Raw genomic sequence first — 132,946 nt, 5'->3', positions numbered from 1 at the left:
TAAAGTAACAAAATGTGGAAAAAGTCAAATGGTCTGAATACTTTACAAATGCACTGTACGCAGGACTACTCGGAATAATGGTCACATCCAGATTAATGTAGAAGTGTTTAGAAACATTATATTCTTATTTACAATAAAAATGACTCCAAAATGACACAATACATTATTTACCATTAATTTATTTTGGGCACAAAATAATCTGAAACAACCAAAACAAACAGCAAATGCATCCAACAAGTTTGTAGAGTCCCAAGCTTGATGTAATCACTGTACTTTAATACACATATACAGTGCTGTGAAAAAGTATTTGCCCCCTTTCTGATTTTCTTTATATTAGATCTTTTTGATACTGAACGTTATCAGATCTTCACCCAAAACCTAATATTAGATAAAGGGAACCTGAGTTTACAAATAACAACAACAAAAATATATTTATTTAATTAACAAATGTAACACCCAATTCCTCTATGTGAAACAGTAATTGCCCCGTTACTCAATAACGGGTTGTGTCACATTTAGCTGCAATGACTTCAACCAAATGTTTTCTGTAGAAGTTGCTCAGTCTTTCACATCGCTGTGGAGGAATTTTGGCCCACTCTTGCATGCAGAACCGCTTTAACTCTGCGACATTTGTGGGTTTTCAAGCGTGAACTGCCCTTTTACACTACCACCACCATGCTTGACAGTTCTTACTGTGGAATGCAGTGTTTGGTTTTCGCCAGGCATAATGGGGCCCATGTTGTCCAAAAAGTTATACTTTTTACTCATCTGTCTAAAAAACATTCTTCCAAGAGTCTTGATGATCATCCAGGTGCTTCCTGGTGCTTTTTGGCAAACTTGAGTCAACTTCTTGGATGAGATGGGTCCCATTATGTCTGGTGAAAACCAAACACTGCATTCCACAGTAAAAACCTCATACCAACGGTACCAATGGTTTGGGGATGCTTTGCTGCCTCAGGACCTGGATGACTTGCCTTAATAGAAGGAACCTTGAATTCTGCTCTGTATCAGAGAATTCTGCAAGAGACTGTCTGGCCATCCGTCTGTGGGCTGATGCAAGACAATGATCCAACACAAGTCTACATGAAAATGGTTAAAAAGCAACAAATGGGAAGTTTTGGAATAGCCTAGTCAAAGTCCAGACCTAATCCCAATTGAGATGTTGTGGCAGGACTTGAAACGAGCAGTTCATGCTTGAAAACCCACAAATGTTGCTGAGTTAAAGCAGGTCTGTATGCTTTCCCAATACTTTTGGTCCCCTAAAATGGGGGGTATATGTACAAAAAGTGGTATAATTGAAAATACCTTCAAATGAATGCTGACAGTCTGCACTTTAACCCCATAACCAATTCCAATGTGCTGGAGTACAGAGCCAAGACAACAACAATGTGTCACTGCCTCAATACTTTTGGAGCTCATTTTGTGTGTGTGTGTGTGTGTGTGTTCAAGGTGAACAAGGTCCTGAGGAACCATCATATTAAACCTCACTGGATGTTTGCTATGGACAACATCATCAGACGAGCAGTACAGGCTGCAGTCACCATCCTCATACCAGGTGTGTGGTTACTGCTAAAGCGCTCAATAAAAAAACTTGCTGAATTGTAGCAACCTAACCCTTCACCCCTGACCTTTAACTCTCCCTGTAGAGCTCCAGACCCACTTCGGCCCGGCCTCAGAGAGCGAGGGACCAGATAAGGAGGAGGAGGAAGAGGAGGAGGAGGCAGAGTTTGGCCCTGTATTGGTCACGCCTCCAGACGACCCTGCTGTGACCCCCGAACCCGTGGTGACCTCAGCAGTCAGTACGCTCAGCTCCGCCCTCTCCTCCCCGCCTCCGCCTCAGCGCTCACAGCCTCTTGGAGCCCAGTTGGGCCGGCTCAAACAGGAGACCAACCGGTGTGTGTGTGTGTGTGTGTGTGTGTGTGTGTGTGTGTGTGTGTGTGTGTGTGTGTGTGTGTGTGTGTGTGTGTGTGTGTGTGTGTGTGTGTGTGTGTGTGTTTGTGTGTGGGTTCTCACTGAGTCCTGGAATCCAAACATAATCAGTTGTATCACACACACACATAAATACTGTATTATGATATACACACACGCACACACACACACACACACAGATAAATACTGTATAGTGTATACACATACACACATACCAATGAAGAGAGGCTGAGGTTTCTATTTCATGTTGATCAAGAGTTGTCTTACCTACTTAAAATGAATGAACCTAAGTGCTTCAAGATAAGAGGGCTTGATGAATAGAGGATTATGAATGAAGTGGCCTTGTAGCACCTCGAGCCCAAGTAATGGAATAGAAGAAATATGTGGAATGGCTGTCCTGTTCTGCCCCCTGCAGGTTGTTGGAGGAACTGCTGCACAGGGAGAGAGAGTACCAGCAGGTCCTGAAGACAACACTACAGCAAAGACAACATGACCTAGAGCTGGTCAGGGTCAGATACAGACCCCTAGGTACACACACACACACACACACACACACACACACACACACACACACACACACACACACACACACACACACACACACACACACACACACACACACACACACACACACACACACACACACACACACACACACTGGTATCCCTGGTAACTTGTCTCTCCCCATCTCTCTCTCCATCTCTCTTTTTCTTTTTCAGACGTTCCTCCTCCCTCTATCTTCCAAGTCCCAGTTGACCACGAGCCTGATAAGCAGCTCACTGATTGGCTGAAAGACCAGAGTGCGGATGCAGACACCATAGACAAGGTTGATCCATCTACATTGTGTTTGTGTTGTGAGTCCATGGGTGAAATTGCCACGGGGGATGGGGGGACATGTCCCCCACAATATTCAGAACAGGTATATGTCCCCCCAATAATTTTTCCATTTGTCCCCCCAATAATTTCTTTAAAATAAATAAATGGGTTGGGGGCCCTCCAGATAGCATATGAACACGTCATAAGCGATGGGAAAATGTGTAGAATTTGAGGAAATTAGCCTTAACGATCGACTTTGGGCACAATGTGTCATTCTGGTAATGCGTGCTGCGACAGATGTAGTTTATTCGTTAGATAAGCTATTGATGTCATTTCACAGGATATGTTTTTGGATGGAAGCTGTAGAGATCGGCAAGAAATGTCACTTCTTTGGCCAAGTGTCTTATTCGTTCAATAGCATTAAATTACCTGGTATGATGGTGTATTGATCAGTTATACAGTTTAAATATGATATTTTTGCATTTCTGCACAAAGTAAACCTTTAAAGTAACTGTCCAGTGTTTACAGATTTCTATGAAATATGACCTATAACTAATTACAATAGATTTTCTTCCAAAAAATGGTAATTAAGTATGTTAAAAGCATATTTTCTGTGTTGGATTGGTGTGGGCGTACCCCAACAACAGAATGGCGTTGGCGTATACCGATCAATAAAAATATTCATGCGAGTAGACCGCTGATTGGCCAGCTCCTCTATGAGGAAATAGCAATCATTTTTTGAAATGGTCTGTTTGAGATATAATTTCGAGGTGGGGTTTTTTACTTTTTTTTTTCACCAATTTATGCATTGGCCACAAATACCAGTATAGAATGAGCCAAAAACTTTATTTGGGTATGAGTTAACAGAATATACATGTTTTGATGGACAGTTAATTTAAAACTGCAACAGTTTCTCTCAGCTTTATGGCAAAATTTGTAGAGTATCAGGAAATTGGCTTTAAAACTGCAAAATGTTCTCTCATCCTCATGGTAAATGTTAAGAATAGCATGAGATGAGCTATAAAACAGCACATATTTCTCTCTGCCCCATGACAAAATGTATAGAATTGCAGGAAATTTGCTTTAAAACTGCAATATTTTCTCTAAGACTCATGACAAAATGTTTAGAATAGCATTATAAAAGTGCAACAAAAAAATCTGCCCCATGGCAAAATGTGTTGAAATGCAAGTTAGCTGTTTGCACTTATACTTGGTTTTCAAAATACCCCTCCGTATACCCTTCAAAATAACCTTCAAGACAGGCATAATAAGTCATGTCAAACTGTGTAGAATTGCAGGAAATGCATTTTATATATATAAAAACAAATTCTGGGGGAGGACCCCCGTCTACTGTTTGTCCCCCCCCAATATCTACACCACAATTTCATCCTTGCGTGTGTCAGTGTTTATGTGTAGGTCGTGTTTTTATTGGTTATTGAGTTGAGTTTGCCATTGGTTGTTTAGTTTATTACATCCCATGTCCGCTCTTTAACTGTTGTATGTTCATATATCAGTTATATAGTTGCGTTGTAGTATAGTTCAGAGGAGGCTGGTGAGAGGAGCTATAGGAGGATGGGCTCATTGTAAAGGCTGGAATGGGATACATTTTATTTAACCTTTATTTTATCAGGGAGTCCTACTGAGACCAAGGTGTCTTTTACAGATGAGCCCTGAATTCATTACAGAAAATACACACATCAATATCAATACAAAATGCAAGCAGAAAGAAAAATGAATGGTATCAAATACATCAAACATATGGAAACCACATCTTTGACTCCTTTCCATGTATTCCATTCCAGCCATTACAATGAGCCCATCCTCCTATAGCTCCCCCCACCAGCCTCCTCTGGTATGGTTGTATACTGGTTATAGTATGGTTCTATGTAGTTGATGTTTCTGTCTCAGTTTGTAATGGAGGAGTACACGCTGAGCGATGTCCTTAATGATGTCACTAAGGAGGACCTGCGCTACCTACGCCTACGGTAACTACTCTGTGTGTGTGTCATTGTGTTTCTCTGTGTGTCATTGTGTGTGTGTGTGTGTGTGTGTGTGTGTGTGTGTGTGTGTGTGTGTGTGTGTGTGTGTGTGTGTGTGTGTGTGTGTGTGTGTGTGTGTGTGTGTGTGTGTGTGTGTGTCATTGCATGTATGTGTCCCTGTGTGTGTGTGTATCATCACGTAGTAGAACCTGTGGCAACACACTTTAAGTAATACTGTATTTTTGTTTTTCTCTCTCTCTCTCCCTGTGTGTGTGTGTGTGTGTGTGTGTGTGTGTGTGTGTGTGTGTGTGTGTGTGTGTGTGTGTGTGTGTGTGTGTGTGTGTGTGTGTGTGTGTGTGTGTGTGTGTGTGTGTGTGTGTGTGTGTGTGTGTGAGAGAAGGGGTGGGGTGCTATGTCGTATATGGCGAGGTATCCAGAGGCACAGAGAGCGAGAGAGGCTGACAAGGGATGACTCCAAAGATGACGGATGATGGGATACATGAACTACGACTGCCTTAACACACGCACACACAGAAATAAAATGAATAGAACGAGCGTCCCCATTCAAGTCAATGATGGCCTAATGGTTGGGCAGGCAGCCATTGCAAGTGTACCCATAGGGGCAAAGCAGGAAGTGAAAGCTGGAAGTGTACTCATCAATCTGTGTTGTGATTTGTTGAATCAACTCAACTGACATTACAAAAAAATACATTCCATGAGCCACATCAGTTAGCATCATTTGAATGAACATTCTATATTACCATGGGAATTATTGCATCACAATACCAGGTAGCCATTGCAAGTGTACCCATTATTACCAGTCAAATTGCCAAGGTTAGAGGTTGCAAACCCATTCTATTCATTCTATTTCTATGCATACACACACGCACACACAGACCAAACTGTTGTGTGTATGTGTTTGATTGAGTGTGTGTGTGATTGAGTGTGTGTGTGTGTGTGTTATGTACACCCCACGGGCTTCTTAGGTTTCGTCCCATGCCAAATTCTGCCTGCTCATTGGTCCTGTATTGCACCAGGAAGTTTGTGGCCCTAGCCAAGAGAGGCAGTGGGCATTTAGTTACACACACAACCAGTCTGTAATGTAGTGTTTGTTTTTTGGTCTCTCTAATTCTGTATAGTGAGGTGTATAGTATAGAGGTCTATAGTGTAGAACTGTGTTTGTAGTTAGCACAGGTCTGTGGCTTTTCATGTTTTAGTCCAGCTGTGTTCATGTTTCAGATGTCTTCATGTGATTTCAATGTGTTACTTTAAAGGTGCAATATGCAAGATTTACAGCTGTTCCAAGGTCATTTCAATAAATGATATATACTCATTGGTTCTTGAAAAATAAGCCTGTACTTGCATAATATTAAGAAACTATGCGGTAACCATGACTACTTTCTGGTACGTTTTTGTTCTGAGGGTTAACGAGAGATTAACCCTGAGATAAACATTGACCAGAGTGTTGAAGAGCAAACACACGCACTCCGAAAGGGAAACTCCTGTGGAAAGCATCCCCACAACATTCTGTAAACACACATCTATAACCCTCAGTTCAGATGCACTCATTATTAACAGAGACAACACTCAGTTGATTAAATAGATCAAGTAAGTTAAGATCTATAAAATGCAGACAGATATAGGGTAAAGATCAGAGGTCTGGTTGATGGTGTTGGTATGATGTCAGTAGCAGGGCATAGTGGTAGAAAAGGTGGGTAAACGCTGAACAACAGTCCAGATGACAGGCGGTAAGTAAGGCTAATACTGATATTGTGTAGTAGGTGATTGAATGCGATTCACCAAATAAAAAGGTGAATAAAGGTGTTTCCCCTGCATTACATCCCTGTGGGTCCAGAGTCATAAAGCCACATAGTCCTTATTTATGTTACTATTTTTAGACCTACAACTCTGTGGTTATTTATAGAATGTTGGATGTTCTAAGAATGCCCCTGATAACACCAACACCATCCCTTCCTGCTGCTGAAGATCAACTATCTCTCTCTGGATCTGATTACGCTTTACTCTGACCTTGGGTGATTATCGTGTGTGTGTGTGTGCGTGTGCGCGGTCTCAATGTGTCTAGGCCTTATAATGGACTTATGGTGTAGAGCCGTGGTTTAGTGAGTAACACTTCCGGCTCTATACACAAGTGCTATTCCCCACCGGAGATCGTGATTCAGTCCCTGAGTCTACCACTCACACTTTGACTCCTCCTAACCTCTTACCCTCTCTGTTTTCCTGATCTACAGTGCATTCGAAAGTATTCAGACCCCTTAACCCTTTCCACATTTTGTGACGTTACAGCCTTATTCTAAAATTTATGAAATCGTTTTTTCCCTCATCAATCTATACAAAATACCCCATAATGACAAAGCAAAAACAGGTTTTAAGAAATGTTTGCAAATGTATTAAAAATAAAAAACTGAAATATTCAAATATTTACTTAGTACTTTGTTGAAGCACCTTTGGCAGCATTTACAGCCTTGAGTCTTCTTGGGTATGATGCTACAAGCTTGGCACACCTGTATTTGGGGAGTTTCTCCCATTCTTCTCTGCTTATCCTCTCAAGTTCTGTCAGGTTGGATGGGGAGGGTCGCTGCACAGCTAATTACAGGTCTCTCCAGAGATGTTCAAGTCTGGGCTCTGGCTGGGTCACACAAGGACATTCAGTCAGTCCCAAAGCCACCCCTGTGTTGTCTTGGCTGTATGCACTGGATCAGATTTTTATCAAGGATCTCTCTGTACTTTGCTCTGTTCCTCTTTCCCTCAATCCTGACTAGTCTCCCAGTCCCCGCCACTGAAAAACATCCCCACAGCATGATGCTGCCATCACCATGCTTCATCGTAGGTATGGTGCCAGGTTTGCTCCAGACGTGACGCTTGGCATTCAGGCCAAAGAGTTCAATCTTGGTTTCATCAGACCAGAGAATCTTGTTTCTCATGGTCTCAGAGTCCTTTAGGTGTCTTTTGGCAAATACCAAGCGGGCTGTCATGTGCCTTTTACTGAAGAGTGGCTTCCGTCTGGCCACTCTACCATAAAGGCCTGATTGGTGGAGTGCTGCAGAGATGGTTGTCCTTCAGGAAGGTTCTCCCATCTCCAAAGAGAAACTCTGGAGCTCTGTCAGAGTGACCATCGGGTTCTTGGTCACCTCCCTGACAAAGGCCCTTCTCCCCCGATTGCTCTAGGAAGTGTCTTGGTGGTTCCAAACTTCTTCCATTTAAGAATGATGGAGGCCACTGTGTTCTTGGGGACCTTCAATACTGCAGACCCTTCCCCAGATCTGTGCCTCGACACAATCCTTGTCTCGGAGCTCTACGGACAATTCCTTCGACCTCATGGCTTGGTTTTTGCTATGTGGGACCTTATATATAGATATGCCTTTCCAAATCATGTCCAATCAATTGAATTTACAACAGCTGAATTCCAATCAAGCTGTAGAAACATCTCAAGGATGATCAATGGAAACAGGATGCACCTGAGTTCAATTTCGACTCTCATAGCAAAGGGTCTGAAGGTATTTCAGTTTTTTATTTGTTAATACATTTGCAAAAAAATCGAAAAACCTGTTTTTGCTTTGTCATTATGGGGTATTGTGTGTAGATTGATGAGGTAAATCATTTATTTAATCAATTTTAGAATAAGGCTAACATAACAAAATGTGGAAAAAGTCAAGGGGTCTGAATACTTTTCGAAATGCACTGTATCTTAACTACAACATGTAATTTATGTAAGGTGAATCTCCACTCTCCTAAAATAAAAAATAAAGGCCTATGAATGTCTTCATTAAGTGTCACCATATCTGTTGAGAATAGAGACAGCAGTTCAGCTATTCATAGATAGCTCAGCTTTTATAGCCTCTCTCTGCACGGAAGTGCAGGGCCTCTGTCTAAAGTTTCCAATGTTGGGTCCCTATGCCGGTTGGATTTCATCACACACAATAAAACGTGTACATACACACTTTATCATGCCTACACAGGTTAGAGTTCAGGTGAGTCCACCTACACAGGTGAAACCAGTGTTCGAACTACTAATTCGCACGCACACACTCTCTCTCACACACTCTCTCACACACACACACACACACACACACACACACACACACACACACACACACACACACACACACACACACACACACACACACACACACACACACACATGTACACTCCCGGTGTGGAGGAAGAATGATGCAAGAAGATGTTGTAGGCTATAAACACATCTACAGCATGTTAAATCAGCCATTGTCACATGACCCCATGACATGAAACTGAACATGACCTTAATCCTTAAGAGTCCATTGATGCACTGGTGGGTCAATCTAAGTGACATAATACAGAAATCCCCATCAAAATCTGCCAATTTAAGATAGAAATACTCTACATGACCAAAGGTATGTGGACACCTGCTCATCGAACATCTCATTCCAAAATGATGGACATTAATATGGAGTTGGTCCCCCCTTTTCTGCTATAACAGCCTCCACTCTTCTGGGAAGGCTTTCCACTAGATGTTGGAACATTGATGTCGGGACTTGCTTCCATTCAGCCAGAAGAGCATTATTGAAGTCGGGCACTGATGTTGAGCAATTAGTCCTTGCTCGCAGTCGGCGATCCAGTTCATCCCAAAGGTGTTCGATGGGGTTGAGGTCAGGGCTCCAAACCCAGATTTCTCCGTCGGACTGCCAGATGGTGAAGCGTGATTCATCACCAGAGAATGCGTTTCCAGTGCTCCAGAGCCCAATGGTGGCGAGCTGTACACCACTCCAGCCAACACTTGGCATTGCGCATGGTGTTCTTAGGCTTGTGTGCGGCTGCTCGGCTATGGAAACCCCTTTCATGATGCCCCCGACGAACAGTTCTTGTGTTGACTTTGCTTCCAGAGGCAGCTTGGAACTCGGTAGTGAGTGTTGCAACCGAGGGCAGATTATTTTTTACCTGCTACGCACTTCAGCGCACGGCGGTCCCGTTCTGTGAACTTGTGTGGCCTACTATGAGAAACCATGAGACATCCCAAAAATCGGTCTTCTATCGAAAACGTCTGTACGGTTTGGCCTCCACAAGTGTCAATGGACTCGTCTGAAGGTAATCCATACAAACAAATGGAGGTAGTTTTGTGCCAATAAAAATAAGGGGTTGAATATATGTCAAATATGTGTAAAAAAAAAGATGTATATATTTCCTGAATATCTCCTGGATATAGGACAGACACTTCAAAACCTTATTCCTTATGATTTATTTTTTGATTGTCTTTTTTGCCATTTATGAATGCATTATTCAATGTGTTTCCCCCTGGACTTTTAGAGGTTAAACTGATCAAACCTGAACCGGATGAACATAACGCAACCTCTGTCAGAAGCTTAGCTTTTAGTCTGAACTGACGTCTAATTGGACGAGTAGAACAGGGCTGCCAAATCTGGTCCTGGAGGGACCAAACACTTCTGGTTTTCATCCTCTCCTAATAAGGGACTAATTCAGACCTGGGATACCAGGTGAGTGAAATTAACTACCAGGTAGAAACAAAAAACAGAAGTGTTTAGGCCCTACGAGTCCAGAATTGGGCAGCCCTGGTCTAGAAAGTAACCTGGTTGTAATTGGGTGATATGATGTCTTCTCAACCAGAACACCATTTTACTACCAGAAGATGATGTCATTATGACACTGGACAGAATAGCCATGACATCAACTCCCATTCATTGAACTGTTTTCACACTCCTCAGTTAAGATTGTGCCGTTCTACTCCCACACTCTGCTCACATTCCAGTCCTATCTTTCAGTGGAAGGAAATATGATCATTAACCTGCAGTCAAGGAGGAAGTGGAGAACAAAAGTAACTTTCTCTGGCAGAGCCCACATATGAGCATACCAACAGTCCTTCAACAACCTAATAACCCCACTTGCACACCCACAGTTCCCCCCACCTCCCCACCCCCTGACAATACTTTCCATGGCATTGCTATCACCTGTTGGGAAACTCCAGCCAGTGCCCTACTTAAGGAGCTCCAAATCCCAGTCAGAAACACAATCTCTCTCACTCTCTCTCAACTCTATTGAAAAACACTTTCTCTCTCGCCCCCTTTCTCAGCATCTCTTTGGGACCCATCTGAAGATTAGGATGATAAGCTGTAGAGTGTGTGTCCTGGCTGCGCTGTTCTCTCTCCTCATCATCACCCTCATTCCCACCACACAATCGGGTGAGTGCCAACACACACACATGCTATATATGCACGTGAACCTTAGTACAAATACATGCACGCAATGTCTCTTGCTGACACACAGAAAAAAAAACGTATGTGTTTGTGTGTAGCGGACTGCTGTCTGAAGTTCACTCAGCGTCCGGTGCACTGCCGATTGCTGAAAGGCTACACCTTCCAGGACATTACTTCCTCGTGTGACCTCAACGCTGTCATGTGAGTCATCCTCCAATCACATCCTAGCACATTGGGTGTAGAATAGTGGCTGGTATTTCCTTGATTCCTCTTATCTTCTCCTTCTCCAATGCAATCGGAAGCAAGGAGAGAGGATCCGAGGAAAGACAATTGACATTCAGTCACTGTGTGTGTGTGTAATGTGTGTTGACATTGTACTGTGTTGTTGCAGCTTCCAGAATCGAAGAAACAAGTTTGTGTGTGCTGACCCCTCTATAGACTGGACCAAGAGGGTACTACGCTGTCTGCGGTGAGTACACTTGTGTATGTGTAGGCATGTAAGCATTGAAAATTGGTGTGTATCTTTGTCTAACTCTTTGTGTGTGTGTGTGTGTGTGTGTGTGTGTGTGTGTGTGTGTGTGTGTGTGTGTGTGTGTGTGTGTGTGTGTGTGTGTGTGTGTGTGTGTGTGTGTGTGTGTGTGTGTGTGTGTGTGTTTTGTTCATAGCAAGCGTCAGGAGAAGAAATCCCAACTGAAGAAAAGGGTCTGAACTCATGTTGCCGTGGAGAGGGCTTTCATTACAGAACACCATGTAATATATTATTGATATAATGTTATATTTTACTGAGACAAACAGCAATATATCTCAATATACAGAGAGATTCATGAAGGTTAAGATGCTGAAATCATTTAATATAAGGGATTATTTTTCATCATATCTGTGATTCTGAGGTAGTTTGAGTTTCATCTCAGTTTGTGTATAATAACTGTATTTATCATCGTTGTTGTTCTGTTTTATAAACAGCAAGTGTAGTATTTCTGATACGCATATAGATGTTTTATAAACAGCAAGTGATACGCATGTAGAAACATTAAAACATAGTTTTCACACAGAGTACAACAGAATATTTTTGTGTTGATGTTTCATATCCTCTCTCCGATTGAAGCCAGAGAAACCTTTTAACTTTGTATTTCCAAAGTGTCCAAATCTGAGTTTTACTGAAGTGTACTTACTTTAAGCTCAGAGCTATGAAATAGATAATAAAATGGGTATTTGAAATACTGTACTCTTATTGTATGTGTACTAGGCTACCGGTATGTGACAACAATATAAAGCTAAAAATGCCATTATCATCCACACAAAACATTTAAGAGTGTAGGGAGGGATATCCAACACAGACGCATGCACACATGCATGAATAGGCCTATCAATGGTATGCTTATTTTTGCTTCCTTGTGTCCTTTAAAAAATATATATTTTATTTGATAAATTATACTTTTTTGCTACCTTGTGTCCTTGTTCACCTACCTACTATCTACAGCAGTCACTATAGAGGGCTTGTAGTTGCGTCACAAATCACCTAGCAACCGTACCAAGCGCCACACCGGAGGACCAAAGTCCTCCAATCGCCCACCTGGCTGGATGCGTGTTGCTACCACCGGAAACTTAGGGAAGATTGCCCATTATTTAGTTTTTCTAAAGATCTAGAAAACGGAGGAAGTGGAAGAACCTATTCAACTAAGTAAATATATGTTGATCAAAAACGATGTATTATTAACTAGCTTGCTCCAGAAACATAGTCTGCAGGCTAACTCAAATGAGCTGCTAACGTAATGTTCACTAGTTAGCTAACTGTACATACTGTATAACTAGCTAGGTGAATTAAATATAACCAGCTTGCTAACTTCATTATTAGCTATTTAGCTATCTTGATGTATCTATCGTTGTAACTCCAAATGCATTTGTAGCTCGCAAACAGCTATGGAAGAGGGTGCAATTATTAGTTAGCACTTCCAGCTGTCAGAGACGGGAGAGTAGACTACTCTGGATAGGGCAGGTAACTTTGTGTGAAGACATTATAAAACAATTCTCCAGTTCCAGTCCCTAGCGATAAAAACTGAGGACAGAGATATACAGTGCAAAGTATTCAGACCATTTGACTTTTCAAGAATTGTGAAAATGTATTAAACATTTCAAACTGAAATGTCACATTTACCTAAGTATTCAGACCCTTTACTCAGTACTTTGTTGAAGCGCCTTTGGTAGGCTGGACACATGACATTTTTAACAATGCTTTTTTTCTGATACAAACTAGTTCATTGCATCCGCGGTGGAGCCCAGTTTCATAATATTAGCATATGTCCCATCTGTTTGTCATAGTTTTTAAGTAATCACGAAAAAAACAGGCCTTATTTTAGGGCATTTTCACCCTGCCAGCTCCTATTAGTTCTATTGAGCACAGTGGCACCAACTCGCCTTCCGAACGTTCTATTCACAGTTTATTGTTGTACTTCACAATGCCTGCTTTGCTATTGTTGGCAATGAGACCTGTCCATGTTGTTTGTAGTTAAAATGTAAACAAACAAAAAAATGACTCCTGTAACTCTGAGGTCGTCCCATTGTTTACTATAGGGAAATACAGGTATGTCTGTCTATTTTGCCAAATATCTCGCAATGTGTATATTTAGATTTTTCCTTAATTGGACACCATTTAAACATGAGAATATCCTCTTTCTAATTGTGTAAGGCTGGGCACCGTACTCCGTTGTCATCAAACGCTAACCCAGAAATACCTTTTGCCCTTGGAACACTGAGCTCCCACCATTGTTTTCCTCCAGTCAAAACAGGCTTGCGAACGTATCGATTCCATTGCTATGGGCTTGCGCTAGTGTTCCAGCTTAGCCAATGTTTCTTTTGACATTTTTCAGCCTTGGGTGAATTTTGACTCGTTCTATTGTCCAGCCTATTTTTGGCAGCGATTACATCCTAGAGTCTTCTTGGGTATGATGCTACAAGCTTGGCACACCTGTATTTGGGGAGTTTCTCCCATTCTTCTCTGCAGATCCTCTCAAGCTCTGTCAGGTTGGATGGGGAGCGTCTCTCCAGAGATGTTCGATCGGGTTCAAGTGCGGGCTCTGGCTGAGCCACTCAAAGACATTCAGAGAATTGTCCTGAAGCCACTCCTGCGTTGTCTTGGCTGTGTGCTTAGGGTCGTTGTCCTGTTGGAAGGTGAACCTTCGCTCCAGTCTGAGGTCCTGAGCGATCTAGAGCAGGTTTTCATCAAGGATCTCTCAGTACTTTGCTCCGTTCATCTTTCCCTCGAGCCTAACTAGTCTCCCAGTTCCCTGCTGCTGAAAAACATCCCCACAGCATAATACTACCATGCTTCACCATAGGGATGATGCCAGGTTTCCTCCAGACGTGACACTTGGTATTCAGGCCAAAATGTTCATTCTTGATTTCATCAGAACAGAGAATCTTGTTTCTCATGGTCTGAGAGTCCTTTAGGTGCCTTTTGACAAACTCCAAGCGGGCTGTCATGTGCCTTTTACTGAGTAGTGGCTTCCGTCTGGCCACTCTACCAAAAAGTCCTGATTGGTAGAGTGCTGCAGAGATGGTTGTTCTTTGGAATGTTCTCCCATCTCCACAGAGGAACTCTGGAGCTCTTTCAGAGTGACCATCGGGTTCTTGGTCACCTCCCTGACTAAGGCCCTTCTCCCCCGATTGCTCAGTTTGGCCCGGCGGCTAGCTCTAGGAAGAGTCTTGGTGGTTCCATATTTCTTCCATTTAAGAATGATGGAGGCCACTGTGTTCTTGGGGAACATCAATGCTACAGACATTTTCTGGTATCCTTTCCCAGATCTGTGCCTCGACACAATTCTGTCTCTGAGCTCTACGGACAATTCCTTCGACCTCATGACTTGGTTTTTGCTCTGACATGCACTGTCAACTGTGGGACCTTATGTAGACAGGTGTGTGCCTTTCCAAATCATGTCCAATCAACTGAATTTGCCACAGGTGGACTCCAATCAAGTTATTTATCTAAATAATGTATTTCTGTTGGTTTTTTTTATATACATTTGCAAAAAAATCCTAAACCTGTTTTTCCTTTGTCAAGATCAAATCAAGTTTTATTGGTCACATACACATATTTAGCAGATGTTATTGCAGGTGTAGCAAAATGCTTGTGTTCCTAGCTCCAACAGTGCAGTAGAATCTAACAATTCACAACAATACACACAAATCTAAAATTAAAAGAATGGAATTAAGAAATATAGAAATATTAAGACGAGCAATGTCTGAGGGGCATTGACTAAAATACAGTAGAGTACAGTATATACATATGAACAGGCCGTGGCTCAGGTGGTTGATGTCCTTGATTATCTTTTTGGCCTTCCTGTGACATCGGGTGCAGTAGGTGTCCTGGAGGGCAGGCAGTGTGCGCCCGGTGATGCGTTGGGCAGACCGCACCACCCTCTTGATAGCCCTGCGGTTGCGGGCGGTGCAGTTGCCATACTGCCTGTGTGGGTGGACCATTTCAGATTGTCAGTGATATGTATTGCGAGGAACTTGAAGATTTCACCTTCTACACTGTGGTCCCATCGATGTGAATAGAGGTGTGCTCTCTCTGTTGTCTCCTGAAGTCCACGATCAACTCCTTCATTTTGTTGACATTGAGGGAAAGGTTATTTTCCTGGCACAACTCCACCAGAGCCTCGCCAGAGTCTCGTCATTGTTGGTAATCAGGCCTACTACTGTTGTGTCATCTGCAAACTTGATGATTGAGTTGGAGGCGTGCGTGGCCACGCAGTCAAGGGTGAACAGGGAGTACAGGAGGGGGCTGAGCATGCTCCCTCGTGGGGCCCCTGTGTTGAGGATCAGCATAGTGGAGGTGTTGTTTCCTACCTTCACCACCTGGGGGGTGGCCCGTCATGAAGTCCAGAACTCAGTTGCACAGGGCGGGGTTCAGACCCAGGACACCGAGCTTAATGATAAGCTTGGAGGGTACTATGGTGTTGAAGGCTGAACTATAGTCAATGAACAGCATTCTTACATAGGTATTCCACTTGTCCAGATGGGATAGGGCAGTGGGCAGTGCAATGGCGATTGCATCATCTGTGGATCTATTGGGGCGGTATGCAAATTGAAGTGGGTCTAGGGTGTCAGGTAAGGCGGAGGTGATATGATCCTTAACTAGCCTCTCAAAGCACTTCATGATGACAGAAGTGAGTGCTACGGGGCGATAGTCATTTAGTTCAGTTACCTTTGCTTTCTTGGGTACTGGAACAATGGTGGACGTCTTGAAGCAAGTGGTGACAACAGCAGACTGGGATAGGAAGAGATTGAATATGTCCGTAAACACTCCAGCCAGTTGGTCTGCGCATGCTCGGAGGACGCAGCTAGGGATACCGTCTGACCCAGCAGCCTTGTGTGGGTTAACACGCTTAAATGTCTTACTCACGTCGGCCATGGAGAACGAGAGCCCATAGTCCTTGCGAGCAGACGTGTCAGTGGCACTGTGTTATCCTCAAAGCAGGTTGTCATAGAGAGGCTTTTATTCTCTATTTTGGTTAGGCCAGGGTGTGACTAGGGTGGGAATTCTAGTTTCTTTATTTCTATGTTTTCTGTTTCTATGTTTTGGCCGGGTATGGTTCTCAATCATCGACAGCTGTCTATCGTTGTCTCTAATTGGGAATCATACTTAGGCAGCCTGTTTTTCCACCTTAGTTGTGGGTAGTTGACTTTGTTAGTGGCCTGTATAGCCCTAGTAAGCTTCACGTTCGTTTTTGTTGTTTCTTGTTTTTGTTGGCAACATTCAAAATAAAAAGAAATGTACGCTCACCACGCTGCACCTTGGTCCGGTCATTTCCCTGATGACGTTCGTGACACAGGTGAAGGTGTTTAGCTTGTCCGGGATCAAGACGTCAGTGTCCGCAACGTGGCTGGTTTTCTGTTTGTAATCCGGGATTGTCTGTAGACCCTGCTCCATACGTCTTGTGTCTGAGCCGTTGAATTGCGACTCCACTTTCTCTGTACTGACGTTTTGCCTGTTTGATTGCCTTACGGAGGGAATAATTACACTGTTTGTATTCAACCATATTCCCAGTCACCTTGCCGTGGTTAAATGTGGTGGTTCGCGCTTTCAGTTTTGAGCGAATGCTGCCATCTGTCCACGGTTTTTGGTTTGGGTAGGTTTTAATAGTCAGTGGGAACAACATCCCCTAAACACTTCCTGATGAACTCAGTCACCGTGTCCATGTATACGTCAATGTTATGCTCAGAGACAACCCGGAACATATCCCAGTCCGTGTGATCAAAACAATCTTGAAGCATGGATTCTGATTGGTCAGACCAGCATTGAATAGACCTTAGCACAGATACTTCCTGTTTGAATTTCTGCCTATACAGAGGGAGGAGCAGAATGGAGTCGTGATCTGATTTTCTGAAGGGAGGGCGGGGAGGGACTTGTAGCCATCATGGAAGGGAGAGTAACAATGGTCGAGAGTTTTTGTAGTGCGAGTACTACAGGGAATGTGTTGATAGAACTTCGGTAGCGTTTTCCTAAAATTTGCTTTGTTAAAATCCCCAGCTACAATAAATGCTGCCTCGGGATATGTGGTTTCCAGTATGCACAAAGTCCAGTGCAGTTTCTTGAGGGCCGTCGTGGTATTGGCTTGAGGGGGAATATACATGGCTGTGACTATAACCGAAGAGAATTCTCTCGGGAGGTAATACGGTCGACATTTGATTGTGAGATATTCTAGGTCGGGTTAACAAAAGGACTTGCTTTCCTGTACGTTATCACAATCATATTAATCATGAAACATACACCACCGCCTTTCTTCTTTCCGGAGAGTTCTTTATTCCTGTCTGCCTGATGTACTGAGAACCCAGCTGGCTGTATGGACGGGGACAGTATATCTGGTGAGAGCCATGATTCTGTGAGAGTATTTTACAGCCCCTGATGTCTCTCTGGAAGGAGATCCTCGCCCTGAGCTCGTCATCCAAGGACTGAACATTAGCGAGTAAAATACTCGGAAGCGGTGGATAGTGTGCACGCCTCCTGAGTCCGACTAGAAGTCCACTCCAAATAACTCTTCTCCGCCGGTGACGTCTTGGAGCAGCCTCTGGAATAAGTTAAATTGCCCTGGGGGGTACGAACAAAGGATCCAATTCGGGAAAGTCATATTTCTGGTCGTCATGCTGGTGAGTTACCGCCACTCTGATATCCAAAAGTTATTTCCGGCTGTATGTAATAACACAAACAATTTTCTGAGCTAATAATGTAAAAAATAACACACAAAAAAACGAAATACTGCAAAGTTGCTTAGGATCTAGAAGCAGAGCTGCCATGTCTATGTCACGTTCCTGACCTGTTTTCTGTTAGTTTTGTATGTGTTAGTTGGTCAGGACGTGAGTTTGGGTGGGCAGTCTATGTTTTCTGTTTCTATGTTGGTTTAAGGGTGACCTAATATGGCTCTCAATTAGAGGCAGGTGTTTTTTATTTCCTCTGATTGAGAGTCATATTAAGGTAGGTGTTTTCACACTGTTTATTTGTGGGTGGTTGTCTCCTGTGTCAGTGTCTGTATGTTACGCCACACGGGACTGTTCTCGGTATGTTTGTTCGTTCGGTTTTTGTGTAGTCAGTTTTCCTGTTATTGCGTTCTTCGTGTTTCATGTAAGTTCGTCGTCCAGGTCTGTCTACATCGTTTATTTGTTTTGTTAATTATTCAAGTGTAGTTCGTTTTTTCGTCTTGTTTAATAAATTATGTCATTTCACAACGCTGCGCCTTGGTTCAATCCATGCTCCTCCTCTTCGGATGAAGAGGAGGAGGACTACCGTTACAGAACCACCCACCAAATTAGAACCAAGCAGCATATGTTCGAGCAGTGGAAATCACAGGACTACTGGACTTGGGAGGACGAGCTGGATGGAAAAGGTCCATGGGCACAGCCGGGAGAATATCGCCGTCCCAAAGCTGAGCTGGAGGCAGCGAAAGCAGAGAGGCGGCGATATGAGGAGGCAGCAAGGAGACGTGGCTGGAAACCGGAGAATGAAGCTCAAAACCGGATTTATGAAGGTACGCGGCTAGCACGGAAGCCCGTGAAGAAACCCCAAAAATTTCTTGGGGGGGGCCTAAGAGGTAGTGGGCCAAGGGCAGGTAGGAGACCTGCGCCCACTTCCCAGGCTAACCGTGGAGAGCGGGAGTACGGGCAGACACCGTGTTACGCAGTAGAGCGCACGGTGTCTCCTGTACGTGTGCATAGCCCGGTGCGGGTTATTCCACCTCCCCGCACTGGTAGGGCTAGATTGGGCATTGAGCCAGGTGCCATGAGGCCGGCTCAACGCGTCTGGTCTCCAGTGCGTCTCCTCGGGCCGGCATACATGGCACCAGCCTTACGCATGGTGTCCCCGGTTCGCCTACATAGCCCGGTGCGGGTTATTCCACCTCTCCGCACTGGTCGGGCGACGGGGAGCATTCAACCAGGTAAGGTTGGGCAGGCTCAATGCTCAAGGGAGCCAGTACGCTTGCACGGTCCGGTATTTCCGGCGCTACCTCCCCGCCCCAGCCCAGTACCACCAGTGCCTACAACACGCACCAGGCTTCCAGTGCGTTTTCAGAGCCCTGTTCCTCCTCCACGCACTCTTCCTATGGTGCGTGTCTCCAGCCCAGTGCCTCCAGTTCCGGCACCACGCACTAAGCCACCTGTGCGTCTCCAGAGCCCTGTACACATTGTTCCTTCTCCCCGTACTCGTCCTGATGTGCGTGCCCTCAGCCCGGTGCCACCAGTGCCGGTACCACGCACCAGGCAAATAGTACGCTTTGAGAGTCCAGTGTGCCCTGTCCCTGCTCCCCGCACTAGGCTTGAAGTGCGTGTCTCCAGTCCGGTGCCTCCAGTTCCGGCACCACGCACCAGGCCTACAGTGCGTCTCAGCCGGCCAGAGTCTGCCGTCTGCCCAACGGCGCCTGAACTGTCCGTCTGCCAAGCGCCGCATGAACTGCCCGTCTGTATTGAGCCTTCAAAGCCGCCCGTCTGCCATGAGCCTGCAAAGCCGCCCGTCTGCCATGAGCCTACAGAGCCTTCCGCCAGACAGGAGCCGCTAGAGCCTTCCGCCAGACAGGAGCCGCTAGAGCCTTCCGCCAGACAGGAGCAGCCAAAGCCTTCCGCCAGACAGGATCAGTCTGAGCCATCCGTCTCCGCAGCGCCATCTGAGCCATCCGTCTCCGCAGCACCATCTGAGCCATCCGTCTCCGCAGCGCCATCTGAGCCATCCGTCTCCGCAGCGCCATCTGAGCCATCCGTCTCCTCAGCGCCATCTGAGCCATCCGTCTCCCCAGCGCCGTCTGAGCCATCCGTCTCCCCAGCGCCGTCTGAGCCATCCGTCTGTCCCGAGCCATTAGAGCCGCCCGTCTGTCCCGAGCCGTCAGAGCCGTTAGTCAGTCAGGAGCCGCTAGAGCCATTCGTCAGTCAGGATCTGCCAGAGCCGCCAACCAGACAGGATCTGCCAGAGCCGCCAACCAGACAGGATCTGCCAGAGCCGCCAACCAGACAGGATCTGCCAGAGCCGCCAACCAGACAGGATCTGCCAGAGCCGCCAACCAGACAGGATCTGCCAGAGCCGCCAACCAGACAGGATCTGCCAGAGCCATCAGTGTGCCATGAGCGTCCAGAGCCGTCAGCCAGCCATGAGCGTCCAGAGCCGTCAGCGAGCCATGAGCGTCCAGAGCCGTCAGCCAGCCATGAGCGTCCAGAGCCGTCAGCCAACCATGAGCTGTCCCTCAGTCCGGAGCTGCCATGTATCCAGAACTGCCCCTCAGTCCAGAGCTGTCTCTCTGTCCGGAGTTGCCCCTCTATCCTGAGCTACCTCTCTATCCTAAGCTACCTCTCTATCCTGAGCTACCTCTCTATCCTGAACTACCTATCTGTCCTGAGCTACCTTGTCCCGGAGCTGTCCCTTATTTTGATGCTACCCGGTATATTAGGTGGGTGGAGTAAGAGGGTGGTCATTCTGAGGGAGAGACGTAAGCTGGGATTGACTATGGTGGGGTGGGGACCTCGCCCAGAGCCTGAGCCACCACCGTGGTCAGATGCCCACCCTGACCCTCCCCTAGACTTTGTGCTGGTGCGCCCGGAGTTCGCACCTTAAGGGGGGGGTTATGTCACGTTCCTGACCTGTTTTCTGTTAGTTTTGTATGTGTTAGTTGGTCAGGACGTGAGTTTGGGTGGGCAGTCTATGTTTTCTGTTTCTATGTTGGTTTAAGGGTGACCTAATATGGCTCTCAATTAGAGGCAGGTGTTTTTTATTTCCTCTGATTGAGAGTCATATTAAGGTAGGTGTTTTCACACTGTTTATTTGTGGGTGGTTGTCTCCTGTGTCAGTGTCTGTATGTTACGCCACACGGGACTGTTCTCGGTATGTTTGTTCGTTCGGTTTTTGTGTAGTCAGTTTTCCTGTTATTGCGTTCTTCGTGTTTCATGTAAGTTCGTCGTCCAGGTCTGTCTACATCGTTTATTTGTTTTGTTAATTATTCAAGTGTAGTTCGTTTTTTCGTCTTGTTTAATAAATTATGTCATTTCACAACGCTGCGCCTTGGTTCAATCCATGCTCCTCCTCTTCGGATGAAGAGGAGGAGGAACACCGTTACAGTCTATTGGCGCCATCTTCTTCATTATGGGATATTGTGTGTAGATTGATGTGAAAAAAAATATATAGAAATTTTAGAATAAGGCCTGACAAAGTTCAATTACTCTTTAACGGATGCCCCGCCTCACTTTTCTCCACACACTGAGAAGAATCTAAATAATCAGGTGTTATTTTTTGGCCAATACATGCGGCTTTTTGTTTATAATGCACTGTCCGCTCTTCCTTGAGGCTTTCCCAAGTTGATGCCCAAGAGACCAAACAGCCTCAGATCGCCCTCAGATCATGTTCAAGCCTCGGATTGGACAATGAAACACACACGCTCGCACCTGCAGACGACGTGCAGATGTTTCATTTCTCTCTCATGCCGTCATGATTGAAGCCAGCACAAATTCCTACTATTTATGTGTCCAGGTTAAAAGTTGGGACATCTCTCATTATAAACAACCAGTCGGTTGAATTCATGGTTATAGCATCATTTTCAGATCTATTAGAAGCGATTTAATAGACAAAACAACAATGTAATTTAATCAATTGACTGGCCAGAGATCATGGCGTTCACAGGCAAAGACGCAGTGCAAGCTGATAGTATTTTGGACAACCAAATTGAACTCAAAATGATTGATGAAATCGAAGTGTGTCAGCTGTATGGCGATTTGTGATTCATAACTTACATTTTACCGGTACTACCAGTAGTAGTAGGCCAACCGATAACACCACAACGGAATGCGTTTGACGTGATGATGCGCCGCCAAGAACAGCTAGCATGTCCAGCAAAGTACATCGCCAGTGGCACGCACACACTTCGTGCAGATCAGTACAGTATGATGACATTAGCCTTATGGGCATTTGCAATGCAACTCTTGACATTGTGCATCTGAAACAGAGAATAGCTTAACTCACACACTGTTAATATCTTGTTCAGCTATATGTTCTCAATTTAAAAACCATACCAGTAGACAATGTATATGAGCCTAATCATTATACTCGATTTTGTACATGCCTTGTGCTGACATGACATTTTGTACCCCCCAAAGCAGGAGATGGGATCCATAGCTTAAAACAAACACAGCTACTGAGTTCACTGCCAGATACTTTTCTCCAAGAAGGTCTAAGTGGCACTTGAATATGCCACTGTGATAATGAAGATGGTTTGCCTAAGATTACCACAACAATTACTTTGTCTATGCTAAATGTGTTTAAATAGTTTTAAAAAAGATAAGAGTTGGGCTATAAGAAATATGTTTTATTCAAAGGGCCTTGGCAAAGCAGAGATAACAAAATACTTTTAATGTCACCTGTACAACAATATAGCCCTGTTAAAGTACAGTATGTGTCACGCCCTGACCATAGTTTGCTGTGTTTGTTTCTATGTTTTGTTTGGTCAGGGTGTGATCTGAGTGGGCATTCTATGTTGTTTGTCTAGTTTGTCTATTTCTATGTGTTTGGCCTGATATGGTTCTCAATCAGAGGCAGGTGTTTGTCGTTATCTCTGATTGGGAGCCAAATTTAGGTAGCCTGTTTTGTATTGTGGTTTGTGGGTGATTGTTCCTGTTACTGTGTTCCTGTGTTTGTGTTCCTGTGTTTGTGTTGTCACTTTACGGGACTGTTTCGTCTTCGTTCGTTTATTCGTTATTTTGTTTGTTTCAAGTATTCCTATTAAAATGGATACTCACCACGCTGCATCTTGGTCCGACATTTCTTACTCCTCGTCAGAGAAGGACGAAGAATTCCGTTACAGAATCACCCACCACCAAAGGACCAAGCAGCGTGGTAACGGGCAGCAGCAGCAGCGATCGCAGGACTCCTGGACCTGGGAGGAAATTCTGGACGGTAAGGGACCCTAGGCACAGGCTGGAGAATATCGCCGCCCTCGTGAAGAGCTGGAGGCAGCTAAAGCCGATGGTATGAGGAGGCAGCATGAAAGCGCGGCTGGAAGCCAGAGAGGCAGCCCCAAAAATGTCTTGTGGGGGGGGGGGGGGGGGGCACACGAGGAGTGTGGCTTTAGTCAGGTAGGAGACCTGAGCCAACTTCCCGTGCTTACCGTGGAGAGAGATGGTCCGGGCAGGCACCGTGTTATGCGGAGATACGCACGGTGTCTCCAGTACGTGTGCATAGCCCGGTGCGGTACATAGCAGCGCCTCGTATCGGCCGGGCTAGAGTGGGCATTGAGCCAGGTGCCATGAAGCCGGCTCTAAGCATTTGGTCTCCAGTGCGTCTCCTCGGGCCGGTGTACATGGCACCAGCCCTACGCATGGTGTCTCCAGTACGTGTGCATAGCCCAGTGCGGCCTATTCCACCTCGCCGCACTGGCATGGCTACGGTGAGCATTCAGCCAGGTAGGGTTGGGCAGGCTCGGTGCTCGAGACCTGTAATGCGCCTTCACGGTCCGGTCTATCCGGTGCCTTCTCCACGCACCAGCCCTCCTGTGGCAGCCCCACGCACCAGCTCTCCTGTGGCAGCCCCACGCACCAGCCCTCCGGTGGCGGCACCACGTACCAGGCCTCCAGTTCCTGCTCCCCGCACTCGCCCAGTGGTGCGTGTCCTCAGCCCGGTACCACCAGTTCCGGCACCACGCACCAGGCCTACAGTGCGCTTCCAGGGTCCAGTATGCCCTGGTCCTGCTCCCCGCACTCGCTCAGAGGTGCGTGTCCTCAGCCCGGTACCACCAGTTCCGGCACCACGCACCAGGCCTACAGTGCGCTTCCAGGGTCCAGTATGCCCTGGTCCTGCTCCCCGCACTCGCCCTGAGGTGCATGTCCCCAGCCCGGTACCACCAGTTCCGGCACCACGCACCAGGCCTACAGTGCGCCTCGTCTGTCCTGAGCCGCCCGTCTGTCCTGAGCCGCCTGAGCCGCCCTTCAGTCAGGAGCCGCCTGAGCCGCCCTTCAGTCCGGAGGCGTCTGAGCCGCCCTTCAGTCCGGAGGCGCCTGAGCCGCCCTTCAGTCCGGAGGCGCCTGAGCCGCCCTTCAGTCCGGAGCCGCCTGAGCCGCCCTTCAGTCCGGAGCCGCCTGAGCCGCCCTTCAGTCCGGAGCCGCCTGAGCCGCCCTTCAGTCTGGAGGCGCCTGAGCCGCCCTTCAGTCCAGAGGCGCTTGAGCCGCCCTTCAGTCCAGAGGCGCCTGAGCCGCCCTTCAGTCCAGAGGCACCTGAGCCGCCCTTCAGTCCAGAGGCGCCTGAGCCGCCCTTCAGTCCGGAGCTGCCCCTCAGTCCGGAGCTGCCCCTCAGTCCAGAAGCACCCCTCAGTCCAAAGGCGCTCCTCAGTCCAGTGGGGCCCTTTATTAGGGTTCCCAGTTCAAGGTCGGCGGCGAGGGTCGCCGCTCAAAAGAGGTCACTGAAGCGGGTAATGACTATGGTGGAGTGGGGTCCACGTCCCGCGACAGAGCCGCCACCGCGGACAGATGCCCACCCAGACCCTCCCCTATAGGTTTAGGTTTTGCGGCCGGAGTCCGCACCTGGGGGGGGGGGGGGGGGGGGGGGGGGGGGGGGGTACTGTCACGCCATGACCATAGTTTGCTGTGTTTGTTTCTATGTTTTGTTTGGTCAGGGTGTGATCTGAGTGGGCATTCTATGTTGTTTGTCTAGTTTGTCTATTTCTATGTGTTTGGCCTGATATGGTTCTCAATCAGAGGCAGGTGTTTATCGTTGTCTCTGATTGGGAGCCATATTTAGGTAGCCTGTTTTGTATTGTGGTTTGTGGGTGATTGTTCCTGTTACTGTGTTCCTGTGTTTGTGTTCCTGTGTTAGTGTTGTCACTTTACGGGACTGTTTCGTCTTCGTTCGTTTATTCGTTATTTTGTTTGTTTCAAGTATTCCTATTAAAATGGATACTCACCACGCTGCATCTTGGTCCGACATTTCTTACTCCTCGTCTGAGGAGGACGAAGAATTCCGTTACAGAATGTTTATAATATAAGAGCGTCTGCTAAATGACTTAAATGTAAATGTAATAAACAGTCTTTTATACGTTCCAAATTACATTTTAAATATTCATATGGTTTAAGGGGGCACTGTTGTCATGACAACAAGGTGAAGGCGCTCTACTCAAATGGCACAACAGAATCATTCAGATTTACCAAAGCACATGACAACCATCTCCTATAATTGAGGGATGCCTCCTTTTCATATCTGGAAAATGACAAAGTAGTAGAAACTGATGCTGCTGCAGCATTGCTCATCTTCACAGTGGGAATCTAGTCGACATGGCTGTCTTGATAGAGGTCAGCTGGTGAACCTACAGTAGTACATTAACATCAGGTGTGCTTTTCATTTGTTTGAATATCACTTCTTCAGGTCACCTATACAATCAGGGCTCTTAATTGTTTGGTTGTGTTGAATTCATTCAGGTGTTTTAGTGTCATAAAGATTACATCTATTGTTAGGCTTGAACAACCAATAGTCAATACAGCAGGTTGTCCTATCCCATTGAGGCCTTTGTCCTATGCTGTAATGTCCATATATTGTCCCTCCTCTTATGAAGTTCTCAACAAATGATCATTGGGTTATCATATGAATATATATGATAACCACTGGAATTAATGTTCTCCAGGCTATATGGACGCCATATTGTACAATTTGCTTCTCCCCGTTTGTAAAGACTCCCACCGAAGGTGGCTCCCCTTCCTGTTCGGGTGGCGCTCGGCGGTCGTCGTCACCGGCCTACTAGCTGCTACTGACTTTTCCTCCCCCTCCCTTTTTGTTGAGTAGTGACACCTGTTTGTGGTTAGGGTGATTTGTGGGGCTTTATTACCCAGCAGCCCGGCCTGCTGGGTGTGCGGGATTGTTGTGTGTACAGTCTGTACATTCTTGTGTGTCAGGGTACGTGTACGTTGGTTTGTGATTGTCGTGTTTCTCACTTTGTTTGTGGTGAAGCATTTGTTTTAGAGTAGCGTCGTGTTTTCACCCGTGTGGGGAATTAAATTTGGAACGCTACTCTGAACTCTCTGTCTCCTGCGTTTGACTCCTTTCATCCACTACACCCCGGGCATTACACCGTTTTATTGTCATGGTTAGAAGGGATCCAGCTTTTGTCAAATGAAAGTCTATCGTGGAAAATTACATAATTAGTCATGCTATCCCATGTTTTACTGTTTAAAGAATTGTCTCGTTATATGATAGTGTTTTTTCTAACCTGATACAAACTTGTCTTTCTGGGACTTAGGCTGCGTTTCAAACTCATAAAAGACCTCCACTTACCCTTGCCTTATGTCCTTGGGGGAATCCTCGTCACTATCATGACACAAGGCGAGACCCAGATGCAAACACAGGAGGCAGATGGTTGGAGTCTTATGTTTATTAATTTAAAAGGAGTAGGCAAGAGAATGGTTGTGGACAGGAAAAAGGTCAAAACCAGATCAGAGTCCAGGAGGTACAGAGTGGCAGACAGGCTTGTGGTCAAGGCAGGCAGAATGGTAAGGCAGGCGTGTACAAAGTCCAGAAACAGGCAAGGGTCAAAACCAGGAGGACTACAAAAACTAAAACGCAGGAGAACAGGAAAAACGCTGGTTGACTTGGAAACATGCAAGACGAACTGGCACAGAGAGACAGGAAACACAGGGATAAATACACTGGGGAAAACAAGCGGCACCTGGAAGGGGTGGAGACAATAACAAGGACAGTTGAAACAGATCAGGGTGTGACAGTCACCATTGGTCTAAACGATTAGCCAAACAAGGGAAGTTCGCAACGTAAGCTCCTCAACCCTTGTTTTTGATCGAGTTTGCGAGTGTACAGTTATGTACACTTCGGGGTTCTGAAACGCCCCATAATTCATTTCGCGATGATTGTACATCCACTAAGAAAAGTCAGCCAAAACTTAAAACCTAAACATCAATATGGAGAAGTCAACATACAAGTGTAAGTTAAAACTAATGTAAATAAGTTAGAAATTGTGCTACTAATGCACATGACGGCACAAACACGTCTCGTAAAAGTAATGATGTTTTTGTTTGGTTATCTTTTGGAAATTGTATAAATAAAACATTTTCCTGGTTTACGGTCGGATATACCACAGCTGTCAGCCAATCAGCATTCAGGGCTCGAACCATCCAGTTTATAATAATAATTATATAGTTAATATAAGTAGACATGCAATCATAATTGACTGTAGCGCATATAAAGCACCCACAAGCTACCGGTGGCTGAAAACACACGAACGGGTGATGAATTTCCAGGCATGGGCGGTCCATTTAAAATGAATTCCTTCCTCCCTCGCCCCTTGCCCTGCAAGTGTATACTCGTCAGACGTCATGATGCGTCATCAGAAGTGTCCACTTAATTTGAAGGCTGAGAGGAGAGGGTGTGTCTTTTCAGTGTTTGTAATGCAGCTATAGTGTTTGTTGTGAATGCAGTTAGACGGTTGAGCCCTCAGGCTGTCAACCTTGTGCTATCTTAAGTCTACACAGTGTGTAAAAGGTAATTCGTTGTGTATCTGCTGACTGCCACATATACAGAAAGGGGTTGTGTTTTCTCTGTAAAAGCAGAGACTCGGCTATGTTTGTTAAGCTTTCAACTCTGAGCCATTCTTGGTGATGGTTGATATGCTTCATTTTTGCAAATCGTATAATAAAGTGTTGTTTGAAAGAATCTGCAGTCTCTCTTCCCTTTTGATTAGATATTCCACGACACGTCTTATTTTACATTTTCGTAGCAGGTTAGGAGAATTAGGTTATGGTTATGAAAAGGGTTAGGGTTAGTTAAAATTAACAAAAATTACTTTTGACAATTTGACCAAAGCTGGATCCCTTTTAGCCAGGACCCCTTTTTCAGAGACGTTTCCTTTGCACAGGAAAAATGTGGCCTTTGATAACATTTCATGGAATTCTACTACACATTATATGACTGGAGAAATTAGCTGAATCTCTTTTAATACGATGGTAGCCTATGCCACTAAATTAAGCGCTTAGTGATAATTTAGGCTATTAATATCTAATCTATTCATAACATTAGGAATAGTAGGCTTACATTTGTCTGCAAATGCAATGATAGAGGCATGCAATCCATTCTTATAAAGGTGCATTTTTATGGTGAAAAATAGCTTCCCCAAAACTTTTAACTCATGCGACACATGCTAATTGCTAGACTACAAGCTATCTAGCTAATTTTGGCTAACCTGGTGTACAAAAGGCTGTGAAGTATTTGTAGGTAATCATATCAGTAATGTTAATTCATCATATGAGAGTTGTAGCTCTGCCCACCGGTGAAGTGGAGCAGAGCATGCTGGGCGATCTCCAGCTCAGAGAAGAAGATTAGCTCGAGAGAAGTCAAGTGAGACAAAGTTCTAGCCATCCTTGTGTTTTCCCACCAGTTATCTTTCATTGTGTTAGCCAAGGCCAGTGTGCGTCCTTGTTGATATTTAAGTACATATTTTATATCTTTCAGGTGTTTATGTCTGAAAATGCACTGCGACGTTAATGTCATATTTATGGTTATGCTAGTTGTAGTTTCTACTGCTAGCTATTGTGAGCTGGCTAGCTCTGTAATGGTTGTCTTATCATTTCGGACATTTAATCCAGTATTTGTTTAGGATAATGTCCCCCGGTGCGTCGTTTATATGCTCTGTAATTGTATATGCTACATCATTATATGGGTTTTACATTGTATTTCACTGTTTAGAGGTATTTAAGTTCATTGTGCAGTTGTAGCCCTGTACTGAAGATGATGGTGCTATGCTTTGTAGTACACGTGCAGCAGCACCCCTTAGATCTAAAATTAGTAGTCACATTGTATTGCGCTGTATGGTCCTGTATAACATTGTCATCATAGTCATGTTCTAGCCATGCATATTTTTTATAAGAGATGTGAATTGGAGATTATATTCTGTCATTCACTATTGTATCTTTATTTCTCTCTTGCAGACCACACACACACACACTTTGGTTGAGGCAAGTTGCCAGACCACTAAGTTCCTTAGCCCACCCATACTACATACACTGTGCGGTGCTGTTCTGTGCCTGTGCATCTTCAGCGTTATTAAACCACCTCAACTGGAATCCTACCTGTCTGTCATCTGTGTCCTTTCCAGCACATGGGAGCGAACCTAACCTAAAGAATATACAGTCCATCAAGTCCTCACTTACACCTGGTTAGCATAACAGCTTAACTAAACTCGAAATCGATCAGACTTGACTTACCACTGATGACATGATCGTAGTAGACCCGTTATTGACAGCTGTCTGGGTTCAGGTCTTGACGGGCAAATAGGTTTCTTCACTTTTCTGACAATTCTTGAGTCTTATCTTGGTTTCACCAATGGTGTTTCATGATTGCGGGGAATCTGTAAGCATATTTTGTCCCCGTTGTCTGTCCTGCCTTGTTACAGCAGCCAAATACTTTACAAAAAATTACCGTGGTGACGAATCAACTAGTTTTAGGCACTGTTATCATGCAGTTTGGGGTAGCCACTTGGCTGTTATTGTCAGAAGAATTAATGCGGGGTCTTCCAACATGGCCGCCAGGAGGCATCGTACGTCAACTGCAAGCCCTCTAATGTCACTCTAGTAGCTAAAGATCCTAAAAGCACATTATCAGGGTGGTGTTTGGGGAGGGGAAGGGGAGCCTGGGAGGAGGATGGTACCACAGATAGAACAATGAGACATATGTTTCACTGGATGTATAAATCTAAAGCACCCTGTTGGCATTTCCACTCACCACCAGATATGGTTTCCACTCACCACCAGATAAAGCTCAGTGCCAAGCAGTGCGAGAAGATGGAGCAAGATTGCTTTTGCCCGACATTCTGCACATTTTATCATCGATGGAACGTTTGAATTTAGTTTTTGCACATGCGTACATAGTAGACATTCCCTAACTGAAATATGCAAATACATGCTCGAACGCGCTAATAGGATCTTGCTAACTCGTGCATGATTTTTATAACTAAAAGACAATTTATAACTGGGCTCATCTGCATATTTCCGTTAGGGAACGCCTACTCTGTGAAATGTGCGCAATAACTCAATTCACCTTTGCACTCCTGAACAACGCGATTTTTTTAAACTTGCTAAATGTAAAGTCTACAGACTTTAGTTCACTCTGTACATAACATATTTTAGTTTTGGGAACAGAAAACTATTGACATCAAATGTTAGATCGATGAGAGAATTTGCAGAATGTCAGCCAAAATCTATTTCGTTCCATCATTTTTTGGCGGTAGCGGTACTGTACGACATACCGGAAGTACCACCAAGCACTCATCCAGTGAAGGTTGCCAGTTCGAGTGAAGGGAGCAGAGTACGTGGATCGGCGGAGAGAGGTGAGAATATGACTGTGTAGCAAGCTAGCTAACTAAATATAGTTTTATTCAACAGTCACTTTTATTGCTTTGTTTTTATCTACTGATAAGCTGTAGATAACTGAGCTGACTTAGCTATACATTAGCTTCGATGCAACCAAGAGGGTTTTTACATTGTGCTGGACTGTAAAAACTATTGGTTGCATCGAGGTTAGCTACTGTGTCTGTCTGTCTGCAACGTTAGCTAGTTAAAGTTAACTATAGCTAGCTAGCATTTTATCGATAAATCAATTTAAAGTTGTCATAATGACAGACATGAAAAGAATAATGTAGCTAGTTGTCTATGTTATGGTTATTATTAGCCAGGGTAAGTTAGCCATAAAAGCAACATGGTCGCTTTAGCCAGGCCTGCCAGTCAATACGATGTCCTTGCCATAGACGTCTTAAACCGTCTCCGCCTCTAATCAAACTAGGTACGTCTTTTAGCTTGCTCCTAATACAGTATTTCAATCTGCACTGTTAAATTGTAGTTTGGTCGTAAATTGGTGTAGAAGTCTTTCTATGGACATCTGGCAGATTAGTTTCATAGCAATGGCTTCCTCTATGTGCACAGTCATTGACGACCAGGAAGTGCCAGCTTTGACCTTGATGGTATAGTTAGGGCTGTCTAAGCCATACTATAAATTATCTCTGCTGACGTGTGTGTAGTGTTAGCAACCATAGGAAATATCATACATAATGTAGCCATGAGAGAGACATCTCATTATAATTATTATTAGCTAACATAAACTGATTTAGCTGGACATGATGAAGAAGATGGGGATTACTTTGTCATGATTCAAAAAAGTGTGTCTGTATATTTGGTATAGGGGTCCTGGTTCTCTAAAGCCTCTAATCCCAGAGCCGACTAGGTGAAAAATGTGTAGATGTGCCTTTGAGCGAGGCACTTTAAAAAATTGTTTGTTTAACTTGTAAGTCGCTTTGCATAAGAATGACTAAAATGTAAAAATGTCTTAAGTGTGCTATACTTGTGACACCCATGGTGGGTTTGGGTGTGTGTATTGGGGTGTCGAACTGTTTCTGATGGGTGTCTGTTCTCTCTTGCCAACCACAATGAAACGGCGGGAGAAATGTATGTATAGTTTCCTGGTTCTGACTTGGCTACGCCCCCCCACAGAGGCAGATTAAAGATACATCATTTTCAGTTGATGCCGTGAGTTTCTTAGCCTTGCCCCAGATCAGTTTCTCAGGTTTTGTTATTTGTGTGTGTGTGTGTTTTGTCTCCAGTGTGAGAGAAGGCCATGGTCTAGTGTTGAGTCTTAGCAAGGTTAGGGAGAGAGGGGAAGGGATAGAGAGGTCTGCCTGTGTGTCTCTGTGATCATTTCTTGTGTTGCGTCACCTCATGTTGGTTGGTAGCAGAAGTATTTCTGTGTCAGTTGTGGCTTTGATTGTAACTTCCTGCCTGAAGCAACCTGCGCTTGACACAACTAAACTCTGTATTTACACAACAAATATTCCTGGGCCTGATGCGTATCACTGGTTCGGTGAATGACTGATCTGTTTTGTGTCTACAGTACAGCCCTATTCTCCATGAAGGGTTTATTCATTCCCTCCACCTTAAAGTGTTAAACATGATGGAAATTTTATATTGCCTATTGCTTACACCAATCCAATGATTTAAACCATGAGGGGGAGTGAAGAGGTGCAGACTAGAAGTCTTCATGGATCCACCTGTACTCGAATACCCAGACCCAATCCGGGACTCAGGCGGGTCTGGATCCAGAATTCTAAAGAATGTTGTGGTTCTGGGTTGGATCTGATATGATTGTCACAGATCTCGGGTATATGTCATTTTAGCTGACTTGTCCGGAAGGGCCTTTACAGATCCGAACGGGAATGCTGCAGTAGAGAGAGAGAGATGAATTTAATAATTTATGCAATTGCTCTTGCTTTACACGAGAGTGGAGCATGGTAGCTTGTTGTTGGCCAATCATGAGTTATCACATTGGCAATAGGCTGCATAGAGCCTCGCTCCATGTGTGGCAAAAGTAAGGAGATATTTAATCAATGGAAGAAGGAATTAAAATGACAGAATTAAAAGGAGAAGGATAGGCTACAGTGACCAAGAGCCAACAGGCAGGCTACTTAATATTCAGAATGGAGTTATTTGTAACTGTAGGATCAGAAAGCGCAGGCACTGCAGCCTCAGTTAGCCTAGCTAGCTAACGTTAGCTACCTTAACTAACTTCTCCCGGTTTGATGCAGTCAAGACGGGTACTACGTAATCATATTTGATGATAAATAACCTAGCTATGGCAGCTATTAGTCTACTATGGCAGTTATTAGTTTACTATAGCACGAGTTGGCTTTTTATATATATATATATATATAACTTCAGGGAGAGGAACGGAATGAGGATATAAGTCCAAAAATGACTTTAGACTAACCTTCCCTGTTTCTTTCAACGCCCTTCTCACTCGGTCTTCTACCTCCCTCTCACTGCTTCTCTCTCCTCCAGATTTACCATGGCAGCAACTATTAATCAAGTGAGGTCGTCGCTTTCCAAAATGGTGAGCATCTCTCAAATACACGCACACAATATTGGCCTCAGACCCCAACAAACACATAATTTCTCTATTTTCTATCCCTCACTTTCTTTTGTGTGTGTAGTTTAAGAGTGAGCGGTACAGCCCCTTCACTCTGCAGTCAGACGGAGAGAGCCACGTGGAGGTGAAGCTGTCTGATGACATAGATGACCACGCCCCCTCTGAGCAGGCAGGCCAACCAGGGGGCTCGCCCTCCTACAGACCCCGCCCCAAGCGGAACTACCACAACGTGTGTTACCTGGCCCTTGGAATCCTCTTTATCTTCATCATTGGTGCATAGTCTTCTTCACTCTCTCTTATGTCTTTGTCACACTCGTCCTTGCTCCCTGGGCGAATTCGTCTTGCATTGCCCGGTGCCCCGGGTGGGTGGAGTTTGCGTTTTTTAGACCATTCCATTGGTACTAAAGTAAAATCTACACCCACCCAGGGAACTGGGTGATGCAAAACAAACCTTCTCTCTCTTTAACCAATCCCTGCCTCGTCTCTGTTTCAGGTTATCTGATTGGCTATGTGAGCCACCGTTCTCCTCTCCAGGAGCCAATCCCTTGTGATTCTGAACAGGAAGTTCGCGTGGCTAAGGAGGCTGTAGTAGAATACGCTCTATCCTGGACCGACATCACCAGCCTGCTGGCACGGAGACTGACTCCTGACGCCTTCAACAGCAGACTGAGGTACACACACACACCTGAAAAGACTAATTAACTAAACTGTCCTGTCTCTCTCTCTTACTGTCTGTCTTTCTTTCTGTCGGTTTCTCTCTCTGTCTGTCTCTGACTTTCTCTGTCTCTCTTTCTGTCTCTGTGCAGTGATGTTGAACAGACAGATCACACAGCAGGGAGCACTGGAGACAACATTCTGGGAAATCATGTGTTGGAAAGCTTTAAGAGTCTGGAGATGGAGCCCTGGACTGACATACACTATGTCCAACTACAGACACCCAACAGGTACTCGTACACACACATACTCTGTCTCGTACACACACGCGCAAAATTCCACTTTGCGTCTAACGGTCTCCCCTCCAATCCCCTTTCCCCACAGTGAGAAGCCAAACCGTGTACTGATTGGCCAAGATGAGGTGTGCCAGCCTAAGGGCTATCTGGCCTATAGCGCCACAGGAAAAGCTAAGGTCAGCCAATCAATGTTCACATTGACTGATGATCTTTTGATATTTTGGCCCAATATAATCTAAGGTTAAGTGCTTGGAAAGGGACATGTTGTAACATATTTTCTGCCACTTAATGTTTGCAATCACAGTTGTTGCCTGAATCTCACAAGGGGGAATTGTTTTGTGTGTCTGCAGGGCAAGGCAGTGTATGGTAACTATGGGAGACAGGAGGACTTGGCACTGCTACAGACTCTGAAGGTTGAGCTGAATGGCACCGTGATTCTACTGAGAGCTTCAGGACAGATCAGCCTGGCACAGCAGGTATTTTGTGTGTGTGTGTGTGTGTGTGTGTGGTGTGTGTGTGGTGTGTACGCGCGCGATACAATACGTAACAGTGGATTTTGGTGTTCTTACCTGTGTTTGTGTTTCAGGTGGCTAATGTAGCTGCATTGGGAGTATCTGCTGTGTTGATTTACCCCGAACACAAGAATCAAACTACTGAACTATATGGACATGTGAGCACACACACACACCACTCCAGAGTGAATCTTATTTAGTGATGATTACTGAGCGTGATCCAGAGGTGCTGCTTCAACTGCAGCCCTTTAGTTCTGATGTCGTAGCTCTGATTGTGTGACGTTCTCCTGTAGGTCCATCTAGGTTCTGGAGACCCCTATACTCCAGGGTTCCCCTCCTTCAACCACACCCAGTTCCCTCCCACCCAGTCCTCTGGTCTGCCCAATGTACTGGCCCAAAGCATTACTGCTCAGACTGCTGTCAAGATACTAAAGTAAGACCTCTCTCACACACACACACACACACACACACACACACCTACCTACCTACCTAACTGTGTGTCTGTCTCTCCCCAGACGTATAGGTGGGCCTGATTCTCCTCCCAGTTTTAAAGGAAACCTGGACAATGTGAAGTACACCCTGGGAGGGGCCAGTAGTGAGGATGTCACAGTGGAGGTGAACAACGTGCTGCAGGACACCGAGATACACAACGTCTTTGGAGTCATCAAGGGCTTCACAGAGCCAGGTATGTGTGTGACCCCAGCAGGAATCGAGCCTAGGACCATGGCGTGGTTAACACAATGCACTTTCCAACCGAGGCACACAGTCTTTTTGAGTGGGCTATCTATGAACACTACAGTTTTAGGAGCAATGTTTCATCTCTATGCACAGTGTTTGTACTAGTGACAGGGTTTTGTGTTAATTTTCTTGTGTGTAGATCGGTACGTGGTACTGGGGGCTCAGAGGGATGCGTGGGGTCCAGGCTACGCTAAAGCCACTGTCGGGACCACACTGCTGCTGGAGCTGGCTAGAGCTGTGTCTGAGATGGTGCACACAGGTAACACACATTAATACGTTAACACACACACACCAATGCATTAACACACACACCAGTGCATTAACACACACACGCTCCATTGCATTAACACACACACGCTCCATTGCATTAACACACACACACACGCACCGATGCATTGACACACACACACACGCACCGATGCATTGACACACACACACACGCACCGATGCATTGACACACACACACACACGCACCGATGCATTGACACACACACACACGCACCGATGCATTGACACACACACACACACACGCACCGATGCATTGACACACACACACACACCGATGCATTGACACACACACACACACGCACCGATGCATTGACACACGCACCGATGCATTGACACACGCACCGATGCATTGACACACGCACCGATGCATTGACACACGCACCGATGCATTGACACACGCACCGATGCATTGACACACGCACCGATGCATTGACACACGCACCAATGCATTGACACACACACGCACCAGTGCATTAACACACACACACGCACCAATGCATTAACACACACACGCACCAATGCATTGAAACACACACACGCACCAATGCATTGAAACACACACACGCACCAATGCATTGAAACACACACACGCACACCAATGCATTGAAACACACACGCACGCACCAATGCATTGACACACGCATGCACCAATGCATTGACACACACAGCAATGCAGTAACACATACACCAATGCATTAACACACACACACCAATGCATTGACACACACACACGCACGCACCAATGCATTAACACACGCACGCACCAATGCATTAACACACACATGCACCAATGCATTAACACACACACCAATGCATTAACACACACAGCAATGCAGTAACACATACACCAATGCATTAACACACACACACACACACCAATGCATTAACACACACACCAATGCATTAACACACACACCAATGCATTAACACACACACACACCAATGCATTAACACACACACACACCAATGCATTAACACACACACACACACCAATGCATTAACACACACACACACACACCAATGCATTAACACACACACACACACCAATGCATTAATACACACACACACACACACACCAATGCATTAACACACACACACACACACACACACACACACCAATGCATTAACACACACACACACACACCAATGCATTACCACATACACACACACACACACCAATGCATTAACACATACACACACACACACACACACCAATGCATTAACACATACACACACACACCAATGCATTAACACATACATACACACACACCAATGCATTAACACATACATACACACACACACACCAATGCATTAACACACATACACACACACACACACACCAATGCATTAACACACACACACACACCAATGCATTAACACGCACACGCACACCAATGCATTAACACGCACACGCGCACCAATGCATTAACACGCACACACGCACCAATGCATTAACACGCACACACGCACCAATGCATTAACACGCACACACGCACCAATGCATTAACACGCACACACGCACCAATGCATTAACACGCACACACGCACCAATGCATTAACACGCACACACACCAATGCATTAACACGCACACACACACCAATGCATTAACACGCACACACACACCAATGCATTAACACGCACACACACACCAATGCATTAACACGCACACACGCATTCTGACATCTGTGTGTGTAGATGGTTTCCGTCCCAGGAGGAGTCTGGTGTTTGCCAGTTGGAGTGCAGGAGAGTACGGCAGTGTTGGAGCTACAGAGTGGCTGGAGGTGAGCACTGCACACACGCACTATGGGTGGAAAGTTCCTCATCAGGTTAAGGCTGTGTTTCAGCTAACGGCATTTGATGAGAAAAATATGTCGCTGGACGGCACTGATTGGACCAGCCTCTAAAGTAGCAGTGTGTGATATTTAATGCCGTGTGTGTTCCTCTCCAGGGTTACCTCTCCTCTCTGGACAGAAGAGCTGTCACCTACATCAGCCTGGACGGAGTAGTAACAGGTGAGTGTGTACACACACACACCACCAAAATACTTCATAAAGTATATTTTTAATATGCATGTGTGGATGTGGTCCTCAGGAAATTATGCTGTCAACGCGTCTGCCAGTCCCCTGCTCCACAGCCTTCTGGAAAGCACCATGAAGGAGGTGAAGAATCCCATTGGTTTTGGAGAGTCTGGGAAGTCTCTGTATGATCAGGTGTCTGGAGTCAACTTTGAGAAGGCAGTGTGAGTACACCTCACCTATCACTCCAATGATATATCACACCAAACATGTGTACAGTAGGTCTAATGTGTGGTGTGTGTGATATCAGGTTTACGCCCATGCAGATGGAAGACTCTGCATATCCGTTCCTGGCCTTCTCTGGAATCCCCTCTCTCTCCTTTCGCTTCGTCTCTCAGGAGGTGAGACACACACTGTCAGGTTTGGATGTGTTTACAGATGGTTTGATAACCATCTCTAATACAGGGGTGGGTACCTAGATAGATCTAACATTGTCTGTCTCCATGTGTGTCTATGTTGTAGGTCTACCCTCACTACGGCACCTCTTTTGACAACAAGGAATACCTTGGTTTCGCCACCTCCCATCGCCTTGGTTTCATAGCCACTGGGGCGGGATTGGTCGCAGGTCAGCTGGCGTTACGACTGGTCCACGATCACGTGCTGCGTCTGGACGTGCAACGCTACAGGAAGGTTCTCGGCCAATCGGTGGTCAACATAAACCGGCGCCTCAAACAAGTCACCCGGGTTTGTTTTCATGGTTGATTTTGTTGACATTGTAGTTCTTGTTTTTGAGCACAGCCCTAATTATGTTGTTGTGTTACAGGATGGTTCTGCCGAGGGTCTGTCAGCTCGTTGGCTCATCATGGCCTTAGGGTCCTACAGTAGAGCTGCTACTGACCTCAACACCGAACTACTCAACACCGACCTCACTGACATACAGGCCTGCCACAACATCAACGACCGCATCATGAGGGTGAGACACACATATACACACACACAAACCCGTGTCATCTAAACCGATCAAGGCCATACGGCTCCCGTTTTATAGTGAACAGAAGTCGATTAGTAGTGGTTCTGGCTTGATTCATAATCTAACATTGGATTCTCCTCTCTCTGCCCAGGTGGAACACAACCTCCTCTCACCATTTGTCTCCCCCAAGGAGGTTCCGTTCCGTCACCTGCTGTTTGGCCATGGTTCCCACACCATGGCAGCCATGTTGGAGGGGGAGGACAGGGAGGCACTGCGGACCCAGCTGGCCCTGGCCACCTGGACACTACAGGGCTGTGCCAATGCTCTCTCTGGAGACGTCTGGGACGGCGACAGCCAGATCTAACACGGTCTAACTGTGTGTGTGTGTGTGTGTGTGTGTGTGTCAGGGGGTTCAGCCTCATCCTTGTTCACTTTAAAACCCAGGATTAGATAACGAGGGATTATGTCATAACGGACACCAGGAAGTACTGTTTTCAAGTTGGTCCTTCCAGTGTCAGTCACTGGGTTGTCACTATTTCTCACAGCCACAAAGTCAATTGTCTTGTGAAAATTCATGAAAATAAACATTTGCTTTTTAGTCTTCATTTTAAGGTTAGGATTAGGCATAATGTTAGCAGTGTGGTTAGGTTTAAAATCAGATGTTAAGAAGAGAAATTGTAGAAATAGTGGGGTTTAGCCGTAACTGTTGTAACGAGTGATGACCCAGTCACTGGACTTCCTGAAGAATGTTGAGATTGGTGACATCACTGTCTGATCCCTCTTCATCTCATCCCCCCCACCCCCCACCCCAACCTAAAGCCTTGCTCACTACTACAGAGACGACCTCTAACCCCTTGGAGCCTATTTATATTTTATTTATCAGTGGCAGAGATCACTATAAATGTTATCAGTTTGATAAAGATATTGTTTATATTTATGAAGTTATCGGAAGCAGTGCCTTCCAGATTTATGGCAGTTTCATGTCGTTCATTTGGGTTAAGAGTTTATTTATTTATCAGTGCCAGTGCTCACTATAAATGTTTAAATGTCGTTTCGTTTTTTATAAAAGTTATCGGGAGCTGTGCCTTCCAGACTTATGACGGGTAGGCGTTCGTTTGGCTTTTGATAAAGTTATCGCTTAATTTTATAAAGTTATCGGAAGCAGTGCCTTCCAGACTTATGACGGGTAGGCGTTCGTTTGGCTTTTGATAAAGTTATCGCTTAATTTGATAAAGTTATCGGAAGCAGTGCCTTCCATACTTATGACGGTTATACTGTCTCCTACTACGGCAGCATCTGCTGAAGCAACAGAGTCACGTAAACAGACAGCCTGACCACCCAAGGTCCCATGACAGTTTAAATATTCAGTTTGCCTTGCTGTTTAATATTGAGACCGACACGGAACCGCTTTAATATGGATGAAACATTCTGAAAAACTGTCCAGCTACAGATGGTCAGACTTTCTCTGTATACACAACTCTGTTAACAGAAATACACCACCTGCTGCTACCACGCTACTATGGAAACAGAAACCCGCAGCAACAGGGTATCGCCACAGAAACGTTGGGTACCCGACAGCGGCGGTTGTCATGACTCACATTTTGATTGGCTGAAATGCATGCACTTAAATTCAGAGTGTTGAATTTGGCATGTTTTAAACATGTCAGAGCTAGCTACCTGGGCCACATCTGAGATTTCACCCTGTTTTATATATAGCCTTAAAAGACTGGTTCAAATTAGTGAACTGAATAGGGTGTCATTTCAGATGCAACATCAAGGAAAACAGGCTCAAATCTCACCTCTTTTAGCTGAACTTATTAAAGGAGCTTTATATAGTTTATATAGAGTTTTATATCCTGAAATAATATCATTCAGGCAGCAAAAGAGCCATTTCTGTTAACCAGTCTTATTTTGGAGCAGTTTATATTTCTGATCTGAACCATTATCGGGAGCAGTGTCTTCCATAATGACAAGCGTTGATGGTAGTTTTTACCTACCAGTGTGTGTTTGTATGTATCGGGGGCAGTGACTCCCATATTTCACCGAAGGGTGGAGTAACTTATCGGGAACAGTGTTTCCCAGAGTTTTAGAACTATATTTTTCTTTGTGTTCACAGTCTAGTATGTGTGTCCTCTTTCTGTGTGTGACCTGCTACTGCTCTTGTTCCCCTCTGAACTACTTGTAATGGATAAGTCCTACCTACCAGTGGAGGTTGCTGAGGGTGGGCCGGCTCATAATAATGGCTGGAACGGAGCGAATGGAATGGTATCAAACGCATAGAAACCATGTTTGATACCATTCCGCTTCAGCCATTACCACGAGCCCGTCCTCCCCAATTAAAGTCCCACCAACCTCCTGTGCGTCCTACGGCATGTTACTGTATTTTCACTTAGAAATGCAATCCCTACAACAGGTATTCCCATTCAGGCCAATAGCATTCTATTCCTGTGTATTTTCCCATGCATTATCAGACACTGAAACTCCTGTTGTAGCTGTCCGCTAAATAATATTGTTCTTTTGATTATTGATCACACTGTCAATCAGGTAACTAGTAACATTTCTGTTAGACTTGTCAGTGCTAGTCTGAACTCATACACGTTCATCTAACTGTTCTACCACTCACTTGGTGTGTGTTACAATGCTGTAGAGGACAGAGTATGGGTGCTTTTTAGAGGTTTTTGTACTATTAAGTTCTATTTTTCTGTTGCGCTTCAATAAACCTTTTGGCTTAGCATACTGGAATGTGTGTGTGTGGTTATTGATAATTAATTGTGGTTGTTAGCCAACTATCAAATCACGAATAGCCTAGCTGCTTTTAGCAACGCTAGTATTTACACACTAGTGTTGCTGGGAATTGGCACCAAAAATGTGTCGCCCGCCTGTAGTTAAATAAAATTATATTTCAACTTAGTCTGTCGATTGTGTGTAGGCTTGGGCCTTATGCAGTGGGGAATTTGAGAAAAAATACATCTAATGGAACATAAAACAGAATTTCTAAACCTGGGTCTGTTGTAGACCCATGCAGTTCTTTTCTGTTTACCTCATGTCAAAAAAAAGCCCCACAAATTCTTGCTTTTTTTGTGCAGATATGGCGCATGTGCAGGATTTTTCTTTTGACGAGGTAAACGGAGAGGAAGTGGGCCAACAACAGACCCACATTTGGAAAGGCAGTTGAATTTACATTCTGTTAGATGTTTTTTATCAATTTACCCCCTGCAAAAGGACCAACCTTACAATCAGCAGAGTGAAATGTTATTTAATTTCTGGCTTCCGTTTATGTTCAAACTAATTTCTAGCAACACTAGTATGTAAATCATAGCAACGCGTAAACACTAGCGTTGCTAAAAGCAGCTAATCTACCCAATCGATCATTTGTGCAGCGCGTTGGCCGCTGCAATGTTTGCGGCCTGGAACGTACCGTAGTTGACGCGGTGACGCAACGCCATTAATCCCAGAAACACGCTACCAGGAATTAACAGAGAGAAGAGAAAACCGACAGGAATCAACCGGGTGCTTCTGTTACCAAGGTGAAAACAACCGATTAAGGCGAGTTTTGGCGAGGTTGAGAAAATAGGGAGACTCTTTCTCCATCTCTCTGAGCGCCGGCATGAACTATACCGTTATCTTGATTCAGATCTTTGTCACTAATTAGGGTACATTTATTAAGAGGCTAATCAGTGTCTGTATGGTCCACTGATGCGACATATTATGTTTAACATTTCAATCGATTAGTAGATAAACCGAAGTGTACATGTTAGATTCTATGCACATCTCTGTTATTTAGTCTAGGGTCATGTATGGGTATTTAACAAGAGAGAAGGTAGAGTACTGTATTTTCCCTATAGCAACAGAAGTCTGCACTGCAGTGCTGTTTGATAATCCAGAGAGAAGAGGAATACAGGCTATATTTAGCTTTCGATATTCAGAGTGCCCTCAATAAGACAGAGACCGAGAGTAACTATTTCTCCACTCATTTAGTGTGTGTGTGCGTGTGGTGGTTTGTTGTGTGTGTTCACACCTCACAGGTGTTGAGCTGAATGAGTCCAAGAGGGGAGAATAATTGGCACCATCTTCTTCCATTTCTCAGTCTCCCTCTTACCCTCTGATATGCACAGAACCCACTTGTCACTCACTGGTCCTGTCAGCTGTCATCACTCAGGATGGTAATAGCTCACTGAGTTGTCATGGTTACCTGGTCTCTGCATCAACTGCATCTCTCTCCTCTCTCTCTCCAGGGATGTTGTCTTATTCAACAGTAGACAGAGGATGTTAAGAGTCAGAGGGAGAGTAGTAGGGAGGAGTAGAAAGGACAGAGGGTAAGGAGGAGAGAGGGTAGGGAGAAATAGAGAGGAGGAAGGAATAGAGGAGAGAGGGTAGGGAGGAATAGAGGGTAGGGAGGAATAGAGAGGAGAGAGGAGGAATAGAGAGGAGAGAGGAGGAATAGAGAGGAGAGGGGGTAGGGAGGAATAGAGAGGAGGGAGGACTAGAGGGTAGGGAGGAATAGAGAGGAGGGAGGAGTAAAGAGGAGAGAGGGTAGGGAAGAGGAGAGACGGTAGGGAGGAATGGAGAGGGTAGGGAGGAGAAGAGAGGGTAGGGAGGTGTAGAGGTGTGCTGTGCAGGGGTGAGTCAGTATAGAGGGAGAAAGAGGGAGTATATAGATAGATAGCTTAGCTTGGCTGTTAGAAACGGATGGAGAGAGGAGAGAGTGGAGTCTCCTGGTGTGTGTGAGGGGCGATCAACACTGGGCAGACTTGGAGCAGAGTGACGCAGAGAGGAATTTAACACTGCTCTAACACACACACATACACACACGGCTGAAGCCAGGACAAAATCATAGAGGACCGAGGGAGAGAGGGTGAGGGAGAGATTGTAGGACGAGTGTGGGGTGAGCAGCAGCCATGGCAGAGAACTCTATGTACCAGCGTCTGTCCTACGAGAGAGAAGAGGAGGAGGAAAAGAAGGAAGAGAGGAAGGAGGGATTAATGAAGGAGAGAGGGGAAGAAGAGATGGTAAAGTATTTTATATACTGTGTTAGAGACTGGTTGATTTAGTTGTAAGTTTATTGACTGTGCGTGTGTGTGTGCGCGTGTGTGTGTGCGTGTGTGTGTGTGTGTAGATGACGGAGGAGGGGACAGAGTGGTTGGTAGATCTGTTAACAGACGTTCAGCTGCAGCAGTACTTCCTGCGTATTCGTGATGAGCTGAACGTGACGCGCCTGTCACACTTCGACTACGTCAAGAATGAAGACCTGGAGAAGATCGGCATGGGGAGGCCAGGTGTGTAAAGTATATCATATTTTAAAAATCAAGGAAAGTTCAAAGTCTATTCCTCCAGAAACGGTAATAACAGTCACAACGAGGTCATAACACAATCACAACGAGGTCATAACACGGTCACAACGAGGTCATAACACGGTCACAACGAGGTCATAACACGGTCACAACGAGGTCATAACACGGTCACAACGAGGTCATAACACGGTCACAACGAGGTCATAACGCGGTCACAACGAGGTCATAACACGGTCACAACGAGGTCATAACACGGTCACAACGAGGTCATAACACGGTCACAACGAGGTCATAACACGGTCACAACGAGGTCATAACACGGTCACAACGAGGTCATAACACAGTCACAACGAGGTCATAATATGCCTTATTGCATCTCCTCTACACCCTGTTCTGTTCTCTGTCCTTTAACCAGGGGATGGGGTGGCAGTTTGCCAGAGGAGGCTGGCAGTATGTAATGTATTCTCTGTGTGTTGCAGGACAGAGGAGGCTGGCAGTGTGTAATGTATTCTCTGTGTGTTGCAGGACAGAGGAGGCTGGCAGTGTGTAATGTATTCTCTGTGTGTTGCAGGACAGAGGAGGCTGACAGTGTGTAATGTATTCTCTGTGTGTTGCAGGACAGAGGAGGCTGACAGTGTGTAATGTATTCTCTGTGTGTTGCAGGCCAGAGGAGGCTGACAGTGTGTAATGTATTCTATGTGTGTTGCAGTACAGAGGAGGCTGACGGTGTGTAATGTATTCTCTGTGTGTTGCAGGCCAGAGGCTGACATTGTGTAATGTATTCTCTGTGTGTTGCAGGCCAGAGGCTGACATTGTGTAATGTATTCTCTGTGTGTTGCAGGCCAGAGGCTGACGGTGTGTAATGTATTCTCTGTGTGTTGCAGGCCAGAGGAGGCTGACGGTGTGTAATGTATTCTCTGTGTGTTGCAGGACAGAGGAGGCTGATGGTGTGTTATGTATTCTCTGTGTGTTGCAGGACAGAGGAGGCTGATGGTGTGTTATGTATTCTCTGTGTGTTGCAGGACAGAGGAGGCTTTGGGAGGCAGTCAAGAGGAGGAGAGCTCTCTATAAACGCAAGTCCTGGATGAGCAAGGTACAGCACACAGTGAGTTTGAATCCCTCTTAGCTGTACTGTGTGTGTGTATGTATGTATGTATGTATGTATGTATGTATGTATGTATGTATGTATGTATGTATGTATGTATGTATGTACAGTATATCACAAAAGTGAGTACACCCCTCACATTTTTGTAAATATTTGAGTATATCTTTTCATGTGACAACACTGAAGAAATGACACTTTGCTACAATGTAAAGTAGTGACTGTACAGCTTGTATAACAGTGTAAATTTGCTGTCCCCTCAAAATAACTCAACACACAGCCATTCATGTCTAAACCGCTGGCAACAAAAGTGAGTACACCCCTAAGTGAAAATGTCCAAATTGGGCCCAATTAGCCATTTTCCCTCCCCGGTGTCATGTGACTCGTTAGTGTTACAAGGTCTCAGGTGTGAATGGGGAGCAGGTGTGTTAAATTTGGTGTCATCGCTCTCACACTCCCTCATACTGACTGGTCACTGGAAGTTCAACGTGGCACCTCGTGGCAAAGACCTCTCTGAGGATCTGAAAAAAAGAATTGTTGCTCTACATAAAGATGGCCTGGGCTATAAGAAGATTGCCAAGACCCTGAAACTGAGCTGCAGCACGGTGGCCAAGACCATACAGCGGTTTAACTGGACAGGTTCCACTCAGAACAGGCCTCGCCATGGTCGACCAAAGAAGTTGAGTGCACGTGCTCAGCGTCATATCCAGAGGTTGTCTTTGGGAAATCCCCCCTCTTCAAAGGGGGGGACACTCTTGACCCAAACAGCTACAGACCTTTATCTATCCTACCCTGCCTTTCTAAGGTCTTTGAAAGCCAAGTCAACAAACAGATTACCGACCATTTCGAATCCCACCATACCTTCTCCGCTATGCAATCTGGTTTCAGAGCTGGTCATGGGTGCACCTCAACCACGCTCAAGGTCATAAACGATATCTTAACCGCCATCGATAGGAAACAATACTGTGCAGCCGTATTCATTGACCTGGCCAAGGCTTTTGACTCTGTCAATCACCACATCCTCATCGGCAGACTTGACAGCCTTGGTTTCTCTAATGATTGCCTCGCCTGGTTCACCAACTACTTCTCTGATCGAGTTCAGTGTGTCAAATCGGAGGGTCTGTTGTCCGGACCTCTGGCAGTCTCTATGGGGGTGCCACAGGGTTCAATTCTTGGACCGACTCTCTTCTCTGTATACATCAATGATGTCGCTCTTGCTGCTGGTGAGTCTCTGATCCACCTATACGCAGACGACACTATTCTGTATACTTCTGGCCCTTCTTTTGACACTGTGCTAACAACCCTCCAGGCGAGCTTCAATGCCATACAACTCTCCTTCCGTGGCCTCCAATTGCTCTTAAATACAAGTAAAACTAAATGCATGCTCTTCAACCGATCGCTGCCTGCACCTGTCGCTCTTGCTGCTGGTGAGTCTCTGATCCACCTCTACGCAGGCGACACTATTCTGTATACTTCTGGCCCTTCTTTTGACACTGTGTTAACAACCCTCCAGGCGAGCTTCAATGCCATACAACTCTCCTTCCGTGGCCTCCAATTGCTCTTAAATACAAGTAAAATTAAATGCATGCTCTTCAACCGATCGCTGCCTGCACCTGCCCGCCTGTCCAACATCACTACTCTGGACGGCTCTGACTTAGAATATGTGGACAACTACAAATACCTAGGTGTCTGGTTAGACTGTAAACTCTCCTTCCAGACTCACATCAAACATATCCAATCCAAAGTTAAATCTAGAATTGGCTTCCTATTCCGCAACAAAGCATCCTTCACTCATGCTGCCAAACATACCCTTGTAAAACTGACCATCCTACCAATCCTCGACTTCGGTGATGTCATTTACAAAATAGCCTCCAAAACCCTACTCAATAAATTGGATGCAGTCTATCACAGTGCCATCCGTTTTGTCACCAAAGCCCCATATACTACCCACCACTGCGACCTGTACACTCTCGTTGGCTGGCCCTCGCTTCATACTCGTCGCCAAACCCACTGGCTCCAGGTCATCTACAAAACCCTGCTAGGTAAAGTCCCCCCTTATCTCAGCTCGCTGGTCACCATAGCAGCACCTACCTGTAGCACGCGCTCCAGCAGGTATATCTCTCTGGTCACCCCCAAAACCAATTCTTCCTTTGGCTGCCTCTCCTTCCAGTTCTCTGCTGCCAATGACTGGAACGAACTACAAAAATCTCTGAAACTGGAAACACTTATCTCCCTCACTATCTTTAAGCACCAGCTGTCAGAGCAGCTCATAGATTACTGCACCTGTACATAGCCCATCTATAATTTAGCCCAAACAACTACCTCTTTACCTACTGTATTTATTTATTTATTTTGCTCCTTTGCACCCCATTATTTCTATCTCTACTTTGCACTTTCTTCCACTGCAAACCAACCATTCCAGTGTTTTTTACTTGCTATATTGTATTTACTTCGCCACCATGGCCTTTTTTTATATTTTTATTTATTTATATATATATTTTGTTTGCCTTCACCTCCCTTATCTCACCTCACTTGCTCACATTGTATATAGACTTATTTTTCACTGTATTATTGACTGTATGTTTGTTTTACTCCATGTGTAACTATGTGTTGTTGTATGTGTCGAACTGCTTTGCTTTATCTTGGCCAGGTCGCAATTGTAAATGAGAACGTGTTCTCAATTTGCCTACCTGGTTAAATAAAGGTGAAATAAATAAAATACAAATAAAATAAAATAGACGTATGAGTGCTGCCAGCATTGCTGCAGAGGTTGAAGGGGTGGGGGGTCAGCCTGTCAGTGCTCAGACCATACGCCGTACACTGCATCAAATTGGTCTGCATGGCTGTCGGCCCAGAAGGAAGCCTCTTCTAAAGATGATGCACAAGAAAGCCCGCAAACAGTTTGCTGAAGACAAGCAGACTAAGGACATGGATTACTGGAACCATGTCCTGTGGTCTGATGAGACCAAGATTAACTTATTTGGTTCAGATGGTTTCAAGCGTGTGTGGCGGCAACCAGGTGAGGAGTACAAAGACAAGTGTGTCTTGCCTACAGTCAAGCATGGTGGTGGGAGTGTCATGGTCTGGGGCTGCATGAGTGCTGCCGGCACTGGGGAGCTACAGTTCATTGAGGGAACCATGAATGCCAACATGTACTGTGACATACTGAAGCAGAGCATGATCCCCTCCCTTTGGAGACTGGGCCGCAGGGCAGTATTCCAACATGATAACGACCCCAAACACACCTCCAAGACGACCACTGCCTTGCTAAAGAAGCTGAGGGTAAAGGTGATGGACTGGCCAAGCATGTCTCCAGACCTAAACCCTATTGAGCATCTGTGGGGCATCCTCAAACGGAAGGTGGAGGAGTGCAAGGTCTCTAACATCCACCAGCTCTGTGATGTCGTCATGGAGGAGTGGAAGAGGACTCCAGTGGCAACCTGTGAAGCTCTGGTGAACTCCATGCCCAAGAGGGTTAAGGCAGTGCTGGAAAATGATGGTGGCCACACAAAATATTGACACTTTGGGCCCAATTTGGACATTTTCACTTAGGGGTGTACTCACTTTTGTTGCCAGCGGTTTAGACATGAATGGCTGTGTGTTGAGTTATTTTGAGGGGACAGCAAATTTACACTGTTATACAAGCTGTACACTCACTACTTTACATTGTAGCAAAGTGGCATTTCTTCAGTGTTGTCACATGAAAAGATATACTCAAATATTTACAAAAATGTGAGGGGTGTACTCACTTTTGTGATATACTGTATGTATGTATGTATGTATGTACAGTTGAAGTCGGAAGTTTACATACACTTAGGTTGGAGTCATTAAAACTTGTTTTTTAACCACTCCACAAATTCCTTGTTAACAAACTATAGTTTTGGCAAGTCGGTTAGGACATCTACTTTGTGCATGACACAGGTAATTTTTCCAACAATTGTTTACAGACAGATTATTTCACTTATAATTCACTGTATCACAATTCCAGTGGGTCAGATGTTTACATACACTAAGTTGACTGTGCCTTTAAACAGCTTGGAAAATTCCAGAAAATTATGTCATGGCTTTAGAAGCTTCTGTTAGGCTAATTGACATCATTTGAGTCAATTGGAGGTGTACCTGTGGATGTATTTTGAGGCCTACCTTCAAAATAAATCAGCCAAGACCTCAGAAAAAAATGGAATAGCTCCACAAGTCTGGTTCATCCTTGGGAGCAATTTCCAAACGCTGGAAGGTACCACATTCATCTGTTCAAACAATAGTACGCAAGTATAAACACAATGGGACCACGCAGCGGTCATACCGCTCAGGAAGAAGACGCGTTCTGTCTCCAAGAGATTAACGTACTTTAGTGCGAAAAGTGCAAATCAATCCCAGAACAACAGCAAAGGTCCTTGTGAAGATGCTGGAGGAAACAGGTACAAAAGTATCTATATCCACAGTAAAACAAGTCGTATATCGACATAACCTGAAAGGCCGCTCAGCAAGGAAGAAGCCACTGCTCCAAAACCGCCATAAAAAAAGCCAGACTACGGTTTGCAACTGCACATGGGGACAAAGATCGTATTTTTTGGAGAAATGTCCTCTGGTCTGATGAAACAAAAATAGAACCGTTTGGCCATAATGACCATCGTTATGTTTGGAGGAAAAAGGGGGAGGCTTGCAAGCCGAAGAACACCATCCCAACCGTGAAGCACGGGGGTGGCAGCTTCATGTTGTGGGGGTGCTTTGCTGCAGGAGGGACTGGTGCACTTCACAAAATAGATGGCATATTGAGGTAGGAAAATTATGTGGATATGGATCTTCCAAATGGACAGTGATCCCAAGCATACTTCCAAAGTTATGGCTTAAGGACAACAAAGTCAAGGTATTGGAGTGGCCATCACAAAGCCCTGACCTCAATCCTATAGAAAATTTGTGGGCAGAACTGAAAAAGTGTGTGCAAGTAAGGAGACCTACAAACCTGACTCAGTTACACCAGCTCTGTCAGGAGGAATGGGCCAGAATTCACCCAACTTATTGTGGGAAGCTTGTGGAAGGCTACCCGAAACGTTTGACCCAAGTTAAACAATTTAAAGGCAATGCTACCAAATACTAATTGAGTGTATGTAAACTTCTGACCCACTGGGAATGTGATGAAAAAAATAACAGTTGAAATAAATCATTCTCTCTACTATTATTCTGACATTTCATATTCTTCAAATAAAGTGGTGATCCTAACTGACCTAAAACAGGGACTTTTTACTTGGATTAAATGTCAGGAATTGTGAGAAACTGAGTTTAAATGTATTTGGCTAAGGTGTATGTAAACTTCAGACTTCAACTGTATGTATGTATATATATATAGTCACTCTGAGCAGTAGTCTCTGTGTTTGGGCCAGCAGGTGTTTCCAGGGAAACGAACTGACTCTGACTTGGACCCCCAGCAGCTCCGGGGGGCGTTGCCCAACTTAACAACTCCAGGTGTGTGTGTGTTTGATGTATTACTTACTCAAGGTTACTTTTATAATTGATAAGATTCTGACCTACTCATGCTTATTTGTGAACTACAGTATAAACAATATTGTTGTACGGAGTTATAATTAGAGTATGCTAACTCGCATAATTATATTATATTAACTCTTATTGTGCCTGGTGTTTGAAGGGTTAACCCCGTCCAGCGATGGGATGGGGGCAGCCCTGACCTGTCTGATCCGAGAGGCGGAGCTACAGCTGTGTGAACGACTGGGAGACGGAACCTTCGGAGTCGTCAGGAGAGGAGAGTGGACTGGAACCACTGGACAAATGGTGTGTGTGTGTGTGTGTGTGTGTGTGTGTGTGTGTGTGTGTGTGTGTGTGTGTGTGTGTGTGTGTGTGTGTGTGTGTGTGTGTGTGTGTGTGTGTGTGTGTGTGTGTGTGTGTGTGTGTGTGTGTGTGTGTGTGTGTGTGTGTGTGTGTGTGTGTGTGTGCGTGCCTGCGCCTGCGCCTGCGCCTGTGCGCGTGTGTATGCGCGCGCGCGCGCCCAGGAAACCGGAAAATATAATTATTTGAATATTTGAACAACAATAGGGGATGATTTTATCCCCCTCTGTCCCTCCGTCTCTCGCTCCGTCCCTCCCTCCCTCTTCCTTCGTCCCTCTCCGTCCGTCCCTCCCTCCGTCTCTTGCTCCGCCCCTCTCCCTCCATCCCTCCCTCCCGCTTCCTCCCTCCCTCTCCCTCCGTCTCCCGCCGTCCCTCCCTCTCCGTCCCTCCCTCTCCCGCCGTCCCTCCCTCTCCGTCCCTCCCTCTCCCTCCGTCTCTTGCTCCGTCCCTCCCTCTCTCTCCGTCCCTCTCCCTCCCCCTTCCTCCCTCCCTCTCCCGCCGTCCCTCCCTCTCCGTCCCTCCCTCTTCCTCCCTCCCTCTCCCTCCGTACCTTCCTCTCTATCCTTCCCTCCCTCTTCCTCCCTCCCACCCTCCCTCTCGTCCCTTCCCCTCCCCCTCCCTCTCTCTTTGTCCCTCCCTCCCTCTCGCTCCGTCCCTCCCTCCCTCTCGCTCCGTCCCTCCCTCCCTCTCCACCCCCCCTCTCTCCGTCCCTCCCTCTTCCTCCCTCCATCTCCCTCTGTCCCTCCCTCTCTGTCCCTCCCTCCCTCTTCCTCCATCCCTCTCCCTCCGTACCTCCCTCTCCATCCCTCCCTCTTCCTCCCTCCCTCCCTCCCTCTCCCTCCGTCCCTCCCTCTCCATCCCTCCCCCTCCCTCCCTCTCCCTCCCTCCCTCTCCCTCCATCCCTCCCTCTCCATCCCTCCCTCTCCCTCCATCCCTCCCTCTCCCTCCCTCTCTCTCCATCCCTCTCCCTCCATCCCTCCCTCTCCATCCCTCCCCCTCCCTCCCTCCCTCCCTCCCTCTCCCTCCGTCCCTCCCTCTCCATCCCTCTTCCTCCCTCCCTCCCTCCCTCTTCCTCCCTCCCTCTCCCTCCGTCCCTCCCTCCATCCCTCCCCCTCCCTCCCTCTTCCTCCCTCCCTCTCCCTCTGTCCCTCCCTCTTCCTCCCTCCCTCTCCCTCCGTCCCTCCCTCTCCATCCCTCCCCCTCCCTCCCTCTTCCTCCCTCCCTCTTCCTCCTCCCTCTTCCTCCCTCCCTCTCCCTCTCTCCCTCCCTCTCCATCCCTCCCCCTCCCTCCCTCTTCCTCCCTCCCTCTCCCTCCGTCCCTCCCTCTCCATCCCTCCCCCTCCCTCCCTCTCCCTCCGTCCCTCCCTCTCCATCCCTCTTCCTCCCTCCCTCTCCCTCTGTCCCTCCCTCTCCATCCCTCCCCCTCCCTCCCTCTCCCTCCGTCCCTCCCTCTCCATCCCTCCCCCTCCCTCCCTCCCCCTCCCTCTCCCTCCGTCCCTCCCTCTCCATCCCTCCCCCTCTATCCCTCTTCCTCACTCCCTCTCCCTCTGTCCCTCCCTCTTCCTCCCTCCCTCCCTCTCCCTCCCTCCCTCCCTCTCCCTCCGTCCCTCCCTCTCCATCCCTCTTCCTCCCTCCCTCCCTCCCTCTTCCTCCCTCCCTCTCCCTCCGTCCCTCCCTCCATCCCTCCCCCTCCCTCCCTCTTTCTCCCTCTGTCCCTCCCTCTTCCTCCCTCCCTCTCCCTCCGTCCCTCCCTCTCCATCCCTCCCCCTCCCTCCCTCTTCCTCCCTCCCTCTCCCTCTGTCCCTCCCTCTTCCTCCCTCCCTCTCCCTCCGTCCCTCTCTCTCCATCCCTCCCCCTCCCTCCCTCTTCCTCCCTCCCGCTCCCTCTGTCCCTCCCTCTTCCTCCCTCCCTCTCCCTCCGTCCGTCCCTCCCTCCCTCTCCATCCCTCCCCCTCCCTCCCCCTTCCTCCCTCCCTCTCCCTCCGTCCCTCCCTCTCCATCCCTCCCCCTCCCTCCCTCTTCCTCCCTCCCTCTCCCTCTGTCCCTCCCTCTTCCTCCCTCCCTCTCCCTCCGTCCCTCTCCATCCCTCCCCCTCCCTCCCCCTTCCTCCCTCCCTCTCCCTCCGTCCCTCCCTCTCCATCCCTCCCCCTCCCTCCCTCTTCCTCCCTCCCTCTCCCTCTGTCCCTCCCTCTTCCTCCCTCCCTCTCCCTCTGTCCCTCTCTCTCCAGCTGTCAGTAGCAGTGAAGTGTCTGAAGACAGACAGTGTGTTGGACACTGAGGGGTTGGATGATTTCATCAGAGAGGTGAACGCCATGCACTCCCTCAACCACCAGAACCTCATACGGCTCTATGGAGTGGTGCTCACACACCCCATGAAGATGGTGAGACACACACACACACACACACACACACACACACACACACACACACAGGCACACATATATATACACACACACACAAACACACATACACAAACACACATACACACACACATACATATACACACACACAGATACAGATACAGATACACATACACACTCCATTAAGATGGTGAGACACACACAAACACATACGAATAAACACACACACACACATACATACACACACACACACACAAACATATACACACAGATACACACACACACACACACACACACAGAGATACACATACACACACGTACATAAACACACATACACACACACACATACACACACTTACCATACATGGTATTACTTAATGTATCTCTAACGTGTGTGTAGGTGACGGAGCTGGCTCCTCTTGGTTCTCTGTTGGATCGTCTGAGGAAGCGACAGGGACACATCCTCATCTCCTCTCTGTGTGGCTACGCTGTACAGGTCAGTGTGTGAAGCTACTACATGATTAGCTAGTGCTCATTAGCTAGTTAGTTCACATCTGCTAAGTGTGTGTGTGTGTGTGTGTGTGTGTGTGTGTGTGTGTGTGTGTGTGTGTGTGTGTGTGTGTGTGTGTGTGTGTGTAGGTGGCGTGTGGCATGGCATATCTAGAACAGAGGCGATTCCTCCACAGAGACCTGGCGGCGAGGAACGTCCTGCTGTCAACCAATGAGATGGTGAAGATTGGTGACTTTGGCCTGATGAGGGCGCTGCCGTCACACCAGGATACATACGTTATGGAGGAGAGCCACAAGGTGCCCTTTGCATGGTGAGTTGGTGACTGTGTGGGTGTGTGTGCATTCTCACTGCATGATCCTGTACTAAACAATATGATCTTGTTCTATCCTTACCCCCCCATCTCTATATATGTGTCTCGTTCTCATTGCTTCTCTCTCTCTCATTGTCTCTCTCTCTCTCTCATTGTCTCTCTCTCTCATTGTCTAACTCTCTCATTGCCTCTCTCTCTCTCGTTGTCTCTCTCTCTCATTGTCTAACTCTCTCTCTCATTGTCTAACTCTCTCTCATTGTCTAACTCTCTCATTGTCTAACTCTCTCTCTCATTGTCTAACTCTCTCTCTCATTGTCTATCTCTCTCTCATTGTCTAACTCTCTCATTGTCTAACTCTCTCTCTCATTGTCTAACTCTCTCTCTCATTGTCTAACTCTCTCTCTCATTGTCTAACTCTCTCTCTCATTGTCTAACTCTCTCTCATTGTCTAACTCTCTCTCTCATTGCCTCTCTCTCTCTCGTTGTTTCTCTCTCTCATTGTCTCTCTCTCTCTCGTTGTCTCTCTCTCTCATTGTCTAACTCTCTCTCTCATTGTCTAACTCTCTCTCATTGTCTAACTCTCTCATTGTCTAACTCTCTCATTGTCTAACTCTCTCTCTCATTGTCTAACTCTCTCTCTCATTGTCTAACTCTCTCTCTCATTGTCTAACTCTCTCTCATTGTCTAACTCTCTCTCTCATTGCCTCTCTCTCTCTCGTTGTTTCTCTCTCTCATTGTCTAACTCTCTCATTGTCTAACTCTCTCATTGTCTAACTCTCTCTCTCATTGTCTCTCTCTCTCTCTCTCATTGTCTCTCTCTCTCTCTCTCATTGTCTCTCTCTCTCTCATTGTCTCTCTCTCTCTCATTGTCTCTCTCTCTCTCATTGTCTAACTCTCTCTCTCATTGTCTAACTCTCTCATTGTCTAACTCTCTCTCTCATTGTCTAACTCTCTCTCTCATTGTCTAACTCTCTCTCATTGTCTAACTCTCTCCCTCATTGTCTAACTCTCTCTCTCATTGTCTAACTCTCTCTCTCATTGTCTAACTCTCTCTCATTGTCTAACTCTCTCTCATTGTCTAACAAATTCAAATTCAAATTCAAGCTGCTTTATTGGCATGAAAAACATTGTGTCAATATTGCCAAAGCAACAATGTATACAATATACATTGTAATACAATTAAAACAATGACAAACAATAATATAGAATGGCAGTAAATAATAATACAAAATTAAATATAAAAATAGTAACAATAAAATGGTAACAGTCAATAGTCGAATGTAATGTATGGTGTAATGCACCACTACCATCATTAAACTGCTATCATTACCATTACCACCCATACCATTACTATTTGGAATGATAAACAACAATAATAATACTAATAACAATAACAGTAATAACAATAACAGTCATAATAAGTAAGTTACTGCTTACTATGCAGATGTTATTATTCAGTGTCCCTCAGGCTATGGCAGGTAAATACATATTTGGCTGCAAGAGAAGCCATTGCTCCTTCGCCCATGAGTATTTTTAGTTTTTCCTCTGGGTTTAATAAGTTAAAATTTGGAATAAATGTAGTCATTTCTGTGAATAATGAATCTCTTGGTGAGGAATATTTATCACAGTAAAGGAGAAAGTGCATCTCTGTTTCTACGTCCCCTGTCAGGCAGTGACCACATACACGCTCCTCTTTGGGTAGCCATGTCTTTTTATGTCTGCCGGTTTCTATTGCCAATCGGTGGTCACTCAGCCTGTACTTGGTAAGGATCTGTCTCTGCTTCGAATCTCTGACAGAGTAGAGATATTCAGCCAATTCATATTCTCTGTTTAGGGTCAGATAGCAATTTAGTCGGCTTTGGGATTTTGTTTCGTTTTTCCAATGTTGTAAATATGAGTCCTTTGATTGGTTCATGATTTTGTTTATTGGAATTCTTTCTTTTGAAGCAGTGCTGGTGTCAGCTTGGTTGGTTAGGTCCAACACCAGCTGACTGAGAGGGCTCGTTTCTGGGCTCAGCTCTTGGGTTTGAAGTGCTTTAAATTGCAGACTCGAATTTGGACTTGAATTTAGATGTAGCCAAAATTTTAATGATCTTTTCTGTATTTTCATTATTATTGGAAAGCGGCCCAATTCTGCCCTACATGCATTAGTTGGTGTATTTCTCTGGACTTGTAGGATTTTCCGACAGAATTCTGCATGTAGGGTTTCAATTGGATGTTTGTCCCACATTTTAAAGTCCAGTTTATTGAGTGGCCCCCAAACCTCACTTCCGTAAAGAGCTATTGGTAGGATTACACTGTCAAATATTTTGGTCCAAATTCTAATTGGGATGTTGATTTTGAATAATTTCATTTTTATTGCATACAATGCTCTGCGGGCTTTTTCTTTGAGTGCATTCACTGCCCTATTAAAGTTTCCCGATGCAGATATGGTCAGACCAAGGTAGGTGTAATTTTTTGTGTGTTCAATGATGGTGTTGTTCAGGGTGAATTTATATTTGTGTTTCTGACATCTGTTTTGTTTTTGGAAAATCATGATTTTAGTTTTTGGGAAATTTACTGCCAGGGCCCAATTATGGCAATATTGCTCTAGAATATTAATGTTCTGTTGAAGACCTTCTTTGGTTGGTGATAGAAGTACCACGTCATCAGCATATAGCAGGTATTTCACCTCTGTGTCAAATAGTGTGAGTCCTGGGGCTGGAGAATTGTCCAACATGTCTGCTAATTCATTGATATAAATGTTGAAAAGATTTGGACTCAAACTACAGCCTTGTCTCACACCTCGACATTGTGAAAAGAATTCTGTTCTTTGGTTTTAGATTTTTATTGCACACTTGTTTTCTGTGTACATACATTTTATTAAGTCATACACCTTACCACCAAGCCCACTTTGTAGAATTTTGTAGAATAGCCCTTCGTGCCAAATAGAATCAAATGCTTTTTTAAAGTCAATAAAGCAAGCAAAGATTTTGCCCTCTTTTTTTTGGTGGACGTGTTTATTAATTAGTGTGTGTAAGGTGTATATATGGTCAGTAGTGCGATGGTTAGGGAGAAAGCCAATTTGACATTTAGTTATTACATTTTTTTCTTGAAGAAAGGTTTGGATTCTTGAATTCAAAATGCTACAGAAAACCTTTCCCAAGTTACTGTTTACACAAATTCCCCTGTAATTATTGGGGTCTGATTTGTCTCCACTTTTGTGGATAGGGGAGATGAGCCCCTGGTTCCAGACATCAGGGAAGCAGCCAGAAGTTAAAACCATGTTGAACAATTTAAGCACAGCATTTTGCAACTCAGGTGTGCTGTTTTTCAGCATTTCATTTCTGATGTTGTCTAGACCACAAGCCTTCTTTGATTTAATAGATTTGAGCTTTTCATTTAGTTCTTGTTGGGTTATTGGGTAATCTAATGGATTTTGGTTATTTTTAATGACTGATTCAAGGATGTTCAATTTTTCTTTAATTTCTAATTGGTTCTGTTTTAAGTCTTTTTGTGGGATGTTTTTGTATAGATTATCAAAATAAGTTTTCCAAATTCCTACATCTTGTATGGCTAATTCTTTTCTTTTTTCTTTTCTTTCTTTTTTTCATTGTCTAACTCTCTCTCATTGTCTCTCTCTCTCATTGTCTCTCTCTCTCATTGTCTAACTCTCTCTCTCATTGTCTAACTCTCTCCCTCATTGTCTCTCTCTCTCATTGTCTAACTCTCTCCCTCATTGTCTAACTCTCTCCCTCATTGTCTCTCTCTCTCATTGTCTAACTCTCTCCCTCATTGTCTCTCTCTCTCATTGTCTAACTCTCTCTCTCATTGTCTAACTCTCGCTCTCATTGTCTAACTCTCGCTCTCATTGTCTAACTCTCTCTCTCATTATCTAACTCTCTCTCTCATTGTCTAACTCTCTCTCTCATTGTCTAACTCTCTTTCTCATTGTCTAACTCTCTCTCTCATTGTCTAACTCTCGCTCTCATTGTCTAACTCTCGCTCTCATTATCTAACTCTCTCTCTCTCATTGTCTAACTCTCTCTCTCATTGTCTAACTCTCTTTCTCATTGTCTAACTCTCTTTCTCATTGTCTAACTCTCTCTCTCATTGTCTAACTCTCTCTCTCATTGTCTAACTCTCTCTCTCATTGTCTAACTCTCTCTCTCATTGTCTAACTCTCTCTCTCATTGTCTAACTCTCTCTCTCTCATTGTCTAACTCTCTCCCTCATTGTCTAACTCTCTCCCTCATTGTCTCTCTCTCTCATTGTCTAACTCTCTCCCTCATTGTCTCTCTCTCTCATTGTCTAACTCTCTCTCTCATTGTCTAACTCTCTCTCTCATTGTCTAACTCTCGCTCTCATTGTCTAACTCTCGCTCTCATTATCTAACTCTCTCTCTCTCATTGTCTAACTCTCTCTCTCATTGTCTAACTCTCTCTCTCATTGTCTAACTCTCTCTCTCTCATTGTCTAACTCTCTCCCTCATTGTCTAACTCTCTCTCTCATTGTCTAACTCTCTCTCTCATTGTCTAACTCTCTCTCTCATTGTCTCTCTCTCTCTCATTGTCTCTCTCTCTCTCTCTCATTGTCTAACTCTCTCATTGTCTAACTCTCTCATTGTCTAACTCTCTCCCTCATTGTCTCTCTCTCTCATTGTCTAACTCTCTCTCTCATTGTCTATCTCATTGTCTAACTCTCTCTCTCATTGTCTAACTCTCTCCCTCATTGTCTATCTCATTGTCTAACTCTCTCTCTCATTGTCTAACTCTCTCTCTCATTGTCTAACTCTCTCCCTCATTGTCTAACTCTCTCATTGTCTCTCTCTCTCATTGTCTCACTCTCTCATTGTCTCTCTCTCTCTCATTGTCTAACTCTCTCTCTCTCTCTCTCTCTCTCTCTCTCTCTCTCTCTCTCTCTCTCTCTCTCTCTCTCTCTCTCTCTCTCTCTCTAGGTGTGCTCCAGAGTCATTGAGGAGCAGGAGTTTCTCTCATGCTTCAGACACTTGGATGTTTGGAGTCACTTTGTGGGAGATGTTTACACACGGACAGGAGCCATGGCTAGGACTCAATGGCAGCCAGGTACATACACAGACACACACATACACACACAATGAGTGTCTGTCGGTAGTGCTTGATAAGTTTGTGTGTGTGTAGATTCTCCATAAGGTGGATGTGGAGGGGGAGAGGCTGGTGAAGCCAGAAGACTGTCCCCAGGATGTTTACAACGTGATGCTGCAGACCTGGAGCCCTCAGCCTGATGACAGACCAACATTCACCGCCCTCAGAGACTTTCTATTGGAGGTAGGGACCAGACTAGGGATGTGCAGGTTGACTCATAACCCGCAGTCTCGGCAGTTATATCCGCAGTGCGGGCAGGTTTAGGGTTGGGTGACCACATCTCCCGGATTGTGCGGGACAGTCCCATATTTTGTCCCTTTGTCCCGCAACAAAACAATCTTGTCTCGTATATTTATCAACAAATTCAAACACCACTAATTTTGAAAATACAGTTGATTTGTAACGTATTTCAGTCACATTCCAACCTGTTTCTTGCTGTCACGTTGCGCTTATGATTTTAAAAAAAATATATATATATATACACTACCGTTCAAAAGTTTGGGGTCACTTAGAAATGTCCTTGTTTTTGAAAGAAAAGCAATTTTTTTGTCCATTAAAATAACATCAAATTGATCAGAAATACAGTGTAAACATTGTTAATGTTGTAAATGACTATTGTAGCTGGAAATGGCAGATTTTTTATGGAATATCTACATAGGCGTACAGAGGCCCATAATCAGCAACCATCACTCCTGTGTTCCAATGGCACGTTGTGATAGCTAATCCAAGTTTATCATTTGAAAAGGCTAATTGATCATTAGAAAACCCTTTTTGCAATTATGTTATTACAGCTGAAAACTGTTGTCCTGATTTAAAGAAGCAACAAAACTGGCCTTCTTTAGACTAGTTGAGTATCTGGAGCATCAGCATTTCTGGGTTCGATTACAGGCTCAAAATGGCCAGAAACAACAAACTTTCTTCTGAAACTCATCAGTCTATTCTTGTTCTGAGAAATTAAGGCTATTCCATGCGAGAAATTGCCAAGAAACTGAAGATCTTGTACAACGTCAACAGTGAAGAGGCGACTCCGGGATGCTGGCCTTCTAGGCAGAGTTCCTCTGTCCAGTGTCTGTGTTCTTTTGCCCATCTTAATCTTACATTTTTATTGGCCAGTCAAATATATGGCTTTTTCTTTGCAACTCTGCCTAGAAGGCCAGCATCACGGAGTCGCCTCTTCACTGTTGGCGTTGAGATTGGTGTTTTGCGGGTACTATTTAATGAAGCTGCCAATTGAGGACTTGTGAGGCGTCTGTTTCTCAAACTAGACACTCTAATGTACTTGTCCTCTTGCTCCTCTTTCTATTCTGGTTAGAGCCAGTTTGCGCTGTTCTGTGAATGGAGTAGTACACAGCGTTGTACGAGATCTCTCTCTCTCTCTCCAGATTAATGAGGTAGTCACCTGGAATGCATTTCAATTAACAGATATGCCTTGTTAAAAGTAAATGTGTGGAATTTCTTTCGTTTTTAATGCGTTTGAGACAATCACTTGTGTTGTAACATGGTAGGGGTGGTATACAAAAGATAGCTCTATCTGGTAAAAAACCAAGTCCATATTATGTCAAGAGCTCAAATAAGCAAAGAGAAACGACAGTCCATCATTACTTTAAGACATGAAGGTTAGTCAATGCGGAACATTTCAAGAACTTTAAACGTGCAGTCGCAAAAACCATCAAGGGCTATGATGAAACTAGCTCTCATGAATAATAATGAATAATGATGGAGATGGCTGCCGTTTTATGATCCCGTAACCAATTGTGCTATTGTGTATGTTTTTTCAACGTGATAAAGACAAAGGAGAGGATTGTGGACAACAGGAAAATGGGGAAAATGGGGACCGAGCACGTCCCCATTCTCATCGACGGGGCTGTAGTGGAGCAGGTTTAGAGCTTCAAGTTCCTTGGTGTCCACATCACCAACAAACTATCATGGTCCAAACACACTAAGACGTCGTGAAGAGGGCACGACAAAGCCTATTCCCCCTCGGGAGACTGAAAAGATTTGGCATGGGTCCTCAGATCCTCAAAAGGTTCTACAGCTACACCATCGAGAACATCCTGACTGGTTGCATCACTGCCTGGTATGGCAACTACTCTTTCTCCGACTGCAAGGCACCACAGAGGGTAATGCGTATGGCCCAGTATATCACTGGGGCCAAGCTTCCTGCCGTCCTGGACCTCTATACCAGGCAGTGTCAGAGGAAGGCCCTAAAAATTGTCAAAGACTCCAGCCACCCTAGTCATAGACTGTTCTCTCTGCTACCGCATGGCAAGCGGTACTGGAGCTTCAAGTCGAGGTCTACCCCCAAGCCATAAGACTCCTGAACAGCTAATCAAAGTGCTACACAGACCCCTCTTTTACGCTCCTGCTACTCTCTGTTTATGATCTATGCATAGTCACTTTAACTCTACCTACATGTACATATTACCTCAATTACCTCAACTAACCGGTGCCCCCACACATTGACTCTGTACCAGTACCCCCTGTATATAGCCTCGCTTGTTATATATAGCCTCGTTTGTTATCCAAATGAGCTTCAATGCCATACAACACTCCCTCTGTGGCTTCCCAGCTGCTTTTAAATGCCAATAAAACTAAGTACATACTCTTCAAACGATTCCACCCTCCCGCCTGACTAGCATCACTACTCTGGACGGTTCTGACCTAGAATATGTGGACAACTACAATTACCTAGGTGTCTGGTTAGACTGTAAACTCTCCTTCCAGACTCACATTAAGCATCTCCGATCCAAAATTAAATCTAGAATCGCCTTCCTATTTCTCAACAAAGCCTCCCTCACTCATGCCGACAAACATACCCTCGTAAAACTGACTATCCTACCGATCCTTGACTCCGGCTATGTCATTTACAAAATAGCCTCAAACACTCTACTCAGCAAACTGGATGTAGTCTATCACAGTGCCATCCGTTTTATCACTAAACCCCATATACTACCCACCACTGTGACCTGTATGCTCTCGTTGGCTGGCCCTCACTACATATCCGTCACCAAACCCACTGGCTCCAGGTCATCTACAAGTCTTTGCTAGGTAAAGCTCCGCCTTATCTCAGCTCACTGGTCACCATAGCAACACCCACCCGTAGCACACGCTCCAGCAGGTATATCTCACTGGTCACCCCCAAAGCCAACACTTTCTTTGGCCACCTTTCCTTCCAGTTCTCTGCTGCCAATGACTGGAACAAATTGCAAAAAATCTCTGAAGCTGGAGCTACTTCACTCAATTCCATTTTAACAAAAGGCTCCCATCCTAACTGTTTTACAATCCCTGAGACCAACCAGAAATGTTTTCCTGGACAAATATTCCAAAATGTTCCAAAAAACAGCCACACATGTGGTCTCTAGTTTCTGCATCACCACATTTTGCGTGAGGCAAAAGAGTAGGCTAGGTACCCTGTTGGGTGCAGTGGACTGCAGCGGTGTAGTGCTGCCGAAACGCACCAGAGCATCGCTCTGCCAGTTCGCACTATGGTGCTCATTCAAACCTGAATCAATGTCTTGCAAGATCACATAATGATTAATTAGTATACTACATTACAGACTCAAATATAATAGCATAGTAGCCTATACCATTATTGTTAAAGCAAGAACACCACATTAGTCATTTCTTATGAGATTTTAGGAATGGTTAGTTTATAGTAAAACAGAAATTCTCATGCCGGCAAAACTCAACAGCGTGCGCCACTTGGCAGAAATATGCTTAGAATGAAACAAAATACAGGAAGGCTATTTACTGTATATTGAACAAAGATTTAAACTGAGTTACAGTTCATAAAAGGAAATCAGTCAATTGAAATAAATTCATTAGTCATTAGTCCCTAATCTATGGATTTCACATGACTGGACAGGGGTGCAGCCATGGGTGGGCCTTGGAGGGCATAGGCCACCCACTTGGCAGACAGGCCCAACCACTGGGGAGCCAAGCCCAGCCAATCAGAAGTTTCTCCCCACAAAATGGCTTTATTACAGACAGAAATACTCCTCAGCACCCCCAACCCCCCTCAGATGATCCAGCAGGTGAAGAAGCCGGATGTGGAGGTCCGGGGCTGGCGTGGTTACACGTGGTTTGTGGTTGTGCGGCCGGTTGGACGTACTGCCAAATTCTCTAAAACGATGTTGGCAGCAGCTTATGGCTGAGCAATTAACATTCAATTCTCTGGCAACAGCTGTGGTGGGCATTCCACGCTCCCTCAAACCTTGAGCCGTCTGTGTCATTGTGTTGTGTGACTAAACTGCACATTTTAAAGTGGTATTTTATTGTCCCGAGCACAAGGTGCACTTGTGTAATGATCATGCTGTTTAATCAGTTTGGATGGATTAGCTTGGACAAGGAGAAATGCTCACCAACAGGGATGGAAACAAATTTGTGCACAAAAATTGAGTGAAATAAGATTTTGTGCGTATGGTAAATATCTGTGATTTTTATTTCAACTCATGAAACATGGGACCAACACTTTATATATTGCGTTTTATATTTTACTTCAGTGTAGTGTATTAACACCATCTGCTCTAATCTGCTCACAAAAAAAGTAATTGAAGACAATATAAATGCATATTCACATGAAACTGATTGAGATTAAATGATTGGCATGCAGATGGAGTTTGGACGTTTCACTGGTAAAATGTGAATAATTATCATTCACGATGGATAGTGATGATGGCCTATTTTGGAAATTAAGTAAGTATGCCTAATTTATAGAACTCTGCTACCCGACCCGAGCCTGACAAACCCTGACATTTTACATTGGGTTAGAGCAGGTAGGGCCTGTTTTTCATCAGTAACTAGGGTAACTCCAGGCGGCAGGTAGCCTAGTGGTTAGAGTGTTGGGCCAGTAACCGAAAGGTTGTTAGATCGAGTCCCGAGCTGACAAGGTAAGAATCAGTCGTTCTACCCCGGAACAAGGCAGTTAACCCACTGTTCCTAGGCTGTCATTGTAAATAAGAATTTGTTCTTAACTGACTTGCCCAGTAAAATAAAGGTAAAATAAAAAGGGTATGGACAGGGCTCGGTCAATAACTAGGGTACAGGCAGGGCTCAGGTATCACTAAATTGATCACTGACATTTTGAAGCTGAGTCATTTGCTCGTGCTCTGATGCGCAGTACAGTCATATCTGACTAAGATCATAATGTGGTGTCAGAAGTGCTTCAACCTCATCAAATATAAAACAGGAGAGATTATTTCACAGAAAATAATAATGTTCCTTGAGTTTTGTTGGGGTTTAGAGTGACAAAAAGTAGCTAAAAGTTCACTGCTCTCATGTCTCATCATTCAGCAGAGCAGCCCAAATGGAGCCGTTGCTATGGATACTCAGTCTCAAATAAAATGTTATTGGTCACATACAAGTGTTTTAGCAGATGTTATTGTTGGTGAAACAAAATGCTCTGAGCGCCATGAGCAGAGTGCATGCAGAGCGAGCTGCGCGTAGGGAACGCGTGACAAACAGAGAGGAGCAGCTAATGGATTTACTAATGGAGGAAGTTGTTTCGAGCAGTGCCGGGCCTGGGTAGGGTAGGGCCTGAACATCGTGGGCATGGGTAGGGCTCGGCAGTAGCGGTGTGTGGGTAAAATCACTGGGGAAGCCAAACCAGGAAAAAAAATGGCCATATTACAACCTAATTGCATTGTTTGCTCTGTAACCCGTTAGTTCATATGCCGTGCGACCGTGATGTAGAGGCCTAAGGCCGAGACCATAAGAAGACACAGTGGCAGAATAAATTCAACCACACCTTTCTTTCATCACAAAACCAGAGAGCAACCGCTGTCCAGTGAAGTCCACAAACCACATTGCATGTGACAAACAGTCGAGAAAGTTCATGTTTCCGGCATTTTCGGACCACTATACAACTATTGATTTAGAACCACGGAGAGTTACCGCAAGTCCCAAAGAAAACAGGAGCTGCCTCCACTATTCCAGCACCATTTCAGCTTCAACATTTCAACATCATCAAATCACCTCCGCTTAGTCTAATACAGCAACAACTAAAAGATACCAAAAACGATTTAGTCCAATCAACGTAAGCTAAATATGATGTGGCTGTCCATGGTTCCAATTTGTGTGTGTTCAAGTAGAAAAAAGATGTTGACACCCTACTTGTAGAGAAACGCCAATTCCATCCTCTGCTCTTTCATGTTGGGGAAATGGTCTATAACTCCGTCATACAGTACGCTTTTAGTTTTTGTGGTCATAGGCTACCTGGCTAAAATGCTTGTTCACTAGCCTAACTTCCTTTTATGGGCAATGATGAGCCAGCTAGCCAGCTTCCATCCTCTCTGGTCAGGGGCACAATGTATGAATTTATGGTTGAGTCAGAATCACCATTATAATCATTGGCCAGTACGGAGAATTAGGTAAAACCACAAGTCCAAATCCCTATCTCCATCCATGGCTCATTTAGGAAAGAGACCATTTTAGCTAACTAGCTAGCCACCGGAGGACAACAACACAACAAGATGCAATAATTCAAGTTTTTTCTGTAAATTATGTTTTGCTCTCAATGTGATTGGTGTGAAGACAAATCCAAACAGGCTTCCCTTGACACTTTTTTGTTGTTGCGCCAGGACCATTCACAGTTGAGCTCACTCAGTTTAGCTCAGTACTGATTTGCTATTAATTTATACTTTTTTATCAAGGGAGGCCAAATGCTCGCTGGGTTCCCTTGCATTCAGTGCTAGGGGCGGCAACAATGTCATACTTTTTTTGACCAGACAGCATCAGATAGATGGGCGACACATACAGAGACAGAGACGTGCTGTTTCGCTGGCTCGCATGCTTTCTCCGGTGAGATACATCCAGCCTCCTGCGAATTGAAGGAAAATGATGAAACAGAGAGATAAAATATACATTATTTTATGTTTTGTTATTTTATTGGTAAATGTTTTGGGGAAGCCTGTCTTCCCTTGGCATCCATGAATACACACCACTGGGGCTCAGACTCAAAATTCATGCCCGTGCAGTTCTCTACTAACTTGTTGTTGAAGGGGATTAATAGAGGGTGCTGCCAAATTATTTAATTGTATGGAGGCTACACTGTCCTGAGTATGTCCCTCAAAATCATCCTGTTGTCCCGCATTTAGGTATTTTAAATGTGGTCACCCTAGTTTAGTGTCACGAAATATTGTGTGGATGAAGGGCGGGTTGTTGGCGGGCGGGTTGAATAAAGAGAAAACTATGCGTTAAAAAAACATAAATGTTTCACTCTTGTGAAATTCATATCTATAGGCTACATTATTTTCATCCCGAGTTAGTGTGCAGCCTAAGCTTTAGGGCCTAACTGTAGCGCGCCAAATACACGCCAATCGCCAAATGCTTTTGGGAACTTGGCTAGAAAAGGTTAACGTCGATCCACTGAGGCGAAAATGACAATATCGGAGTTTAATTCAATAAGAGACAATCTGAGAAATAGAGAGTTGAAAATAAATAGAAGGAGGGCCAGAACAGTAGTCTAATGTTTGGTAAAGATTTGGTGAATTGGTAAAAGAGGATGATAGCAGTGCTAACTATGTTATGTGTGATGATTGTGAGGCGCTAAACAAATTCAACAGTCACAGGACGGGGACTTCGAAATTACTGTTCAGATGGGTTAAATGGAACAGTAGCCTGAAATCTGGACTGACTGTAGGTCTATAACCTCTCACATAGTCTAATATAATATTAACTCCTGAAGAATTAAGCATTTCATGCACTAAAATGATACATCAAATGTAAAACAGGAGTGGAGAAATCTGGAGAGAATGAATGCGTGGTTAGGGACTGTGTGTAATCTTTATCAGCATCATAAAGGCTGATAGTATTTCAACCACATAAAATATGCATCCAAACAGAACTGAAATCTTATCAGAAACATGTTAGGTAGTTTTTGCAGCTTTTCATTTCCTTAAAACCGGTCAAACTGATGTTGTGAAAATGTTGCAATAATCCGTTTTTTTGCATTTTCTCCCCGGCCCTTAAACCTTGTTGTGCGAGAGAAAACTAGATTGAACTATTCATTCTATCGATTTAAGACATTCTATAACCTAATTATCCTACTCCTGTCTATAGCTTACAAAAATAAATCAAATCATTCAAAATAGGCTACTACACCAAAAAGCATGATTTGGCCAAAAAGGATAGGAAGGGCCTGCAATTTGGGTAGGCTGCGCGGCAAATACCAAATAGATGTTTGTTGAGTTGCGACTGTCAGTGAAAAGTAGAGAGGCCCAGCCAGGCATATCGCATTATTTCAAAATATAAAAACATAGTTTGGAAAGCAAATGACTATTGCTGTAAAGAGAAGACAAAAAAAACTAAAATCTGTCTTTTAGTTAGGCCTATCAAAATTCTCAAATGAATTGAGCGAACGGTATAGCCTATCTTATTGGCACCCGCAGAGAGCACTGGTCGTATCCCTGGTGCGCATTTTCACTCTTTGTCATTGTTGGGTCAGTGCCACTTCAACTGTTTTTGTTTGGACAAGGTTAGAGGGACATCATATTGTAATTGTGTCTCCCCTTGTCGTTAGCCGATTTAATAGATCAGACAACATCGTTTTTATTAATTTGTTTGTCAGTGTTCGCAGAGAAGACTACCCTGTACTTTTTGTCATATTAAAAAAGATTGTGTCCAGTCACAATGTGTCCAGTCACATAAAGTGTATTAGAGTTGCATGAAATGTGTTTATAAAAGGCCACATTTTTCCTGTGCAAAGAAAGGAGAAGAAGCGTCTCTGATATAGCCTATAACTTAGGTCACTCTTCGCCACTACGTGCTCAGACATGCATTTTTGGCCAACAATGATTGAGTTATATTATTAGCCTAAATTAGGACAATCCAATCTTCTTATCACATTAGGAATAGTAGGCTTGCATAAGTCTGCAAATGTGATGATGCATGGGATGTGATGATGCATGGGATGTGATGATGCATGGGATGTGATGATGCATGGAATGTGATGATGCATGGGATGTGATGATGCATGGAATGTGATGATGTATGGGATGTGATGATGCATGGGATGTGATGATGCATGGAATGTGATGATGTATGGGATGTGATGATGCATGGAACGTTTTATTGTAAGGGTGCATTTTTATGGTAATTTGCTTCCCCAAACTTGAAACTCATGCGCCTCCTATGGCTAACAAGTAGTGAAGCCGCATGTGTCTGATTGTAGACAAGTTGACTAACTAACAGTCTACCAAAATGTCTGAAATGATAAGCCGAAACACAGGTCTATTTATAGACTGGCCTGTCCAAATATTACTCCATCTCTGACTGTACAGAGCATTTTCTATTTTAGCGGGTCGGGTGCTGGCCTCAGATTTTCACTATCACATATAGTCGGGCAATTGTGGGTGCAGGTGAACAAACAGGTGAACCGTGCATCACTAGAATACACATTCATGGCATGGTTCACCAAGTGTCCAGCAGAGAGCACTGTAGGTACACGAGTGATTGCAAGACTGCAGGTGCAAAGGAAAAATGAATGTTGGTTTTATAAATCTTGGGGCAGATTTCCCAGACACAGATTAAGCCTAGTCCTGTAAAATTATTCCATGTAGAATCATGCTTTTTAGTCCAGGATTCGGATCAATCTGTGTCTGGGAAAACAGCGCATGACATTCTCCGCCTAGTAGTCATAATCATGGTGTGTGTGTGTGTGTGTGTGTGTGTGTGTGTGTGTGTGTGTGTGTGTGTGTGTGTGTGTGTGTGTGTGTGTGTGTGTGTGTGTGTGTGTGTGTGTGTGTGTGTGTGTGTGTGTGTGTGTGTGTGTGTGTGTGTGTAGACCATGCCTACAGACATGAGATCACTGCAGGACTTTGAAGAACCAGACAAACTTCAGATCAACATGAATGACATCATCACTGTCATCGAGGGCAGGTCAGTGTGTGTATAAGAAGAATGATTCATCATTCAGAAAGGCAGATAGATATCTAATATGAAGAACATATATCCTTCTCTGTAATGTGCAATAGGGAATCATATCAGTGTGTGTTCATGTGTGTCTCCAGAGCAGAGCTCTATTGGTGGAGAGGTCAGAACAGAAGGACGTTGCGCGTGGGACAGTTTCCTCGCCACGTGGTCACGTCGGTCAGCGGCCTGTCGGCCCAAGACATCAGCAGACCCCTCACACACTCCTTCATTCACACTGGACACGGAGACACTGACCCACACAGGAGCTGGGGGCACGCTGACCGCATAGACAGGTACACACACACACACACACACACAGACCTGGCTGTTACCTGCGGGTACAGTGTCTGACAACTGGAGTAAAGCAGAGCCCCGTTAGCAGTGCAATTGCTCTTTAGCTTGTCAGGCACAATAAAACCAGTGGAAAAGTCCCCAAATACTTTTTTAAAATGACGCCTGAAGTACTGTGTTAACACTGTGTTTAAACTCTACTATATCCCTGGTCTTTACCCCTCCCCAGCCTGTACTTGGGAAACCCCATGGACCCCCCTGATGTTATGGGAATGGATCCTTCCACTGCCCGGCCCACCAAACTACCCAGCCGCACCAGGAGTGAGTAGGCTACACAAACTAACACACATTTATTCTCTCCTTACAAATATCTTCCTACCTTTTTATTCATTCATAAAGTCTCTCCCTCTTTCTGTTTTTGTCTCTCAGAGAAGCCTCCTCCTCGTCCTCCCCAGCCTGCTGTCCTGATCAAGAGTACGTCTCCCATGCTGAGTGTGTATTTACCTGTATATGTTGAGCTGTCTATGACTCTCTGATTGATGATAACGGTGTGTGTGTGTGTGTGTGTGTGTGTGTGTGTGTGTGTGTGTGTGTGTGTGTGTGTGTGTGTGTGTGTGTGTGTGTGTGTGTGTGTGTGTGTGTGTAGAGCCGTTCTATGACTCTGTGTTAGATGATGATGATGAATATGAAGGTGCTTCGTCGGGGCTGAAGAGGCTGGGCGCGGCTATAGGCCTTAAACTCCGCCCGGGGGAGGGGTCAGGTGTGAGGTCGGCCAAAAGCGAAGTCTCGCTCATCGACTTCACCGATGACAGCTTCAGCTCAGCCACGCCCTCCCCTCTCACTGAGACACGCACACCTGACCAGGACACACTCCAGGTACACGCACACCTGACCAGGATATATACACACACACACACACACACACACACACACACACACACACACACACACACACACACACACACACAAAGAAGGCAAAATAACCTTCTTCTCTCCCTCCAGGACCTTCCTTCCATCCTGGACTGGCCCCTCCCTCTTCCTGCCTACGACGAGGTTGCCACAGAGGCCGAGGGTCAATTGGCAGACCAGGAGGTTCGATCTATCACTGGATTGCCAGAGGGGATGGTGGCTCCGCCCAACACTAATGCAGAGAGGAGGGGCTTAACTCAGTCAGCTGATCTGTTCCAGGAGCTGCAGAGAGAGGTAGGACACACACAGACACACACAGAGACACACACACAGACACAGACACACACCACAGGTTAGTCATTTGAGTCTGGAGTTGTAACGTTGTTTTTCTCTCTTCCTGCTGACCTGCAGGTGATGGTGAAGCTGCGTGTTCCCATGACAGCTGGCCGTTCCCTCCCCTCCTCCCCCCTCCCCCTCTCCCTGGCCCCTCACAGACAGATCTACCTTCCTCCCCCCTCCTCTTCCTCCTATGAGGACAGACCCATGCTACCTCCACGCTCCCCCATCCCACCGCTCCGCTCCTCCAAACGCGTTTCCCTATGTGAGAGGGAAAACACACCCCCTCAGATCCCTCCCAGAGTCCACGCCTTCTCTCAGCCCTCCTCACGCTCCTCCTCCCCCCTTCCTTTAGTGCTTCCCCTCTCTGTCTCCCCTCTCTCCTCCTCCCTTTGTCTCCCCCCTCCTCCCCTCTCCTTCTCTCCTCGTCAGAGAACTGGACTATATGGGGTTGTTGGTCCTCTCGGCTCTCTAATCTCCTCCACCCCCACTTCCTCTCCTCCCTCCTCCTCCCTCTATTCCTCCATGCTTATGGCTGCCCCTCCCCCCAGTTCCTCATTGGATCCCCTCTCTGAGGGGCGTGGCCTGTCAATATTTATTGACAACTCTCAGAGTTCTGAACGCCCCGCCTACTTAGAGAGGTATGGAGCCACCAAAATGGCCACCGTCCGACCCATGGTGCAACAGCAGCCAGGTGGGGGTGGGGCCAGGCCTAACTCCTCCCACAACAACAACAACCACAGGACTCAACATTTAACTACAGCTCCCAGCAGGCAACGGGAGAACGGCCTCATTCAGGTTAGAGATGTTCAGAACAATGAGGCTGCATTCAAGTGCTCTTTGTGTTTACTTGTTTATTGTGTCAGAAATGCATTCAAGTGCTCTTTGTGTTTACTTGTTTATTGTGTCAGAAATGCATTCAAGTGCTCTTTGTGTTTACTTGTTTATTGTGTCAGAAATGCATTCAAGTGCTCTTTGTGTTTACTTGTTTATTGTGTCAGAAATGCATTCAAGTGCTCTTTGTGTTTACTTGTTTATTGTGTCAGAAATGCATTCAAGTGCTCTTTGTGTTTACTTGTTTATTGTGTCAGAAATGCATTCAAGTGCTCTTTGTGTTTACTTGTTTATTGTGTCAGAAATGCATTCAAGTGCAAGACTTCTGAATCTATGAGATGCTTAAACATTGTGTGTGTGTGTGTGTGTGTGTGTGTGTGTGTTTACACGCACACAAACACACACACTCTCTCTAACATCTGCCTTTCTCTCTCTCTCTCTTTCTCTCTCCCTCTCTAATATCTGTATCTCTCTGTTGTAGGTAGAACAGTTGTTCCAGCTGGGTCTGCGTTCTAGAATAGAGTGCCAGGAGGTTCTAGAGCGTTGCCAGTGGAACCTAGAACAGGCAAGCACCATGCTACTGGACTCTTGTGGAAAAGTAGGCTGAGACAGACTCCAGGACTACTGACCTACAGACTTAAAACTACTGATCTTTAACCCTACAGACCTACTGTTCTAAAAACTACAGACCTGAAACAACAAACCTTTACCTATTACTACAGACCTACTGTTCTAAAAACTACAGACCTGAAACAACAAACCTTTACCTATTACTACAGACCTTTAACTACAGACCTGAAACAACAAACCTTTACCTATTACTACAGACCTTTAACTACAGACCTGAAACAACAAACCTTTACCTATTACTACAGACCTTTAACTACAGACCTGAAACAACAAACCTTTACCTATTACTACAGACCTTTAACTACAGACCTGAAACAACAAACCTTTACCTATTACTACAGACCTACTGTTCTAAAAACTACAGACCTGAAACAACAAACCTTTACCTATTACTACAGACCTTTAACTACAGACCTGAAACAACAAACCTTTACCTATTACTACAGACCTTTAACTACAGACCTGAAACAACAAACCTTTACCTATTACTACAGACCTTTAACTACAGACCTGAAACAACAAACCTTTACCTATTACTACAGACCTTTATCTACAGACCTGAAACAACAAACCTTTACCTATTACTACAGACCTACTGTTCTAAAAACTACAGACCTGAAACAACAAACCTTTACCTATTACTACAGACCTGAAACAACAAACCTTTACCTATTACTACAGACCTGAAACAACAAACCTTTACCTATTACTACAGACCTGAAACAACAAACCTTTACCTATTACTACAGACCTGAAACAACAAACCTTTACCTATTACTACAGACCTTTAACTACAGACCAGCCACCTGTATACTAGAGAACTCTGACAATGAGGTGAAGCCAACCAATTTAAGGCTGGAGACTAGAAGCTCACAGAGAGGGGGGAACAGAACAGACATTCCCTTGCTGGAGACTGTAGGACCTGGTTGAGTCCTACGGAGGGAAACACAATACTGCATGTTCAGTAGTTAAGTTATTATATTGTTATATTATATAGATACAGTGCCTTCAGAAACTATTCACACCCCTTGACCTATTCACGTTTTTTGTGTGTTAAAGCCTGAATTTAACATGGATTAAACTGAGATTTTGTGTCACTGGCCTACACACAATACCCCATAATGTCAAAGTGGAATTATGTTTTCAGAACTTTTTACAAATTAATTAAAAATGAAAAGCTGAAATGTGTCGAGTCCTTAAGTATTCAACCCCTTTGTTATGGAATTCCTAAATAAGTTCAGGAGTAAAAATGCATTTGCTTAACAAGTCGCATAATAAGTTGCATGGACTCACTCTGTGTTCAATAATAGTGGTTAACATGATCATCTCTGTACCCCACACAGACAATTATCTGTAAAGTCCCTCAGTCGAACAGTGAATTTCAAACACAGAATCAACCACAAAGACCAGGGAGGTTCTCCAATGCCTTGCAAAGAAAGGCAGCTATTGGTAGATGGAGAAAAAAAAGCAGACATTGAATATCCGTTTCAGCATGGTGCAGTTATTAATGACACTTTGGATGGTGTATCAATACACCCAGTCACTACAAAGATACAGGTGTCCTCCCTAACTCAGTTGCCGGAGAGGAAGGAAACCTCTCAGGGATTTCACCATGAGGCCAATGGTGACTTTAAAACAGTTACAGAGTTTAATGGCTGTGATAGGAGAAAACTGAGGATGGATCAACAACATTGTAGTTACTCCACAATACTAACCTAAATGACAGAGTGAAAAGAAGGAAGCCTGTACAGAATACAAATATTCCAAAACATGCATTCTGTTTGCAATAAGGCACTAAAGGAAAACTGCAAAAATGTGGCAAAGAAATTAACTTTATGTGCTGAATACAAAGCATTATGTTTGGGTCAAATCCAACACAACACAGTACCACTCTTCATATTTTCAAGCATGGTGGTGGCTGCATCATGTTATGGGTATGCTTGTCATCGGCAAGGACTAGAGTTTTTTTAGGATACAAAGATCAAATCAAAATTGATTTGAATAAAGCTAAGCACAGGCAAAATCCTAAAGGAAAACCTGGTTCAGTCTGCTTTCCAACAGACACTGGGAGACAAATTCACCTTTCAGCAGGACAATAACCTAAAACACAAGGCCAAATATACACTGAGTGTACAAAACATTATTAGCACCTGCTCTTTCCATGACATAGACTGACCTGGTGAATCCAGGTGAAATCTATGATCTCTTATTGATATCACTTGTTAGATCCACTTCAATCAGTGTAGATGAAAGGGATGAGAGGATTAAAGAAGGATTTTTAAGGCTTGAGACAATTGAGACATGGGTTGTGTATGTGTGCCATTCAAAGGGTGAATGGGCAAGACAACAGATTGAAATGTCTTTGTATGGGGTATGGTAGTAGACGTCAGGTGCACCGATTCCTGTCAAGAACTGCAACACTGCTGCGTTTTTCACTCTCAACAACCAACTTGACAGAGCTTGAAGAATTTAAGGAATAATGTGCAATCCAGGTGTGCTAAGCTCTTAGAGACTTATCCAGAAAGACTGACAGCTGTAATCGCTGCCAAAAGTGATTCCAACATGGGGTGGGAATACTTATGTAAATTCCATATTTCTATTTTTAATTTTCTATAAATTTGCTAAAAATTCTCAAAACATGTTTTAATTTTGTCATGATGGGGTATTGTGTGTAGATGGGTGATATTTTTATTTTTTAAATATATGTTGAATTCAGGCTGTAAAAACAACATGTGGAATAAGTCAAGGGGTATGAACACTTTCTGACAGCACTGTTAATCATTGTTAGTTATATTTGCTCACAGGATCAAATGTGAAGTATGAATATTTATTGTTTGGATATTTAAGGATTATTTATGTTACTTTAATTACTCCAGATCTTTTGTGTGTGCGTGTGCGTGTGTGCGTGTATATGTGTGTGTGTGTGTTGATAGCTACTGTAGATGCTCATGCTGTTAATGATATGTATATCAGGGATACAAAATGATACTTTGTTTTATTTCATGACTACTACAACACTACAGACAATGAGTCCAGATGAAGTGTTCCTCACAGATATGTGTCATTGTAAAGTATGATAATAATGTTGTATATTAGATACAAAGTACGATTGCAAAGTAAAAATGGTATAATACGTATTAAGTATTTAAGTGTAAAGTTTAGTAAAACGTTGTGTATACAGTATAGTGTTTTATGGTGTGGGACATACAGAAGATTTAACATGATGATGTGTGTGTGTGTGTGTGTGTGTGTGTGTGTGTGTGTGTGTGTGTGTGTGTGTGTGTGTGTGTGTGTGTGTGTGTGTGTGTGTGTGTGTGTGTGTGTGTGTGTGTGTGTGTGTGTGTGTGAATAGTGATAATAATGATGATAATCATGAAACATTCTGGAGCAGCCATACACCATATTACAGACCTACCTATCTACAGGGAGGTTCAGACTGCACGGTGTGTGTGTTTTGAGGGTGAGTTATTGAGAGAGAGAGAGAGAGTGTTAATTCATGTGTGTGTGTTTGAGTGTGAGTTATTGAGAGAGAGAGAGTGTTAATTCCTGTGTGTGTGTTTGAGTGTGAGTTATTGAGTGAGAGAGAGTGTTAATTCATGTGTGTGTGTTTGAGGGTGAGTTATTGAGTGAGAGAGAGTGTTAATTCATGTGTGTGTGTTTGAGGGTGAGTTATTGAGAGAGAGAGAGTGTTAATTCATGTGTGTGTGTTTGAGGGTGAGTTATTGAGTGAGAGAGAGTGTTAATTCATGTGTGTGTGTTTGAGGGTGAGTTATTGAGAGAGAGAGAGTGTTAATTCATGTGTGTGTGTTTGAGGGTGAGTTATTGAGTGAGAGAGAGTGTTAATTCATGTGTGTGTGTTTGAGGGTGAGTTATTGAGAGAGAGAGAGAGAGTGTTAATTCATGTGTGTGTGTTTGAGTGTGAGTTATTGAGAGAGAGAGAGTGTTAATTCCTGTGTGTGTGTTTGAGTGTGATTTATTGAGTGAGAGAGAGTGTTAATTCATGTGTGTGTGTTTGAGGGTGAGTTATTGAGTGAGAGAGAGTGTTAATTCATGTGTGTGTGTTTGAGGGTGAGTTATTGAGAGAGAGAGAGTGTTAATTCATGTGTGTGTGTTTGAGGGTGAGTTATTGAGTGAGAGAGAGTGTTAATTCATGTGTGTGTGTTTGAGGGTGAGTTATTGAGAGAGAGAGAGAGTGTTAATTCATGTGTGTGTGTTTGAGGGTGAGTTATTGAGTGAGAGAGAGTGTTAATTCATGTGTGTGTGTTTGAGGGTGAGTTATTGAGAGAGAGAGAGTGTTAATTCATGTGTGTGTGTTTGAGGGTGAGTTATTGAGTGAGAGAGAGTGTTAATTCATGTGTGTGTGTTTGAGGGTGAGTTATTGAGAGAGAGAGAGTGTTAATTCATGCGTGTGTGTTTGAGGGTGAGTTATTGAGTGAGAGAGAGTGTTAATTCATGTGTGTGTGTTTGAGGGTGAGTTATTGAGAGAGAGAGAGTGTTAATTCATGTGTGTGTGTTTGAGGGTGAGTTATTGAGAGAGAGAGAGTGTTAATTCATGTGTGTGTGTTTGAGGGTGAGTTATTGAGAGAGAGAGAGTGTGTTAATTCATGTGTGTGTGTTTGAGTGTGAGTTATTGAGAGAGAGAGAGAGAGAGAGAGAGTGTTAATTCATGTGTGTGTGTTTGAGGGTGAGTTATTGAGTGAGAGAGAGTGTTAATTCATGTGTGTGTGTTTGAGGGTGAGTTATTGAGAGAGAGAGTGTTAATTCATGTGTGTGTGTTTGAGGGTGAGTTATTGAGAGAGAGAGAGTGTTAATTCATGTGTGTGTGTTTGAGGTTGAGTTATTGAGTGAGAGAGAGTGTTAATTCATGTGTGTGTGTTTGAGGGTGAGTTATTGAGAGAGAGAGAGTGTTAATTCATGTGTGTGTGTTTGAGGGTGAGTTATTGAGAGAGAGAGAGAGAGAGAGAGAGAGAGAGTGTTAATTCATGTGTGTGTGTTTGAGGGTGAGTTATTGAGTGAGAGAGAGTGTTAATTCATGTGTGTGTGTTTGAGGGTGAGTTATTGAGAGAGAGAGAGTGTTAATTCATGTGTGTGTGTTTGAGGGTGAGTTATTGAGAGAGAGAGAGAGAGTGTTAATTCATGTGTGTGTGTTTGAGGGTGAGTTATTGAGAGAGAGAGAGAGAGAGAGAGTGTTAATTCATGTGTGTGTGTTTGAGGGTGAGTTATTGAGTGAGAGAGAGTGTTAATTCATGTGTGTGTGTTTGAGGGTGAGTTATTGAGAGAGAGAGAGTGTTAATTCATGTGTGTGTGTTTGAGGGTGAGTTATTGAGTGAGAGAGAGTGTTAATTCATGTGTGTGTGTTTGAGGGTGAGTTATTGAGAGAGAGAGAGTGTTAATTCATGTGTGTGTGTTTGAGGGTGAGTTAGTGAGAGAGAGAGAGAGAGAGAGAGAGAGAGTTAATTCATGTGTGTGTTGGCTCCTGCTCAGTGGTAAACTGACAGTCAAGTGGTTGTAGGGTAATGTTGACTACAGGAGAACAGATCTGTAACCCAACATGTCTGATATTTTATAATAAACAGGTTTTTGGATCATCTCTGTATTCTATTCTGGTTTCCCGCTTGTCTTGGAACATGTACACACGTGACAGAACAAAGAAACAAGATGTAATAGACAGAGAGGGAGGATTATGAGGGAGATAGAGGATAAAGAGAGAGAAAGAGAGGCAGGATAATGAGGGAGAGAGAGAAAGACAGAGAGGATAAAGAGGGAGAGAGAGTCAGGATTCACCTAGGGTCATGATTTGGGGCTGTACAAATGTTTGATGTATTAGAATAATTGATTATGCTTATGTTATATTAATAGAAGGGGAGGGGTTATAAGACCACTTCCTCACATTTATAGGGTCCTAGACTACAGATGAACAATATATATATTCATTATAGAGGTTTAGAATTGTTCCACAGTTGTTTTCTCATTCACTCACTCAATGTGTGACTGAGACAGAACTCTGCAGGGGAGTGTGGGAGATAAGAGACTACTCAGACATTCCACAGTAAATCTACTTTGGGGAGGGGACATTTATTGCCTAGCTTTTAGATAAACACTGAAACTCTGTTTGTACAGCCATGGATGCAGGGTTTTGGTCTCAGGAGTAAAAAGGTAATGATGTAGTCAGTGGCATCACTAAGGCGGGACTTCGGTTTAATAAAACAACTTGAGACCTGGTGTTTGATGCAGAACTTACTCAGCAACATTCGTGCTATGTTCCTGTTTGTCAACTTCTGTCTGCAATTGCATTAATAAAGGTTTTTGAATTATTTAATTAAAGATATTGTCATAATGCTAATTTCAGCAATGAGCCAATGATGATTGACAAGGAGGAAAGGAACAAACCTAACAAGATGAGAGGATAAAGAGGGAGAGGATAAAGAGAGAGAGAGAAAGAGAGGATAATGAGTGAGAGAGAAAGACAGAGGATAATGAGTGAGAGAGAAAGACAGAGGATAAAGAGAGAGAGGACGAAGCGAGAAAGAGAGAGAGGGGATAAAGAGGGAGAGAGAAAGAGAGGATAATGAGTGAGAGAGAAAGACAGATGATAAAGAGGGAGAGAGAGAAAGAGAGGCAGGATGAAGAGAGAAAGAGGATAATGAGGGAGAGTGATAGAGGATAAAGAGAGAGAGAGAGAAAGAAACAATGAGAAGAGACAGTAGAAGAAGAAAAGAGCTAGATTGAAAGAAAGATGAGAGTGTTACTCATCCTTGAACTGGACAGAAATCAATGGGATCAGGTGGTTAGAGAAGAGAGGGGGTAGGGGAGAGGAGATAGAAGGGGGGGAGAGGAGACAGAAGAGAGGGGGTAGGGGAGAGGAGAGAGAAGGGGGGGAGAGGAGACAGAAGAGAGGGCGTAGGGGAGAGGAGAGAGAAGGGGGGGAGAGGAGACAGAAGAGAGGGGGTAGGGGAGACAAGAGAGAAGAGAGGAGAGAGAAGAAAGGGGAGAGGAGAGAGAAGAAAGGGGAGAGAGAAGAAAGGGGAGAGGAGAGAGAAGAGAGGGGACAGAAGAAAGAAGAGAGGGGGAAGGGGAGAGGAGAGAGGGGGAAGGGGAGAGGAGCGAGAAGAGAGGTGAGAGAAGGGGAGAGGTGAGAGAAGAGGTGAGACAAGAGAGGGGGTAGGGGAGAGGAGAGAGAAGAGAGGGGGTAGAAGAAGTGATGAGTGGAGGAGGGGGGGTAGATGTGAGGAGTGGAGGAGGGAAGAGGAGGGAAGAAGGAGAGAGGGAGGAAGAGTTAATGGGGCTGACAGACACACACATGAAATGCAACTCCGGGCTGAGGAACACACACACACACACACACACAGAGTGATGAGTAACAGGCAGCATAGTCATTCAGCAGTGAGATTAACGACTGAACTCTTCTGTCATCAAACACCTGCTCTCTCCCTCTGTCTTTGTCTTTCTCTCTCTTTCACTATACCTCCCTCTCATCTCTCCATTTCTCACTTCCTCTTTGTACTTACTGTTCCTTGTCAGTAGGACAGTCTAGCCAGCAGGGACAAGTCTAGCCAGCAGGGACAAGTCCAGTCAGCAGGGACAAGTCCAGTCAGCAGGGACAAGTCCAGTCAGCAGGGACAAGTCCAGCCAGCAGGGACAAGTCTAGCCAGCAGGGACAAGTCTAGCCAGCAGGGACAAGTCCAGTCAGCAGGGACAAGTCCAGCCAGCAGGGACAAGTCTAGCCAGCAGGGACAAGTCTAGCCAGCAGGGACAAGTCTAGCCAGCAAGGACAAGTCTAGCCAGCAGGGACAAGTCTAGCCAGCAGGGACAAGTCTAGCCAGCAGGGACAAGTCTAGCCAGCAAGGACAAGTCTAGCCAGCAGGGACAAGTCTAGCCAGCAGGGACAAGTCTAGCCAGCAGGGACAAGTCTAGCCAGCAGGGACAAGTCTAGCCAGCAGGGACAAGTCTAGCCAGTAAGGACAAGTCTAGCCAGCAGGGACAAGTCTAGCCAGCAGGGACAAGTCTAGCCAGCAGGGACAAGTCTAGCCAGTAAGGACAAGTCTAGCCAGTAAGGACAAGTCTAGCCAGCAGGGACAAGTCTAGCCAGCAGGGACAAGTCTAGCCAGCAGGGAAAAGTTTAGCCAGCAGGGACAAGTCTAGCCAGCAGGGACAAGTCTAGCCAGCAGGGAAAAGTCTAGCCAGCAGGGACAAGTCTAGCCAGTAAGGACAAGTCTAGCCAGCAGGGACAAGTCTAGCCAGCAGGGACAAGTCTAGCCAGCAGGGAAAAGTCTAGCCAGCAGGGACAAGTCTAGCCAGTAAGGACAAGTCTAGCCAACAGGGACAAGTCTAGCCAGCAGGGACAAGTCTAGCCAGCAGGGACAAGTCTAGCCAGTAAGGACAAGTCTAGCCAGTAAGGACAAGTCTAGCCAGCAGGGACAAGTCTAGCCAGCAGGGACAAGTCTAGCCAGCAGGGAAAAGTTTAGCCAGCAGGGACAAGTCTAGCCAGCAGGGACAAGTCTAGCCAGCAGGGAAAAGTCTAGCCAGCAGGGACAAGTCTAGCCAGTAAGGACAAGTCTAGCCAGCAGGGACAAGTCTAGCCAGCAGGGACAAGTCTAGCCAGCAGGGAAAAGTCTAGCCAGCAGGGAAAAGTCTAGCCAGTAGGGACAAGTCTAGCCAGTAGGGACAAGTCTAGCCAGTAGGGACAAGTCCAGTCAGCAGGGACAAGTCCAATCAGCAGGGACAAGTCCAATCAGCAGGGACAAGTTCAGTCAGCAGGGATAAGTTCAGTCAGCAGGGACAGTCCTCTGCTATTTCAGTTCTCAGTGTGTGTCACTGTGTTTGATTGTGATAGATGTGTATAATGGTGTGTGTAAATGGAGAATCAATCAATCAAATTTCAATCAAATGTATTTATAAAGCCCGTTTTATGTCAGCAGATGTCACAAAGTGCTATACAGAAACCCAGCCTAAAACCCCAAACAGCAAGCAATGCAGATGTAGAAGCATGGTGGCTAGGAAAAACTTGAAAATAAAGGAGAGCCTCACACTCTAGGAGCTCAGATGCAAAAATTAAATTACCAACGTTTCGACAGCCAAGCTGTCTTCATCAGAGTATAATCACAAACACTGCGGGATGACTCGTTTATATAGTGTCAAAAGACACACAGGTGTCTGTAATCATGGCCAAGAGTGGCCTAATATCATTGGTTAATTCTCAAATATTAAAATGGCATACAAAAAACAAATGGATAGCATACGATCATAGATTCATTTTAGACTACACAAGCTTACAAACAATTACAATGGCAAAGTCACAATAATCACAAGAATGGCTTCAGATCAAAGTCTACGTTGAGAGCGAAGGGAGCAAGGGTCTTTAAATTAAAGATCCAGACAGCCTTTCGTTTTAACAATAAATTATCAAGGTCACCCCCTCTCCTAGGGAGGGTGACATGTTCGATGCCAATATAACGCAGAGATGAAATCGAGTGGCCTGCCTCCAAAAAGTGGGCCGCAACTGGGTAATTCAAGTTTTGCACCTAATGGTGCTACGATGCTCTGAGATACGTACTTTTAATTCGCGCTTTGTTTTACCCACACTTTTTACCACAAGGACAAGTTATAAGATAAATAACTGCCTTAGTGAAGCACGTAATAACACCTTTGATTGGGATCGATTTCCCTGTTTGAATGATCTGCATTTATAAGTGCCATTGCATTGAGCACAGCCATTACACTTGTAATTTCCATCTAGTAGAGTCGCAAATAGACGTTCAGGAATATCTTGGGTGGTAAATCAGAGTGTACCAATTGGTCTCTGAGATTTCTGCCCCGCGAGAATACGACCAAGGGAAGGTCCGAAAACACATTACCGAGACTATCATCGGATTTTAGAATGTGCCAATGTTTGTGAACGATTCCCTTAATTTGTTCAGAGCGCTTTGAATAGCGGGTAGTTAGAATGCAAGAATGCGTCTTTTTGCGAGACTGCCCTTGAAAAAGGTCATGTCTCGTTTTGTTTTGAATTTTCTCAATGGCAGTATTAATCTGATCATTTTTGTACCCCCTCTCCTTGAACTTTCTTTGCGTCTCAGCCATATTTCTGTCGAATTGTTTTTTACAAATTCTTTTGATTCGACAGAATTGGCTGTAGGGCAAACTATTTTTCAAGGGAAGTGGGTGACAACTGCCAGCCCTCAACAAACTGTTACGATCAGTAGGTTTCCTGTAAAGATCAGTGTATAGAACATTATCTTCACACAAGATCAGAAGATCAAGAAAACTGATTTGACGTGTTTCAGATTGCATAGGAAATCTCAGGTGCTCAGAACAGGAGTTAAGAAAAGCTTGGAATGCCTGGAGCCGATGACGCGCTGGTTGTAGAGTGTTGATCAGACAGGGTGGATCGAAGTAAGCGGCATCCCTCCTGCGCCTGCCATGGAGAGGAGGAGCAGGACCTCCCTTGTCAGGGTTTCTCCAGAAGTAGACTTTATCCTCGGCCTTGTCTTTTTTGTCTTGGTTGAATTTCTTGATTTTAAGTTATTTTATTTCTGTAGACAACTTGTCCTGGAGCGCTTGGTTAGTTTTCATCAGTTCATTGAATATGCCATCATCATTAACAGCTATTTGTAGAGCTGTGCGTTTGTCTTTAATCGTGTTATCCATTTCACTAAAATCCTTTTTCAACTGGTCAACAATTAGTCATTAAATCAATAGAGCATTTGTTCAGGATGGCAGACCAGCGCTCACAGAAAGCATCTGTGTCCCAATGATGGTTCTTTTTGCCACCTGAGTCCCCGTGGAATAATGCCTTGACGAACATAATCACTAAGAGTGACTATATGTAGATGCGTTCTCGTCTGGCGCTTAGATAAATGTAACAGTTCTTTCGAGAGGTCAGAATTACCCCCCGGCATGTCAAAAAGGGACTCCGAAACAATGATCTTATCACGCTCCCTTTGGCTATATTCAAAGTAATCTTGTTTGGGTCTATGACCAGTGTCAGGAGAATAATTATCATTCGGCATCGTTTTAGAGCTTTTTTATCGGTAGGGTGCTGTTTACTGGGTAACAGAACAATCTAGAAGAAAAAGAACCGCACACCTATTTAGGCGAGGTGCTGGCTAGCGGAGTAGAACACTTGAAAATAAAGGAGAGCCGCACACTCTAGGAGCTCAGATGCAAAAACGCCACTGGCGCCCTGTGCTCTTCACAGATGAAAGCAGGTTCACACGCACATGTGACAGACGTGACAGAGTCTGGAGACGCCGTGGAGAACGTTCTGCTGCCTGCAACATCCTCCAGCATGACCGGTTTGGCGGTGGGTCAGTCATGGTGTGGGGTGGAATTTCTTTGGGGGGCCGCACAGCCCTCCATGTGCTCGCCAGAGGTAGCCTGACTGCCATTAGGTACCGAGATGAGATCCTCAGACCCCTTGTGAGACCATATGCTGGTGCGGTTGGCCCTGGGTTCTTTCTAATGCAAGACAATGCTAGACCTCATGTGGCTGGAGTGTGTCAGCAGTTCCTGCAAGAGGAAGGCATTGATGCTATGGACTGGCCCGCCCGTTCCCCAGACCTGAATCCAATTGAGCACATCTGGGACAACATGTCTCGCTCCATCCACCAACGCCACGTTGCACCACAGACTGTCCAGGAGTTGGCGGATGCTTTAGTCCAGGTCTGGGAGGAGATCCCTCAGGAGACCATCCGCCACCTCATCAGGAGCATGCCCAGGCGTTGTAGGGAGGTCATACAGGCACGTGGAGGCCACACACACTACTGAGCCTCATTTTGACTTGTTTTAAGGACATTACATCAAAGTTGGATCAGCCTGTAGTGTGGTTTTCCACTTTAATTTTGAGTGTGACTCCAAATCCAGACCTCCATGGGTTGATAAATTTGATTTCCATTGATAATTTTTGTGTGATTTTGTAGTCAGCACATTCAACTATGTAAAGAAAAAAGTATTTAATAAGAATGTTTCATTCATTCAGATCTAGGATCTGTTATTTTAGTGTTCCCTTTATTTTTTTGAGCAGTGTATATAAAGTACCAATCAAAAGTTTCGACACACCTACTCATTACAGGGTTTTTCTTTATTTTCACTATTTTCTACATTATAGAATAATAGTGAAGACATAAAAACTATGAAATAACACATATGGAATTATGTAGTAACCATAAAAAGTGTTAAACAAATAAAAATATATTTTATATTTGAAATTCTTCAAAGTAGCCACCCTTTGCCTTGATGACAGCTTTGCATACTCTTGGCATTCTCTCAACCAGTGTCATGAGGTAGTCACCTAGAATGCATTTCAATTAACAGGTGTGCCTTGTTAAAAGTTAATTTGTGGAATTTCTTTCCTTCTTAATGCGTTTGAGACAATCAGTTGTGTTGTGACAAGGTAGGGGTGGTATACAGAAGATAGCCCTATTTGGTAAAATACCAAGTCCAAATTATGGCAAGAACAGCTCAAATAAGCAAAGAGAAACAACAGTCCATCTTTACTTTAAGACATGAAAGTCAGTCAATGTGGAAAATTTCAAGAACTTTTAAAGTTTCTTCAAGTGCATTCACAAAAACCATCAAGCGCTATGATGAAACTGGCTCTCATGAGGACCGCCACAGGAAAGGAAGACCCAGAGCTACCTCTACTGCAAAGGATAAGTTAATTATAGTTAACTGCACCTCAGAAATTGCAGCCCAAATAAATGCTTCACAGAGTTCAAGTAACAGACACATCTCAACGTCAACTGTTCAGAGGACACTGCATGAATCAAGCCTTCATGGTCGAATTACTGCAAAGAAACCACTACTAAAGGACACCAATAAGAAGAAGAGACTTGTTTGGGTCAAGAAACACGAGCAATGGATATTAGACCGGTGGAAATCTCTCCTTTGGTCTGATAAGTCCAAATTTGAGATTTTTGGTTCCAATTGCCGTGTCTTTGTGAGACGCAGAGTAGGTGAACAGATGATCTCCGCATGTGTGGTTCCCACCATGAAGCATGGAGGAGGAGGTGTGATGGAGTGGGGGTGCTCTGCTGGTGACACTCTGTAATTTATTTAGAATTCAAGGAACACAACCAGCATGGCTACCACGGCATTCTGCAGCGATACGCCATCCCATCTGGTTTGTGCTTAGTGGGACTATCATTTGTTTTTCAACAGGACAATGACTCAACACACCTCCAGGCTGTGTAAGGGCTATTTGACCAAGAAGGAGAGTGATTGAGTGCTGCATAAGATGACCTGGCCTCCACAATCAATCACCCGATCTCAAACCAATTGAGATGGTTTGGGATGAGTTGGACCACAGAGTGAATGAAAAGCAGCCAACAAGTGCTCAGCATATGTGGGAACTCCTTCAAGACTGTTGGAAAAGCATTCCAGGTGAAGCTGGTTGAGAGAATGCCAAGAGTGTGCAAAGCTGTCATCAAGGCAAAGGGTGGCTACTTTGAAGAATCTCAAATATAAAATATATTTTGATGTGTTTAACACTTTTTTGGTTACTACATGATTCCATATGTGTTATTTCATAGTTTTGATGTCTTCACTATTATTCTACAATGTAGAAAATAGTACAAATAAAGAAAAAGGTGTCCAAAATTTTGACTGGTACTGTATTTGCCTCAATTACTTCGTACCCCTGCACATCAACTCAGTACTGATACCCTGTATATATACCATTACTCATTGTGTATTTATGATGTCTTTTACTGTTAGTCTACACCTGCTGTTTATGAAGCATGTGACAAATGAAATGTGATTTGAATTAATTTGACACAGACACACAGGTGTCTGTGTCAAACAGCATGTGCATGGAGCTGTGTTACAGTCTGCTTTAATCTCTCTCTCCTCCGTTCATCTCTCCATCTCTCCTCCCTACATCTCTCCTCACCTCCATCTCTCCTCCGTTCATCTCTCCATCTCTCCATCTCTCCTCACCTCCATCTCTCCATCTCTCCTCCCTACATCTCTCCTCACCTCCATCTCTCCATCTCTCCTCCGTTCATCTCTCCATCTCTCCATCTCTCCTCCCTCCAACTCTCCTCACCTCCATCTCTCCTCCCTCCATCTCTCCACCCTCCATCTCTCCTCACCTCCATCTCTCCTCCCTCCATCTCTCCTCCCTCCATCTCTCCTCACCTCCATCTTTCCTCCCTCCATCTCTCCACCCTCCATCTCTCCTCACCTCCATCTCTCCTCCCTCCATCTCTCCATCTCTCCTCACTCCATCTCTCCATCTCTCCTCCCTCCATCTCTCCTCACCTCCATCTCTCCTCACTCCATCTCTCCTCCCTCCATCTCTCCATCTCTCATCACCTCCATCTCTTCTCCCTCCATCTCTCCTCACCTCCATCTCTCCTCCCTCCATCTCTCCTCCCTCCATCTCTCCTCCCTCCATCTTTCCTCCCTCCATCTCTCCTCCCTCCATCTTTCCTCCCTCCATCTCTCCTCACCTCCATCTCTCCTCCCTCCATCTCTCCTCCCTCCATCTCTCCTCACCTCCATCTTTCCTCCCTCCATCTCTCCTCCCTCCCTCTTTCCTCCCTCCATCTCTCCTCACCTCCATCTCTCCTCCCTCCATCTCTCCATCTCTCCTCACCTCCATCTTTCCTCCCTCCATCTCTCCTCCCTCCATCTTTCCTCCCTCCATCTCTCCTCACCTCCATCTCTCCTCCCTTCATCTCTCCTCCCTTCATCTCTCCTCACCTCCACTCTTTCATCTTCTTCTCTTAACCCACTGGAAGAGAGTTGTCAATGGGTCAGGGTAAACACACACATCACCCCAGGAGATAGGCAGCTGCCCTCTCCCTCACACACACACATCCCCCCAGGAGATATGTAGCTGCCCTCTCCCTCACACACACACATCACCCCAGGAGATAAGCAGCTGTCCTCTCCCTCCCTCCCTCCCTCCCTCCCTCCCTCCCACACACACACACACACACACACACACACACACACACACACACACACACACACACACACACACACACACACACACACACACACACACACACACACACACACACACACACACACACACACACACACACACACACACATATCCCCCTCAGAAGATAGGTAGCTGCCCTCTCCCTCACACACACACATACCTCAGGCCTAATTTCTCTCTAGTCATGTAGAGAAGAGAGGGGAAAAAGGGAGGATGGTGAGCAGAGGAGAGAGGGGAATAAGGGAGGAGGGTGAGGAGAGGAGAGAGGGGAATAAGGGAGAAGGGAGAGGAGAGGGGAATAATGGAGGAGGGAGAGGGGAATAAGGGAGGAGGGAGAAGAGAGGGGAGGGGAATAAGGGAGAAGGGAGAGGAGAATAAAGAGAGAGAGAGAGGCAGAGAGACGCGTGTTTTTTCTGATCTCCTGCACACACACACAGCTCTTCTCTGCAAGTACCCGCTGTCACACACAGTGGAAATGGACTCTATCGGCAGTGCTGACCTCTGATTCTCTATCTATCAATCTATTTATCGCCCTCCCTCCCTTTTTCTCTCAGTCAACATGGATACTAGCCTACTGTATCCTACTAAAATATTGCCCTGACCACAAGAGGGAAGCAGAGGATCGCCGTGTGTGTGTGTGGGGGGGGGGGGGGTTCTGGCAGGTTATTTGGGGGGTATGACTTTCACACCAGCCGGAGTCACACACAGTCAGAGATAAATATAGGAGCACAATTCACACTAGCACACACATGCTCAGACACACAAGGACGAGATAGATTTGTATCACTCTCTTCTACTCTCTCTCCACTCCGTCTCTTCAGCGATTCCCTGCTTCGTGCAATCTCAGAGGTCACAGATCAGAGGTCAGATCACCATGGTAACAATAAGCTGGATGCTGCTGTTGTGTGTGCTGGCAGAGGGGTATGGGTCAGAGGTCGGAGTTCAGGAGGGGTGCGGCCGTTGGATGGGAGGCGTTCCTGGGACTCCTGGTCTGGACGGGCAGGATGGGAGAGATGGGAGAGAGGGACGCCAGGGAGAGACAGGAGACACTGGACTTCCAGGTAGAACACATCAGGGAATCAACAATCAACATATAGATTCTCAAACTTTCTCTCACCAACACTCTCTCCGCCCATCTCATTCTCTTTCTCCTGTCCTCCCTAGGTGTGCGAGGTGAGAGGGGAGAGGTGGGGGAAGTTGGGGGGGACGGATTCCAGGGACGACGAGGTTTCCCAGGGGCCCCAGGGCTGCAGGGGCAGAGGGGCGAGAGTTCCTTCCTGTATCGCTCTGCCTTCAGCGTGGGACTAACCACACCCACTACCACGACAGACACACCCCTTCACTTCACCAAGATCTTCTACAACGAACAGGTACTGTGTGTTTGTGTGATGTCAGAGCAAATATCAAATATCGATTCTTCTTTCCAGCTTCACTATATCCAGTTTTTCTGTTGTCTGTCTGTCTGTCTGTCTGTCTGTCCAGCATCACTATGATGACATTTCAGGGAAGTTCCGCTGTTTTATCCCCGGAGTGTACTACTTCACCTTCCACCTCACTGTACAGGTAACACACACAAACCCTGTAATGGTAAGTTACTGTACAAAAGGTACAATATCTTACCGTACATTTCAAAGAAACTTTGGTTTAAACAGTACATTACTGTAAACTTTGTTTAGGGTCAGGGGTGTAAGGTGGGCTGTACAGTAGCGGTGTGTGTGTTGTTTAGGGTCAGGGGTGCAAGGTGGGGCTGTACCGTAACGGCCGTGTCATGTCACTGACTCTGGACCAGTTCCTGACCTCTGACCTGGACCAGTCCTCTGGAGGGGCGGTCCTAAACCTCTCATCTGGAGACCAGGTATGGCTGCAGGTGAGTCATATGCTGCCGATTCAAAGAAACAATGAAGGGGTCTTTTTCCTTTAGTTCCTTTAGTTCTTTAATTCTTTATTATTTAGAGTTCTAAAGTCTGGTTGAAAAAGTCAATATGGCTGAATCAGGCTAGCAAACAGAACTCTTTTACCAAACTGGTGAATTTCCTATGGCTGCTATTAGATGTTGTTTGTTTGCATTAGAATTTGACCTTTTACTCCTTTGACAAAGTCACCACACACACCACACAGTCACTAACTTATTACTTCATTAATAGCTAATATAATATCCCTCTGTCTACAGGTGTATGGTGCGGAACAGGAAGAAGTTGGAATTTACGCTGACATCAACAACGACTCCACCTTTACTGGCTTTCTGATTCAGACACGCCTACCTAGCAGCCCATTGGACAACCGCCGACGCTGACTTCCTGCTTTAGCTGTGCCTACCAGGCAGCCGATTGGACAATCTACTACACCATACCTACTTGCAGTAGCAGCTGCTTATTTTCAATCACATCCCTTTTCCCCCCACCTTTCTCCTTATCGATCACCTCTAACTATCCCCCACCTCTCTCCTTATCCCCCCACCTCTACCTATCCCCCAACTCTCTCCCTATCCCCCACCTCTCTCCTTATCCCCCACCTCTCTATCTAGCCCCCACCTCTCTATCTAGCCCCCATCTTTCTATATAGCCCGCAGCTCTCTCCCTATCCTCCAGCTCTCTCCCTAACCCCCACCTCTACCTATCCCCCACCTCTCTCCCTATCCCCCACTTCTACCCATCCCCCACCTCTCTATATAGCCCGCAGCTCTCTCCCTATCCTCCATCTCTCTCCCTAACCCCCACCTCTACCCATCCCCCACCTCTCTCCCTATCCCCCACCTCTACCTATCCCCTACCTCTCTCCCCAACCCCCACCTCTCCCTATCCTCCACCTCTCTCCCTAACCCCCACCTCTACCCATCCCCCACCTCTACCTATCCCCCATCTCCCTCCCTAAGCCCCACCTCTACTGGCTTTCTGATTCAGCCACGCCTACCTAGCAGCCCATTGGACAACCGCCGATGCTGACTTCCTGCTTTAGCTGTGCCTACCTCTCTTCCTAACCCCCACCTTTCCCTATCCCCCCTCTACCTATTCCCCACCTCTACCTATCCCCCCACCTCTCTCCCTAACCCCCACCTCTTCCTATCCCCCACCTCTCTCCCTATCCCCCACCTCTCTCCCTAACCCCCACCTCTTCCTATCCCCCACCTCTCTCCCTATCCCCCACCTCTCGCCCTAACCCCCACCTCTACCTATCCCCCAGCTCTCTCCCTAACCCCCACCTCTACCTATCCCCCAGCTCTCTCCCTAACCCCCACCTCTACCTATCCCCCACCTCTCTCGCCAACCTCCAGCTCTACCTATCCCCCACCTCTCTCCCTATCCCCCACCTCTCTCCCTAACCCCCACCTCTACCTATCCCCCACCTCTCTCCCTATCCCCCACCTCTACCTATCCCCCACCTCTCTCGCCAACCTCCAGCTCTACCTATCCCCCACCTCTCTCCCTATCCCCTACCTCTCTCCCTAACCTCCACCTCTACCTATCCCCCACCTCTCTCGCCAACCTCCAGCTCTCCCTATCCCCCACCACTACTTATCCCACACCTCTCTCCCTAACCCCCACCTTTCCCTATCCCCCACCTCTCTCCCTATCCCCCACCTCTACCTATCCCCCACCTCTCTCGCCAACCTCCAGCTCTACCTATCCCCCACCTCTCTCCCTATCCCCTACCTCTCTCCCTAACCCCCGCCTCTACCTCTCTCGCCAACCTCCAGCTCTACCTATCCCCCTCCTCTCTCCCTATCCCCCACCTCTACCTATCCCCCATCTCTCTCCCTAACCCCACCTCTCTCCCTAACCCCCACCACTACCTATCCCCCACCTCTACTATCCCCCACCTCTCTCCCTAACCCCCACCTATACCTATCCCCCATCTCTCTCCCTAACCCCCACCTCTTCCTATCCCCCACCTCTCCCTATCCCCCACCTCGACCCACCCCCCCATCTCCCTCCCTAAGCCCCACCTCTACTGGCTTTCTGATTCAGCCACGCCTACCTGGGCACCCCGTTGGACAACCGCCGACGCTGACTTCCTGCTTTAGCTGTGCCTACCTCTCTTCCTAACCCCCACCTTTCCCTATCCCCCCCTCTACCTATCCCCCACCTCTCTCCCTATCCCCCACCTCTACCTATCCCCCACCTCTCTCCCCAACCCCCACCTCTTCCTATCCCCCACCTCTCTCCCTATCCCCCACCTCTCTCCCCAACCCCCACCTCTTCCTATCCCCCACCTCTCTCCCTAACCCCCACCTCTTTTCCTATCCCCCACCTCTCTCCCTATCCCCCACCTCTCTCCCTATCCCCCACCTCTCCCTATCCCCCACCTCTCTCCCTAACCCCCACCTCTACCTATCCCCCTCCTCTCTCCCCCAGCTCTCTCCCTATCCCCCACCTCTACCTATCCCCCACCTCCCTACCTATCCCCCACCTCCCTACCTATCCCCCAGCTCTCTCCCTATCCCCCACCTCCCTACCTATCCCCCAGCTCTCTCCCTATCCCCCACCTCTACCTATCCCTCACCTCTCTCCCTAACCCCCACCTCTACCTATCCCCCACCTCTCTCCCTAACCCCCACCACTACCTATCCCCCTCCTCTCCCCCAGCTCTCTCCCTATCCCCCACCTCTCCCTATCCCCCACCTCTCTCCCTAACCCCCACCTCTACCTATCCCCCTCCTCTCTCCCCCAGCTCTCTCCCTATCCCCCACCTCTACCTATCCCCCACCTCCCTACCTATCCCCCAGCTCTCTCCCTATCCCCCACCTCCCTACCTATCCCCCAGCTCTCTCCCTATCCCCCACCTCTACCTATCCCTCACCTCTCTCCCTAACCCCCACCTCTACCTATCCCCCACCTCTCTCCCTAACCCCCACCACTACCTATCCCCCTCCTCTCCCCCAGCTCTCTCCCTATCCCCCACCTCTACCTATCCCTCACCTCTCTCCCTAACCCCCACCTCTACCTATCCCCCACCTCTCTCCCTGTCCTCCACCTCTACCTATCCCCTGTTATCTGAGATAAGCTGTATTAAATACTAAAAGGAAATAGAACTCCTCTCTATTTTTCCCCCTTTTTCTCAGTCCCCTCTCTTTCTCACTCTGTTTCCTTTCTCTTTCCCTCCCTTCCCCCGTATGTCCAATCCACACACTCTCCTCTCCTCCTGTCCCTGCGCGTGTCCAGCTGGCCTCCCGCCCAGAGGGCCAGTGTGTGTGTATGTGTGTAGCTGTAATCTATATTTATAATCATCTTAGTTCTGTAATGATAAAGGTCACCTGCCACAGGCTGTCACATGAACATGCAAAGAGAAGCCGTGTGAGTGGGTTCCCTCTGGGCTCACAGCTGTTGTTACTGAGTGCTCTTGGATCAATAAAGTTGTATTGATGTTTCAAACTGGGTTTTTTTCTTGTCTTTCTGTGAGTTGGGGAGCGAGGTGGGTCAGTTGGGGTAGGGGTCAGGTGCATGGCGGGAAAGGGGAGAGGGATATTTTTAAAACTCATTTGAACTTCTTCCCCTTTTCTTTGTTCAATCACTCTGCACCCTTCTCCCCAAAGTATGCACTCATCCACTCCTGTTGTATTTAAAATGAGTAAACATTCATATGTTTAAAGTACCATAATGGTGTATATGTGTATAGGGGGACCCCTACAGCCTATAGGGGTCAGTAGTAGATAATATTACCACTGTTAGCCTATAGGGGTCAGTAGATAATATTACCACTGTTAGCCTATAGGGGTCAGTAGATAATATTACCACTGTTAGCCTATAGGGGTCAGTAGATAATATTACCACTGTCAGCCTATAGGGGTCAGTAGATAATATTACCACTGTTAGCCTATAGGGGTCAGTAGATAATATTACCACTGTCAGCCTATAGGGGTCAGTAGATAATATTACCACTGTTAGCCTATAGGGGTCAGTAGATAATATTACCACTGTCAGCCTATAGGGGTCAGTAGATAATATTACCACTGTTAGCCTATAGGGGTCAGTAGATAATATTACCACTGTCAGCCTATAGGGGTCAGTAGATAATATTACCACTGTTAGCCTATAGGGGTCAGTAGATAATATTACCACTGTTAGCCTATAGGGGTCAGTAAAGAACATGGACACAAAGAGTAAAATACATGTTTTTCAAAGCTTTTATTTAAAACATTCAAAGTGTAAAAAAACTTTACAAAATACATCATAAACAAAACAAACACAAAAATAATGTGAAGTTTGTAGCTACAGAATTGAAGCAGAGCTGCAAGAATGTATTAAATATTCCAGTGAGAATGAGGCAATCAATCGTCAACTACTGTCAATTAATCAATGAATAAAAGCTATCAAACTGACAGATAAAATAGCTAGTGGAGAGAAACTCCTCCTGCTTCTACTGCTAACAGCACATTACTATGTGTGTGTGTGTGCCTGTTCGTCCATACGTGACGTGTGTGTGTGTGTGTCAGACTTCATTCAGTCTTTTATTGTTTTGTATTAAATATAGAGTTCCACGTCATCTGCTCCTGTTTTTGGCTGGTGTGTTGGTTAGTTTTGTTGTTGTAGTCTTTATGGCATATGCAGTGTGTGTCTATGTATGTAATCAAATCAAATTTTATTTGTCACATACACGTGTGTGTGTGAGTGTGAGTGTGTATGCATGCATGTATGTGTATATGTGTGTATTTATTTTTGGCGGTAGTCAGCAGCGTATGCTCTGTGGTTATCCTGTTCAGGGTACTGGTCTCCGTATCCTCTCAGCATGTCCTGGAAGCTGGGCATACCCTGCTGGGGTGAGGGGTAGGACCCGTATGACAGCCCCTGCGAGGGAGGGGGGTAAGCCCCGTATGTCTCCTCCTGGCCACTCTGGTATGGCTCTGAATCTGCCTCGCTTTCTCTCTCTGGCTCCCCCTGGTTGTTGCTATGGTCCCGGCTGTGCTGTGGGTCCCCCTGGTGTACAGCTTGGGCGTTGGCGTCTGGCAGCAGATCCTCCTGGGGTTCATAGCGACGCAGGCGGCAGTTGGTGTCGTACTCCGGGTCACAGTCGGGGTCAGAAGGCTCCAGAACTCCGTTCCGTGATCCATCGGCATTGAGATGCGGCTCGTAGGGCTCGGCGGGGTAGGCGGTGTTACGGTGGGCGCCAGAACGCGGCTCTGCACGGGCTATTGGGTAGCACTCCTGGTCGTAGCCGATGAAGCATTCATAGCCCTCCTTGGTCTTTCCCCGGGGGCCCAGCGGGTGGCGATCCTCCTGTGTGGCCTCCTCATAGCGGGGAGGGGGGGCGGGGTCCTGCTGCGGCGGGGAGGGGGGGACATGTCTGTGCATGGAGGCCGCAGCTTCACGGTACATTACTAAGGGATCGTTAGCATTAGCCTGCCTGTACATGGTGTATGGGTCGTTAGCTTGAGCATTAGTGATAGCTTGGCGGTACATGGCGTATGGGTCACTAGCTAGAGCGCTGGGAGCACTGGCTTGGCGGTACATGGCATATGGGTCACTAGCTTGAGCGCTGGGAGCACTGCCTTGGCGGTACATGGCATATGGGTCACTAGCTTGAGCGCTGGGAGCACTGCCTTGGCGGTACATGGCATATGGGTCACTAGCTTGAGCGCTGGGAGCACTGCCTTGGCGGTACATGGCGTATGGGTCGCTAGCTTGAGCGCTGGGAGCACTGCCTTGGCGGTACATGGCATATGGGTCGCTAGCTTGAGCGCTGTGAGCACTGCCTTGGCGGTACATGGCATATGGGTCGCTAGCTTGAGCGCTGGGAGCACTGCGTTGGCGGTACATGGCATATGGGTCACTAGCTTGAGCGCTGGGAGCACTGCCTTGGCGGTTACCATTAGCGTTAGCATAAGCATCGCTGTACATAGCGAATGGGTCGCTGCGTTGCTCGGGACCTGGGGGCGCAGCACGCATTGCGGCGGGTTCATCTTTGTGTTCTTCCTTGAACTCCTCTGGTGCCGTGGCGTACTTGGTTGCGGTGAGAGGGTTACAACCGTCCTCAAACAGAGGGTTGCAGGAACCAGGACCCGCCGGGGCGGGGGGAGCAGGGGCACGGGGTGCCTGGGGACGGAAGGACAGTCATGATCATGATATTACAATTCAATGATAATCGCATATAATAATAATGATGATGATGGCGATGATAACAAATACCAATCTTACCTGTAGGGATGCAGCGTAGGCGCAGCGAGGGTCTCTGGGGTCACAGTTGGGGTAACGGCGGAAGAGGCCGGAAGGAGCTTTTTGGACCAGCTGGGGTTTACAGGTGGGGTCTTTCGGGTCACAGCCCAGGTGGGCGTAGGAGGGCAGGGGCCCAGCGGAGGGATTGTGGCCGAAAGCAGCTCTCAGGTGGTACTGGAGACAGTCCACGTCCTCCGCTGAACAGATACGCAGCAGCTCCGCCTTCTGCTCCTGGACGGGAATAAAAACAATCATGCTTATGTTAATTATAGATAGCGAGATAGACACTATACATTAGTATAGTGGTACAGTAAAAGCAGTAATAGTGTAGTAATACTGTACCTTGGACAGGAAGGGCTGCACAGCGGGGGAGTAGTAGTACCCAGAATGTTCTTTAACAGCCACAGGGGAGCGCACATAATTGGGGGCTGGGGCCTTGACCGGGCCAGGTGGGGGCTGGCTCTTGGCAGCATACAGACAATATGGGTCTCTACAAAGGACATTAGATTAGATTCAATTCACAAGCATAAAATGATATAACACAGACATCAATTAACATGACTGACCTGTAGGGGTCACAGGCCTTGACAGGGGCGGGCTTAGGAGGGGCCTTGGGGGTTTCAGGTTTTTGCCGGCTAGTAGCCGAGGCCACGCAGTTTGGGTCCTCTGAGTCGGCGCAGGCCTTGTAGATGTCCCCTAGGTGGCCCAGGTAGGCCTTATAAGAGCGACGTCCCTCAGCACGGTTCTTATTCTGGAGGTAGGCCAGGTAGACCCTGTCCAGCTCCTGAACCTAAGGGGGGAGGGGGGAGAAGGGGATAAAGATATGAGGTTAGAGGTATAGGAGGTTCATAAAGATGAAAGCCAAAAAGCCGATACCGATTAATCTGCCGATTTTTAAAATGTATTTGTAATAATGACAATTACAAGAATACTGAATGAACACTTATTTTAACTTAATATAATACATCAATAAAATCAATTTAGCCTCAAATAAATAATGAAACATGTTCAATTTGGTTTAAATAATGCAAAAACAAAGTGTTGGAGAAGAAAGTAAAAGTGCAATATGTGCCATGTAAGAAAGCTAACGTTTAAGTTCCTTGCTCAGAACATATGAAAGCTGGTGGTTCCTTTTAACATGAGTCTTCAATATTCCCAGGTAAGAAGTTTTAGGTTGTAGTTATTATAGGAATTATAGGACTATTTCTCTCTATACCATTTGTATTTCATATACCTTTGACTATTGGATGTTCTTATAGGCACTTTAGTATTGCCAGTGTAACAGTATAGCTTCCATCCCTCTCCTCGCTCCTACCTGGGCTCGAACCAGGAACACATTGACAACAACCACCCTCGAAGCAGTGTTACCCATGCAGAGCAAGGGGAACAACTACTCCAAGTCTCAGAGCGAGTGACGTTTGAAATGCTATTAGCACGCACCCCGCTAACTAGCTAGCCATTTCATATCGGTTACACCAGCCTAATCTCGGGAGTTGATAGGCTTGAATTCATAAACAGCAAAGCTGCTGGCAAAACGCACAAAAGTGCTGTTTGAATGAATGCTTACGAGCCTGCTGGTGCCTACCATCGCTCAGTCAGACTGCTCTATCAAATCATAGACTTAATTATAACATAATACACAGAAATACGAACCTTAGGTCATTAATATGTTCGAATCCGGAAACTATCATCTCGAAAACAAAACATTTATTCTTTCAGTGAAATACGGAACCATTCCGTATCTAACGAGTGGCATCCATAAGTCTAAATATTCCTGTTACATTGCACAACCTTCAATGTTGTGTCATAATTACGTAAAATTCTGGCAAATTAGTTCGCAATGAGCCAGGTGGCCCAAACTGTTGCATATACCCTGACTCTGCGTGCAATGAACGCAAGAGAAGTGACACAATTTCACCTGGTTAACATTGCCTGCTAACCTGGATTTCTTTTAGCTAAATATGCAGGTTTAAAAATATATACTTCTGTGTATTGATTTTAAGAAAGGCATTGATGTTTATGGTTAGGTACATGTTGGAGCAACGCCAGTCCTTTTTCGCGAATGCGCACTGCATCGATTATATGCAACGCAGGACACGCTAGATAAACTAGTAATATCATCAACCATGTGTAGTTATAACTAGTGATTATGATTGATTGATTGTTTTTTATAAGATACATTTAATGCTAGCTAGCAACTTACCTTGGCTTCTTACTGCATTCGCGTAACAGGCGGGCTCCTCGTGAGGCAGGTGGTTAGAGCGTTGGACTAGTTAACCGTAAGGTTGCAAGATTGAATCCCTGAGCTGACAAGGTAAAAATCTGTCGTTCTGCCCCTGAACAAGGCAGTTAACCCACCGTTCCTAGGCCGTCATTGAAAATAAGAATGTGTTCTTAACTGATTTGCCTAGTTAAATAAAAGGTGTAAAAAAATATATATAATAAAAAATAAAAAAATCGGCGTCCAAAATTACAGATTTGCGATTGTTATGAAAACTTGAAAATCGGCCCTAATTAATCGGCCATTCCAATTAATCCGTCGACCTCTAATAGAGATACCTGTAAAGTTCCCCAAGGTTCCCATGTTATTCTCAAACACAATATCCCTTTTCATCTCTAAGCAGATGATACTCAACTCTGAAGGTTTGTGGTTAGTTAGTGTTGGCCCCTTGGGACCAGAAGGTTTGTGGTTAGTTAGTGTTGGCCCCTTGGGACCAGAAGGTTTGTGGTTAGTTAGTGTTGGCCCCTTGGAACCAGAAGGTTTGGGACCATTCCCGGATAACCCCCCAAACTCCTCAGAGTGTACTCACTGCCTCCGTGTTTCCATTGTCCGTGAAGTATTTGTACCAGCTCCAGAAGTCTGAGTGTTGCTTGTACCAGCTGATGTTTCTACGGTTACGGACAAGCCTCCTTGCCGATGCCATGGCAACCGCTGTCTCTTCAGTGGCATCCCCTACTGGCCAGACATCAAGCATCAAACATTGTTGTGTATGTAAAGTATGTTTGTTAGGTAGTTGTGCATTTACCATGTCCATTGAGCTTCTGAAACACCGGCCATGCCGACAGGAATTCTGAGAAGACAGACACAGTGTCAGAGCTAGATGTTGCCAGCATCAGCAGCAGAGACCAGAACATGCTTACATATACTACTAAGTACCTTTCCCCACGGCAAGTGTAATATACAGGTGGAAATGTTCGGTGTCTACGGCTCTTTGTAGATTTTATAGGTGAGCATGTAACAGTGGACCCCAACTGGGCTAGCTACCTTACAGAGCTACGTGTGTGTGTGTGTGTGTGTGTGTGTGTGTGTGTGTGAGAGAGAAAGAGAGAGAAACAGTAGACACAGCTTTGCATGCTCTTTCATCTCCACAGGGAAAATGGTGCTAACAGTTTTTAGAGGGAAGGACAGCGTGGGGTGGAGGTAGAGAGAAGAGATGAAAAGAGGGAGAAAGAGGGATGGAGGAAGAGAAGGAGAGAGAGATGCATGGATGATGGATGGAGGGAGGTGTGTGTGGTGTTGGGGTAAATGTTGCGGTCTCAGTGTATCCGCTGTATTATATTTAATGAGCCAGTAAAAGACCGGAACATCTGGAAACAACAGTCTTTACGGGACAGAGGGAGGGGGAGGAGGAGAGGGTGAGCAGGAGGGAGGAGGAAGCGGGACTCTGATGCTGACAGGTAATAATCTTTTACAAGTGCCGGAACGATGAAAGAATTCCCTCCCTCTCCTCCCCCTCCTACATCCCTGTAAATACATGATGGGTTAAGGTTAGGATTATGGGTCTGTTGAGAGACCGTTTCAGAGGAAAGAGGAGATTGGCTAAAGACTCCCCTGAGGGGAACTGTCATGTCAACACAGAACCAGAACCAGCTGGTCTGGAGGCAGTTATCCGAGGCACTTATCCGAGGCACTTCCATACGGTAAGGTTATAATAGAGGTTATTACAACAGGTAATAATTAGAGGCAGACAGAGACTGTTCTGAGTTTTAGTTAGGGTTAGAACAATGTTTCTGAATCTGTTCCTTGGTTACCCTCAGGACTGGACATTTTAGTTCCAGCCCAGCAATAACAGACCTGATTCAACTAGTCAAGGGCTTACAAATAGGCAAGGAGAGGAGGACTACGGTAGGAGGATCAATATTCACAAAGTCCATCCATCAGAAACCCCTATGTCTGCTTGAGCGTGAATGCATGCGTGACTCACCAGGCAGCAGTATGGTGGCCAGCAGAGCAGCAGTGAACACACCAGAGAACCACGTTCTGCTCCTTCCAGCCATGGCCTCCTCTCCTACGGACAATTTCAGGTAAATACCAGTGGAAACAGTTTACTGTCAAATAAAGTGGTTCCTATACCCATGCCATTCCAAACCAAGACTAGTGAATGCTGTGGAAGAGAGTTAGTACCCTCGTCCTGCTAAAGCACTTCTAGTTGTCTTGCTTCCCATAAGAAGAAATTATAACAATGTTTCCAGTCTACATCCACCAGTGGGTCTGCTTCCACCTGTCTAAACTGCTTCCTCAGAGGGTCTTCTGTCTGAGTCTCATCAGGGGGTTTAGGCTGCTCTGCTGGTTGATTCTCCTACACAGGCTACAGGTGTTTCAGAGCACTCAAACCTGACCTTAAACTGGACTTAAACCAAACCTTGATGTTGTCTTACCTGTAGTTGTGTGTAGTGGAGTCTCTGTTGGATCTTGAGGAGAGGCTGTATCAGACGAAGCGCACTGGCCGGTTCAGAGGCTGGATGTTTAAGTGTGTATGTGAGGCTCCTGGTGCACCCTGTCCATCTGGCTCTACTGACAGACTGTGCCCCCTAAAATGGTTAGGTCTGGTTTTAAACAGACCTCTAATAATTAACACACACAAACCTTTCCAGGAGATCGAGGGGCACTGCTACCAGAGCTGCTATTGGCTGCTGCCAGCTCAACCACCCGACCAATCAGAGACTCCATAATTACAGAGAAAGAGAGAGAAAGAGAGAGAGAGAAAGAGAGAGCGAAAACAGAGAGGGAGACAAGGAAATAGAGGGGAAATAATGAAGGGGGAAAGGAGGGTAAAGGCGCCACATAAGCACTTCCCAGAACCCATTTTGTAAGAAGGAGACTCAGAACCCATTTTGTAGGAGGAAGGCCCAGAACCCTGCCTGCTAGCTGGTGTTAGACAGCCCTGTTGGCACGCTGACAGCTGGTCTGCTCATCAGTCACTTCAGGTGCTCGTTTCCTCATTAGTTCTACTGTTCAGACACATCTGCCCTGTAACAGAGGGTTTACACACACACAGGTCCTGCATCCGTACAGTGGCTCTTGAGCAACGTCCCTGTAAGATGCAATAGCACCCAAACCGAACAGGTAATGGTTTCGGACTCACCAAACACTCCAGCTAGGTCACAGCCACACAGAGATGGATAGAAATGTATGCATTTGTCACCTGTGTGTTTTGTATCCAACGTTTTATGGTGCTACAGTGTGCCCTAATGAATACAACCCGGACCATTGCCAAATGTGACAACCCCTTTGACACCGTCTACATGATTTATGAAGCTACAAAAGGCCTTTAAAAAAGCTTTTAGAGCTGCTGTCCAGTAGCCATCAACATACTGATCATGTTAACTAGGGATGTCCTATATAGTTCTTCTAGGTATGAGTGTGCATGTGATATTATGGAGTATGTAATTATTAGTCCACTAACAGGTGTTTTTCAGCGCCTAAAGACCTGCCTGCTGCAGCACATTGAGGCACGACCACTCTAAACGCACACTGATCATTTAGCTCAGCTATGGAATGTATGGGATCCACAGAATTCACACACACACATCTGCTTTTTAAAAGAGCCTTTATTTTTAACAAACACAGTGGCAGTGTGGGGGGGGGGGGGGGGGGGTCTTCATTCACTGCAGGTCCTCATCATCAAACAAATCCTCGAAGTCTGAGACAAACAGATAGAGAGACACAGAGAGACCGAGTGAGAAACAGAGAGACAGAGAGAGAGAGACAGAGACAGACAGAAACAGAGACAGACAGAGAGACAGAAACAGACAGAGAGAGACAGACAGAAACAGAGACAGACAGAGAGAGACAGACAGAGAGAGACAGAGAAACAGAGACAGACAGAAACAGAGACAGACAGAAACAGAGACAGACAGAAACAGAGACAGACAGAGACAGAGACAGACAGACAGAAACAGACAGAAACAGAGACAGACAGAGAGACAGAAACAGACAGAGAGAGACAGACAGAAACAGAGACAGACAGAGAGAGACAGACAGAGACAGACAGATAAACAGAGACAGACAGAGACAGAGAAACAGAGAGAGACAGAGAGACAGAGAAACAGAGACAGACAGAGAGAGACAGAGACAGACAGAGAGAGACAGACAGAGACAGACAAAGAAACAGACACAGAAACAGAGACAGACAGAGAGAAAGAGACAGACAGAGAGAAAGAGACAGACAGAGAGAGAGAAAGAGACAGACAGAGAGAAAGAGACAGACAGAGAGAAAGAGACAGACAGACAGACAGAGAGAGACAGACAGAGACAGAGAAACAGAAACAGAGACAGAGACAGAGAAACAGAAACAGACAGAGAGAAACAGAGACAGACAGTGAGACCGAGACAGACAGAGAGACAGAAAGAAACAGATACAGACAGAGACAGAGACAGAGAGAAACAGAGACAGAGAGAAACAGAGACAGACAGAGACAGAGAGAAACAGAGACAGACAGAGAGAAACAGAGAGACAGAGACAGACAGAAACAGAGACAGACAGACAGAGAGAAACAGAGACAGACAGACAGAGACAGAGAGAAACAGAGACAGACAGAGAGAAACAGAGACAGACAGAGAGAAACAGAAACAGAGAAAGACAGACAGACAGAGACAGACAGAAAGGATAGGTCAGTGAGTTTCTGATTTGATTGACAGCTCCTATCTGCTGACACTTAGACGACTGACATGATAGGCATGCTGAAGTTTGAAAACATCCTAAAATAGTTGTCCAGTATGCAGTATGATTCATAACAGATCATGCAGTAGTACCATATGTTAGTATCTGGTATGTAGTATCTGGGCTCTCAGGACTTGAGGTTCTAGGAGAGGTTTGGTGTTATCAGATGTGAGTGCTGCTTTAGGGGAGCTACAACCACTCAAGGACACAATCCCAGACACCACAGAAACACAGAGAATGTGTTTTTCTGCTGGGTGTGCGTGTGTGATACGTGGTGTATATGTGTGTTCAAAGCGGCAGGCTGGCTAAGTGTCCTGCTGAGTTTCAGTCTAACAGGAACCATAAACCCCTTTATCATCCCCCTCTCCTCTACCTGTCCTCCTCCCCCTCTCCTCTCCTCCTTGTCCTCCTCCCCCTCTCCTCTCCTCTCCTCCTTGTCCTCCTCCCCCTCTCCTCCTTGTCCTCCTCCCCCTCTCCTCCTTGTCCTCCTCCCCCTCTCCTCGCTTACTTTACCATCTCATCTCCTGCCATTCCTCCTCTCCTCTCTCTCTACTCCCCCACTCCTCCCATTCCCCCTTCACCTACTACTACCTCTTACATCTCCTTCTTTAAAGTTCCTCTCCTCTTTTTAATGATCAGTTTCTAGGTCATGTGCTACTGAGACAAACTGTTTGTCCTGTAGCTAACACTGCCAGATGAAAAACACATTAGGTACATTGTGTGGTGTGTGTCTGCGTAAATTGAGGTTTACATGGAAAATACATGTGTTAGTTAGTGAGATATGGCCCTGTTGGCAAAGCAAACACACAGAACTAGGGATGTAACGATTCACCAACACGCATCAGTCCCCGATTCAAATGTTTACGGATGCAAGTATATCGCGGATCCCAAACCGATCCAAATGTAGCATGCAATGGTTAGAAAACCGATTCAAATGTTATGAATCTCCGGTTCACATTTTTTGTGTGCACATATTACGTTATTTCTACCATCCTAAAATACCTCTAATCTTCTGTGACAACTGATGCGTCCTCTGTTTCAGTGTGGAACTGCATGTAACTGCTTTGACAGTCATTGATCTACAAGTCATTTTGCATGCCAGACAACCCCAGGCAATACCAGTAGCCTAGGCAAACTGCCTGCGCACTGTGTTCCACTCGCTGACCAACGCCAGGTAAGCGGCCTGTTCCTGATCTTGCACATCTGCACGGCACCTTCAGCATTCAAATGCTTAAAACAGCTTGCGTGATATCAGGCTTTATTAGTCGAGTGACAACCGTTGTCATTTTCTATGTTATTGTTATCTATGCGCTGTTAAAAATTGTGTTTTACCGGAGAGAACAAAAAGAATGGGAGACAGAACTCTGGCTAAACCTGTTGAACGGGGCTTAGAACCGATTTTATTTGGATTATTCAGGTTCATCAGCAATTGTTTGGATTTACACAATCAGTGTATGTTGTCATGTCACTAAGGTCTACCTACACCTGTTGTGTGACAAATAATATTTGATTTTCGAAAAATGTTGTCTTTTTTTAAATATTTTTTATATATATATATATATACACAGTTGAAGTCGGAAGTTTACATACACTTAGGTTGGAGTAATTTTTCAACCACTCCACAAATTTCTTGTTAACAAACTATAGTTTTGGCAAGTCAGTTAGGACATCTACTTTGTGCATGACAAGTAATTTTTCCAACAATTGTTTAGACAGATTATTTCACTTATAATTCACTGTATCACAATTCCAGTGGGTCAGAAGTTTACATCAAATCAAATTTATTTATATAGCCCTTCGTACATCAGCTGATATCTCAAAGTGCTGTACAGAAACCAAGCCTAAAACCCCAAACAGCAAGCAATGCAGGTGTAGAAGCACGGTGGCTAGGAAAAACTCCCTAGAATACACTAAATTGACTGTGCCTTTAAACAGCTTGGAAAATTCCAGAAAATGATGTCATGGCTTTAGAACCTTCTGATAGGCTAATTGACATCATATGAGTCAATTGGAGGTGTACCTGTGGATGTATTTCAAGGCCAACCTTCAAACTCAGTGCCTCTTTGCTTGACATCATGGGAAAATCAAAAGAAATCAGCCAAGACCTCAAAAAAGAAATTGTAGACCTCCACAAGTCTGGTTCATCCTTGGGAGCAATTTCCAAACGCCTGAAGGTACCACGTTCATCTGTACAAAAAATAGTATGCAAGTACAAACACCATGGGACCACGCAGCCATCATACCGCTCAGGAAGGAGACATGTTCTGTCTCCTAGAGATGCGAAAATCGCACCAAAGTCAAATCAATGTCGGAACAACTGCAAAGGACCTTGTGAAGATGCTGGAGGAAACAGGTACAAAAGTATCTATAACCTGAAAGGCCACTCAGCAAGGAAGAAGCCACTGCTCCAAAACCACAATAAATAAGCCAGACTACGGTTTGCAACTGCACATGGGGACAAAGATCGTACTTTTTGGAGAAATGTCCTCTGGTCTGATGAAGCAAAAATAGAACTGTTTGGCCATAATGACCATCGTTATGTTTGGAGGGAAAAGGTTGGAGGCTTGCCAGCCGAAGAACACCATCCGTGAAGCACGGGTGTGGCAGCATCAAGTTGTGGGGGTGCTTTGCTGCAGGAGGGACTGGTGCACTTCACAAAATAGATGGCATCATGAGGGGGGGAAATGATGTGGATATATTGAAGCAGCATCTCAAGACATCAGTCAGGAAGTTAAAACTTGGTAGCGAATGGGTCTTCCAAATGGACAATGACCCCAAGCATACTTCCAAAGTTATGGCTTAAGGACAACAAAGTCAAGGTATTGGAGTGGCCATCACAAAGCCCTGACCTCAATCCTATAGAACATTTGTGGGCAGAACTGAAAAAGCGTGTGCGAGCAAGGAGACCTACAAACCTGACTCAGTTACACCAGCTCTGTCAGGAGGAATGGGACAGAATTCACCCAACTTATTGTGGGAAGCTTGTGGAAGGCTACCCGAAATGTTTGACCCAAGTTAAACAATTTAAAGGCAGTGCTACCAAATACTAATTGAGTGTATGTAAACTTCTGGCCCACTGGGAATGTGATGAAAAAAAAAAAAGCTGAAATAAATCATTCTCTACTATTATTCTGACATTTCACATTCTTAAAATAAAGTGGTGATCCAAACTGACCTAAGACAGGGCATTTTTACTAGGATTAAATGTCAGGAATTGTCAAAAACTGAGTTTAAATTCATTTGGCTGAGGTGTATGTAAACTTCTGATTTCAACTGTGTGTATCTACACATAGGGTGACGAGCACTTTTGCATGACCGAAACGAGAAGATCTCTCCGTAAAAACTTCCAAATGAGATCGGGGTGAAATCCAAAATTGTGCTATATAATTGTGCTATTGGCTATGTCATAGCTCATTTGTAAATGATAAATATTGATCCATTACTAGCTCAAACACTTAATATGCAAAAAAGACAAGTTAATGTGGGTGATGGTGATTTCAGAACCAAAGTGGGGACAAAAAACGAATCTGATAGTGGGGTGGTAGATGCCTAGTCTCCCTTATGACTCAGCTCAGGTGCCTACATAGTACATGCACCATAGACATAGATAATTTACACACACACACACACACACACACACACACACACACACACACACACACACACACACACACACACACACACACACACACACACACACACACACACACACACGGCCAGCTCATGAGCTCTATCAGCAGCAGATTTTAATTTAGAATGGGAAATTAATGTGTATCTTTCCTGTATCGTATAGGAGCCCATGTATCTAGATATGTATCGAACCGTCTTGAAAGGGAAAGATGCACATCCCTACACAGAACACTTTTATTAGACCCCTCCATAGTCCCATAGATCCTTGACATAGCCTCTACACAGTCTATTCGACAGGATTTCCAGCCATTCCAATTATTTGATCTATTCCAGCAGCAATACACCTGATTCAACTGGTCATCAGCACTCTATTAGATTAAATAAGGAATTCTAGTATTTGGAATATAACAAATAAGTGTAATGACTGGAGTAACTCAAGAATAGGTTTGAGAAAAACGGGTCTATTCTAGCCTCCTGCGCTGCCTACCGTGTTAGTGTGTGTATCTCACCGTTAAAGAAGTCTGAGTGCACTGCTTTCTCATTTGCTGCCAGGTCCATGAGCAGACCGCTGCTGCCCCCTGCCTGAAGAACACACAAGTGTGCGCACACACAGGTACAGTTTCATAATGTTAGCCATTTATCAACGTACATAAAACACATGAGTTCAACAAGAAAAGTACAATAAATCAAAGACAGTTCGTTCAGTCTACAGACAAAAGGGTAACCGTGTAACTAGCTAACGTTTGGTTAAAAATAACTAACGTTATATGTGCTAACGCTACACAACATTCTAGCCTCTGACAAAATGCAGATATATGCCTAACCTTCTAAACATAGCTAGCTAGCTAACGTTAGTAGTAGCAAGTTCCCAACAACTGTGTGTTGAACAAGATGACTGGATAACAGCGGGCGTTTTTTGTATCCGAGTCACTTACTGTAGGTGGCTAGATTACAGTTGGAGTTAACATGGTAACGTTAGCTAGCTATGTCGGTGATTCTTTCGTGTAACCTGATGATTACTAACCTCGTCTAGATCCACATAAGGCCCGGCGCCTTCAGGGAACATCTCGTCCACCGCTGGTTTCATGATAGTTTCTGTCTTTGACAAGTTACCGTAATGAATATTAACGTTAGCTACCTAGCTGTTTTCTGTCAACGTGAACAAAACAAACCGGACCCTTCTTCTTCTATGATATATGGCGGTCCGAAAACAACCGTTGTAGGTGCATGCCGCCACCTACTGTGCTGAAGTGTGTGGTCCCATCTCTTCTGCCACACAACTATCAAAATGGCTCTGATCTTACATTTGGCCTCACCACTACCCAGTGGAACATTAATATCAATTATATCTTGTTTCAAAGCGCTTTAACTATCTGGTCTACAACTTAATTCCCTTCCACAACTGAATGTGCTGGGACCCAGCAGAATCTCACTACTACACCTAGTCTCTCAATTCTATATAATAACATTAATGCCTCCAATAGTAGGTCACTCCTATTAGATTTACCAGATGATAAACTATTCACTGCTGACATGGAATTTGAGCATACTCACTTCTTCTTCTTTAAGGTTTGTGTATTGCCGCCACCTACTGTACAGGGTAGCGAAACAAAAATAACATCATACAAAATGTAACATAAATAAATAATCCCACTCCTTCAGTCACAATTCAAAACACATCCATACACAGGCTCAGAGGCCTGTGAGGACGAAGCATTAATTGACAGGATTCCTTGTAATGCCTCACCCGCACTCACAATGATGCCTATTTTCTCAGATTTTCTGTTTGCGCTGTGCAGTTGAAAACCAATGCAATAAATGCAACAAAGTCCACCTTAGCATGCAGGATGTCAGTATCCCTCTAGTATCTCCACACCTACTAACATCATTTCTTCAACTTCACTCCTTTCTTCCACTCTTCTCACTGGCCCCAAATAGGAGACATTCTGGACAGGCCTTATTCTTGCCACCTCGGTCTCCTTCACCCAAACAGGACACTTCAGGAATTTGGGTGCATGTTCACTACCACAATTGCAGCATTTAGATTCAGCTGGCAGGCATATGATACTCCTCCCGTCTACATACACTTTACACATGCATGGGTTTGGTCACATAGGCTCTCACAGGGTATCTCACAGTGGTGGAAAACGTACTCAAATGTCATACTTGAGAAAAAGTAAAGATACCTTAATAGAAAATGACTAAAGTCAAAGTCAAAGTAAATGAAATTGCTAAAATATACTTAAGTATCAAAAGTAAAAGTATTAAGTCTCAAATTCCTTATATTATGCAAACCAGACGGCATAATTTGTATTGCATGTGTAACAGATGTATAATGTACTCTCCATGCGTTGTGTTTTCTCAAAATAAATCACTTCGGCCAGTGGTCCCAGTTGAGCATCATTTATTTCTGTTGTTAAATGGGAAACAGCACGTTAGTTGTGAAGGGCTTAACAGTATTGATGGCTGTCGATGGCAAAATCCCTTGCATCACATTTTCCTACTGGGCGAACAAAATACAAAAATACAATACAAAATATAACATGTGTAAATACCTGTTGTTAAATGGGAAACAGCACGTTAGTTGTGAAGGGCTGAACAGTATTGATGGCAAAATCTGTAGCATGAAGACAACTGTGTTAGCAGTGGCTTATGTGACCATGACATCGGTGTATGCTAGCTAACACACTTATTTACAGCAATCATATGCCAAAGCACATCCCAGAAAGCCCCTCAATCCCTAACAGGTACCATATACCCACACATGTATAAATCAGTAACGTACAGCAAACTTGTACACATTGTAAAATAGAAAATAGAAAACATGATTCAGAACGTGACCTACCCCTTGCATCACATTTTCCTACTGGGAAGAGCTGACGTTCGCGATCTCCCCCTATCTGCAAGCGGGGCCAATCACAACACACCTTATTGTCATCAGAGTTGAACTAACCAATAAGAATGCTTGAACATTAAATACACATTTCTTTAGAGGCAAGTGGAAACATAACCAACCCTGTTACACATGTTTTATTGACACACACCAACACTCAGACATTAATTTACAAATTAAGTATTTGTGTTTAGGTAGTCCGCCAGATCAGAGGCAGTAGGGATAACAAGGGATGTTCTCTTGATAAGTGTGTGAATTAGACCATTTTCCTGTCAAAAGGTAACGAGTACTTTTGTGTTTCAGGGAAAATGTATGGAGTAAAAAGTACATTATTTTCTTTAGGAATGTAATGAAGTAAAAGTTGTCAAAAATATAAATAGTAAAGTATAGATACCCCAAAAAACGACTTAAGTTATACTTTAAAGTAATTTTACTTAAGTACTTTACACCACTGGTATGTCATAAAACCCAAATACACATGAGAAGGCAGAGACTCTTCTTCAGAAAACAACAGAATGGATGGAGTGGGCTTCCTCGCTCCATCCACCATGCGGGTCAGTCGGTGTGCACCAACCACTTGATCCAATTCTTCACGTATATCCTTTGCATTCACTTCATGCGGCACCTCAGATAACACCCTTCATAGGCGCCCTGCTTCGAAGATCCACACATTCCAATCTGATATTTTCTTGAGGCCACTTCTTGTTACTCTCACCAACACCACCTTACCCAATGCATCTGCGATTTTCATAGAGACTACAAACGGATCTCCCAGGTAACTCCATCGATCCAAAACCCTTACTCCGACCAATTTGATTTTTTAAACTAGGCTTGGATTTACAGGATTCCACTACTACTGTACTTCTCTAATTTCCTTTTGTATTTGCCACTATATTCCAATTCTTCTCATCTCCACTCGACACGCCATCTGATTCAAACAGAACATCTGCTTCCGCCATCTTCCAACGACAAGTTCCCGACAATCAGCTTCCCCATCAAAGTTTACCCTAGCATAGATCAACGCCACTTCTTACTCTTCTTTAAATTTGCATACACCGCCACCTACTGTACTGGAGTGTGAGGTGGGTCACGGCCTCCCCATTCATCTATTTCTCTTATCTACCCCTGGGTTTCTGTCTATGTTCTGGAGTGTGAATTCATTACACTTTGTGACACAAAAAGGGAAGGGGAAAAGGGAATAAAAATGGCCCTATCAACTACACCCATTAAAACCTCACCACTATTCCACTACTTGGCCCTATCTGATCCTACACCAGCCCGGCAGCCTGAGAGGACGGGACGCTATCGTTCAGCACACCTTGTAACTCTTCTGCAGTAAAATCTCGTACACCCAAGAACTTCTCTGCAGCTGCCACCACATCTATTTTCTGTGATTTACGTTCCATTTCTGCATTAAGGTTGATAACCATTGGCTATGAATGCTAAGAAACCAACCTTACTGAAGAAGCACATTATTCCTATCACTCTCTATTGGCCTCGGCCTACTCACAGCCTCTTAGGATCCTCGCCCTGGACCCATCTTCCTCTACTACTCTCTTCACTGCCTCAGCATACAACACGTTCTGTACAGCTCTGATCATGGCAAACTCAACCTGCCTTTCTCTCACTGGACACTTCTGATCTCCAGCACAATGGGTACCCCTACAGTTAACACACACAGATTTTTCCACCGATACTACACATTCCTTTGTCTCATGCCCTCTTGCACACTTTTCACATATAATAGGAATCTCCCACCTACACACTGCTGCAACATGACCGTAAGCACCTAAAACACCATAACGGGTTCAGGACAAAAGCTCTCACGGGATAACTGACACATCCAAACTTGACTTTCGCGGGTAAAGACTGCATCAAAACTCAGCAGGACAGACAGTGTCTTCTCTGTTTCACCACTTTCTCTACTGGGTCTGCGTCACACCAAGCGGCGGGCGTCACAGATTTTGGGAATCTTCAATTTCAGTTGATCCTCCTCAACACAACGCCACTCTAGTTATCATTCCTTTCAACAGCGCCCTGCTCCGGAGAGCAAAGCAAGTCACAGTAGACGTCTTCACGGGTCCATCTGAACCCGAATCCCCGAGACCCAACCCGGGACCTAAGTGGGTCCAAAATTCTAACTCTTCCCTCAGGTCCCGGTCAGATCCTGTTTGATTGACATCAGGTCTCGGGTCTATGTAACTACAGCTGATAGACCTGAGTGGACCTGAATGGACCCGACCTCGGCTCTGCATAGCCCATAGCATACTTATTTTACGCTGATAAGGTGAATATATTGACTTATTGAAGGCCAACAGAGAGGACCTTTAAGTTACAGTTCTTTTCCCGAGGCATGTGGTGCAGAATGCCTGCTCCCTCTGGACGGAAGAAACGCAAAAAATCCTCACGAGTCCACTTTGAATTACTTTCACAGACTCAACCGTCCCCAACCTCTTCTCCACCCAACCTGACACCACATATGGACCATTCATTCCAAACATCTCACTCCCACTGGGCCAGAATCATCTTTGTCATCATAGGGACGATTACCTGCCTCCGCAGGTAATATTATTATTATTATTATATGTATTATTATTGCACATTACATTACCTGCCTCCGCAGGTAATTCATCCTCACTCTTGTCAAGTTCCATTTCTGACCTACCAGAGTAAGTTTTTTTCTTTTTGTACTTGACGCCAATCTTCCTCGCCACCGTTTGCCTCTACACCAGGGCTCTTCAGCTACCATCCTGTACGTTTTCACTCCAACCCTAATCTAGCCCACCTGATTCTAAGAATTGGCTGGTTGAGTAGCTGAATTAGGTTAGTTACATCTAGGGTTAAAGGGAAACCCTACAGGAGGGTAGCTCTCCAGGAACATGATTGGAGAGCCCTGCTCTACACTCATCTCCTTTTCTCGTAACACCACTTTTTTTTGGTAACAATATAATGGGCTCGACTGTCACAAGGAATCAACCGGTGGTTTGGGTGTAGGTAGAGATTGAAGGTTGGCTAAAATGTAGATAAAACTATGTAAAATATGGTACAAACACCCAGGTGATGAAAGGAGTTACATACCCAGGATTGGAAACTCATAGGTAATTGTAAAATACATCTATATTTTCTGAAAATTCTACATACAAAATCCCTATTACATTTCAATCCTTGCAAGTATCCAAATTAAAGACAGTAAATTATGACAACGAGATCACATTTCTTGTCAAAATCTATTATTATTGCACATTACATTGATATAACTTTAGATTATAGCAGTGTTTGGAATTAATATGTTTTTTCTCATGTGTGTGAGATGCATTAATATATTTAATGATAGGTCCAAATACATATTTATATAACCTCATATTTTTTAAATGCATTTCAATTGACAATATGACTTATCCTTATGTTGCCCTCTTTTCCTCCCTCCCCCTCTCCTTATATTCTCCCCCTCTTTCTCCCTTCCTGCCCCTCTCCCCACCTTCTCTCCTCCTCCCTCCATCTCATTCTCCCTCTACCCTTCCTCCCCTTCTCTCTCTCCTCTCTCTCCTCAATGTTCATGTCCCTCGTTGGTCTCATATCCCAGTGTGTCTCCCAGGTGTTGGTGAGCATAGAAGGCCCGAGCCATTTCATTGATGTGGTTGTAGGCTCCAATGGACCTGAAGTACTCTACGTAGTGCCAGAAGTCTGAGGTGGTGTAGGGCCAGTAGGGGACTGCCGGGGGCTCATCATATGGAACTACAGACACACAGACAGAAACAAATCACATCACTCACTGACTGACAACCCCAAGGAAGTCTACATAATATAATAATCATGTAGAGCCTATCAGCACATGCTACAGAAGGTCTGTGTGTGTGTGTGTGTGTGTGTGTGTGTGTGTGTGTGTGTGTGTGTGTGTGTGTGTGTGTGTGTGTGTGTGTGTGTGTGTGTGTGTGTGTGTGTGTGTCTATTTTACCTCCTTCAGGGGTGAAGGCTCTGGCATCTGTAAGAAGGAGAGGGGGAGAGATGGAGAGAGAAGTTTAGCATTCTGGAGCATTTAACGTATTCCACACACAAAGAAGGGATTGAGAGTTCGGAAAAATGAGCCCCTCCCTGAGGACTCTGGGATACCTGAAGAAACTTTCTTCCTTCCTCCTCAAATATTATTCCTCACTGGGTTTACACACACACACACACACACACACACACACACACACACACACACACACACACACACACACACACACACACACACACACACACACACACACACACACACACACACACACACACAGTGCTCTTTGTCCACATGCAGTTCTCAAAACAAACCTCTCCTTATGGATGCAGAAAGCGGTAATTCCTGAATCCACCATTAAGTCATAGTTATCTCCAGCTCTGAGTCAGTTAACTTCTAATGCTGTGTACTTATTCTAGCACTTTAATATGGATTAACTACATACAACAACACACAATATGGATTACACATATAGCACTATTTACAAATAGATTTGACATAAAATGCTTAACACCTAAACCCCCTAAGAGCAAGCAGAAGGTAAAATAACCGAGGGTATCCCAGAGGTTGCTGATGATTAGTAATAGTTTAAGGAAACACTGCTGTGATAGAGACTTCTATTTGCAGCCTCATTTTAATGGAGGCAGAGAGACTCACCAGTGAGCTTACAGGCGATGAGACAGAGGAAGAGAATACTAAGCTGAACCAGCAACTTCATCCTGACTTCTGAAAACACAAACACATTATTATAATTGTTTTAACCTTTATTTTAACAGGGAGTCAACACTGAGACCGAGGGTCTCATTTCCAGGTGAGCCCTGTGTACACAATACACACTGAGATATAATATACACATTTAAAACTACACATGCATAAATACGCAAAATAAAAAAATACAATCGTAAACAACAGTTACATTTCTCAGCTACTAGGTCCTCAATCGACACTCTAAACGGCCCGAGAGGACATTGTAAACACACATATTATACACATAGCCTAGAGTTCATCGAAGAAAACCCCCCTAAACTACTAACTCTAAACTGTACATATTAATCAGAATCAAAACAACAATACCGGTTTGTAGTGAGAAGAGTCTTGTTATTTTTTACCTGTGTGTGTCGTTCCAGAGGTGCTGTCTGTCTCGGGGTCCAGAAGAGTCTAAAGCTCACGGCAGGAATGAAGCAGCAGGATCCTGTTATAAGATCACACGTCCCACCCAATACACACATACACACAGCCCTCCCCACATACCCTTGTCACAACCACACTTCTTCAGTTTGAAGCCAGAGAACTAACTCATGCTGTCAGCATTATATTCATCCCATGAAGCAACCATCACCATTGTTACATAGCTTGACATTAAATCAATCAAACCACATTATAAACTAACAGGTCTGCAACTACAGTCTGTAAAGTCTATAAATATAAAATAATGTGATAGATAGATAGTAGAACTTAGATGGTACAGCTGTAGGATCTTAATTTGAGCCAGTTTGCTACAGCAGGAAAATAATCCTGCAGCAACAGGACATTAAAATTACTATGTGGATTATAATTCATGGACATTTTTGTTAGGGTTAATACATTTTTCATTAGGTCAAATCAAGTCTGAAATTTCAAAGTGAAAATGAAAATTCTAAGCAAAAAAATTGTTATCAAATTAAGGTCCTACATCTGTAGGTAGCAGAGGTGGGACAAGTCATTGTTTTACAAGTCACAAGTAAGTCTCAAGTCTTGAGTAAGTCTCAAGTCTTAGTAATAGTTAGTATATTAAATTCACACAAATCATGAATGCTTTTAAAAAATATATATATTTATTACTTTCCAAATAAACTTGATATTTCCATGGAAATACATGGGTAGCCATGAGAAAGACACATCAATGACAACAAAAACAAAATACTGTAGTGCTCTCTGTCTCTCTCCAGATATACTCTAGACACATTAAACAATTCTGCCATAAAGTTACAATCATTTATTAAAAGGTACAGGACATCAAAACAACTGCTTCTGAACTTCAAGTAGGCCTACAATTTGAACACTGGCCTGAATGTCTGAGAAAAAAATACAGATCCCAAAGATGGGAGATAAAACCTGAACATGGAGACTACGTGTGTGATACATAAACAGTTTCATGTTTTCTCTTATCTCAGGGCCCTACCAAATTCGATAAAAGTCTGTCAAAAATAATTGAGTGGCGGCAGTAGCACCGCACCGTCCACCCCAGTTTTTTGTTGACTACAGCGTAGTCTTTATATCCGAAAACAATAACATCTTTCCAAGGGCTTCGTCTGAATTCACCCGCCGACGTTCCTCTGCACTGCCACGCGCAACTTTTTCTCCGCAGGCACAATTTGATTGGCTGCTGTCCGATTCAAACTGTAATCCGTTAAATGAAGAGTTGATGCGCAGTTTTGATAATGTCATCTTTTTAATATTTGGGCTTGGGGAGGGTATCAAGTCAGTTCGAGTCAAAAGGCTCAAGGTCAAGTTAAGTCACAAGTCATTGGTGTTAAAGTCAAAGTCGAGTTGCAAGTCTTTTTTGATTTTGTCAAATCGAGTCTTAAATCATCATATTTGTGACTCGATTCTATGTCATGTGACTCGAGTCCACACCTCGGGTACAGTTGAAGTCGAAAGTTTACATACACTTAGGTTGGAGTCATTAAAACTCGTTTTTCAACCACTCCACACATTTCTTGTTAACAAACTCTAGTTTTAGCAAGTCGGTTAAGACATCTACAAGTAATTTTTCCAAAAATTGTTTACAGACAGATTATTTCACTTATAATTCACTGTATCACAATTCTAGTGGGTTAGAAGTTTACATACACTAAGTTGACTGTGCCTTTAAACAACTTGGAAAATTCCAGAAAATTATGTCATGGCTTTAGAAGCTTCTGATACGCTAATTGACATAATTTGAGTCAATTGGAGGTGTACCTGTGTATGTATTTCAAGGCCTACCTTCAAACTCAGTGCCTCTTTGCTTAACATCATGGGAAAATCAAAAGAAATCAGCCAAGACCTCATAAAAAATTGTAGACCTCCACAAGTCTGGTTCATCCTTGGGAGCAATTTCCAAACGCCTGAAGGTACCATGTTCATCTGTACAAACAATAGTACGCAAGTATAAACACCATGGGACCACGCAGCCGTCATACCGCTCAGGAAGGAGACGCGTTCTGTCTCCTAGAGATGAACGTACCTTGGTGCGAAAAGTGCAAATCAACCCCAAAACAACAGCAAAGGACCTTGTGAAGATGCTGGAGGAAACAGGTACAAAAGCATCTGTATCCACAGTAAAATGAGTCCTATATCGACATAACCTGAAAGGCCACTCAGCAAGGAAGAAGCCACTTCTCAAAAACCGGCATAAAAAAGCCAGACTACGGTTTGCAACTGCACATGGGGACAAAGATCGTACGTTTTGGAGAAATGTCCTCTGGGCTGATGACACAAAAATAGAACTGTTTGGCCATAATGACCCTCGTTATGTTTGGAGGAAAAAGGGGGAGGCTTGCAAGCCGAAGAACCCCATCCCAACCGTGATGCACGGGGGTGGCAGCATCATGTTGCGGGGGTGCTTTGCTGCAGGAGGGACTGGTGCACTTCACAAAATAGAAAGCATCATGAGGGAGGAAAATTATGTGGATATATTGAAGCAACATCTCAAGACATCAGTCAGGAAGTTAAAACTTGGTCGCAAATGGGTCTTCCAAATGGACAATGACCCCAAGCATACTTCCAAAGTTGTGGCAAAATGGCTTAAAGACAACAAAGTCAAGGTATTGGAGTGGCTATCACAAAGCACTGACCTCAATCCTATAGAAAATTTGTGGGCAGAACTGAAAAAGCGTGCGCGAGCAAGGAGGCATACAAACCTGACTCAGTTACACCAGGAGGAATGGGCCAAAATGTTTGACCCAAGTTAAACAATTGAAAGGCAATGCTACCAAATACTAATTGGGTGTATGTAAACTTCTGACCCACTGGGAATGTGATGAAATAAATATAAGCCGAAATAAATCATTCTCTCTACTATTATTCTGACATTTCACATTCTTAAAATAAAGTGGTGATCCAAACTGGCGTAAGACAGGACATTTTTACTAGGATTAGATGTCAGGAATTGTGAGAAACTGAGTTTAAATGTATTTGGCTAAGGAGTCTGTAAACTTCCGACTTCAACTGTACATACACACTCACATATACACACACTCACACATATTGTACACACTCAAACATACTGTACACACTCACACCTACTGTACATACACACTCACACATATTGTACACACTGTACATACACTCACACATACTGTACACACTCAAGCCATAAGGTACAGTAAAGCTGTATGCCTATGAAGTATAGGTAACCATAACAACAGGTTAGCGTGACTATCTGAAATGCTGTGCTTTACATTCCATCATTTGTCCCTGGACACGTCATCTGACCTGTAGAACTCTGCAGGCAGTCTACATACCACCTGTACTGCTACACCTGTTCCTCCAGTTCAAGTTTTTCATAGTTTTTATTGTCACATGCACAAATACAATGAAATGCCTCTCTTGCTTGCTCTTTCCCAACAATGCTGTAATAAATATCAGTAGTACTATAAAATAAAATAAAAGTAAAGTACAACAGAAACACATGAGAAATAGATGTAAGAAGAACATGAGAAAGTAAGCTAGCTATATACAGGGACGATTCCAGGGTTAACGTGACTAGGCATTTATAGGGGTAAGGTGACTAGGCATCAGGATATATGATAAACAGAGTGGGCGTGTTGTGTGTGTGAGAAAATGAAGTGTGTGTGTGTGTGTGTTGGAGTGTCAGTGTGAGTGTATGTGTGTGAGTGTGTAGAGTGTGCATAGAGCGAGTGTGTGACTGTGCATAGAGTCAGTGAAACAATTAAATGGGTCATTGCAGATAGTCTGTGTAGCCATTTTGTTAGCTATTTAGCACTCTTATGACTTGGGGATATAAGCTGTTCAGTAGCCTGTTGGTGTCAGACTTGTTGCTTTGGTACCACTTGCCATGCGGAAGCAGAGAGAAAAGTCTATAGCTTGGGTGGCTGGAGTCTAACAATTTTATGGTCCTTCCTTTCACACCGCCTGATATAGAGGTCCTGGATGGCAGGGAGCTCGGCCCCAGTGATGTACTGGGTTGCCCGCGCCACCCTCTGTAGCGCCATGCGATCGAGGGTGGTGCATTTACCATACCAAGCAGTAATGTATCCAGTCAAGATGCTCTTAATGGTGCAGCTGTAGATTTGAGGGTCCATCCAAATCATTTCAACCTGACGAAGGGGAAGAAGTGATGTTGCGCCTTCTTCACAACTGTTTACGTGTTTGTGGACACAGAGTGAACTTGAAACTCTCGACCTGCTCCACTGCAGCCCCGTCGATGGGGATAGAGGCGTGCTCACCCCCCGTTTCCTGTACTCCACGATCAGCTCCTTGGTCTTACTGACATTGAGGGAGAGGTATGAACCCAGTATGAACCACACTGCCAGGTCACTGACCTCCTCCCTGTAGGCTGTCTCATCGTCGCTGGTGATCAGGCCTACCACCGTCGTGTCGTCACCAAACTTGATGGTGTTGGAGTCGTGCTTGACCATGCTGTCATGGGTGAACAGGGAGTACAGGAGGGGACTAAGCACACACCCCTGTGGGACCCCCGTGTTGAGGGTCAGCGTGGTGGAGGTGATGTTGCCTACCCTCACCACCTGGGGTCGACCCGTCAGGAAGTCCAGGATCCAGTTGCAGAGGGAGGTGTTCAGTCCCAGGCTTCTAAGCCTGGTGACGAGCTTGGAGGGGACTATGGTGTTGAACGCTGAACTGTAGTCAATGAACAGCATTCTCACATAGGTATTGCTTTTATCTAGGTATTCCTAGATGTATCTTATCTAGGTAGTCCTCTTTTCTTATCTCTTATCCTTTCCCTGTGAACTTGTTTCTGAGGGGGAAAATGTGTGTGTGTGTGCATTGTGCCTGCGTGTGTCCCTATTTTACCTCCTTCAGAGGTGAAGGCTCTGGCATTTGTAAGAGGGAGAGGTAGAGAGACGGAGAGAGAGAAGTTTAGCGTTCTGAAGCATTTCCTGTGTGTCTCTTTGGTAACTGTGCCCAACTCTCAGGATGCAAAACATACACGCCTCAACAGCCCTATTACCTTCCTCCTACATTGAAAAACAACATCTCAAACCTGCCAGTGTGATTTCAATAAAAAGCTTTGCTCCTAAAGGTCACGAAACACACAGTCAAAAACATCATATTACACTGTTGATTTACACTGTAAGCTTGGCTTTTTTGGTTACTACATGATTCCATGTGTGTTATTTCATGGTTTTGATGTCTTCACTAGTATTCTACAATGTAGAAAATAGTACAAATAATGAAAAACCCTTGAATGAGTAGGTGTGTCCAAACTTTTGACTGGTACTGTAGATGATGAGTACCTTAGTCAGAAAATCCCAGGAGTGGTCAGTGCACGTCACCTGACCCATATGGTAAATGGAAAGAAGGAGAAAATCCTGTCGATATCATTGTTGTTTGAGGAAACTACCTGAATATGTGAGGCTTGGATATGTGAGGTATGTGTTGAGAGAATTTGTGTACAAACTATTACAGTGTGGAAATTGTGAAGGATATGGTCACATGTCAAATGTTTAAAGACTGGAGAAATATAATATTGAAGAATCTGTGAATGGAAAATGTTGCGACTGTGGTGGGGATCATACTCCGGACTTCCTTGAGTGCCCTGTTAGGGTGAAGGAGGCCGAGGTGTCAAGGATCAGGGCTGCCAGCAGATCTCCTATGTGGAGGCGGTGAAGAGAGTCGAAGGGGCGAGAAGCAACAGTGTTGAAGATATGATGGTAGATGCATTGCAACCAGTTGATAGTGTTTTAAGTCAATCGGGTGATCTGGATACACTCATTGTGAAGAAGGTGGATGTTGTGGCATTTATAGACACAGTGATTAATTGTACAGCACAAGTGTCTAAGAAGTCAAAGAAGTTGAATATCATTATATCTGCAGCCGAGAAGTGTTTGGGGTTCCAAGACTTCACGGCAGAAGCACTACAAGGACTATTGTTGCTAGGAAGTGTCCCACCCGATTAGAATTAGGTTTTTACAGAAAAGCAGCTTGATTTTGTTTGGTTAACAGATTTTTTTGGGTAGTTAGTATGATATTTTATTTTTACCCAAATGTTTTTTCCTTTTTGGGGATCCTTATTATCCACCCGCAGTAGGTGGCTGAATGCACATTTAATTGTTGCGAACGCCATTATACCATAGAAGAAGAAGACCACGCCCACAAATTGGAGAGAACAAACAGTATTTTCTATTTACACCCATTATAAAAGTGCCACCTTTGTTGTTGATTTTTTTATTCAGAAATAACAAAACATGCTGAAAAGCTGCCGTGTTGTTCAATGTACATGTAACCAGGTCAAAAATCCCGACCTATGGTTCGCAATGGTCCCGCGTAGGGAAATGGAACCTGTAAGAAGAGCCCTGTGACATCAGGCTATTCGTTGCGGAAGATTGGGAAATTGTGGGGACCTGGTGTCCAAGTAAACTACATGGAAAATATTTCAGCACGAGCAGGGTTGGGTAGATTACTTTCCAAATGTAATCTGTTACAGTTACTAGTTACCTGTTGGATTACCCAAACTCAGTAACATAATCTAATTACATTTCATTACTTTTAGATTACTTTCCCCTTAAGAGGCATTAGAAGAAGACAAAAATGTATGTTACCAATTGAACGACATCTATTGCAGGATAAATCTATGTTAAAGTTTACGTAGCTGGCCATATATGGATGTTACATTTTACTTAATGGGTTGGTTAAGATGGCTTCTTCTAACCCATCACTTTCTACTACATATAATAATATGATTAAATTATATCTTTACATTAAAAACCAAAGTCTATCAGAATTCCAGTCATTCCAATAAATGTTATACCCCTTGATCTTCAAGAATAGGACTTGGAGATATGGAAGTATAGATTAGCATGACCCCAAAACTAAGCACTTATTAGCCAGCCCTATTCTGTTGTTTATGATTTTGTTGTCATGGAGGACTGATTGGGCTCTTTGATTCGAGTTGATTCGAGTTAAATGCTGCACTCATGGAATGGCATGCTTTGAGCACTACTGAAAAGTGCTATTTACATGTGAAAAATTAATGCCATATGCTGCATTTGCTATAGGCCTATTGTTTACCTTTTTGTTGGTGACACATTGATATCTTGATAATATGCAGCTGTTTAAAGGGCAAATCCACAGAGGAAACAATAACAAAACAGCCGCCCCGCCTCTGTTTTGGTAAAAAACTGAGGGATGGGCCTGGAGAAATGTAACCACTCTCAGATTAATAGACAGAGCTATGGATGCAAGGACTGACCATCCATGATATCAAAATTATTGTTTCAACCATGTTATGAGGCTATACAGTGTTTGTTTACATTTACAATGTTTACAAACATTGAAAAAAAACGAGCAATAAAAGCCCCACTTTTATTCAATAGGCTTGGATCCACACTGTTGCAAGAGCGCATTTTTCACTGGTTGTCCACTGGTTTCAAAAACAATGGTTGATAGGCAGTTTAATTAACACCTCTTATGGCTGCAAGCCCGAGGTCGGTACACCTATGACAACATCCAGCTCAAAGTGCAGGGCGCGAAATTCAAAAAAATATTTTTTTTAAATATTTAACTTTCACACATTAACAAGTCCAATACAGCATATGAAAGGTACACATCTTGTGAATCAAGCCAACATGTCCGATTTTTAAAATGTTTTACAGGGAAGACAAAATATGTAAATCTATTAGCTAACCACGTTAGCAAAAGACACCACTTTTCTAACTCCATCAGTTTCTTACTCCATCAGGTGCTATCACCAATTCGACCAAATAAAGATAGAAATAGCCACTAACCAAGAAAAAACTTCATCAGATGATAGTCTGATAACATATTTATTGTATAGCATAGGTTTTGTTAGAAAAATGTGCATATTTCAGGTATAAATCATAGTTTGCCATTGCAGCCACCATCACAAATCTCACCAAAGCGACTAGAATTACTACAGAGAAGCAACGTGTATTACCAATTTACTCATCATAAAACATTTCTTAAAAATAGACAGCGCATAGCAATGGAAAGACACAGATCTTGTGAATTCAGACAACATTTCAGATTTTCTAAGTGTTTTACAGCGAAAACACAATAAATCGTTATATTAGCATACCACATGTGCAAACGTTACCCGAGCATTGATTCAAGCCAAAGAGAGCGATAACGTAATCATCGCCAAAATATATTAATTTTTTCACTAACCTTCTCAGAATTCTTCCGATGACACTCCTGTAACATCATATTACAACATACATATAGAGTTTGTTCGAAAATGTGCATATTTAGCCACAAAAAAACGTGGTTATACAATGACAATACTAGCAAAACTGGCCTGAAAATGTCGGGCGCCATCTTTCACAGTGATCTTGTCTCATGAATAACTATTCATAAACTTGACTAAAAAAATATAAGTTGGACAGCTATCGAAAGACAAATTAGTTCTTAATGCAATCGCTGAATTACATTTCTAAAATTATCCTTACTGTGCAATACAGGGTTCGCCAAGCGAAGCTATACCAAAAAAAATGGCGGAATATGCGTTTAAAATTTTTCGACAGAACAACGATTTATCATCTTAAATATTTCTTACTATGAGGTGATCTTCCATCAGAATCTTGGGCAATGTATCCTTTCTCGGGTCTAATCTTCTTTTGGTCGAAAGATGTCCTCTTGTCCGTCGAAATGCCCACTAACGTTCGACCGGGACCCCGAAACGTGCCCGGCGCTTCAAAGTGCATCACAAAGCAATGCCTCAAAATCGCACTAAACGGATATAAATTGCTATAAAACGGTTTAAATTAACTACCTTATGATGTTTTTAACACCTATAACGAGTAAAAACATGACCGGCGATATATTACTGGCTAAACAACAGCTTGGAAAGAGAGCAGGTCCGACGTCCATCGTGCGTCAGGCGCAGGGAGCAAAAGAACGGTACATCCGGTCTTTGGCCTTTTATACAGGCCCTGATTGCGCAATCGACTCCATTCAAATTGTCACCACTTACTGACATCTAGAGGAAGGCGTGGGCAGTGTTTGTATCCTCATAGCATTTACAGGGACATTAAAACTGACATGGGACCAGAGGCCAAGATTTCTGAAATCTCACTCCCTGTCAGGAAAAGTGCTGTAGAATGAGTTCTGTTCCACTCAGAGACATAATTCAAACGGCTATAGAAACTAGAGAGTGTTTTCTATCCAATAATAACAATAATATGCATATTGTACGAGCAAGAATTGAGTACGAGGCCGTTTGAAATGGGCACCTTTAATCAGAGCTACTCAATACTGCCCCTGCAGCCATAAAAAGTTAAAAATGTCTTGAATTCAACCATTATTGGGTTACAAATACACATTTATATTTGTGAACAGGCATCCACAACAACCATAATCCGTGTGTTTCACATGAATTCGCTATGTAGATATCAATAATAAGTGATATCTGTATCGCCGTAGACTACGCCACTGCTGTCATTCTTACCTCCAAGCGTTTAAGCAAGTTTGATCATCTTTGGATGCCGACAGCAGTCGCACCATTGGAAGACCTCGTTTGGACTGTAGCCAACAAAAGTATATTCCTGCTCTTTTTCCGGGATCTATCAAACACATTTGGTGTGTCATCATAGTGGTCTCTGACTTGTGGTCAGACTTGCTCAGGGGGAACACATTTTAATTTGCCCCTGTTTTCAATGCTGATTTGAATGTCATTGAGAAAACAGAGAAGTGTCAAAGATTTTTTTCGCAAACATCTTTTCTGAATTTAAAGGTTGTTTTTCAAAAGTATCTGTAATCTGATTACCGTACATTTTTTTTGCTGGTAATGTAACGGATTACAGTTACCGTTTTTGTAATCGCTTACATGTAACTGATTACATGTAATTTTTACTCCCCAACCCTGATCACGGGTTAGTATTGTCCGTTTGTAACTCCACTCACTACTTGTAGTTGAGTTGAGGGGGGCGTGGTGAGAGTTATATTATTTAAAATACTCTTCTAAGAAGTAGGGTTTTCGAAAGATGGACAGGGACTCCGCTGTCCTGACTTTAGGGGGAAGCTTGTTCCACCATTGGGGTGCCAGGACAGAGAAGAGCTTTGACTGGGCTGAGCGGAAACTGCCCTAAGGTAGGGGTGTGTGGGGGGGCCAAGAGACCAGAGGTGGCGGAACGGAGTGCTCGGGTTGGTATATTGGGTTTGAGAAAATCAAATCAAATTATATTGGTCACTTACACATGTTTAGCATATGTTATTGTTGGTGTAGCGAAATGCTCTCAGACGCCATGAGCAGAGAGCATGCAGAGCGAGCTGCGCGTAGGGAACGCATAGGGAGTGCTTCTAGTTCCAACAGTGCAGTAATGTCTAAGTAATCTAACAATTTCACAACAACTACCTAATACACACACATCTAAGTTAAAGGATGGAATAAGAATATATACATATAAATATATGGATGAGCATATCCAGAAGGTAAAGAGGGGCAGTTCCCTTGTTGCTCTGTAGGCAAGCACCAGGGTCTCGAAGAAAATGCGAGCTTTCGACTGGAAGCCAGTGGAGTGTGCGGATGAGCGGGGTTACATGGGAGAATTTAGGATGGTTGAGCACCAGGCGGCCTGCGGCATTCTGGATAAATTGCAAGGGTATGATGGCACAAGCGGGCTTCCAGCCATTCATTGTCATGATTTTTTTTTTTATATAAACATGTTCAGCATCTCCGGGCTTCCACGCATACATGCTGCTGACGCGTGCCTTTGGAACATAGGTAAATCCATTTAATATAGCCTACACCATCCCAATTAAAATATTTAGTTGTGATAGTGTGAGCGTTGCGTTATTCGTATCCGGTATCAGGACAAATAAAAAGCAAGGTCTGCTAACTTTCTTTAATTATGTTTAATTACCGCAAGCAATGAATGGCAAATGCAATTTTCGTATATACAGGTTCGCTGTATCACCGCGCAGGGTTGAACAGGGAACTGGCAGGAAGTACGTAAACAGCTGTTCTTATACCGTGATGACGTAGTTTCAACGCGTCTGTTGGCCTATCACAGTAGAGGCAGAGCGCGGTTTAGACTTTACTCAGCCTGTCCCCTTCTCTCAGATGTCCGCATCTGGTCGTTGCGTAGATTAGATCTGTCTTGTGTCTGTCGATTCTACACTGAAACAGTTCCTAATATGGTATTGTCCAGTGCCCTACCCTCCCTGGTTGGCTTAGAGATATGCACCCCTCCCCTCTCCAGATTGACCACAGCTTTTATGGCCTGTCACTCAATGTTGGTCAGTCTTTACACACCTACACACACACACATCTGTATTGTTTGTGTGTGTGTGTAACAAAACAATATTCATCTTCAAACAATATGCTAGCGGGCTATAGTGCATAAACATAAATCCTAACAATAGGCCTATAAGCCTGGGAATGTCTTAGAAATCAAAACATAAGTACTGCATCATGCGACTCAATATTGATGATATGGAGAGAAAAAATATCTAAAGAGTCATGCGCTCTGATACTTTCCTTGCTCTTGAGGCGGAGAGAAACAGAATTGCATTGCTGCTCTTGTGGCAAGCAAGTTAGGGGAGATCCAATCAATGGAAGATGGAATTCAAATGAAAGAATTAAAGGTTAAATGAGAAAGAAAGGCTCCAATGACCAAACGCCAACAGGTAGGCTACAATTTAGGCTATAATCTGAATGGAGTTGTTTTATGTGTAGGCTAACTGTAGGACGGTGAGAAATAACGTTATGGCTAGCTTCCATTAGCCTAGTTAGGTAGCTTCCCTCGGTTTGATGCTGTCAAGACAGGTGCTATGTAATCAGATGGGATGATAAATAACTATCAAGAAGTTAGTCTAGCACGAGATAACAATGGTTGCGGTCTCTCCCTCTGTGCCTGCTCCTGTGCACTGAGCCTCCCGTGCCTTATTCACACACACACACACACACACACACACACACACACACACACACACACACACACACACACACACACACACACACACACACACACACACACACTCACACACACACACACACACACACACACACACACACACACACACCACACGGCCTCCGCTCCCTTGTAGCCAACAGCTGCTCGCACCGTGCCTCTCACTCTCTCCCTTTCTCGGATCGAAACCGGTTGTCCTTTAGGTCCTTTCGGAACGGGTTTTAACATTCCATTCATGCATATTGGGTCTGGGGATATACTGTGTCAATTTGGGAACGGCAGCTCTAACTCCAATCACAATTTTGTCCTCATCACAGGTCCGGTGTGGCTTTGGTTTTGGCTGAAAAAAAGAAGGGATACCGATCTGTCGTTTTTTACTTCATAGGGGTTGAGTGTTGGTTTCTTGAGGAGGGGAGCGACTCTGGTTATCTTGAAGTCAGAGGGGATGCATCCAGTGGTCAGGGATGAGTTGATGAGGTGAGGAATTGGAGAAGGTCTCCAGAGATGGTCTGGAGAAGGGATGAGGGGAAGGGGTCAAGTGGGCAGGATGTCGGGCGGCCAAACATCACTAGTCGCAGGATTTCATCTGGAGAGAGAGGGGAGAAAGAGGTCAAGACGTAGGGTAGTTGTCTGTGAGTAAGACTAGTGGACTCAATAGGCTTTTCTTAAATGTAGTTTTGTAATTAACTAAAACAAGCAGACAACAAGAAAATTGCATTTGAAAAAGGTCAGGTTTTTGCTGTGAGCAAATAGGGTAACCAAGGTAACCACGGGTTGTTTTCCACACAGGCGGGCACGGCCGCAACGTTCTATTTAATACCGAATGGGACTATAGGAAAACCCTTTTTGGTTTCAGGTAGAACCATTTTGGGTTCCATGTAGGATCCTTTCCATAGAGGGTTCTACATGGAACCCAAAAGGGTTCTACGTGGAACCAAAAAGGGTTCTCCTATGGGGACAGCCAAAGAACCCTTTTGTAACAATTTTTTCAGAGTGTAGTTACCGTTACTAAGCTGTGTGTGTGTGCTTGTTTGTTTGTTCTCAGGCCACAGTGTCACAGGCCGTCTGGTTTGACACTGTGAGGCATCTGAGGTCGACACCGATGGCCTCCAGGTTACCATGGAGACGGCTGATGACATCACTTGGCAATGATCGTGTCCGGGAAACAATCCAGGCAAAGTCGACGGAACAGACCAAATAAATCAATTCACATTCCAGTACTTTATTGAGAATCAATGGATTCAACTACAGCAGTCAATTCCAAAATCATATTCCGTTAGAAATTGATAAGGAAGTCTGTACAGGAGTAGACCAGAGAGAAACTACTGTAGTCTGTAGAGAGAACCAAGTATGGATCACCTGGTTAACCTAGACACACACAGAGAGACAGGTGAGGTAGGGGCTAGGGTTGGGGGCTTCAGGGTTGGTTTGGGGCTAGGAGCTAGGTGTGGTTGGGACCGAGACCGGGACCACATCTCACCTTTGAAGAAGATCTGGTTATGAGTGTTCATGTTTATGGTTTGACTGACTTCATACAGTCTGTGATGTGTGAGTGTATGTGTTCTATCGCAGAGTAGTGAGTATGTGGCCTGCTGGCACTTCTCTCTCTCAAATACAGCAGGCAGCTTCTCTGCCTCATACCACCTGCCCAGGTATTAACACACACCATCTAGAAGTTATTTCAAGTTACTATGACTTTTTTACTTTGTGTGTGTGTGTGTGATAAATTACCACTGACTGTGTGTGTGTGTGTTAAATTCCATCTCAATTACCACTGTGTGCGTGCGTGCGTCTGCAGTTACCTTGGTGACGTTGAAGTCCTGTTGAACTGGGGGCGTGGGGCATCTTCCCAGGTGAACGGTCTGAGCATGTGCAACCGATGCGGTAACCAGGACAACACACAGTACCTAGCCACATAAACACATGATCAGACACAAAACACACAGCAATCTCACACATAATGTCAGTGGTAATTGAGATGGAATTGAGACTACTGTGTAATTAATACATTATATACACTCTCACATACACAGACATAAAGACACACAGTACCTGCAAAGGATGCATATTTTCTCAGTCAGCAGCCACTCAGCTCTCTTGTAGAAACGAGATGTTAACATGATCACACAGCGCTCTGCCAAATGTCCATGATCAACATATCTCCAATATCTCATCTGACACATCAGCCTGGTGTAGCAGACAATTGTATTATATTAATTTATGTGACAATAAAACATATTATATGCACATATATTACATACACATTCATATATATATATGGATATTTCAAAATATAAAGAAGATTTGGCAAATGTTTCTATATATTGTTTAAGATAATTTACTGTACAGGCATATCACATTCCCAGAGTGGGATCTCTGGTAGTTTTAAAGTTATGGCCCATTTTATACTCCGAGAAATCCCACAATTGGCCCAGCGTTGGCCGGGGTAGGCCGTCATTGTAAATAAGAATTTGTTCTTAACTGGCTTGCCTAGTTAAATAAAGGTTAAATAAAAAAAGTATGAAAAATAGCTCTCCTTTTACTTCATAACACATCCTTCAAATCACCAGCAGAGGGCGACCATTTTTAACCCATTTCCACATTCCTTCTGTTGGTAACGCTTGCAAATTGGTCATAACTCTAAAAGTAGCAGAGATCCCATCTGTAGGTGGTACAAAGCAAAAATTGGTGTCACATGAAGCTTTACCATTTGCTCTGTAATATGAATAGTATATTGATTTCAATACAAATTTTCTTGCATTTATTTATTAATATAACAAAATAGAAACATGAATGTTGGCTAATGTTTCAATATATTGTTGATCATAAAATAGCCTACTCTATAGATCTAGAGTGGGATCTCTGCTACTTTTAGAGTTATGACCAATTTTTGCTTTGTACCACCTACAGATGAAACATTATGGAGATTTAAAGGAGTAAGGCCAAAATGTCACAAATATTCAAACTTCAATTAATTATTTCTCAATAATGCTTTAAAATACACATGTCAAATATATGTCAACAATCCTTCCTCCAAAGGACCCATCTATGGAATACATTTCGTGAAAATCCCCAAAATCATGGTTTTCTTATGTTCTAGTTTTGTGAGGAATCGCCCTTATGCATTACATTTACATCTGGTTCAAGGCAATGGCCACATAAAGGCCTACATGGTTTAAAACCTGTTTCTCTTCTGAACGAATAAGCTGAAAATGCTGCTCCTATTCATACTCCCTCCTAGTTCAGGACCTGCGAGCTGTTCAGTAAGAGGTGTGTGTGTGTATATATGTGTGAATTGAGTTATTGCACATGTGAACTTCACAGATAAGGCGTTCCTAACGAACTGTATGTTGTGTTCATTGATTAATCAGCTCTTTGGACACGACAGGCTCTATTCTATCTTGGGTTAGTTATACAAATCTTTGACTGAAGTCTGTATGGACATGATACACAGGAAGCCTATGCGTTTTTAATATGTTAACACAACAACAATCCGACATGGGTTACACCATATCATGTGAACATTTTGGCAGTGTTGAGAACAATACTGCACGCTGAGCGTAGAAGCTAGTCTGAAAACTTTAGAAATATTTAATAACTTCTAAGTCGTAAAAGAGTGTAAAGTGCTTGGCCAAAATGTATTACTACTGGACTGGTGACTGCTGAGGTGGGTGATCAGTCTAGTGAGTCGACAATAATGAAACTGAGCACTGATTGGCTAGATGTTGAGTTGCTTGTGCCCAGGGCAGTGGCCCACGGTCGTTTGGTGAAAGAGACAGATGAGTAGAGTTGAGTAGGTACATGGAACTGGAATAATTAGCTAGTTAAAATAATTTTATTTAATCAACAAAGACTTGAATCGGCCAATAATATATTACATCACTTTTAGCTAATTGATGGAAACATATTCATTAGATAGCTTGGTTAGGTAGCTAACAGTTTTAGATAGCTCAGGATCGCAAACTGGTTAATGTTTACTAAAGTTAGCTTAGCTAACTAAGAGAGAAAAATAACAACATTGATATAAAAGTAGCTGAAAACTGAAATTGAACACATTTTCCTAGCTAAAACATCAGTTGTTTGCTTTCAGGCTGTAGAAAAGGACAGCTAGCTAGCTACTTAGCTTAGCCTTTGGAGGCTTGTCCTTTGTTAGCTACTGTGACGATATCAAGGCGATGTTTATACTATGACTTCATAAACGCCCGCTGTACTTATTTGGCATTATTTTTTTAAGCTCAGAAATTATGTAGCATTCCAAGTATATAGCTATTAACTTTCCTTTATCTCCAGACTTGATTTTATTGCAAATTATACCACTTTACTTTATCAGTAGAGCTGACTAAACAACACTGTCTGAATCCTAGAAATAGTGTGAAGTGTTCTGATTCTCTTTCAAGGGGGACAGAGATTTCCAGTGGCTTTGAGGGAGAATGCTGCGCAGGACCGTCTCCTTTCCTATTGAGGTAATATCTAGAAGTCTGTAGCTAGAATATGTTCATATTCTGCCAACAAATGTTTTTTTTCAATGTCCTTTTTTATTGCTTTGGCAACATTGGGTTATTTCAGTTTAATGTCAATAAAGCTCACCTGAATACTGTACTAGTATCCTGCTATTGTTTTGCTTTATAGTAATTTGCTAGCTCTTTGAGAGTTGTGTATGTAGACTGAAAGCCTTTCCTAATGAAGTTGTGGTTCTAATGTAGGCGAGACAGCTGCAGCAGCTGGGTCTACTGGGCTGTCGCTCCCACGGTGTGACATCATGCTCGGTGCTCGACCTCCCGGCTCTCCTCAACGCTCACTATGGGCAACGGCAATGGGAGGATGAACGGTGGGGCTGGTACCAGGGGCATGCCGAGGAAGGCCAATGGGAGGATGAGGGAGAACTAGAGGTCACGCCCTCTTCTACTGGTGAGAGTCGACTGGTCGTGCAATCTGCCATTCTCTCTATGGCTCTTGATGTTGCAAACATGCAGCTAGTTGTCAGATTTATTGACACATCAGTGACGTATTGGTAACTCTTGGTCCTTTCTCTCCTCTTTCCTGTCCCCTGTGTAGGTAGCACCAGGGGACCCAGGTGGAGTGATATGTATACCAGCTCAGACCAGCTAAGGTGAACACACACACAGTTATGGCTGTAGTAGTCTACATCTATCTGCTCATATCTGTGTGTCCACACTTACATTTAGCTTGTTCTGTGTCTGTGTGTGTTTAGGTCAGTGGAAGATGATGGCAATGATTATGAAGGTGAGTCTATCTGTTATGGCTGCTCTTTACATCCAATTCAAATCACATGGTGTGTGTATTAGGGGAGTTTTTAGCATTTGTGTCTGTAATAATGTTTTGTGTGTGTGTGTTTCAGAGAAGAAGCAAAATGATGAGTTTGTCAGGCTGTACGTGTCAGAGGAGGAGAGGATCCTCAACTCTGCAGACCTGTGAGTGCCCCAGACAACTCCCATTGCCTGCCATAGTGCTGTTGTGATAGCAGAGTTGGTGTATTTACTACTTTCTAACGTGTGTTGTAGGAGTGCAGAGGAGAGGAGTGACGTTCTAGCAGAGTTGGTGTATTCCCGAAGCAGACTAAAGCAATTGAACTCAGAGCTGCAGAGAACAGTGGAGTTAGCCGATGACAACAACACACTGCTACGCACTGAGAACGCTTCACTGCGCAACCAAGTTAAAGGGTAACAGTAGCAACCATGCAGACACACTGCACTGCACAACCTGGTCAAATGTAACCATCAATCAAAATGTTCATCATTATTTGTGTGTGTTTGTCAGGATGAAGCGGTCGATCCATGATGCAGAGCAGCTGATGGATGAGCTGGAGGAGATCCGGAGCTTATCAGCTGAGAAGGACGGCACTACTGGCAACCTGGAGTCCTACATCAAACAACTGGTGGGTTACCATGAAGTGGTGTAGAGCAATAGTAACTAAGAAACCATATATACGGTTAGGAAGTGCCTAGGAAAGATATAGAGCGTTGATAAACTGAAGTTGTTTTCATCCCTTGTTCCGGCAGGAGAAAGAGAAGGAGAGTTTGGAAGACCAGATCGAGACCTTTGGCAGTGAGGTATGATGACCTCTAAGCCTTGACCTTTGACCCTGTTAGAAGAGACAAACTGAACGTTTCACTGGCCAGCCAATATGGATGCATAATATTAATTTGTTGTCCTCAAAACATCACTGAACTGTTCTGTTCTATCTCTGTCTCTCTCTGTGTATCTCTCGCTCTCTTTCTCTCCCTCTCTCATCCTTAGATGTCCCGTATTATACCAGATAGAGCCACTGACAAGAAGAAGATTGCTGACCTCAGCAATGCTCTACAGGCCTTACAGGTAGCACACATACATGCTCGGATATCATCTGATACCACCAGATCACAGGAGGGTGATTGATATCCTTCCACCAGATCACAGGGGGGTGATTGATATCCTTCCACCAGATCACAGGGGGGTGATTGATACACAGGAGGGTGATTGATATCCTTCCACCAGATCACAGGGGGGTGATTGATGTCCTTCCACCAGATCACAGGGGGGTGATTGATGTTCTTCCACCAGATCACAGGGGGGTGATTGATATCCTTCCACCAGATCACAGGGGGGTGATTGATATCCTTTCCACCAGATCACAGGGGGGTGATTGATATCCTTCCACCAGATCACAGGGGGGTGATTGATATCCTAGGAGGGTGATTGATATCCTTCCACCAGATCACAGGGGGGTGATTGATATCCTTCCACCAGATCACAGGGGTTGATTGATATCCCTTCCACCAGATCACGGGGGGGGGGGGGTGATTGTGCTCCTTCCACCAGATCACAGGGGGGTGACTGTGTTCCTGGGAGGCCACACGCTTTTGTTCCAGCCCAACTATTAACTGTGTGTGTGTGTGTGTGTTTGTGTGTGTGTGTGTGTGTGTGTGTGTGTGTGCGCGTGCGCGTGCGTGCGTGCGTGTGTGAAACAGCTACGGCTAGAGGAGAGCAGACTCACCCTGGATCAGAGGTATGAGGTCATACATAAGGTATGTGAACTACATATTGA

At 44.7% G+C, this 132,946-nt stretch overlaps 9 protein-coding genes across 15 annotated transcripts in view; 5 read left to right on the top strand and 4 right to left on the bottom strand.

Moving 5' to 3' along the window:
• map3k15 (mitogen-activated protein kinase kinase kinase 15) overlaps positions 1-4,734 on the top strand; it is a 33,276-nt gene extending 28,542 nt beyond the window's left edge. The window contains exons 24-28 of the mRNA XM_038972687.1: positions 1,450-1,555; positions 1,647-1,893; positions 2,345-2,457; positions 2,649-2,755; positions 4,654-4,734. Coding sequence (XP_038828615.1) covers positions 1,450-1,555; positions 1,647-1,893; positions 2,345-2,457; positions 2,649-2,755; positions 4,654-4,734 — 654 coding nt within the window. The remainder of the gene's footprint in view (positions 1-1,449; positions 1,556-1,646; positions 1,894-2,344; positions 2,458-2,648; positions 2,756-4,653) is intronic.
• A 6,021-nt stretch (positions 4,735-10,755) lies between these two features.
• ccl20b (chemokine (C-C motif) ligand 20b) lies at positions 10,756-12,125 on the top strand. The gene is made up of 4 exons (XM_038973201.1): positions 10,756-10,915; positions 11,029-11,131; positions 11,322-11,399; positions 11,596-12,125. The coding sequence occupies exons 1-4, from the start codon at positions 10,837-10,839 to the stop codon at positions 11,636-11,638; spliced, it is 303 nt and encodes a 100-aa protein (XP_038829129.1). The 5' UTR covers positions 10,756-10,836; the 3' UTR covers positions 11,639-12,125.
• An 18,516-nt stretch (positions 12,126-30,641) lies between these two features.
• On the top strand, positions 30,642-50,696 carry tfr1b (transferrin receptor 1b). Of its 3 annotated transcripts, XM_038972804.1 has the most exons (19): positions 30,642-30,765; positions 33,263-33,314; positions 33,415-33,622; positions 33,844-34,021; positions 34,157-34,294; positions 34,389-34,476; positions 34,651-34,776; positions 34,887-34,970; positions 35,106-35,245; positions 35,328-35,497; positions 35,690-35,809; positions 37,535-37,620; positions 37,788-37,851; positions 37,931-38,078; positions 38,165-38,255; positions 38,377-38,598; positions 38,678-38,827; positions 38,976-39,226; positions 50,681-50,696. In XM_038972804.1, the coding sequence occupies exons 2-18, from the start codon at positions 33,270-33,272 to the stop codon at positions 39,186-39,188; spliced, it is 2,271 nt and encodes a 756-aa protein (XP_038828732.1). In that variant the 5' UTR covers positions 30,642-30,765; positions 33,263-33,269; the 3' UTR covers positions 39,189-39,226; positions 50,681-50,696. The 3 variants fall into 3 exon arrangements, with proteins under 3 accessions (XP_038828732.1, XP_038828731.1, XP_038828733.1); XM_038972803.1 differs by lacking the exon at positions 50,681-50,696 and having other exon boundaries at positions 38,976-41,560; XM_038972805.1 differs by lacking the exons at positions 30,642-30,765; positions 33,263-33,314; positions 50,681-50,696 and having other exon boundaries at positions 33,595-33,712; positions 38,976-41,560.
• tnk2a (tyrosine kinase, non-receptor, 2a) lies at positions 43,941-73,060 on the top strand. The gene is made up of 16 exons (XM_038972686.1): positions 43,941-44,100; positions 45,138-45,208; positions 50,602-50,680; positions 50,862-51,004; positions 53,286-53,438; positions 53,818-53,913; positions 54,057-54,238; positions 59,175-59,301; positions 59,377-59,523; positions 69,122-69,216; positions 69,348-69,542; positions 69,770-69,861; positions 70,187-70,416; positions 70,543-70,757; positions 70,845-71,583; positions 72,101-73,060. Exons 1-16 carry the CDS (start codon positions 43,941-43,943, stop codon positions 72,224-72,226), a joined length of 2,850 nt encoding a protein of 949 aa, XP_038828614.1. The 3' UTR covers positions 72,227-73,060.
• A 15,013-nt stretch (positions 73,061-88,073) lies between these two features.
• On the top strand, positions 88,074-89,492 carry adipoqa (adiponectin, C1Q and collagen domain containing, a). Its single transcript, XM_038972685.1, has 5 exons — positions 88,074-88,260; positions 88,364-88,569; positions 88,682-88,762; positions 88,926-89,066; positions 89,370-89,492. The coding sequence occupies exons 1-5, from the start codon at positions 88,074-88,076 to the stop codon at positions 89,490-89,492; spliced, it is 738 nt and encodes a 245-aa protein (XP_038828613.1).
• A 3,805-nt stretch (positions 89,493-93,297) lies between these two features.
• Positions 93,298-101,132, bottom strand: and1 (actinodin1). 5 transcript variants are annotated; one of them, XM_038972754.1, is made up of 8 exons: positions 100,006-101,132; positions 99,552-99,635; positions 98,373-98,417; positions 98,157-98,302; positions 95,913-96,136; positions 95,689-95,836; positions 95,329-95,577; positions 93,298-95,226 (listed from the first exon to the last, which is right to left on the bottom strand). In XM_038972754.1, exons 2-8 carry the CDS (start codon positions 99,622-99,624, stop codon positions 93,847-93,849), a joined length of 2,265 nt encoding a protein of 754 aa, XP_038828682.1. In that variant the 5' UTR covers positions 99,625-99,635; positions 100,006-101,132; the 3' UTR covers positions 93,298-93,846. The 5 variants fall into 5 exon arrangements, with proteins under 5 accessions (XP_038828682.1, XP_038828681.1, XP_038828683.1 ...); XM_038972753.1 differs by having other exon boundaries at positions 99,552-101,132; XM_038972755.1 differs by having other exon boundaries at positions 98,157-98,299; positions 99,552-101,132.
• A 14-nt stretch (positions 101,133-101,146) lies between these two features.
• On the bottom strand, positions 101,147-107,117 carry cops9 (COP9 signalosome subunit 9). Its single transcript, XM_038972758.1, has 3 exons — positions 106,945-107,117; positions 106,430-106,502; positions 101,147-101,270 (listed from the first exon to the last, which is right to left on the bottom strand). Exons 1-3 carry the CDS (start codon positions 107,005-107,007, stop codon positions 101,233-101,235), a joined length of 174 nt encoding a protein of 57 aa, XP_038828686.1. The 5' UTR covers positions 107,008-107,117; the 3' UTR covers positions 101,147-101,232.
• Positions 107,118-112,360: 5,243 nt separating this feature from the next.
• otos (otospiralin) lies at positions 112,361-113,525 on the bottom strand. Its single transcript, XM_038972684.1, has 3 exons — positions 113,465-113,525; positions 112,769-112,795; positions 112,361-112,548 (listed from the first exon to the last, which is right to left on the bottom strand). The coding sequence occupies exons 1-3, from the start codon at positions 113,523-113,525 to the stop codon at positions 112,361-112,363; spliced, it is 276 nt and encodes a 91-aa protein (XP_038828612.1).
• A 13,417-nt stretch (positions 113,526-126,942) lies between these two features.
• On the bottom strand, positions 126,943-127,968 carry apodb (apolipoprotein Db). The gene is made up of 5 exons (XM_038972683.1): positions 127,954-127,968; positions 127,706-127,808; positions 127,382-127,558; positions 127,179-127,260; positions 126,943-127,087 (listed from the first exon to the last, which is right to left on the bottom strand). Exons 1-5 carry the CDS (start codon positions 127,966-127,968, stop codon positions 126,943-126,945), a joined length of 522 nt encoding a protein of 173 aa, XP_038828611.1.
• Positions 127,969-132,946: the final 4,978 nt, after the last annotated feature.

The sequence above is a fragment of the Salvelinus namaycush genome, chromosome 33 (assembly GCF_016432855.1).
Source record: "Salvelinus namaycush isolate Seneca chromosome 33, SaNama_1.0, whole genome shotgun sequence".
Lineage (NCBI taxonomy): Eukaryota > Metazoa > Chordata > Actinopteri > Salmoniformes > Salmonidae > Salvelinus > Salvelinus namaycush.
Note: the sequence above shows the minus strand (reverse complement) of the source record. Positions and strands in the feature narration are given on the sequence as shown.

Excerpts from the sequence above, each read along its gene's own strand:
- ccl20b (XM_038973201.1), top strand. The coding sequence starts at position 10,837 with ATGATAAGCTGTAGAGTGTGTGTCCTGGCTGCGCTGTTCTCTCTCCTC. Across the intron at positions 11,132-11,321 it reads TGTGACCTCAACGCTGTCAT|CTTCCAGAATCGAAGAAACA; the intron begins GTGAGTCATCCT and ends GTGTTGTTGCAG. Across the intron at positions 11,400-11,595 it reads AGGGTACTACGCTGTCTGCG|CAAGCGTCAGGAGAAGAAAT; the intron begins GTGAGTACACTT and ends TTTTGTTCATAG.
- tfr1b (XM_038972804.1), top strand. The coding sequence starts at position 33,270 with ATGGCAGCAACTATTAATCAAGTGAGGTCGTCGCTTTCCAAAATG. Across the intron at positions 34,971-35,105 it reads CTACTGAACTATATGGACAT|GTCCATCTAGGTTCTGGAGA; the intron begins GTGAGCACACAC and ends GTTCTCCTGTAG. Across the intron at positions 38,599-38,677 it reads GCCTCAAACAAGTCACCCGG|GATGGTTCTGCCGAGGGTCT; the intron begins GTTTGTTTTCAT and ends GTTGTGTTACAG.
- tnk2a (XM_038972686.1), top strand. The coding sequence starts at position 43,941 with ATGACGGAGGAGGGGACAGAGTGGTTGGTAGATCTGTTAACAGACGTT. Across the intron at positions 45,209-50,601 it reads GCAAGTCCTGGATGAGCAAG|GTGTTTCCAGGGAAACGAAC; the intron begins GTACAGCACACA and ends TTGGGCCAGCAG. Across the intron at positions 69,217-69,347 it reads ATCACTGTCATCGAGGGCAG|AGCAGAGCTCTATTGGTGGA; the intron begins GTCAGTGTGTGT and ends GTGTGTCTCCAG.
- adipoqa (XM_038972685.1), top strand. The coding sequence starts at position 88,074 with ATGGTAACAATAAGCTGGATGCTGCTGTTGTGTGTGCTGGCAGAGGGG. Across the intron at positions 88,261-88,363 it reads AGGAGACACTGGACTTCCAG|GTGTGCGAGGTGAGAGGGGA; the intron begins GTAGAACACATC and ends TGTCCTCCCTAG. Across the intron at positions 89,067-89,369 it reads GAGACCAGGTATGGCTGCAG|GTGTATGGTGCGGAACAGGA; the intron begins GTGAGTCATATG and ends CTCTGTCTACAG.
- and1 (XM_038972753.1), bottom strand. The coding sequence starts at position 99,624 with ATGGCTGGAAGGAGCAGAACGTGGTTCTCTGGTGTGTTCACTGCTGCT. Across the intron at positions 98,303-98,372 it reads TCAGAAGCTCAATGGACATG|TAGGGGATGCCACTGAAGAG; the intron begins GTAAATGCACAA and ends ATGTCTGGCCAG. Across the intron at positions 96,137-98,156 it reads ACAATGGAAACACGGAGGCA|GTTCAGGAGCTGGACAGGGT; the intron begins GTGAGTACACTC and ends CTCCCCCCTTAG.
- cops9 (XM_038972758.1), bottom strand. The coding sequence starts at position 107,007 with ATGAAACCAGCGGTGGACGAGATGTTCCCTGAAGGCGCCGGGCCTTAT. Across the intron at positions 106,503-106,944 it reads CTTATGTGGATCTAGACGAG|GCAGGGGGCAGCAGCGGTCT; the intron begins GTTAGTAATCAT and ends TGTGTTCTTCAG. Across the intron at positions 101,271-106,429 it reads GCACTCAGACTTCTTTAACG|ACTTCGAGGATTTGTTTGAT; the intron begins GTGAGATACACA and ends TGTTTGTCTCAG.
- otos (XM_038972684.1), bottom strand. The coding sequence starts at position 113,525 with ATGAAGTTGCTGGTTCAGCTTAGTATTCTCTTCCTCTGTCTCATCGCC. Across the intron at positions 112,796-113,464 it reads CATCGCCTGTAAGCTCACTG|ATGCCAGAGCCTTCACCCCT; the intron begins GTGAGTCTCTCT and ends TCCTTCTTACAG. Across the intron at positions 112,549-112,768 it reads AGCCTTCACCCCTGAAGGAG|TTCCATATGATGAGCCCCCG; the intron begins GTAAAATAGACA and ends GTGTGTCTGTAG.
- apodb (XM_038972683.1), bottom strand. Across the intron at positions 127,559-127,705 it reads ACAGGACTTCAACGTCACCA|AATACCTGGGCAGGTGGTAT; the intron begins AGGTAACTGCAG and ends ATGGTGTGTGTT. Across the intron at positions 127,261-127,381 it reads TAACCAGATCTTCTTCAAAG|GTGATCCATACTTGGTTCTC; the intron begins GTGAGATGTGGT and ends TAGGTTAACCAG.